This window comes from Sceloporus undulatus, chromosome 6 (assembly GCF_019175285.1).
Source record: "Sceloporus undulatus isolate JIND9_A2432 ecotype Alabama chromosome 6, SceUnd_v1.1, whole genome shotgun sequence".
Lineage (NCBI taxonomy): Eukaryota > Metazoa > Chordata > Lepidosauria > Squamata > Phrynosomatidae > Sceloporus > Sceloporus undulatus.
Window position 1 is genome coordinate 106,307,253 of NC_056527.1, and position 139,926 is coordinate 106,447,178.

General features: G+C 41.8%; 5 protein-coding genes across 22 annotated transcripts; 2 read left to right on the top strand and 3 right to left on the bottom strand.

Moving 5' to 3' along the window:
* Nucleotides 1–5,464: 5,464 nt before the first annotated feature.
* ODAD1 (outer dynein arm docking complex subunit 1) lies at nt 5,465–40,299 on the bottom strand. 8 transcript variants are annotated; one of them, XM_042477401.1, is made up of 16 exons: nt 40,224–40,299; nt 35,870–36,051; nt 34,503–34,585; nt 30,433–30,532; nt 27,310–27,499; nt 25,901–26,023; nt 25,695–25,808; nt 22,058–22,125; nt 18,679–18,866; nt 17,406–17,531; nt 16,309–16,391; nt 13,243–13,411; nt 11,522–11,685; nt 10,480–10,577; nt 7,559–7,637; nt 5,465–6,042 (listed from the first exon to the last, which is right to left on the bottom strand). In XM_042477401.1, the coding sequence occupies exons 3-16, from the start codon at nt 34,567–34,569 to the stop codon at nt 5,935–5,937; spliced, it is 1,677 nt and encodes a 558-aa protein (XP_042333335.1). In that variant the 5' UTR covers nt 34,570–34,585; nt 35,870–36,051; nt 40,224–40,299; the 3' UTR covers nt 5,465–5,934. The 8 variants fall into 8 exon arrangements, with proteins under 8 accessions (XP_042333335.1, XP_042333331.1, XP_042333330.1 ...); XM_042477397.1 differs by lacking the exon at nt 40,224–40,299 and adding an exon at nt 40,138–40,185; XM_042477396.1 differs by lacking the exon at nt 40,224–40,299 and adding an exon at nt 38,492–38,792 and having other exon boundaries at nt 34,503–34,582.
* A 12,682-nt stretch (nt 40,300–52,981) lies between these two features.
* EMP3 (epithelial membrane protein 3) lies at nt 52,982–70,841 on the top strand. 2 transcript variants are annotated; one of them, XM_042476453.1, is made up of 5 exons: nt 52,982–53,448; nt 60,587–60,672; nt 67,442–67,544; nt 67,667–67,807; nt 68,915–70,841. In XM_042476453.1, exons 2-5 carry the CDS (start codon nt 60,595–60,597, stop codon nt 69,082–69,084), a joined length of 492 nt encoding a protein of 163 aa, XP_042332387.1. In that variant the 5' UTR covers nt 52,982–53,448; nt 60,587–60,594; the 3' UTR covers nt 69,085–70,841. The 2 variants fall into 2 exon arrangements, with proteins under 2 accessions (XP_042332387.1, XP_042332386.1); XM_042476452.1 differs by having other exon boundaries at nt 52,983–53,448; nt 60,584–60,672.
* A 4,505-nt stretch (nt 70,842–75,346) lies between these two features.
* On the bottom strand, nt 75,347–91,052 carry TMEM143 (transmembrane protein 143). Of its 4 annotated transcripts, none has more exons than XM_042472992.1 (8): nt 90,368–91,052; nt 89,431–89,626; nt 86,838–86,945; nt 85,708–85,902; nt 84,569–84,705; nt 82,611–82,890; nt 78,744–78,948; nt 75,347–78,629 (listed from the first exon to the last, which is right to left on the bottom strand). In XM_042472992.1, exons 1-8 carry the CDS (start codon nt 90,436–90,438, stop codon nt 78,469–78,471), a joined length of 1,353 nt encoding a protein of 450 aa, XP_042328926.1. In that variant the 5' UTR covers nt 90,439–91,052; the 3' UTR covers nt 75,347–78,468. The 4 variants fall into 4 exon arrangements, with proteins under 4 accessions (XP_042328926.1, XP_042328928.1, XP_042328927.1 ...); XM_042472994.1 differs by having other exon boundaries at nt 90,346–91,052; XM_042472993.1 differs by having other exon boundaries at nt 90,234–91,052.
* SYNGR4 (synaptogyrin 4) lies at nt 90,991–109,542 on the top strand. 7 transcript variants are annotated; one of them, XM_042473001.1, is made up of 5 exons: nt 90,991–91,040; nt 94,916–95,055; nt 96,784–97,021; nt 102,651–102,787; nt 109,278–109,542. In XM_042473001.1, the coding sequence occupies exons 2-5, from the start codon at nt 94,960–94,962 to the stop codon at nt 109,494–109,496; spliced, it is 690 nt and encodes a 229-aa protein (XP_042328935.1). In that variant the 5' UTR covers nt 90,991–91,040; nt 94,916–94,959; the 3' UTR covers nt 109,497–109,542. The 7 variants fall into 7 exon arrangements, with proteins under 7 accessions (XP_042328935.1, XP_042328931.1, XP_042328930.1 ...); XM_042472997.1 differs by lacking the exon at nt 90,991–91,040 and adding an exon at nt 91,129–91,256; XM_042472996.1 differs by lacking the exon at nt 90,991–91,040 and adding an exon at nt 91,151–91,305.
* A 1,685-nt stretch (nt 109,543–111,227) lies between these two features.
* KDELR1 (KDEL endoplasmic reticulum protein retention receptor 1) lies at nt 111,228–121,490 on the bottom strand. The gene is made up of 5 exons (XM_042473003.1): nt 121,239–121,490; nt 116,434–116,534; nt 115,134–115,292; nt 112,741–112,993; nt 111,228–111,971 (listed from the first exon to the last, which is right to left on the bottom strand). The coding sequence occupies exons 1-5, from the start codon at nt 121,327–121,329 to the stop codon at nt 111,937–111,939; spliced, it is 639 nt and encodes a 212-aa protein (XP_042328937.1). The 5' UTR covers nt 121,330–121,490; the 3' UTR covers nt 111,228–111,936.
* Between the last annotated feature and the right edge of the window lie 18,436 nt (nt 121,491–139,926).

Consider the following 139,926-nt stretch of genomic DNA (forward strand, 5'->3'; position numbering starts at 1 on the left):
CTGTGGAATTAAAGTGGAGGTTTTGCACAGCACTTAGTTTATTATCCAACAAAACCCTTCCCCTCATTGCAGAGATTTTTATTCACAAGCGACCTGATTAGCGATGGTGCCACGCAGCATTAATTCAACATTTGTCATTGCAAGTGCTGCCATTTTATTGCTCCTGTTCACTATGAGGGTGGGTTAGTGATGAATTGCCCTTTGTTAGTCAGCGCCTGTTTCCTGGTTGGGGGTTGGGAAGGGGGAGTTTAAATGTTTTATTTGCCTTTTTTAAAAAATTGCTTTTATAGAAGCATAAATATAAGAGCTTGTGGCTCTAAATGCTAATTGCAATAACTGTTTGTACAGAATTACAAAATGCAATCCATTTGTAAGCGAGACACAGGCTTCTAGCAAACTCGCAAATGCAGCATTCCCAGGTTGACCTCATACAGTGGAATTAAAGAGAGAAATACTGAAAGACAGAGAAGTCTTCAAGCAAAAATAAATGTCAAATACATGACTAGATGTATAAAGGAAACGAGTAAATCAAAGAACCTTTTTAAATGCTATAAGAAGTTAGACATGTGCAATTTTTCCATACTTTAAAGCAGAGATGGGCAACATTTTGGGAAGGAGACTGCAGAAGTCTATACCCCACACATTTTTAAAAATAATTCCTCCAAATGCCCCAAGCAGGAATGGAAAACAATTTTATCACATATCTGGGTCTCTCCAAACCATTTTTGGCAGAGTAGTCTTTGGTCCAAGAAGAAGTGACTGTGAAGTTGACTTCTGAGTCAATTCTTATGGTGGAGAAAAGGCCATTTCTGGGCCTAAAATGACCCAATATTCACCCATATCTGGCAAAGTTCAACCCTACTCTCTAGGTGTCTTGGGAGGCATTTTAACATTTGGGGACCCAGGGTGAAAAACAAACAAACAGCATATGGCCCACACTTTCCCTACCCCTGCTTTATAGCAAGCTATATATATATATATATATATATATATATATATAGTATTTGCATTTTCTGTCTAATTCAGAATGCTTGCTTGCTATATGCATATAGTAAAGTATGTTGCATTATCTTTTGTATAGCTATAGATCCTTATTCATGTATAATATAATTTGTAAGCCACTCAGTCTTTTATAATATAATAATAATATAATATAATAATATAATATAAGCCACTCAGAGTCTTTTTGCCTGAAGAGCAGGGTATAAATATTCCAGATAAATAAATAAAACAATATTAGATTAGGGATTACAGTTGCCCTTCTTCAGATGAGTGAATATAGCATGGCAACTCCAGACAGAAGGACTAATGTGGAAGAAACTTGTCTTACCTGTGCAATACTCCCATAAACACCAGTAGAACCAATCTAAGTAACTGATAGGCCGTTATAGAGGTCTGAGGATCAAAATTTACTACTGTTCCCCTCCCACCATCACAGTTTTTGGCAATAAATAATAAAATGAAATTCAATAGTGACTAATGTCAAAATTCTACATTTAGGTGACAAAATCCAAATGCACAGGTATAGGATTGGGGATATATGGCTCAGTAGTACTACACACGAAAAGAACCTTGAGATATTTTAGATCATAAATTGAACATGAGCCAACAGTGTAATGCTGCAGCAAAGAAAGCAAATGCTATGTTAGCCTGCATTAACAGAAGCATAGTTTCCAAGTGAAGCGAAGCAATAATCTGCATATATTCTGCATTGGTCAGGCCTCATCTGGAGAACTGCGTTCATTTCTGGGCACCTCATTTTAAGGATACAGACAAATTGGAGCATGTTCAGAGAAGGGAAGCAAGGGTGATAAGCAATATGGAGAACTAAACCTATGATGAAAGGCTGAAGAACCTGGACTTGTTCAGCTTGGTAAAGAAAAGACTAAGAAATGACATTATTGTACTCTTTAAATACTCCAAGATCTGTCACAGGGGAGGGGACAGACCTTTTCTCTGCTGTCCCAGAGGGTAAAACCTCTAATGAAGTTACAGAAAAGTAGTTTTGATTGAACATTCAAAGGAATTTCTTGACAGTATAAGTAGTTTGGCAATGGAACTAATTGCCTAGAGATGTAGAAGTGTCTCCTTCTCTGGACATCTTCAAAAAGAGGCTGATGGGGATGCTTTAGCTGGAGATCTTGCACTGAAGAAGGGCTGGATGTGATGGCCTGTAAGAGTCCCTCCAACTCCATAATTCTAATAGAGGAAAGTCTCCCCACCCCGTAAATACAGTACATATACACACACACCTTTCTACATACCGTATATACTCAACTATAAGTTGACTTCATGTATAAATCACAGGCCAGTTTTAGGGCCAAAATTATGTATTTTGATATGACCCATGGATAAATCGAGGGTAAAACCTAGGGGCGTGTAACAAAAGGATGAAGCAAAGGAAAACAATGCCAAATAAGTTACAAAATTCCAGCAGGCATATCTGTGCTCACACCAAAGGCTGGATGAGAGTAAAGGACGGTCAGTGCTTTCAGGACAGATTATGCTCTTGCCTTTCACCAAGGGATGGTTCTTTTTTAAATAAGAGTTAAGTACAGAACTTACATTAACTCCTGGATAAATGGATTCAGGTTTTTTTGGCTCAATTTTTGGACTAAATTTTCTAGACTTATATACACTATACACTATATACACTAGTTGACAGGACTCTGTGCAATTACCAATCTCTTGGGACCCATCCTCCTTTCCACAGAAAAATGATCAGAAGCCAATGATGGTTTCTGTCAATTAAATGTTTTAATCATGCAGTTTTCAATTTACACTGATAATTTTAAAAAGCAAGACAGTCTTTTTCACCTTTTTCACAATGCCTGCGTGTGCATCTGGCCTCATGCCCCACTCCCACTTCCCACCACATACCACCCCCACATTCTGCATCCACAGGAAAGGCAAGACTGAAAGAATACAACAATTTTCATTCAGTGAAACTATCAAGCCTATCTTCATGATGATCATGAATGGATTGCCCAAGATTTCACTCTGGGACACTGTAGGAAAAGTGAAATAGGAACACGACAAAGAAGGGTTGAGGAGTGAAGAAGAGCGTATCAGGCTCTTATCCCAATTGGGGGGAAATGAGGAATAAAAAGGACATCCATATGCTAAAATCAGAGCTGAAAGAAAACTAAACTGAGGACAATGAAGAATCTGCCGCTCACACACAGAGCCTGAAGGTGCTGTTTTCATGTACATTTTCACATGTTAAGACTTTCATATATGCCACTCCTGAGGCTACAGCTGGCAGTGGTAAACAGGAGCTGTGGGTGGGACAGACACAGCCTCATATTAGATGCCCACGTGGTAAAAACCACAGACTTTCCGAGGAGCAAGCTAAAGTTCTGTTTAAAAAAGAAACAAAAATGCCAGTTAAATGTGCAGCCAAATGTTTTAAACACACCCAGCACACCCCTCTGGGGCCTCAACCGTTCTATTTAACAGCCATTTCCTATTTTGGAGGCTTCAGCTAAGCATAGGAGCAAGCAAATATGCTGGTTTTCTGGCCCAACGTGGCTGCTAGAGGACAAAGCAAGTTTCAGTGAACTCCTTCTTCTCCAATAGTGGCCTTTTTTAATATTAGGGAGCTCAGCAGTCTTGTCCAGAAGGCTACCAAAAGTGTGTATTCACTAGACCATGGACCAACTTGCTTTATAGAACAAGTTGCAGGAGAAATACCAGCACTAAAGGCAATTTAAAAACAAACAAACCACATTCTTTCTTTGCAAGAAGAAGTGGAGTTAAGTCAAGGAACTTAAAGGCCTTGTGGTATTAGACTGAAGAGTCTTGTTAAGATACAGGCTGCACATGTTCCACATCATTCATACAATACAGTACATTTGTCCTAATCAGTCAAGAAGGCATGTCTCCAAAGGAAAGAAGACCTTCCAAGATCAGAGCAAGATTTCTGCAGGGTGAAGGTTACAAGGCACACTAGCCATCCCAAGTGTGAGCAAGGCTCTGCTGAAGTTACTGGTGTTTAAGGACAGTGAAGCCAGGACGAAAACGTACTGTAACACAACCCTGCCTGTGATAACACAGCTTTTGTCTTTTGTACATCATGACCCAGACTGTGGCCCCATTCAGACTGGCATCAAAGATCTGGAAGGAACTGGGCTGATTCGGATGCCCCTCCTCCGAATCTCTCCGTTAGCAAGTGCCCACTACAAAAGAGGAGCATTTAAATCGAATGCATTCTGTGCCTGCTGCCAAAGGTGCCTGCTGTCAATCAAACAATCGTCATGGTGACGTTTTTGCAGGGGCATCGGAGTGTCCTCCCCCTCCTTTTTTTTAAAGAGCCATGCACAAAATGCCCCAAGTGTCAATTTTTAAAAAACCTCTTTTTTGTGTGTTGTGTGTATGTTTGGGCATTTGGGTCAGATCTGCCCCGTCCCCATTTTCAATCCCATGCAAGCTAATGCATCCCCCACTCCTTGCCCTCCAGAATGCCTCTTACACATGAAATAATAATAATGATAATAATGATAATGATAATGATAATGATAATAATAATAATAATAATAAATTCCTCACCTTGGAAATGCCAGAAAAGGATGCAATTGCCATGCAATTCAGGGCTGCCTCTGAATTCAGAAGCAAAAGCATGTATCATTGACAAGAGCAAAAAATGTAACATTGATTGTAAGTCTAGCCTTTTGCAACATTTGTAACATTCCCCTGTGCTGGAAGCCAGCAGATGAAAGGGAAAGTCCACAAGCCCTGCTCTATCTGCCTCAAGAAAACAAATCATGCGCATATTTGGTAAAAAATAATTTTTAAAAAATATAAAAAAGTGGGGGGGGGTTGATGTGAGCTCCGTTCGTGCCCTGCCTTTGACCTGACCTGACCCTTTTCCTCCTGCAAGAGGAGCTTTGCCATTGCCTTCCACTGAGGCTGAGAGAGTGTGACCTGTCAGTACCAACTAAAGTAGACCCATGGAATGAATTGGGAATAAAATGGAAATGCAGCGCAGGCATTCCTGTAGCATCCTCATATAACACAAATAATAATAATAATAATAATAATCATAATCATCATCCAGGAGCAAGAGGAAAGTAGAGCAAGCAAGCACCCAAAAAATAATGCGCATAAATTGTCAAAAGAGGCTAATATCCCTACATCCCCCAGCTTGGACCCACAGCCCTACTTCCTTGGGCAATCCTCCTTCCTTCTGACCATCACCTCCCTTTGAGCTTTCTTCAAACCCCCCCACCTCCCTCTGACAATAATCCAGGAGCAAGATGAAAGTAGAACAAGCAACCTGATTTCCCTACATGCCCCAGCGTAGCCCCGCAACCCAATTCCCCCTGGAAATCCTCCTCCTCCTCCTCCTTCATTTAGACCCTCGGGGAAGCCCACTGACCCTTTCCCCCAGCTCCTTCATCCTCCTCCTCCTCCTGTTCCGTTTTAGGATCCCCTCCATGGCTCCTTTCCTCCCACAGCCCCTTTCTCCTCCTCCTCCTCTTCCTCCTCCTCCTTCATTACTTTCTCCACCCCCCACCTCTCTTTGACAGCCTTCTGCAGCCAAAAGCCACCCCTGATTTCCCCCTTTCTCCTGTCACCCTTTGCATCCAGCAATTCCCCTTTTTTCGGCTCTTTCCTCCTCCTCCTCCTCCCCCTCCTTTCTGATGATGGGAGGGAATGCTCTGACCTCTGCCCGCCCCTGACCCTAATCCCTCCCTAATTTGCTCCGATCATGATCAAGGGCAAGTTCAAACTTCGGGCAACCCAAATCTTTTGGGAAAAGACGGATTTTAGCCCGAATCTGGATACCCCGGGGTAAGGGGCTTTTCCTTGTGCAAGCCCTGACATGGATTGTGAAGGATTCGGATCCAATATGAACTTCACGTGCAAGAATCGATTTCAGAACTGGGGTATATTGTAATGTGAATGGTCCCTGTGAATACATTCCTATTCAAGTCAAGAATATGGCAGCTGTTTCTTTGTCCCAATTGACCCAGAACGTGCAGTTCTTGCATCAAGTTGTGTGTTTTTCTTTAGAGAAAGTGTTGCTGCTTTCCTCAGAACCTGGGGGTGGCAGAAGAGAAATGCACTGTATTATATTCATGCAATAAATCAGTTACTGCAAGTGCTCTTTAGTTATCTGCAAAGACTCAATAGAAGATTTATGGCACTATCAGTTACTCTGCCTCCTTTCATTGCTTGGTCACTCGCCCTCTTCAGGCACAGAAATAATGATGCATGAAGCAGCAGCTACATCCATTCACTTTATTCTCTTGATAGCTGTGCAGGGTGGGCCCACAGGAGGGACAGATTCCTTGTCTAAGGCTTTATTTTATAGCTCAACTGTTGTATTTAACCATGAGCCACTGCTGTTATTAACTGCTATCAAGTTGACTGTGACTTATGGCAACCCTATGAATGGGAGACCTCTCATGGGAGACTGTTTTATCAACAGTCCCACTCAGGTCTTGCAAACTCAAGGCCGTGGCTTCCTTGAATGAGTCTATCCATCTGGAATGCAATTTTCCTCTTTGGAACTATGGGCCATAGTTTCAATAAACTGGCACATATATGTTCCAAAAAGGTAAGTAAAATAGAGAGTTAGAGAGAGTGGGTGCTCCTCTTTGAAGACTAAGTACTATTTACCCATGCAGCTGCTTCTGCATTAAAATATTTCAGTAGTGGGGTCAGATCCACCCACTGGACATGCAGAGCTGCTTCCTAACTAGAAGGCAAAGAAGATAAATCTGGGAAATTGTATCATGACTTTATTTCTTGTATACATGCACATGGGTAGGGACATACTCAAAGTTTGGAAGTTATTAATTACAGTACAACCAATAATGTTCCCCCTAATGAGGGCATAATGAAATCATTAAATTAAAAAAAGATCATGACTGATATATTATTTTTAGCATAATAAATAACAATTACATATCACTCATAAAAGGTTTCTGAGGAGGGTGTGTGCCTGCATGTATAGCGAAAAAGTAACATGATAGTGATATACTGCTACAGTAAATAGATAGCAAGGAATGAGAGACACTGCAGTAGTCACGGATTGATTCAATCAAGGAAGACATTTGCAAGACCTGATCAGGATTTTTAAACAGGTCACTCAGAGGTTTCTTATCACAGGATTGTCATAAGTCAACATCACCTTGACAGTAAGGTAACAATAACAAAAACACTGTTAAATGATGATGATGATGATGATGATTTATATTTTGCCTTTTCCTGAGAGAATCAAGGCAGATTACAATACAATATAACAATAAAATATCATAAGAGTAAAATTAACAATTTAAAACAGTTCCATTTCCCAACCCCATGCTACATTAATGAGTGTGTGTAACAAGCTACTTTTTAAAAATAATAGTCAAGCTCTTCACACACATCATGGTTTACACAAACCATGTGTAACTAGTATAAGAAAGTAAGACACTTGCTTTGTAAGACATAACCACTGAACCATCGTCTTCTAAGAATGCCTGAAGGCTTCCTCTCCACTAAAACTATCCTATAATTTCTTTAACCCTCACAAAAGAGCCCAGCAGCCTCCTCAATCCCTTTAACTCACATCATTCATAACTTTGTCTTTGAGCTCTTCATGTGTTAAAGGTCTCTGGTCTTCTTCTGCTATAGGGTCATGGCCAGGCCTGTGAAGAGCAAAGAAAATAGTGATTTAAAAGAAAAGAGTCCCTTGCAATGATTCTTTCCAAGGAATCCCTTTCCAAAACAGACTGTCCCTGTTTTATGTTGTTTAAAAGACCCAGAAGTCCTATGAAATTCCAAAGGACCGAGGAATGCTGTCCCATCCTCCCAAGACATCTGGACTCTAGGCCTCTCCCGTCTTTAATTAATCCTATAAATGAGGGGTGGGCAAAAGTAGTGGGTCTGCAGGCTAATTTTCTGCCCTGGGACCCTTTGGAAGACACACAAATTACAAAAAAATGTCAAAAATAGTGAGGTGTCTCTCGGGTTTTGAGAAACAGTTTCTTAAAAAATCAAAGCTGACTTGAAATAACAATTACAATGGAACAGATGCAGCCTACTTAATAGGTACACTGCCATTCCTGGAGGTGTTCAGGAGAGACAGCTCACCTGGGGTGGGTGGCAGAAAAATGATGTCTACAGTGGTTGCAGGCTGGGGAAAAAATCTTGATCCCCAGCAGGGACGTAGCTAGGATTTTAGGAAAGGGGGGGGGGGTTCCCAGACTAAGTGCCACCATTATAATGGGGCTTGGGTGTGGTGGCGCAGCAGCACACACCATTCATTTTTCTAATGGAAGAGGGGGTCTGGACTCCAAGACCCCCCCCCCCTTGGCTACGTCCCTGTCCCCAGGATCACTCTTTACCTACCACTGAAATAGATCCTGTTTTCTCCTTCTCCTGAATAATGGCCAGAAAACAGCAGCTAGTCCAGTATAAGGCTGCCAGAGTGATTAAGAGGGGCAAAATACGTGTTCTAATCAAGAAGCAATTCCACTGGCACTCACTACAATCCATTCCTGCTCTTGCTATTTTTAAAGACACTAAGCTAGGAGTGGGAAACCTCCGTCAGCTATTTTCCCTGCCCTGTGACTTCAAAAATGCCTTTGGGGCTACATGAGGCCTATAAGCAAAATTCCTATGCTTGATTTAAGCAAACTGAGATCTAGATCTCTCAGAAATTCTCTCCTTCTGTATCTGAGCACTCAATGCACCACTTAGAAGCACCATGAGAGGTATAGAAAGAAAATGGCAATTTGAGACACAGTGGCATCACTAGTGTCACCTGGGGTGGGGTGGCAGTGGTGGTTGTGACAATGACCCCAGCATCACTCTAAGCCATTAATGCCTGTTTTGATAAAGATCCCTATATCTTTGACTCCCAGACCTTACTACAAACTCCCTCCCATGGTTGCTTTTCTTGAGAAGTTTGTGTGGGAAAATCAAGGTCTCTTACAGCTTTTAGCCTTGCCTCACCCCTTATTTATTTAAAATAATTGTATCCTGCCTTTCTGATTGGAAACAGGCCTCTTATTATCACAAGATGATTGAAAACAACTCATCCTAATAAAACAGTTTTAAAATACACAGGACATATAAAAGTCATTAGGCAGTCCACAATAAACAACAGGAAGCAGGAAACTGGTAAAATCCCACCCCAAAGCCTGAGTAAACATTTGTAATTGGCACCCAAAACTAAATCAGGGCTAGGAAAATTACTTTTTGAACTATAATTCCCAGAATCCTCCACTCAACATGAGCAGAGGCTGTGGGGTTCTGGAAAATGGAGCCCCAAAAGTAATGTTTCTAAGATCAAATTTCTTTTAAAAAACAAATGAAGAAAAGGAAAAAAGGAGAGGGGAAAAAAAGAAGAGAGTACATATGGACATGGCATACTCATTAGTATAAGTGGACCATATTTCCAAAAACACATTTTCTCAAAGATGACATCAATACATTGCACATTCAGTCATAACTGAAGCAGTACACCTTCTGACAACTGAAAGATACATATTGAACAATTGTCTTTCAAATTGGACGTACAGTAACAGGTTTTGTTATTCTTGTGTGCCTTCAAGTTGTTTCTGACTTATGGCGATCCTATCATGGGGTTTTCTTGGCAAGATTTGTTTAGAAGGGGTTTATCACTGCCTTCGCCTTAGGCTGAGAGCATGTGACTCACCAAAGATCACCCAGTGAGCTTCATGGCCAAGTGGGGAATCAAACCCTGGTCTCCAGAGTTGTAGTCCAACACTCAAACCAACAACAGGTTTTAGCAACAGTGAAAGCATGCAAAAACCAACTGCATTGTCAACAGTTAATTCTCCTGTTCCAGAGTATGTGCATCTGCAATTATCATTGATGTTACTAATACAAAATTAACATATTTTTATCCATCCAACTAGGAGACGATTTCTTTCTAAAAAGGCACACTAGTGTCTGATATACCTGTAACATCATTTTTTCCTGACCCAAATGTAGTTTTTTTAGGTCTAAAGAAATTTCAGAAGCTGACACCAAGGCAGCTTTCCATTGGTTCATTTATACAGAACAATCTAACTTTTCAATCCATTCAGTTCTTCAAAGCTCTGACATTAATTATGTACACACTGACAAATGAGTTGCTGCAAATGTGCAGGCTGTTTCATTTGTTTGTTTGTTTGCAGAATGACAGAACTCGAGAGAACATCAAAAGCCATCTAATCCATATCTGTGCTTGATGTGGGAAATCCAATGCAAAAGCTTCCCCAATAGATCGCTGCCCAACCCCTGCCTGAAAATCACTGGCCAGGGAGAGACAACTCACCCCAAATATCTGATTCCACTGTTGAACTGCTCTTTCTATAATTCATGAGATCACCAAAGATATGTGTGCCACTATAGAAAAGGCCATGCACTTCATGCCTCACTCCTGCTTTATTGTTAAAGTTAGGGAACACATAGAAAAACAAAGAACAAAAAAAATATATATACAAGCAGGCTCCTGAGAGAACAAGTGGCTCTTCTTACCCAGTAGTAGGTGGTCGCAGGTGGACCAACTGTGGCCGATACTCAAAGGTCTGCCCCAGGAGCAATTGTGCTATCTCCACAAAGGGCCGGTCTTGTTCCTGAGAAGGGACAGAGAAGGGAGTTAGGGGAGATAGACTGATTTTCACCTTTGCCTGGGATCTGAAATAAGAGCTTTACGATATGGAGAACAGACAGTCTCACCCAACTATTAAGTCAGATCAATCCAACCTAGTAGGTCCAAACTAACTAAACAAGTACTGATGCAGTTGTGTACAGTTGCCCCTCCATTCTTGCGGTCTTGAGATCCATGGTCTTCAATATTCACAGAGGGCCGACCTCCGTTAAATTCAATGAGGCATGCCCCCATGGCACACACCCCGCATGCGCTCACAGGCACGTGCCCCATTCAGACATATGGGGCTTGAATATCAGCAAGTCTCCATTTTCATGGGGGGGGGGGTCTGAAACGGATCCCCCTCAAAAACGGAGGGCCAACTACAATAGTTGGCTTTCAGGTTTTTTTAAAAAAAAGTTTCTAATTCTCATAATTGCAGGAATGCATATGTACAAAATTAAAAACTGAAGTGCTGTGGAATCATGAATGAGGCAAGGTAAGCAAAAGTTACAGAATGCTTTGAAGCCGCAGTAGATTCCAATATATAGTTCTAGACAGTGTTTTTCCTACACCAGGAAAATCAGAATACAAATGAATACAGAATACAGTGGAATGGAAAAATCTATGTAGATGTTTTGTAGGACAGACTGCAATGAGTCTTAGTACAGCAATCATAGCGCTACACTTTTCCTGCAACTTGACATACAGTACCCAATAAAACATTTCCACATGATAAATACAAACGTTTGACTTGGTTGTGTAGGGAAAACCTGGCCGAAGGCTACTTCTTCCTGTCCTAGAGGGCTTTGGGGGGGGGGGAGATATACTGCATGCCAAATTTCTCCATAACAAACAAACTGGAAATATGAACATCTAACCCCTTGTTTCCATTATCAAAATTTTCTCCTGCCCATCCACACTGCATACCTCAGCAAGCAAAAATGAATACATAGCCAACAGCTCATTAGTCTTCTGTTCAATCAAGCCCAGGTAGATTGCAACGTTTTCATTCCGGGCAGTTGTTGTTCCCCCTAAAATATTTTCCAGCACTGAGTGGTCACACTGCAGCTTCCAAAAGAGAGACTCGATTGCTTTGAGAGGAAGGAAAAAAGCAAAATGAATTAATCATGGCCAAACAAGCTCAGGGATCTAGCCACTGATTTTCATTCCCTTCCTAAAAAAAGATGGGACCCATCTCCAGCCATTCCAATGGATAAGAGCTCTTGGCAAATCTCCTTTGAAGACCATTTTCAGCTGGCCACAGCAACACACAGCCCATCTTGTGACTAGGAATTCTGCAAGACTTGGCTGACATTTGGTGGGTTTGTTTTCCCAGAGAACCGAAAACAGTTTGAAAGAAGGGTCACAAAACCTCTGAAACCACTGATCCCTTTTAAATGCTACCATATGTCTCCAGCCTTAATTACAAGCTATACAGACTTCTTTTCTTTGGTCTGAAGCTGCTACCAATCAATTCTACTGAATTAGTATGAGTTCTTCCATTTTGAAAAAATAATAATGTTTTCTCTCTCTTTCCCACTTTGTCCTTTGCCCTTCAGAGCAAGGGTGGGCAAATCTCTGGCCCTCAAGATCTTGTTGGACCACAACTCCCGTCATCCTGACCACCAGCCAGGCTTTACTGTTAGGGGATGATACTGTTAGGAGTCAACGTATTCTGTTCAAACAATAGAAAACTCCCTCTACAATCTGTCCATACATCCAAAATTCATAATGGTCTCTTCAACCAGATTTGCCAGTTACATGACCACTTTTCAGGAAAAAATCCACTTGTTATATCAGTGAGAACAATCGTATAGCCCTCCAGCTATTATTTCATTGTAATTTTCAGTAGCCTTAGCCAGCACAGAGAAGGGTAAGGAATGCTGAGAGTTGCTATCCAAAAACTTCTGGAGGGTTACACTATTCCCATCTGTATCAAACTCACAAAGCATTTCCAATCCAGATCTTGTACTCTCTTTTTCTCACTTCCTTGTCTACCCTAGCTGCTCTCATACCCAGGATGATGGGAGATGCTGTCCAGTACCATATTGAGGGCAACATGTTCCTCATTCATGACATGGAGTGGCATAGGTAGAGTTGGGACACAGCCTTCAGGCTGAGCAGGGAGAGCATAGCACAGGTGGTGTCCCATCACAAGATGGCATGATAAGAGTAGAGTTTCTAGTATTTGGGTGATGCTGGTCTATCATTCAGGTGTCCTGACCAGAATGCAGCATCCAAAATGGAATGTGGCACTTTTTTAAAACTTTGAGCCTGAACAGACAGGCCAAATGAAGCAGCTCCAAGTCACTTTAGAGGTGTGCTGTTTAAACGGCATACGTGTCCTAAGAGGTTGGAAGCTGTGCTGAAGCTGTGATCCGTTCATAAGGACCAGAACATAGCTTCAGCGTGGCTTCTGGCTTCTTAGGAGGTGTGCATTATTTGGAGGACACCTCAAAGTGGCCTGAAGCTGCTTCATTTGGCCCGTCTGTTTGGGCCCTCAGCATTTGTTTAAAGATGAGCAAATCCCTAGACCTGAAGAGTGCAGAGAAAAGTTTCCCTGCATGTTTGTTGCTCTCTCATCCCTGCTCTCTCAATTTCTGTGATGTCACCTCCTCTGCTTAGAGGAGGAAGTAATGCTTGTTTACCATTTTTGAGCTGCTCCCAAATCTTGTTGACACCTTTAAGCTTGATCTCCATTCGGTTTGCCTCTTGCACAACTTCTTCCTGTTGGGCTTCAGCATCCCTTAGCCTTGACAGCTGTTCTGCCTCCTTCTCACTATCTTGCTTTTGGACCTCTGCTATTTCACGGCGGAGCTAGAAGAGCAAAGGGCAAAGATGGGAAAGGGTGGGAAATAGTCCTTTTGTTATTCTAGGGAGGCCAGCAAGAGTGCAGTGGACTTGCATGCAACTGGCTGCAGAAGTGTAAAACCATCTTGTGAAAAAAAATGCATTTTAGGATAGACATGATATCAAGGTATCTAGAAGGTATAGAGTGGTGTGTATGTCAGGCCACCAGGGCTTTTTTGCAGCCCTTGAGACCTTACTGGATCCCTCCCAAAGAGCCTCTCTTCGTGAAAAAGTGTTTTGGCAAATATCTATCTATCTATAGTTTTTTGTGGGTTTTTTGGGCTATGTGGCCATGTTCTAGAAGAGAAGATGCCAGCAACAGATGCTGGTGAAATATCAGGAAGAAACTCTTCTAGAACATGGCCACATAGCCCGAAATACCCACAAAAAACTATGGATGCCAGCCATGAAAGCCTTCAACTTCACATCCATCCATCCATCCATCCATCCATCCATCCATCCATCCATCCATCTATCTATGTTGCTGTGTGCCTTCAAGTTATTTCCAGCTTATGGTGACCCTAAGCAATTCTATCAGAATTTTCTAGGGTTGAGGTGTGTGACTTGTCCAATGTGACCCAGTAGGTTTCCTAGGCTGAGCAGGCCACTGAACCCCCATCTCTAGAGGCCAAGTCCTATGCTCAAACCACTACACTACACTGGCTCTCACCTATACTGTATATATCTTTAGACAGATAGATAGATATCTGCTCCTAGAAATGGAGGCATGTTATTTAGTTTAGAACCTCTCTAGATAAGAGAAACGTCTCTGAAACTCCCAGGTTTTCCTCTTATACACATCAGTTTTATTTTGGACAGATACATGATGTTTTCCTATCTCTAAGTATTCTCTGAGATTTCCACCATTATCAAGGACTTTTCATTCAGTTTAAATTAACCCACTGTTTTCTGTAATGAAATGTACCTCTCTATGGATGCCTGTTTGTGTTTGGAATGAACTAAGATCGCTGCTGCCAAGAAACAGAGCAGTCATTTTTTCAGAATCTAGATTCAGCAGAAATCAAGCATAGGCAAGAGGAATGCCAGCAATAAAAGAAAATTATCTGAGTACTTAACAAGTATAATAAAGAACTGTAATACTGTAATACTCTGACTGTAACTTCTGAATAATACAGTGGTACCCCGGGATACGAATGCGCCGCGTTACGAAATTTCCGGGATACGAAAAAGCTCCATTGAAAAAAACTGTTCCGGGATACGAAGGTTTTTTCGGGTTACAAAATTTTTTTCGGCGCGAAATTCAAACGCGACCGCTAGCCGCGCTTTGGAAAAGCCTTTTTCGGCTTGCGAAATGCATCGGGTTACGAACGCCGCGGCGGAACGAATTAATTTCGTAACCCGAGGCACCACTGTAATTTTAAAAGACTGAATGGAAATTAAAACGTTGATTTCTGAAATATTGTCTGAGTCTAGCTGTGACAGATGATCAGTGGGAAGGGGAAAAACAGTGGGAGGGTATATTTCAAGAAAGAGTTTGGACACAAAACCATGAATAGCAGATAAAATAGGGTGGGGGGGGGGGCTGGAAAGCCGTTATACTTCCAGAGACTTTTTTCCTTTCTGGGTAAGCCCTTATTTATATCTCACTTTTCTCCTGGTATGGGACACAAAATGACTTACAGTGAAACATTACAAAGAAATCAGAAGAATATATTGCACAAAAGTTTAAAAACCACTAAACAGACAACTGTATTCTAATTTTTTAAAAGTTCAAAATGCATGTTAAAAGGTCCTTCTGCCACACACAGTTAAAGATCAAAAGTCAGTTTAAATTTTAAAAAGTATTTGCCTGCTAGTGAAAAAAAAGCATATAAGGGTCCAATCTAGCCTCCCATGGCAAGTTGTTCCACAGTGTGGGAGCAGTCATCAAGAAAGCTCTCTTTTGTGTCCTCACCAACCAAGCCTGTGATGGTGGCGAAACCAAGAGAAAACACTCTCCCAAAGATCTTTGGGCAGACAAATGTAAGAGGCAGTCCCCCTCCACCTCAAATTGATTAAAAATAATAATTTACATACCCACCACATTAAAAAAAAAAAACCTTTTGGCCACTTCTCATTTTCTGTGAGGGAAGCTAGTGTGGCCCATGGTAGTGCTTGTCCACTATTGGCTTGGGCAGGAAGTGTGAAAACAACACTCCTTGGTTCAATGCTTCTTTACTTCTTGCACTGAATAAGGAACTAGAAGCCAGGAAATAAACTTCACTCTACTTCTGGGTGATGCCGCAGCAATATATTTTTACAATAACTGCAAATTCTTAGAATACACCCAAGGAATGAGAGTGAACATCTGAGTGGTGATTAGGAGGAATTGAAAGGCAAATGAAGCCCCCACCTCACGATCTTTGGGGGAGCCCTTCTCATCCCGGAAGTCCCACCCACCAGGACAAATGTAAGGCTTTGTGAAATAACTACCTGGAATTCAGAAAAGGCAAAGGTTTCTTCCCCAGCCCCCGCCTAGGCACTGTTTACATCAGAGCTCTGGTGCCACAACAAACTACAAATCTCAAAATGCCATAGCACTGAGCCATAGCAGTTAAAGCAGTGTCAAACTGGATTATTTCTGTAGTATGGATGCAGCCTAGGAGTCAGATTCTGCCACCCAACTGACATGGATTCACAGGGACAGTTAAGCTAATTTGCATACATTCTGATTGATAAATCTGCTCCTCCCTGCTGATTCCTTATCACTGAGACTTATTTTCCTTGTTTAAAAAATTTGGACACTAGGATTAATTGTGCAAAAGTCACAGGCAACAGTTGCATTTTTTTTAAATTCCCTTCTCTGTTTTTTTAAGAAAAGGAAAAAAAGAGGAAAAAATAGGTCTCAGATCTTCTTTATTCACCTCTTTGATTTCTTCCAGTAACTGCTCTTTCTGATTGTTTTGCTCATTGACATAGTTGAACTGGGCAAAGTTCCGCTCCTCCACTATAGTAAAAAGAAAAAAAGGAGCATGTCAGGAAGAAAGAGTATCAGTAGCAGATTTTGGCCCTGCCCACTTTTGCTTCCAGTTCAGCCAATTCTGGGAATGTGGGCCTCAAAAAGTCTGAACTGAGGTAATGAAGACCTAGAACCTAAGAGTAACTTGTTACAAATAACTTGTAACTAGCTCCTTTTTGCAATAAAGAAGGTGCAGTTACATAAAGTTATACTGTTACTTAACAAAGGATAAAATCATTCCTTTGGGTACCCCGATGTGGCCTAAATGATGGAAGAAGAATGCAACATGGCTCACATGATGGGTTGTGCTGTGCTTTATGGGGTTGTTGAGGTGATGATGAGGTGTGCAGGAAGCAAGTATGTTTTAAAATGCATGCTAACAACATCAACAATAACAAATTTTATTTCTTTCCCACCTCTCCCTCACGGCTTGTGGCGGGATATTACCACATTAATAAATAATAATAATTATTATTATTATTATTATTATTATTATTATTATTATTATTATTATTTTCCCGCCTCTCCCAATGGATCGAGGCGGGATTACAACCGTAAAATAGCCACAAAACAACAATAACATCCAATTTACACACAATAAAACAAGTCACCTAAAAACTCAATTCAAGATAATAAAAACATCATTTAAAATGCACAATTGCGATCAGTAGTGGGATTTTTTCCCTTAAGTTCTTTATAAGAGATCAAGTGGGTAAGCCCACCTGAAAAGATCCATCTTAAGTGCTTAACTTGTGGTATCAGATTCTTTTTCAAAAGAAACAAAAAAGAACAATTCTAATTATATTTGTGAAATGAGAAAGAGAAAGAATTACTTTAAAAAATCCTAAATATAATGGTAACCAAGCACTTCCAAGGTGGAGTGGCACTAGAATAGAAACGAATAACTTTTAAAAGTAATTTTAAAGGTGCCTGTGTAGACTTTGACAAGGAAAGTATTCCACTCGCTCCCACACATTGGTACTCTGCCATGACGCACATCACCTTTAATATATCTATCCAATGCAGTATCCAGGTCTGTTGCTCCAGTTAGTTCCAAAACTTTATTGAAGACATCATTGTAAGATTCGAGCTCCTCCTCCTCTGGGTCTTTTCGTTTGCACTCTTCATCTGATAGGACAGGGGGAAAAACATTTAGAAGCCTCAGGAAAGATGGGGAACCACCACAGAAAAGGCCCTCTCTTATGTAGAAAAACAGTATATCTTTTTCTCTGTGTATTAATCTTGTCACATGTCGCATCATTAGCTGGTAAGACACAACCAGAATGTATGGAAGGAAGTACACCAAGAAATGCCTGCCTCCGAAGATTTTTGTGGTTTTAAAGGTAAACAACTTGATCTGAGCTTGGAAATGAATCAGCATCCAATTTAATGTTTAAGAATTGCTGCAATACGGCTCCACTTAGCTAAGTAAACCAGACTTCTAGCAGATGGATTTTGAACTAATTGAAGCTTCCAGGTCACCTTCAAGGACAAATCCACATATAAAAGTAATTTCAAGTGAGATAGTATCAGGCTTTGGATTACAGTAGACAAATATCAGCACCCAGATACAGGTGCAGTTAGCAATATAGATATAGATGCAGTTAGCTAATTAAATGCAAGAATTTATTTTAAAAAAACAAACAAAGGATGAGCACTATCTTCGAAGAGCGATTTTCATTTTTATCACAAAGCTTCTTCTAAAACATGGGGAACCTTTGACCCTCCTAATTTTTTGGACTACAAATCCCAGAAGTCTCAGACAGCATGGCCAAAAGTTAAGTGATTATAGAAATGGGTGTGCATAACATCTGTCAGGCCAAAGGTATTCCATTTTGTTCTGAAATTATGCCTGCTAAGATATGTGTACATCATCACTTAAAGTGTCAAGTATGCCTCTTCTTTCAGGAACAATTTTTACCCATATGCAAATTTAACACAACAGATCAATTGACTAGAAATTAATCAACTGGGCTGCAGTCCTGCTCCTGATACGTCATCTAGAGTGCAAAAATACTGATTAATATACCAGGGAATAATCAATTAATATGTTTGCTTAACATACTTTGGCAGGGTATGCTTGGCAGGGACAAGTTGCAAAAGATTTAGGTTTATCAACTCTCATGATACTTGTTTTTAAATTATTATACTCCTCTCAGAGGAGCCAGATATCCTGGCTCAAATCTGACCCACAAGATAAGCCACACTTGATCTCAAAGGCAGATTAATAGTGGTTTCAAATTGCGCCTCCACCCCCACAATAGTGCACACAGACCTTTCTTCTTCTTGGCTAGTAATGCCTCTTCAGTCATAGCCCTCTCTTGAAGCTTAATGGCAATGAATTCAGATATGCGGCGGTCATTCTCTAGAAGGCGGTCCAGCTCTTTCATCTCAGTTTCATGCTGTCTTCGATCCTTCTCTGCCTTGTCCTGCAGCTGGATCAAGCGAGCCTGTGCCTCATCTCTATTATTTACCCCAGCAGACAAAGAGGGGTAGGGATTCAGAAATAGAGGGAGAGGGGGGAGAGGAAGAGAACATAAATGAGAATTTGAGTTTTCCTTGCCTCCATCCTGTAACTCATGCTATTTCCATTTATTCTTAGTAATCAGGGCAATCATGGTCTCAAAGCCCTGGTTCAAATTTCATCCCAGCATTTCAGGGGGCACATCATACAAGATACATAATGTTCTGGAAAAGTTACACTTTTAAGATTACAACTCCAAATGGCTATGGTTCAAAAAGTAACTTTTCCAAGTGTATACTTCATGCAAAGAAGGCCCTAAGATCAATCCCAGGCATAAAAAGGTTTCACATACCTATGCTGGAAAGCACCCCAACTCAAAATCTTGGGAAGCTGGTGCTAGAAATCCAATCTGTTCATGGAACATTTCATGGATTGATGGGCCTGGTTCAACACAAATGTAAACCCTTATGGAAAAGGGCTTTGCTCAATGTTAGAACCCAGGCTTTGCTTCCATAAGGATTTGGATTTGATCCCTCTCTCTCTATTTCTAGCTGAAAGGTTACTGAGTAGCAAGGCAAAGGAAGAATCTGAACTTCTTGGGGTGATGGTAATATTTATTTATATCTCTACACTTTTATTGACAGTGCCATGCAAGATGGATGCTGTAGCTTCACCCTAGTGCTTTCATATGGGAGTTTATCAGACTCAAGTTTTGGACCTTGCAATTGCGCTAAGGAAGTGTAAAGAACGTTGCGAAATGACTGTTTCGCGCGATGTCTTACCACATTGCTTGCTTTTCCGTCATTCCCCCGTAACGTTATGTTAGCGCTACAATTGCACGAAAGTTGCGATTTGCGTGATGCAAAACCATGCATAGCGGAACTGTCTATTACACCAGTGCCTTCCTTTTGTCTTTTGCATTTCGCATCAACATATTTGCGCATGCCCTTTAGAGGCTTTGGTGGCATCCTGACCTTTGTGCTCCCGGGGGAGCGAGGGGGTTCCCCCCCCCATCTTTAGGGTCCTATTTAGTGGAGGGGGAGAAGGAAAGAGCCAAAGGAAAAAGGGGAATCTGGATGAAACAGGTGACAGAAGGCAAAAGGGCAAATCAGGGTGGCTTTTGGAGTGCAAATGCAGTATTTTTACCCATTATTTTTATTATTAAATATATAAACCCCTGTCTTTATTTTTATTTATTTTTTCATTATTTTTATTATTAAATATATACAAAATATATACAAAATGAGTGCATGTTTTGTTGTGTTTTTTGCTGAGGTGTGTGTGTGTGTGTGTGTGTGTGTGTGTGTGTGTGTGTGTGTGTTTGTGTGCATGCGCCTTTTGCAACAGTATCCCTTGGCTGGAAGTCAGCTAATAAAAGTGAAAGGGAGCAATAATAGGGCACTTTTTTCCTTGGAGAATCCATGCTAAAATGCGAATGTTACAATCCAATGTTACATTTGTTGCTTTTGTCAAATAGGCAATTGGCAAAACGATACATGCTTTTGCAAGGAATTCAGGGACAGCTCTGAATTGCTTTTAAAAGTCATAAAAGAATGCATGACAATCGCATCCTTTTCTGGCATTTACGGTGATGAATTTATCATTGTTGTTGTTGTTATTATTATTATTATTACAAGTGCAAGAGGCATTCTGGGGTGGCAATGAGTGGGGGATACAGGATGCATTATTTTTATTATTAAATATATACACCCCTGTCTTTATTTTTATTTATTTTTTCATTATTTTTATTATTAAATAAAATGGAATGGATGACCCTTTGCAGCCTCCTAGGTTTCACTGCAGGAAAAAGGAATGGGGCTGGAATGGATGACCCCTAGGGGCCCCTTTCCTTTGCAGCCTCCTAGGTGTCCATGCAGGACTGATGAATGGGGCTGGGATGGATGACCCTTAAGGGACCCCTTTCATTTGCAGCCTCCTAGGTGTCCATGCAAGACAGAGGAATGGGGCTGGGATGGATGACCCCTAGGGGCCCCTTGTATTTGCAGCCCCCCAGGTGTCCATGCAGGACAGAGGAATGGGGCAGCCTCCTAGGTGTCCATGCTGGAGAGAGGAATGGGGCTGGAATGGATTACCCCGGGGGTTCCTTACATTGGAAGCCTCCTAGGTGTTCATGCAAGACAGAGCCACTCCCCCCTCGGGGGTTGTCCTGGAAAAGGAAGGCCACTGGAAGGGAATGGGGTCAAAAAGCAGCCCAGCATCATGGGAACCTTGCAATCAGTAACTTTAGCGTTGCGTTGCGCTGCTGCCTACCACACCAAACCATTTCGCAAGATAACGGAAGATCATGGCCTGGCTTCCACTTTTGCCCGCAATGCCCAAAAAGGGGAGGAATGACGCTTAAACTACGGGAGCGTTGTGCAACGGGCTCCCATAGAAATGAATGGCATCTGGAAGAACATCGCGCTTTCACGTTATTGCGCAACATTGGTGACGCTAACATTGTGCGATAGGCAGGAAAAATTGACAAAAACTCGCATCTGATAAACTCCATGTTCAAAGCCAGATTCTAACCTGAGGCTCTTTATTCTTCAAAGCTGCTAGCTACAGTGCCTTAAGTTTCCAGAGAACATCTCGGTCAAATCAGACCCCAATCTAGAGAACCCAGGAATCCAAATTCCAAACTCACCACTTAATCTATTACCCATTTTATCAAACTCTGTGATTTACATGGTGGGGCAGGGACAATAATTATGCCATCGGGGAAACAGGAAAACGTTTGTGTTGTGAGAATATTAAAAGTGTTATCAGCTGTGCCTAGAAAACTCTAAAACCAAGGGGAAACATTATAAATGGGTGATCAAGCTGCTCTGGACAGCTTTAGTTTTCTGGGCAGTTCCTTGCCACAAACATAATGATGAAATAAGAAATAAAAGTTCACAAATATTTAGCAGAGGGGCTAAGTTCTGCTTTTCCTCTGCACAGAATTTGCACAGCACTTGCTTTTGATATCAGAAACCAGTTGCCCTAAGGATAGAGGTTAGGAGGAGGTGTGTGATTAACAACTATAAAGCTACCCCAATGGATTAAATAGGAAGAGAGGCAGTGAGACAATTAAGGTATCAAGAACTAGGTGGTGGGTATGATTGTGCCTGAGGTTTGAGTAGTATAGAGCAGCACTCAAGTGTGAGGTCAAGTATTCCCCACTGCGCGAGTTCCCTCTTCTCCCAACCTTGCTTCATAGGCTGCAGAGGATGTGCTGACAATGGCTCCCACAGCTTTACGAGCATTCAGCAGCTCCTAAGGAATGAAAGAACAGAAAGAGAAAAGCTTCAAACTTATCCCTGGTTACAACACCAACAGGAGGACCACGCCTGTTATGAAGATCCATTCCCTTTTCGTAACCCAGTCGCAACTCTCCCTTTCTCTCTAAAATATCAGCATCCACATCTAGCAATAACAATGTATACATTTTTCAGGTACTAAATTTGCTTTTCAGACAACTCATACAAGCGTTCTTTGTGGTTTTTAGCTCCTCTAGCCTGGATTACAGAAACTATGCAACGTAGAGGAACACCTTGTTAATCTAAATGAATTTAAGTCTCCGGCACCAGATGAACTACATCCAAGGGTATTAAAAGAACTGGCAAATGTAATATCAGAGCCATTGGCAATAATCTTTGAAAACTCCTGGAGAACAGGAGAAGTCCCAGCAGACTGGAGGAGGGCAAACGTTGTCCCCATCTTCAAAAAGGGGAAAAAAGAGGATCCTAACAATTATCATCCAGTTAGTCTGACATCAATCCCAGGAAAGATTCTAGAGCAGATAATTAAACAAAGAGTCTGTGAACATCTAGATGGCAATTCCATAATCACAAAAAGTCAACATGGGTTTCAGAGAAACAAATCATGCCAGACAAATCTGATCTCTTTCTTTGACAAAATTACTAGCTTGGTAGATGAAGGGAATGCTGTGGATATAGTATATCACCAGGAGCCTTGGTGGCGCAGTGGGTAAATGCCTGTACTGCAGCCATTCACTCAAAACCACAAGGTTGCGAGTTCAAGACCAGCAAAAGGGCCCAAGCTCGACTCAGGCTTGCATCCTTCCGAGGTCGCTAAAATGAGTACCCAGACTGTTGGGGGCAAATTAGCTTACTTGCTAATTAGCTTACTTGCTGCTCACCGCTATGATCTTTGGAATAGTGGTATATAAATAAAACAAATTATTATTATTATTATTATTATTATTATTATTACATCTTGATTTCAGTAAGGCCTTTGACAGGGTTCCCCATGACATTCTTGCAAACAAACTTGTAAAATGTGGGCTAGACAAGGCAACTGCTACATGGATTTGTAATTGGTTGACCGGACGAACCCAAAGGGTGCTTAACAATGGCACCTTTTCAGAGAAGTAACCAGTGGTGTTCCACAGGGCTCTGTCCTGGGCCCAGTACTGTCCAACATCTTTATCAATGACTTGGAGGAAAAAATTGGGGAAATACTTATCAAATTTGCAGATGACACCAAATTAGGAGGAATAGCTAATACTCCAGAGGACAGGATCAAAATTCAAAATGACCTGAATAGACTAGAAAGCTGGGCCACAGCTAACAAAATGAACTTCAACAGGGAGAAATGTAAGGTACTGCACTTAGGGCGAAAAAATGAAATGCACAGATATAGGATGGGGGACACCTGGCTTAAGGAGACAACATGTGAAAGGGATCTAGGAGTCCAAGTAGACCACAAGTTGAACATGAGTCAACAGTGCGATGCGGCAGCTAACAAGGCCAATGCGATTTTAGGCTGCGTCAATAGAAGTATAGTGTCTAGATCAAGGGAAGTAATAGTGCCACTATATTCTGCTCTGGTCAGGCCCCACCTGGAATATTGTGCCCAGTTCTGGGCGCCACAATTCAAAAAGGACATTGAGAAACTGGAGCGGGTCCAAAGGAGGGCGACTAAAATGGTGAAGGGTCTGGAAACCTTGCCCTATGAGGAACGCCTTAAGGAGCTGGGTATGTTTAGCCTGGAGAAAAGAAGGTTAAAAGGTGATATGATAGCCCTGTTTAAATATTTGAAGGGATGTCATATTGAGGAGAGAGCAAGCTTGTTTTCTGCTGCTCCAGAGACTAGGACCCGGCGCAATGGATGCAAGCTGCAGGAAAAGAGATTCCACCTCAACATTAGGAGGAACTTCCTGACAGTAAGGGCTGTTCGAAAGTGGAACACACTCCCTCGGAGTGTAGTGGAGTCTCCCTCCTTGGAGGTCTTCAAACGGAGGCTGGATGGCCATCTGTCGGGGATGCTTTGATTTGGATTTCCTGCATGGCAGGGGGTTGGACTGGATGGCCCTTGTGGTCTCTTCCAACTCTATGATTCTATGATTCTATGTGCTTTTGAGATGTTTGCAGTCACACAGAAAAATGCAGAGTGTTCTTCATATGCTTTGCAATGAAGCAAGCTGAGCATGCTTTAAGAAAAGTGTGACTATTCAGGAGCAGAGTATTCAAACTGACAGGGCTTAACTACATTTTGTTTTAATTCATATTGTGAGCTGCCTTGGCTCTCATACTGGGAGAAAGATGGGAAATAAAATAAACACATCCTGCAGATCTGTGTATTGTCCTCATTTGGGAAATATGCACAAAAATGCTGATTATCAAATTTAGTTTGACCTGTGTTCCTGGGAGACCTCTTTAACTCTCATATAGATAGAGAGGTGTGTGTGTGTGTGTGTGTGTGTGTGTAGAGTCAGCCCTCCTTATCCACGGATTTTTTTATCAACGAATTCATGCATCCACAGCTTGAAAATATTCCAAAAAAGTATAACTTCTAAATAGCAAATCTTGATTTGTCATTTTATATAAGGGGCACCATTTTGCTGTGACATTATATTTAATGGGACTTGAGCATTCACAGATTTTGTTATTCATGGGGGGACAGGGTTTCTGGAACAAAACCACAGTGGATAACAAGGGCCCACTGTGCGTGTGGCTGTGTGTGTGTATTGCACTGAGTGACTTAATCTAGGCTATTTTCTGGCTCCCTGGAAAGCTTAGCATGTTACAGAGTATAAAAATCCCCCATACACACAGAAGCGCTTGTGGGTACAAGATCAAGGCATCCATCAGCATCCAAACAGGAAGGGCAGAAAACACATGTTCATGCAAGATGGTATGTTTGTTTCTGAGTGGCTGTCAGTTCTCCTTTTTTTTTACAAGAACACAGCACAACACTATTTTTGTGTCTTTAAAATACTACTATTGCCTGTGGGGGAACCATACATAACATGTGGCTGGAACTCAGAAGCACTGTTTATTACTCCTTAGGTAGTAATACTGCAAAATGTCTACCTTGTAAGTTTAGTTCTGTGTGATTTCTGCAACAAAATGTGGCTCTGGAGGACTCAAATGTCTTGTCTGGCTATATGAGGGTTAATAAATTTGCAATCAACTCAAATTGAATGAAAAAAAAACAAACAAAATGGATTGGGAGGAGGAGGAGGTAGAAAGTGGCTTTCAGAACTGGATATTGGTAGGTTCAAGCAGGAGCACTAAAATTTTCCATGCGAATTGCACTGTTACATTTATTAAAAATATATTATTTCTAAATAATATATTTTTGGTTCAAGATCCTTCTCAGCCAATGAAAAGCCTTGATTTTATAATACAATCCTCAGTGGCCAATCACACCCTTCCATTATGTACTGGAGTTCTCACTCGGCAACCTGAACCTAGAATTCTGTAACAGAACCTTCATTAGTCTATTATCGACACCATGACTCCAGTTGCCTTCAGAAACTCTGTTAGCCAGTTCTATCTCACACATTCTTCCCCCATTTTTTCCCAACATGACCTTACCGACTCTAGATGCTTATAAAGCTGTTCAAAGCGATCGTGTTCAATCTGGAGAATTTCTAGATCTTCCCGTAGCTGTGAATTCACAACCAGCTGAGAATTGAACTCTTTAGATGCCTGAAAATCCAAAGTGGTACAGGAGGACAAACATGAGACAATCCAAGTAAGTCCTGATTTTCAGTAACCCAAGCGTGCACACAACTTTTTACCTTGTCTAGCTGGTTCTCTGCTGTCTGTATTCTCTTCCGCACCTGGTTCTTCTGTTCCTGGATAAGAGTCCCACTGCCCACAATCTGCTTTAGGTCAGCCAAACGTTTTTGCCAATTTTGGATCTGTCAGTGATCAGGGAGAGAAAAAACAAGAGAGAAAAGAAATAGGGGCCAGTTTAGTATTGGGAAAGAGACAGAAAAAAATTGGTAATTAGAAATACAGTGGGCTCTCAGTGTCTGCTGGGATTTGGTTCCAGGACCCCCCATGGTTACCAAAATTTGTGGATGCTCAAGTCCCATTAAACACAATGACATAGTAAAATGATGTCCTTTATATAAAATGGCAAAATTAAGGCTTACTTTTTGTATTTTATATCTTTTTGGAATATTTTCAAGCCGTGGATGGTTGACTCCATGGATAAAGAATCTGTTGACGTGGAGGGTCAACTGTACAACACTAGAGCTTTATTTGCTTTTATTTCACTCCCTACAAATCTTTTTATTAAAAATCACACAGAAAATCCTACTCCCTTCCTTATTTCTCTTGCACCAGTTCCCAATTTCCCTTTACCTGGACATGGAAGAGAAAAGAGATAGTGGGGGAGTGGGTTGGCTTCCTTAGAATCTAAGACTTGGGTGTCTCTATTCCACCTCCAAGTCCTCATCATGTCATTACTTGCCTATTATGGTTTAAGCTGTTCTTTCCTGCTACATTCTGTTGCCCTTCTATGCCCTGCTCCCCATATGAATCTTCCCATGTTTTGAGATCTTTGGGAGACAGGTTTCTATCAGACTCACCACTATCACAAGTAAGTTTCGTGAGGACATGGGAGAGGGCCCTTTTGGTGGCTGCTACCAGGCTGTGGAACTACTGCAGGAATTTAGCTTAGCTGTCTTCCTGGTTTCTTTCCATTGCTAGGCAAACAGTTTTTATTATTTAGGCAAGCATTTGGTTATTAATAAGTTACAGCAGAGATGTCTTTTAATTGGGGGTGGGTCTTTCTTTTATTCCCAGTGCTATGTTTTAACTGCTTTTAAGCAATTTTAAATCAGTGCTATTTTTAATGTTTTTCACTTTTTATTAGGATGATTTTTACTGTATTTTGTTTTATATTGTGAAATGCCTTGGGTCTCACAATGGGAGAAAGGCAGGACATAAATACATAATCTAACAGAAATAAGAAGACCAAGCTCCCAGCTTCAAGCCACTAGATCAGCAATCAGGAATGTGTTAACTTCAGATATTTTTGGACTGCAAATTTCATCAGCTTTAGCAACACAAATCATGGTCAAGGATGATGAAGTTATCCTCCAACAACATGTAGAGGACCAGGCCTTCTTACTCCAAGCACTAGACCCACTCTTTACTTTAAGAATCCCTCAGCATCTTGGTTCTTATCCTACCATACCTCCTTATCAAGCAGGGCTATCTGCTTCTTCTCTTCCATTATTTGCTGCTCCACCTCATCCCGCTGGCCCAACAAGGAACGGAGAGTATCACTTTTGGCTTTTTCCTGCTTCAGGTTGCTGCGGCTCTCAGCCACAGCTTGCCTGCATAGCAGGTCTTCATTCTCCTTCCGCAGGCGCTTCACTTCTGCCCTGGCCAAGACAAGGGGTTCAGAGGTTGTCAAGGGTGGCAGTTTAACACGGCGGGATGCAGCTGGGTGGGCAGGTTTGGGGACATCATGGCAGCAGTGGTGGTGAGGTCTGGTTGGGATGGGTGGCAGCGCCAGCTCAGAGGAGCTTTGTGGGCACAGCTATAGGAATGACTGGAAATCTGGGGATTTGAGGTTTAAACTACATCTCACAAACACTGGATGGGGAAAAATTGGTGAGTGGGATGTGGGCCAAGCATACATTCAAAAGAGACTGGCACTGAATTCACTGTAACAAGATTGAGGACTTTGTACAAAGGAGGTGAGATCATTACTTTCTAGTCTTAGAATGATTGCTATGTCTGTACAGGATGAAACTAATGGGTTGCAGAGAACAAATTTTAGATTTCCCACAAAGGGAAAACAATTTTGCCAGTTATGATTGAAGGATCTGAGTGGTGGCAAGAAAAGTGAAGTGGTCTTGAGGAGAGAAAGGACATCAGAAATCAATTCTCTGAGATCCTCTGAGTGAATTAAAGTATAGGATAGGGCTGGGCACACAGAATTATAGGTGCCAAATCTGATGCCATGCCAATGTGCAGATGAGTCTTGTACATGTATGTACTGCTGAGTTGCAGACTATGAGGTGAAGCATGTAGCTACCTGTGTTAAAAGAAGTGCATCACATAGGCACACACAAGTGTTTGTTGTAACTAAACCAATTGTCTACTGTGTGTTGCCGGGGGTAATATCAGTTGCCATATGTACTTGTGTTATGTCACTATTTACATCAGTATATGGGGGAAACCTATGCCTAAATACCTTAAAGGAACCAAATCCTATCTGATCTTGGAAACCAAGAAGGGTCAGGACTGGTTAGTACTTGTACGGGACCTCAACAAAAGAATATCAGATACTGTATGCTATATTCAGAAGAAGGCAAGGGTAAACCACCTCTGAGTACTCTGTAATTCATGGGGTTGCCATATGTCAACAGATGGCCTGAAGGCACATACTATACTATAAAGGAGAAGGAGTAGAGAAGGAAGAGGGAATAAAAGTTTTCCTACTGTTCTGTTAACACTTATTCCCTTGCAACAGGATGTACAATATCCAGATATTCCCAAAACTGGAAGTTTGAGAACAAGAGATGGGAGCCAGAGAACAGGCACAAGACACTGCCAATGCGCCCAGACAGACAAACAGAAGACACTTCTGCAGTGGGATGCATACGAGACTTTCATGAAAAGATGATGGTGATGAAAACTGAGAGGTGAGGACTGGACTACAACAGGGTTCCTCCACCAAATGATATGGAGCTGATTTGAAAGAGGGATCAAGGAGCATGTCTATCAATGGCTACTAGTCATGGTGGCTATATTTTAGCTCTACTTTCAATGGTGGTATGCCTCCCAGTTCTACCACAAATCAGAGGGTGTTATGTATCCTATTTCTGGGCTTAAGAAGAGGCGGGGCAATCTGTGGTCTACATAAAGCTCCTCTAGGTTCTCCCTGCCAAATATGAGCTACTAATGCTGCCCAAATCCTCTGCTGGGGTAAATGTGCAGAACACAGCAGTTGGGGAAGGGTGTAGCCCTAGGAAATTCTTATCTTCAAAAATAAATGGAGTGTCTCCAAACAGTAACCAACACTATAAATATAAGATCTTATAATATATAAATAGTACCTATACTGTATTAAAGTACACAATCATAAACATGTAGCTTAGAATTAGAAGCTATTTTTACATCAACTTGAAAAGGACCTTATGTTGAAATGGGTTTTTCACAGGCCTCTGTTTTGATAGCATCTACTGGACCTGATTAATAATATCGGTCGTTTTACTGTCGCTCAAAAAGTCACAGAATCATAGAATCATAGAGTTGGAAGAGACCACAAGGACCATCCAGTCCAACCCCCTGCCATGCAGGAAATACAAATTAAAGCATCCCCGACAGAAGGCCATCTAGCCTCGGCTTAAAGACCTCCAAGGAAGGAGACTCCACTACACTCCAAGGGAGTGTGTTCCACTGTCAAACAGCCCTTACTGTCAGGAAGTACCTCCTGATGTTGAGGTGGAATCTCTTTTCCTGGAGCTTGCATCCATTGCTCTGGGTCCTAGTCTCTGGAGCAGCAGAAAACAAGCTTGCTCCCTCATCAATATGACATCTGTTCAAAAATTTAAATATCATATCACCTCTTAACCTTCTCTTCTCCAGGCTAAACATCCCCAGCTCCCTAAGTCGTTCCTCATAGGGCATGGTTTCCAGACCTTTCATGCCCTATGAGGAACTACTTAGGGAGCTGGGGATGTTTAGCCTTGAGAAAAGAAGGTTAAGAGGTGATATGATAGCCCCGTTTAGGACACTGGACTGGTTCAAACTAAGTTCAAACACTTACATTTCTGATTGTATGTCTTTTTACACTGTTTGCTGTTGCTGCCATATGCCTTCATTTCTGATTTGTGGCAACCATAAGGTGACCCTATGACAGGGTTTTCTTGGCAAGATTCATTCAGAAGGGGGTTGCCCAAGATTATTCAGTGGGTTTCCATGGCTGAGCGGTGGTTTGAACCCTGGTCTCCAGAGTCATAGTCCAAAGCTCAAACCACTACACCGAGCTGGCAGGTATCCTTTATGTATTCTTGAGTTATTTTACATTTCTGTGTACAATTTCCAGAACTTGTTAGACTAGAGTCAACACTGAGGCAGAAATAAATATATGCATAAATATTATAAAATATAAAGCTGCTATGAAAGCAGTTACAGCTTTGTTAAGAATTATGGCTACCTCCAATATCAAAATGAGGACAGTACAAAAAGAATAATACTTCACTGTAAAAAGGGGACAACTCCCCTCCCCCGCACAAAATAACATGTTCTTTGTAGGCTTTAAGACACTTTTCTTGTGAGTGAAGGATGCTGGACCAATGCATACATTTGCCTGCGAATGATTTCACGGGATTCCACGTTATAGGCATGACGGTCACCCTCTAAGAGACGGAACTGGCGCTGAAGTTTGGCCAACTCAACCTCCGCTGGTAGGACACCAGTCCAGTGTAAAGAGTTGCACAAAGAGAAAGAAAAGAAAGATGAGTTGAAAGATTTAGAATGATGGTCTTCTAGCTGGGATCTTTTTCAGTTATCAAAAATATGGTGCATGAAGTCTTGCCAAAAACCCAGGGGTTACATACAACTCTCAGAAGCCCCCACCTACTGTATGGTGTAAAAAAGTTATTTTTCCAAGCTGTATAAAAGCCTGGAGCAGCAATTATGAATCTGGACAGAGTGTGGCTAACAACCCAGGAAACAAGTGAATTTAAATGCTATTTTTAGCCCCCCCCCCCCCAAAAAAAAAATCTTCTTAATTCCACCTGTAGAACTCTAGTTACATAATTAATTCCAATTAGCTTTTTAAAAAATTCTTAGGAAAGAGACAATTGGTTTTAAGAGAACCAAAAGAGATTTGGGAGAGGCTTTACTTCCCATGGCATGTGAACAAACTTTTCTTTTTTCCCATGGTCACTACAGATCAAACTGGTTTTGCAGGATTTTGCAATAACAGTATACAAAATTGAAATCCTGCAAAACCTGCTTCCCAAAGTAGCCATGTAAAGAAGAAGAAAAAACATCTGGCTTTCTTTAACCTACAATTGCCCATTATCTCTGCATAGGCAAATGAAAAGCTTATTTGGCTCAGATTCAGTTTCTGAGGAAACATATTCAGAGATAGCTGTGCTGGCCATACGGCAAAATAATCCAAAATCTGCTAAAGGAGTTTAAATTATACTGTCCTTTGTCTGGGTCCCCACCTGCCCAGGAGGGGAGTAGCCTCTTCCTGCACTAAGATCCCTCTAAATAAACTGAACTACAACAGAGACAACATCTGATATAAAATGCTGGCCTGTGACTCCAACACCATCATCCCACCCCCCCCTTCTGTATGTTTTAAAATATATTTTGCCTGATGAAGAAGCCAGTGGAACTTCAAAAGTCTGCATGATGTGTTTTTGCATTTTGGCCAAACAATGGAGGTTTCATTATTTTGTAGATTTATTTTTCTGATTTGATGTCTAAACTGCTATTTGGGGCTTAACACCAAAACAAATCAAGGGGGGGGGGGATGTAATAAACAGGAAAAACAGTTTGTGTTCCTACCCCAGCAACCCAAAGTTTGTGGTGCTAACCCATATCAACACATATTGCTGTCTGAATTGGAGCAGCAAATCACATCCATGTTCCCACTCCTGACCTATGATCCAAAGTCAAGGTGCATCATACTGGAAGTCACCTATGTTATTTCCACCCCTTAGACAGAAAATCCCATAAACACCTTTCTCTACTCCTAGCAGTAAAAATATAATGAAAATTAACTAAGCAAGTAAGAATTTGCTGTCACAACATCTCAAGTCTGCTACCTGAGATAGGCTTCCTATCCTCTAATAGTAAGGATGGCTCCAGTACGATCATTTAACTTTTGCTATTCCCAGCCAATTAATGTACTGTCACTGGCTGGCTGTGGGAGAAAAAGATGAGGCTTGGTTGCCCACATTCAAAGTGGAAGGGCCCAGTGTGTTGTACTGGTTATAGTGTTGGCGTATGACTTGGACGATCTCTTTCTATATTTCATGCCTCCAATCATCCATGAAACTCACTTTGATCAAGTCATTCATTCTCTCTCAACCTAACCTACTAAACAGGATTGTTTGTGAGTAAATTAGGGAAAAGGGAATTAATGAATGCCACCATAAATTCACAGGAAATAAAGCAGGGTACAAATTCATCTAATAAGTGACTCAATGGACCACGCAATTTACTCAAAATAACTTAGTTGAGAATCAGTTTGAAATGTGGTATATCATTGATTGCCAAAAAGACCAATATATGGTCCAAGAGCCCTGTTAAAATCTCCAAAGAAGGTCTGAACTCTCAACAGAAGCCAAAATAACTAAACTGAGGCTGTTGTACTCTGGACGTATCACGAGACTATGGAGTTTAACACACTGGGGCTAATTTCAACATTAAAGACAGATTAAAGTGCATTTAAAGCATCCCAAAAATAAAGCGAATGATTATCATACGTAATTGTGCAAATACAGTGATATCGGAAATGCATTGCTGCTGAAATCCTGAAAGTAAAATATGCATGTTAATGCTTCTCTGTGACGACGTTAATGGCAGAGCCAAAGTGAGAGGTACAGTCACAGAGCTCTTGCCTGGATGAACCCTGCTCCCATCTTTGCCTTACAGGTGCCCATCCTTAGTGACAAGGAAACTTTCATTTGGTTCCTTGTATACCACATTTGCTCACTAAAAGTAGAGTGAATGACTCACTCCCCGGATCTTCATTCAGCCACTGACTCATACCACATGTGTTCCCCATATGCTAGCCAGGATTTGGACAATTTGTACCTCAGCAATGTAAATTTAGTCTCTGCTGAATATTCAATGCCAATACTCACCAAAAATGCCTGGTTCACTCATAAAAGCCCACCAAAGCATGTGGAAAAATAGCCATGACACCCGTGTTCTATCTTTCTGGCCCTGTTCCTTGAATACAAAGGTCTTGTTTCTTGTCTTTCTGTTCCTTCCCATGGCAACCTTCTAGCCTGACTTGACAAAATATTCTCTAATCCTTTCTTGGCAAACAAAGAAGGAGCTGGATACCATTTGAGTCAAAGGAGCAAAGATCCTCTTCTTCTATTTTGTACTCCACCCAATTTGTGCAGTATGGTCTGCTACCACCATTTTCCATCCACAAAATGCACTGCAAGTCTGTTTTAATTATATACAATGCACCATAAAAATGAAGTACCAGTACAACTTCTACTGGTAGAATTTCTCTTGTTACTGGCTGCATGGTTTTTCATGACAGAACCCTAGCATTTTTTTCAACAAGACCACAGTTTACACCTCCTTTCGAGTGCCTCTAAGAAACTGTCATGCTCTATAGCAGATTTTACTAGCCAATGGCAAAAGAATTTTATAGTAAATTCAGGAAGAGAAGTACACAGATGTTCTATAACCACAACTTTTTTTTTTTTTTTTTTGCTCTACTCTCAGTGGAATATCCATGTAATGATAATGCACAAAAATATGCAGCAATTCTGGGAAGCCTTCACCAACACTACTTTTTTAAAATGCTGCTGCTCCTTGAAACAACATAAATACCCTGCTCCTATTTCCTCAAATTTGGGAAGGAGGCATTTCCAAAGCTAGACGAAAGGAGCAGAACCTGACATATTGTGAGATGTATAAACTTGAATTTTGGATTCCAACTCAGAGGAAAAGCTATCACAGTGTATCAGCAAAATTACAACAGACCCTCACCAAACTGTGACATTCACTACAACAGCCAAAAATGTTCAGGAGTAATTCAGATTTCTAGTATATCAGAAAACACTAGAAATCTGAATTGCTTCTGAACAGTTTTGGTTATTTTAGTAGATATATACTAGATGTGAAATAACCAATAAAATATTTGGACAAAAAAAGCAATTCAGATTTCTGAGTATTAGTTATAAGAGACCAAATACAGGGCATCATCTTCTAAGTCTATGAGCTTCCAAGGCCACATGGAAGTACAGATGGAAACAGGATAGCAGGCTAGATCAGTTTTCCTCAATCTGGTGTCCTTCAAGTGTTTGGGACTACAACTCTCCCTACCTGTGAATTTTAGTTTATGCTGGCTGGGGTTGCAATTGAAAGAACTACAAAAGACAAAGTTGGAGTAGACTAGACTGCATCAATTGGGTACTACCAGGGTTTGGGTGAGGAATTTCTCTTTTTCAAACTTAATATAGACTAATTAAAAGTGAGAACGACCTTTCCTGTTCCCATTCTGACAGAAGAGAGAATATCCCATCATTTAAATATAGGATCACAAAAGAAATTCCATCCAGGGTCTCTAATATTACAAGGTTCCCAAGCCAGTATTTATTCAAAATATGGTTCTGGTTACTGAAACCTCCCAACAGCAATATCCTTCTTCCTTCCCTAGGAAATTACCAAGACCTTCCAGATCCAGGTCGCTGCTATCAGATCGGACGGTTGAGGCAGACTTGAAGAATGGCATCTTCTCTTTCCTCCTGCTAAGACAAAAAAGAGAAGTGAGAGACAGAGAAAAGGTGAGACTCTATGAGTCACTTTCTGAAAATAACTGCTTCAGGACAGTCAGTTTGTTATAGTGGATAGAACACTGGGACAATTAGGAGGACCTAGCTTCAGACTAAACGTGGTCATCATGACATTTCGCAGTGGAACCTTACGCCAATCACTATCTTTTAGTCTAACCACCTCACAAGGTTGTTGTCAGGATGAAAGGACAAGGAGAGAGTAGAAGAAGCCTATACACTAAACTCCTTATTTTCATGTCATAATGTAGGTCCTTGACAAAAAGAGATTTAAAACCAGAAAATAAAAAAGCTTAGAACACAATAAAAGACAACCTCAAGATTTTCTCTGATATGCTGACATCCCTTATGGAGAATCTGTGACCTTTCAGATTCTAATAGACAGAATATCCCAGCATTCCTCACTGGTAGCTATACTGATGGTATCTGTAATCCAACATCTGGAAGACAACACTATCCCCATCACACATTATAAAATATTTATTTAATTATTTATTTTGCAATAGTCAAACATTACCAAATGTTAAATGCTTTCTCCAAATGTGGATACATTCCACTGAAAGAAAATTGATCATTACTCTAAGTGCTCTGCTCACAACAGCAAGGCACAACGTACAAGCCTAATATGGCCCACCTTCTCCTTGCAGCTTCATTTGATTAATTGAAGAACCACACGCATAGCTGTCAATTTCTTAGACAATCAGAGTTGCCTGTATGGCTGAAAAGCCAGGCTTCATGTCATTTGAAATGTCAAAATTTAATCTGAAAAGTAGTTTCTCCTATATTTTCAGCATTTCACTTTTGGTTCTACAATACTATCCTTCCACCTGCCCCTCTCTCCAAAAAAAAGCTTAGTGCCCAATAAATAAATATATACGTTCTTAAAAACTACTGACTGTATCCCATTCTTCCTCTAAAATCTGTGCCCCTATTACAAAGCTCTGAATAACTGAAAAAGATTATTTCCCCCCCAATCAAGCAGTAATGCATTTCCTTAATCTTTCCAGATTTCCCAAACATTTCCTAAATCTTTCCAGACTTGAACCCAATTTCACTCCTAATATATTCTCCATACCTTTCCCACAGAAACCTAAACACCACCCAAGACTTCCACAAAAACCTCATGCCTTTGAACCCATATCTGAAACCCTTTTATGCAAATATATCAGAAGTTCAGCTTTCTCAGGAACTGCAACCTGAATTAAATGACCAACACCCACTCCCACAGCAGTTAACAAGTACCTTGCTCTCTACTGGAGAAACTCTATGACAGATTGGCAATTAATGTTTTATTTAGGCAGTCTGTCTTTGGTATGCCCTGGTGCAAGCTGTTTCTTGGTCTCTCCTGCCAACATCAGCCTTTGCCTTTGTCAACTCAGTTGTTAGCAACCATCTCCAAGAAATCCATCAACTCTCCACCAATCCTGATGAAAGAAGGAGAGGGAGGGAAGGACAGAAAAAAAGAGCACAGGTTATACACAAGCAAATGGAGAAGTAGAAGGATTCCTGGATCTGGAAGGCAGGATAGTAGAGTAGACCAAAATTCTAATGGGAGAACAATATGGCCTAATACCTTAAAGCTGGATAATACTGGAATTTACACATTTCCCATGAAAGACAGAATAATCAGAAAACCTGCCTATGAGCTCCTGGCTCACTAATTGTGGCATTCGTTTTAAACAAGAACCTGTCCTTTAGTCAAAAAGGCTCCCAGTACAGCTTACAAGAAAAGGAGTATGACAATCCATGCTCTCAGACTTACAACCTAAATTTAAGACACAAGGAGACAGGGCAGGAAATTCAGTACTTTTAAATAAAATGAGCGTGGAAATGGTACTTTCTATCCCTCTCTTGGCTCTGCTATCTCTCTCTCTCCATCCCTACATATAATAACTAACAACTTTCAGGCTGTATCAGGGTTCTTTGGGGAGACCTACTCTTATAACTGAAAGAGCACCTTTCCCCAGATTTTTCTCAAGTTGAAGTGACATCCCCCATTTAGAAAAATACTTGAAGCTATTGTAAACCTTATTTGTTGATGTGTTTTCTCAAAGTCACTTCATGGACTGCCTTCTGACTCTGGTTTCTTTCCCTATGCTGGTCTTTATGCTACAGCAGATACTGCTGCTTCCTTAACAGTCTTTTCCCGACCATCTTGTTGTCAGCTAACCTCTCTTCTGCTGCCAATGACTTTACCCCATGCAATATTGATCGCTTATTTCTGATTACTCTTCCTGTATTCTCTGCCTAGTACAAACAATAATATCCAAGAACCAAATTGCTCTTATATTCTATATAAACATTTCATATCCCCTTAACAACAGCCTAACAAAGTACAAGTTTAGCATTTTTCCTTTTATGTCACTTGTTGTCCAAAAGTGTTTCTTAAAAGCACAAGGCAAGTAACATGGCAACCCCATCTGGCATGCACTAAGTGAATATTCACTTGATCCCCAAGTTCCTGTCTGCTCACAAATACTTGTCCCAGCATGCTGCATTATTAAGAATAAGGAAATAAAATTCCAGGAACCAATCAAGTTGAAGTCATAACAATCTCTGCCAACTCCTAAAAGATAACATTAAGCTTCTTTGATGCTACATTATATTCAGCAATATTAAGCATCTTTATATGATTTACCAAGACTTTCCCCAAAGCTCTGAAAGGTGTTGTTTGTGTGTCTTTCTGCAGTTTCAACTTATGGTGATCCTAAGGTGAACCTATCAAAGGGTTTCCTTCAGAAGATTTGTTCAGAGAGGGGATGCCAATGCTGTTCTCTAAGACTAAAAGAGTGTGACTTGCCCCAGTGTCACCAAGTGGATTTCCATAGCTCAGGAGGTATTTGAACTCTGGTCTGCCACAGTCCTAGACCAATGCTGAAACCATTACAACAGTTCATTCTTTTCTGACAGGTGACATACACACACCAAAGCTTGACCTCACCAAAGTCCTATATAGTCAAATGATTTTGCTATTCATACCAAGGCCTGAGAAGGTCACCTAAACTCCTGCCCATCAATCTCTGCTAAAGCCTCATGCAAACATGTCATTGTGGTGCTCAGTCTCACTGCAATCCCTGTTGTTGTTGTTGCTGCTGTTGTTGTTGTGCCTTCAAATCATTTCCAACTCATGGCGACCCTGTGGATGAGACATCTTTAAACACCCATATCCTCCATTGTTCTGCTTAGGCCCTCTAAATTCATACACATGACCTTCCTAATTGAGTCTATCCATCTAGCATGTGGTCTTCCTCTCTTTCTACTTCCACCCGCCTTTCCTAGCATTTTTCCAATGAGTCATGCCTTCTCATGATGTGGCTAAAGTACAACAACCTCAATTTGATCATCTTAGGCCTGTTACAGACTGCCAAAATAAAGCTGCTTCGGGTCTCTTTGGAGGTATGCTGTTTAAATGATGCATGGGTCCTAAGAGTCCGGAGGTCACGCCAAAGCCACACTCCATTCCTATACACTGGAGTGCAGCTTTGGTGCAGCTTCCGGATTCTTAGGATGCATGCATCATTTAAACAGCATACCTCCAAAGAGACCCGAAGCAGCTTTATTTTGGCAGTCTGTAACAGGCCTTAGTTTCCAGGTAGATTTCAGGCTTGATCTGGTCTAGGCCCCATTTGTTTGTCTTTTTGGCTGCCCACAGTATTGACAGAACTCTTCTCCTGTACCGTATCTCAGATTAGTTTATTTTCTTCCTATCCACTTTCTTCACTGTCCAGCTCTCACATCCATACATGGTGATGGGGAATACAATGGAATGGACAGGTCTAACTCAGTGCTCAGTTGTGTGGCTTTACACTTTAGAATTTTGTCTAATTCTTTCATAGCCATCCTCCCCTTTCCTATTCTTCTTACTTCTTGACTGCAGTCTCCATTCTGAACAAAGGTACGGGAAATCTTTAACTATATCAATGTCCTCCTTGTCTTGGTTGAATTTATATAGGTCCTCCATGGCCATTATTTTTGCTTTCTTTGTGTTCAGCAGCATGCTTGCCTTTGCACTTTCTTCTTTGATCTTCCTTACCAATTGTTCCAAGTCCATGATGTTTTCCAAGTAATTGTTCAAAGTCCATGATTCTAGTAGTATGGTGTCATCCACCTATCTTAGCTCAGTAGTTCTCAAACTTTGGTCCTCCAGATGTTTTGGACTTCAAATCCCAGAAGCCCAAGTCAGCTTGGCCAATAGTAAGGAACTGTAGGAGCTGAGGTCCAAAACATCTGAAGGGTCAAAATTTGGGAATCAGTCTCTTAGATTATTGATGTTCCTTCCTCCTATCTTCACTTCTCCTTCTTCTGAGTCTTTGTTGTTGGTATTAAACGCCTTCAAATTGATCACGGCTCATGGCGAACCTGTGGATGAGACATTTTCAAAACTCCCTATCTTCCATTACTCTGCTTAGGTCCTGTAAATTCATGCCCATGAGCTCCTTAATAGAGTCCATCCATCTAGTATGTAGTATTCCTCTTTCCTGGCAGTAAGAGCTGTTTGACAGTGGGACACACTCCCTCAGAGGGTGATGGAGTCTCCTTCTTTGGAGGTCTTTAAACAGAGGCTTGATGGCCATCTGTAGGGGATGCTTTGATTGAGAGTTCCTGCATGGCAAGCGGTTGGACTGGATGGCCCTTGGGGTCTCTTCCAACTCTAGGATGCTACAATTTTATAATTCCATGAGTCTACATCCCTCCACCTTTCCTAGCGCTATGGTTTTCCCCAGTGAGTCATTCCTTCTCATGGCGTGACCAAAGTACGACAACCTCGACTTTGTGAGGTCAAAAGCTTTCATAATAATAATAATAATAAAGTTCATGGCCAGCATCCATAGATTTTTTTTGGTTTTGGGGGGGGGGGGGCTATATGGCCATGTTCTAAAAGAGTTTATTCCTGACATTTCACTATGTAGAACTGTTATTCTTGACGTTTCGCTATCTGAAGACGCCAGCCACAGATGCTGGCAAAACATCAGGAATAAACTCTTCTAGAACATGGCCACATAGCCTGGAAAAACCCACAAAAATCTAACCTCAGCTTTATCATCGGAGCCTAAACCTGCTCTAAGCCTCACCTCACCAAAGCCCTTGACAACCTTGCTACTCAAACCTAAACCAGTGGTCCCCAAACCATTTGATATCAGTGACAGGGAGAGGGCTAAGCCCCATAGTTACATGTTTGCATGGGCCTTTGTGGGGCAAGAGTTTAGGTCAGTGGTCCCCAAACTGTGCCCTGTAAGATAATTTGGACTTTAGCTCCCAGAATCCCAGACTATTGGCCCAACATGGCTGAGGCTTCTGGGAGTTGAAGTCCAAAATCTCTTAAAGGGCACAGTTGGGGGGACCACTGTCCTAAACTCTTGCCCCAGAAAGGCCCATGCAAACATTTATGGGGCCCTATCACTGGTACCAAATCCAACATGTCAGCCTCCCAGGTCCTGGAAGGCCACCCTGAAGTCAGAGGGTTACAAGAGCGGCTCCCAAACCCTGTCAACTGCCCTATAAGGACCTACCTTGCTGCTCCCTCCCATTAAGCATCCCTCTCCCAACACTGAGGAGCCCCTAAGCCACACCCCTTCCAATAAGCCCTCCCCTTTACCTTAGAGAGGCCTGTCTCCCCACTGCGCATGTGCGGACCTAACGGTTCCTTCCTTCCCCCTCCCTCTTGTTCTGCTTCCATGCGCGCCGCCAGGAGGGAGGGGCGGAGCGACGTCGAAGACGCAAGAGGGTTGCCACGGCAACGTTCCATCACTGCCCCCTCCGCAACCAAACACTCGCGCAAAGCTTCCTCCCTCCCTCCCTCCGTTTGTCTCTCTGCTGCTGGTTGCCATGGAGACTGTTGCCAGGGAGAAAATAATGGGGCCTGGCTGCAAAAGAGAAGCCTGTGGAGAAGGGGAAGCCTTATTCTTTACTGTTTTTGGAGGCCTTTTAACTGGTTTTTGTGTTTAAAAAATTATAACATTATAATGTTATAATTATAATGTGTTTTTTTAAAATATATTATTTTAATCTGTGAGGCGCCTCGAGTCCCTTCTGGGAGAAAGGCGGCATACTAAACAAATAAATAAAACAGTTGAAGCAGTTTCTCACCCACCCAGGCAGTCTCTCTTATTATTGTTGTTATTATTTCAATTTTTTACATTAACATTAAAAAACAGCACCTGTTCAAGCATTCACACATTGTTTTCCTCTTTCTTGATCTGGAAAGAGTTCTGCTTCTGTGTTTACGCTCATCCCTCCGCAGTTGCGGCTTCGACTTTTGCGGATTTGATTAATCACCTATTTTCTTAATATGTCCCCTCTAGGACTATCTAGGTCCTCCAGTGAAACTCTATGGTCAACTTCCAACCAAAAAGTCGCACTGAAGGACCTAGAGATTCCTAGAGAGAACACTCCACTAGGCATTTGTAGCTCCTCCAGCGCAGCTCTATGGTCAATGTCTGGGCAGATGTTGACCACAGAGTTACACTGGAAGACCTAGAGATTCCTAGAGAGGTGTCCTCTCTTTACCTAAGAGTGTTTTTGTTATTTGTGGGTTTTCTACATTCATGGGGGTCCTGTGCCCTGAATCCCAGCAAATATGGAGAGACCCCCCCCCATGAAAATGGAAAATTGCCAATATTGGAGTCCCTATAGACTCCAATGGCAATATGCTCCTGTGTGCGCCACTGCGCATGCATCTTGGGCAGGTGCCTCCTTGTGTTGCCCTCCATTTTCCCTTGAGTCTGAGGGACGCAGACTCCAGTCCACAAAAACGGAGGGGTGACTGCATTTCTTTCTTCATCTTTCCACAGAGTTTCCTTCTACCATTCTTCTGTCTTCGTATCATTCATTCCACATTTCACACTAATCCAGTTCTACATTTAATCACCCATCCTTCACCAGCCTTCACCTCACATTGACTTGCTATTAACATAAAACCATCGTTTGTCCTCATCTTTCCACCCACCCAAGCATTTTGAGTGGACCCTTGAAAGAAGGAATTTAATTTAGTTTAGTGTTGTTTTCTTAAGTACAATAACATCTGCAATCCACCAAATAATGATACCTTTATGGGGTCAACCAAAAATGCATAAAAAAACACATGTTGCAAGCTTTCAAAGCTCCACTGGCTTTTTCATCAGGCAAAGGTGTTTAAAATCATACAAGATGGGGGGAAATGATGTTAGCCACAGGTTTGTATTTTGTCAAGATGGTGGTTCTCAATTCAAATGGTGGAGGGGCATTTGAGGCCAGAAGGAAGATGCTTGTCTTTCTTCTGGTCATGACGTAGATGCTGGGAGATATTCCTAAAATCGAGAAATAATATTTGAAATCTATTCTGTTGTTGTGTTTCCAATTTACAGCAACCTGAAGGCAAACCAAGCAGATGTGAAGAAAGATAACTCATTTGAGATGTGGTGCTGGAGAACAATGCTAAGGATACTATGGGCAGCCAAAAAGACAAACAAATGGGTCCTTGGACAGATCAAGCCTGAAATCTTCCTGGAAGCCAAGATGATAAAACTGAGGCTGTCGTACTTTGGCCACATCATGACAAGGCATGATTCATTAGAAAAGACAATGATGCTTGGAAAGGTAGAAGGAAGGAAGAAAGAAAGGCAGGCCACACGTCAGATGGATGGACTCAATCCGGGAGGTCATGAGCCTCAACCTGTAGCACCTGAGTAGAGAGACTGAGAATAGGGAGACATGGAGATGTCTCATTTATAGGGTCACCATGAGTCTAAGCCAACTTGAAGGCAGCTAACAACAATATAAGGCTCTTTGGGCAAGTTTCTTCATTTGCCATTGCCATCCTCTGAGGTTGAGAGAATGTAACTTGCCCAAGGTCACCCAGTGGGTTTACATGACCAACCTGGGATACAAACCCTGGTTCCCCAGTGTCCTAGTCCAATGCTCAAACCATGATTAGGAAGGCAAAAAGGTACTCTCTGAGATCCGGCTTGTCTCCATCCTTTTGGGAGGCTACAAGCCCTTTTATTAGGCAGAGAGCACTGAATTTCTCAGGAAGCCTCCATACATTTGCATCAGGAAAACGATTTTGTTAGTTTGTATAGGCTTCTAATTTTATAAGTATTTGAGTGTTTTTATGATTTAATGTGCAATTGAGTGTATTATTTACATTTTAAAACTTAATAAAAATATTTTAGAAAAAGAAAGAAGAAATGATTAGGTTCTTGGATATTCTGTTCAAACAACAAAAATATCATACAACTGTCCCATTCCTTTCCACTCATATATTACATGCATTCACTATAATATGGTTTTTATTGTATATTGTCATTGCAAGCTGCCTTGAGGCTATATTGTATGGCAGGTTATATCTCATAAATAACATAGGTCCAAAACACATGGCAGAAATAATCCAGTTTGAGACTGCTTTAACTGCCCTGGCTCAATGCTAAGGAATTATGGTAATTGTAGTTTTGTGAGACATTGAGCCTTCTCTGACAGAGAGCTCTGATGCCACAATAAACTACAATTCACAGCATTCCCTAACCCTGATCCAGGACAGTTAAAGCAGCCTCGAACTGGATTATTTTTGCAGTGTATTTTGGACCATAGTTCTCCTGATCTAAGCCAGAGGGAAAGCTGGATTCCATTTTTGCAATTTATGTATGTTTGTAGCCTTCATGACGGGAAAAGACAATGGTGGCTAAAATTTAGCTTCTAATTTCCACAATTAAAAAAAGACAAATTATTAAAGCGGAGAAAACATATGTCATCTTTGAGAGCAAGGAGGTGGTAACAGCTGCAGAGCTTTCTAAGGAAGGAGCTTTTCACCGTTTCTGCCCATCCTCCTGTGACCTGCGTCAGCTGAATTTAGGACGGCGGCAGCCACAGACTATGCATATAATTGGATATATCACAGAATTGTTTAGAGCAGTGCTACTCCAAGTGATGCTCCCTGGACCGGTGCCAGTCTGTGAGCCACTAGCTGCAGGTCCATGGAGCGTTTCCAGGAAAGAAAGATATAGTTGTTACCAAAGGGCACAAAAATGGTACTGATCCCTAGAACATTTGTCCTTGATGTGCTACTTTTTACTTGCAGGGAGGCACAGTATTTGGCTGCTGCAGGGGAATATTAAAAATATTATTTTTTATTTTGTTTTGTTTTTATGCCACTTTTCTCCCAGAAAGAAACTCAAAGCAATTCACAAATATCACCTACTTATGGCCTGGAGTGTTTGACATCTCTGTATGACCACAGGATTTTACCACTTTATTGTGTGACTTGTTTAAATGATGAGAATTTGACTGAGACTATTTTTAAACTTGAGATGTTATTTCCATTGTTGCCCCCAAGCTTTTCTTTATTTTGGGAGACATAAATATTTTTTATTGAAAAGCCACTTAATCCAACCACTCCCTTTTCTGTTTGTTCTCTTGCCAGTCTTTTAATTCCGCACACTACTTATCCAATTCCATCCCACAAAATCATAGACACGATCACACTTTTGTTAATTATTCTTAAACAGCTACTACGCTCTAGTTCCTTAATGGCAACTTGAGTGCCCATTAAGCAAAATAATGGGAATATTTTTTAAATGTCATGTTTTTAAAGTGTCTGAAGGCACGCAAGCAGCCCTAAATTAATTATATTTTTATTATCTTGTACACGTTTCCCATGAGCATGCTCCTTAAAAGAAAGGCATGGTAGAAGTCAAATAAGTACTGTAAACAGAGGAGAGGGAAAATATACATAATTTCAAGAAATGGTTATTTGAAGTCATACACCTCTGTGGGGCTCTTCACAGTGGAAGGCTAGTTGCATGTCTAACCGATCAATGTGAATGCAGAAAATATGCAGATTTTTAAGTACCCATTTTACAGACCTCACTAATGGTTTCCTGCTCCTTTACACAGACCAAGCATTCCAAGACTAAATAGAGGCAATGATGGCAGTAGTGGGTCCCCAGGTTGGTGCCCTGGGAGTGTCTGCAAACCTCTGCATGCAACGGATTAAGCACAGCAGCAAGAGTGACCAAGTGGTGCAAGGGATCAGTACTCTCTCAACTTCACATTGTAAATAATTAAATTCCACTTTGTAATGTAATTGCCACTGAACATTACGTCTGTTTCAGCCAAAAGTTTTTCCAAATTTGGAAAGCAAACCATCTGTAAATCAATGTGGAATGCAGGATGACATTTACAGAGACAAATTATATTGCATCTCCCACACAAACCAAAGGACAAAGATGCAATCTGGCCAATCCAAGCAAGTAGCTAGACAAAGTGACAGAGAGTGAGAGAGAGAGAGAGAGAGAGAGAGAGAGTTGTTGCGGGAAATCCCTGGATTTTTGGGTTGATTGTTGGTCTCATAAAATCAAGCAGGCCAAGTGTTTGTGGTGGGGTTGAGAAATTAACTATGAATGAATTTATTACGGCACATGGCCAGCATCAAAATATAGCAAAATTACAAAACATGTAACATCAGGTGTACTGCCGTAGCACAAATATATATACATTCTACTCCAAAGGAGATGTATATCCTCATATATCCAAGTAGGAGGGGAGAATGCCCACAGTCCCATCCCCCATAACATCACACAAGTTGAGAAATTAAAAACAGTAGGATCATGAGGACCAAGAGAAGTTGTAAACATGGTGAGTGGAAGTGCCACAACTCCCTTGTCCATGCTGCCAGAGGATTTTGGAAGCACACACAACAGCCAAATTTACATACAGGATCACATCCCCCAGTTACACAGGGGAAGATAAGACACTCACATTAGCATCCATTGATTATACTGGGACTTGAGGTCCCACATTTTTTTTGGTATCCTTGGGGAGGTCCAGAACTGAACCCCCACTGATACAGAGGGCCAACTGTACTATCTGTTATATTTCATGTGCAATATCTACATATGTGAGATTCTCTCTCTCTCTCTCTATATATATATATATATATATATATAGGTACATATAGACATTTACCATGGTCTACAAAGCGTCTGACAGAAGAGCAGCCCCTCTTCACAATTCCAGTACCCCTTTTCCTTATCCACTATCTAGCTGAAGGTTTGTTAGCAGCATGGGCATTAGATAAAAGCCTAAAGGGGGTTGGATAATCACATATCTAGTCATGCATATGGAGTATATATGTGGAATGCAAATATTGGTATATATTTTCAAACTTCATCAGACTACGTGTGTGTGTGTGTGTGTGTGTGTGTGTATACATACACATACACATAATAATAATAATAATAATTTGTTTTATTTATATACCGCTATTCCAAGGATCATAGCGGTGAACAGCAAGTAAGCTATTTAGCAAGTAAGCTAATACTGTATATGGCTGGATATAAAACAATAGATTTAATCTGTGCACCAACTTTCTCCTGGGAAGGCCATGCCTAGCTGCTGGGTTGAGGAATGGCAGGCCTGGAAACATGTTAATCTGGGTGTACCTTGAAGGGATGGAAAAGGTGAGGAATGGTATGTGCAATCTTTAAAAGCTTGGGATAGCCTTTTAAAAATTTTTGAATGAAGTAACAGAAACTAAGTTGAAGTAATTAAAGCGACACATAGAATATACAGAATATTAACTTCGAAAATGTAGAAGTAATGCATAAAAGTTATAATTGCATAATGGTTATCAGGTACGAGAAATTTATTGCAATTTAGGATGTATAAAATATAAAGAGTATGTTTTTGGAAGGAAATAATGTAAATGAAAACTTTTCTTTGTTTAGCAATTCATAAATTTTATTTAATCGTTTTATGGAAAGTAATCAGAGTAAGTAATAAGAAAACAGTTGAAACTAACAATGGACAGATATCAGTGGATGAGACCAAGAGAGGTTATTATATGGAACTATTTATCTTGCCCAACTAATGAGAAACTACAGGAAGTAATAAATCCCACAAGTTAGCATATAGCCGTACAATGTATTAGATTTTCTATTATTCAAATGTCAAGCATATATTACCTAGAACATTCTATGTATGTTTTCGATTATTTTTATTTGAAAATGTAGAAATATATATGTGTGTGTATATATATATATAAAGTTTGGGATATTAAACATACATAGCAGAGCAGAGGAAGCAAAGGAAGGAAAATGGCAACCATCTGTTTCCCACAGCCAATAGTGAGATGGTGCTCCTTCATGCTCCACATATGCACACACATACATGTGCACAAGTTGCATGCTGCCCCCAGGGATGTAGCTAGGATTTTAGGAAGGGGGGTCCAGACTAAGTGCCACCATTATAATGGAGCTTGGGTGCGGCGGCACAGCAACACACACCACTCATTTTTCTAATGGAAGGGGGGGTCCAGACCCCAAGAACCTTCCCTTTGGCTACGTCCCTGCTGCCCCTTATAAAAGAAAGTAGAGCTGCAATTTAAAATGCCATTGAAATGCAGTTCTAAACCCTTCCGCACCTGTGCTGTGACTCCCAAAGGTTAGAAAACCTCACGAAATGGCAGCTCATTCTTGTAAGCTTGGTATGTTGGGGGAATATGAAATGAATATTTCACCATTGTGCAACTGCTCCATTGCCACATTTTAAAAAAGGAGAAGGTGGGGGGGGGGGGAACTACTGGAAAGCAAAGTGAGGCTGCATCCACACTGGAGAAATAACCCAGTTTGGCACCGTTTTAACTGCCTTGGCTCAAGGCTATGGAATTCTGGGAGTTGGAGTTTGTTGTGGGGTCCAGAGTGGAGCTCTGCTCTGCTCTGGACCTCACAACAAACTCCAACTCCCAGAATTCCATAGCCTAGATCCAGAAAATAGTTAAAGCGGTGCCAAACTGGGTTATTTCTCCAGTGTGGATGCAGCCTTAGAGGAGAAAAAAGATCAGTGTGACTTCCCCTGTGTGTGCCATGATGTCCTCCTCGCCTGACCACCAGAAGTAGAATGATGTCAACCTGATGTCAAGAACCCCTGGGTGGCAGAAGGAAATGACACACCATGCTCACCACAGACCAGCTGACCAGCCAATATTAGAACTGCAGCAGAACAGAACGAAACTTTTGTACCGGAAGCAACAGATAAACAGTAGCAATATAGGGGACTAGTAATGGATTTTTTTGCAACCAGAAAAAAAAATCTCACTATTCTAACAGCAGAACAACGATGGAAGAACTATGACATTGTACAATAAGGTTTGGTCAAAGATGGAACAAGTGGGTGCAATTGTGGCATAATGTCATTGTGTGATAGTCTTCCGAGTTATTTCTTAAAAGTAACTGACACAAAGTAATGCAGAATAGATTTATCAGTCAATATTAGCCATGATGGATTAATGTAGCCTCCCCATTCGAAGGTCATACACAGTGAATGGATAACAGTTATGAAGGGAGAGAATGAGACAAGACTGTTGACTTCCTGGCCTCTTTGTGGGCTCCCCATGAGCAACTAGATGCTACTGTCACAAATATGGACTAGATTCTATCAATATTCAACAGACAGACATATGATCTGATGATCAGATACTGTAATTGTGGACTGTATCTCTGTTCAGCCATGGAAACCCATGACTTTGGGCAAGCCACGTTATCTCAGCCTCAGAGGAAGGCAAGGGCAAACTCCCCTTAACAAATCTTGCCAAGAAACCCCCATGATCAGGTTGCACTAGAATCTCCATAAGTTGAAAACAACTTGAAGGCACCACCACCACAACAACAACAGCAACAACAACAACATAGTAATGGCTGTAAGCTTTTTAAAGCTCTGTGGCCATGTATATAGTTTCACTTAGAAAGCATCCAAATAAATTTCTCTTCTGCTGATGCCATCCCATGATTTACAAGAGCTTTAAGCTTACAAGGGCTCACTCAAAACATAGCATATGCATCAACATTTCACAGATGAAAGCCAAGATGCACATGGCCAAGCAACATCAGAGTGTGGTCCAGATGGCAAAAGTTATTAATGAGGCAAAACATACAAGCTAGGAGAGGCTGCAGCAGTTTGCTTTCCACTGAGCCTACTGGGAAGGGCAAAGTTCTTCTTCCTCTCCTCTCCCCTCTGCTGAGTTAACTGAGTGAAAACTACTTCTTCACTTTGACCTCAGTTTGTAGCAGCTGAGGACAAAGGGAAAAAGTGGAAGAAGGAGAGAAACTGGGACATCTTGAAAGCAGCTGAAAAAGTGGGCTGATAAAGAATTAATCAGGACTGTCCCTGCCAAATTGACACTTGGAGGGTATGACATAGTACTCTCATAATTGTAAAGATAACATGAAGCTTGCTACTGTCATTGTGATGCTAAACACGTCTTAGTTGTTGAGTGTCTTCAAGTTGTTTCTGATTTATTATGACCCTAAGAGGAGGGAAAGATCCAGCTCTAAATCATTGTGCTTTCTGGGTCTGAGAATGTATGACTTGCTCAAGGTCACCCAGTGGCATTCCATGGCAGAGTAGGAATTCAAACCCTGGTCTCCAGAGTTGTATCCAATGCTCAAACCACTGGCTCTACCTAGGAATAAACTCCCATTTTGTTGCAGAAAAGGAGATAATATAATATAAGGTAAAAATAATAACATTAATATTAGTTGTGTACATGCCCCCTTCCAATCCTGACTATAAAATGCTATTTTTCAATCAGAAGGAGAGCATTAGCCCTGGTGGTTCCTGCATGCGTCTGTCAGTCACTTGAGCGGATTGCATCACAAACTCAGATTGACCGCTGCTCCATCACCTTCCTGGATGATAATTTGGTTCTCTTGGCCATAGGAGACCTTCTATCTGCACCACTGTGTCTGATCTGTCAGGGCTTTCCACATTCACTGGTGTTAGGGGCTCAGGAACCTCATGAAATTGGAAAAACTGCAAATAAAAAAAACACAATACTTTTTAACCTGAGAGAACCTCTGTAGGAATCTCTATGTCCTCCAATGCAACTCTGTGGGCAACATCCATTGGAAGGTGACCATAGAATCGCACTGAAGGACCAATAAATGCCTAGAGAAGTGTTTTCTAGGTCCTCCAGCATGACCTTTCTGATCAACTTCCAGCAGAGTTGCACTGGAGGACCTAGAGGTTCCTAGAGAAAACATTTTCACCATCTTTTCTCTTCCAGCTGAGTGTTTTTTCCCCCTGCCATTGCTGTAGTTTTTACATATATGCCTGCAAATTGACTCTGACTTATGGAAATCTTATCATGCGGTTTTCTTGGCAAGATTTATTTAGACACGATTTCCCATGGCCTTCCTCTGAGACTCACAGAGTGTGGCTTGCTCAGTATTGATTTCTGTGGCTGAACATCCTAGTTGCCTGCATTTCTAGTTCAACCTTCAAATTTACTACATCATGCTGACTCTCTTCTACCCTATAACCTAGAAATTCTGGCTGGGTATGATCCTAGTAATTCATTCAGGATTAAAGAAGTCTAGGTTTTCTCTAGCAATTTTGTTATTGTGGGCCTTCAAATCGTTTCTGACTTATGGTGACCCTGTCAAGACATTTTCTTGGTGAGATTTGATTTGCCATTGCCTAACTGAGGCTGAGAGAGTGTGACTTGTTCAAGGGTCACACACTGGAGTGCCATGGCTCACTGGGGATTCAACCCTAGTCTCCTGGAGTCTTAATCCAATACTCAAACCACTACACTGTGATGGCTCTCATTCTACCAGTGTGTGTGTGTGTGTGTGGGTGTGTGGGTGTGTGTGTGTGCCTTCGAGTTGCCTTTCAGTCTATGGTAGCCATATTAATTTCATAATATTTTCTTAGGCAAGGAAACCTCATGGGTAGCTTTATCAGTTCCTTCCTCTGAAATATAGCCTAGGGCACCTGGTATTTGTTGGTTGTCTCCCATCCAAGTACTAACTCCGCTTAGCTTCCAAGCTCAGACAAGATCTGGTACCTTTAAGGTATTTCAGCCCTCGTTCTATGTTCAATTATTGCAATAAATAAGGACAATCAAGTACTGCTTTTTATAAATATTGTTATTGTTTGCCTTCAAGTCATCTCAAACTTATAGTGACCCTAAGGCGAAGCCTATCATAGGATTTTATAAAGCTGAGAGAGTGTGACTTGCCCAAGATCACGCAGTGGGTTTCCAAAGCTCAACAGAGAACTGAACCCTGGTCTCCAGAGTTGTAGTCGAACACTCAAAACACCATGCTGGCTCGCTTTTATGTAGCTTATTTCATACTGATTTGAAACGTTAGACTGCAATTCCTCCTTTTGGACTCTATGCTTGCATTTCCCCCCATACCCTGATGTGTGTGTGTGTGTACAGTGGACCCTTCATATCTGCTAGGATTTGGTTGCAGGATCCCCTGTGGATACCAAAATCCGTGGATGCTCAGGTCCCATTGAATACAACGGCATAGTCAAATGGAGTCTCTTATATAAAACTGCAAAATGCTTGAATCCATGGATAAAGAATCCGTGGGTACAGAGGACTGACTGTACTTGCATCTCAGCATTTCCCAGATGAGGATAATGCCAATGTGTACCTAAATAAGTTAGAAGCGGTCTGTAAAATCCATGCCACCGTATCACTACTGTGTTAGCCTTTATGGCAATGATTTCCAAACTCTCGCTTTCCAGGTACTCTGGACTTCAGCTCCCAGAATCCTAGACCACTGACCAAGATGGCTGTGGCTTCTGGAATCTGAAATCCAAAACATCTGGAAGAGTTTGGAAATCACTGCTGATAAGCATCTTTCAGGCTGAGGGCCAAGTTTTCGGTCAGCACATCTCAGCGCTGAGTGAAGCAAAACATTGAGACCAAAAATACCAGCATAATTTAGCTCATTCAATGTCAGGCACAGAGCCTAAGGAGAGGCATTTTAGGTTTTTAAAAGGGCGGAGGAGACAAAGCTGGGAAACCACCAGAAGATGGTGTCATCTGGAATGGAGTGTGGATGGAGAGACCCAGACTAGTGGGACTGAGACTTCATAGTGTCAGTTATTTTGTAAGATATGGGAGTGATGAAAAAGAAAAGATAGATACATCTTGAGGATCTTTTTCCGAAATGCCTGGAACCAGAAGTGTTTTGAACTTTGGATTTGTTCAGATTTTGGAATATTTGCATATACATAATGAGATGTCTTGGAGATAAGGCTCCAATCTAAAAATGTCATTACTTTATGTTTTGTACAGTATATATCCTATACCCAGAACCTGAAGGTAATATAATGCATCATAATTTAACAACTGTGTGCATGAAACCAAGTTTGTGTACAGTGAACCATGAGAAAGCAAAGGTGTCACTATCTTACCTGCATTTGTGGATACAATCTTGGATTTTAGAGTACAATGGGCCCTTGGTTCCAGGACCTCCTTTGGATACCGAAATCCATGGATGCTTAAGTCCCATTGAATACAATGGCATAGTAAAATGGCATCCCTTATATAAAAGGGCAAAGTCAAGATTTGCTTTTTGGAAGTTACCAGCTTGGGCATATAAACCTTGCTCTTTGAAAGACAGCCAGCATGGCATAGTGGTTTGAGCGCTGGACTATGCATTTGAAGATGATGGTTTGATTCCCATTTCGGCTATGTAAACCCCTTGGGTGACTTTAGGTGAGTCACACTCTCTCATCCTCAGAGGAAGGCCCTGGCAAACCCCCCTCTGAACAAATCTTGTGAAGAAAACCCCATGGTAGGTTCACCTTTGGGTCGCCATAAGTGTGGCGCACTTGTGAAGGCACACAAGGCACACACACAATCTCTACCCTGGGATTTTTCTTGGCAAGAGTTGTTTGGAGGAGGTTTGTCCTTGCCTTCCCCTGAGGCTGAGAGAGTGTGACTTGGCAAAGATCGCCCAGAGATTCATGGCCAAGCTGGTGTCCAGAGTCCAAACCACTCTGCCACACTGGCTCTCCGAGGGGTCTAGTGGGGAATGGGACCCAGAGGGAGTAGTTGTTATTGTTGTTGTTGTTGTGTGGGTCGGAAAAAGAGAAAGGCAAGGCGGAGAAGAGTGGTGGGTCACTCTGCCTGTCTTCCCTGGAGATGCCAGGGCACAGACTGGGCACATTGCCAGGAAAGAAAGTGGCAAGGAGGAGGAGGAGGAGAAAGAGGAGAAGAAGAGGATGAGGAGCAGAAGAAAGGAGGAGAAGAAAGAGGAAGGGGTAGAAAGAAGGAGGAGGGAGAGGAGGAGGAGGAAAAGAAGGAGAAGGAGAAGAAGTAAGAGAAGGAGAGGAAGAAGAAAGACGAAGGAGGAGGAGGAAGGGAAGGAGGAGGAGAAAGAAGAAGAAAGACGAAAGAGAAGAAAGAAGGAGGAGGAAGAGGAGAAGAAGAAAGAAGAGAAGGAGGAGGAGAAAGAAGGAGGTCAAGGACAAGAAGAAAAATGAAGGAGAAGAAAGGAGGGGGGAAAGAGAAGGAGTCGAAAGAAGAAGAAAGAGGAGAAGGAAGAGAAGAAAGAAGGAGAAGGAGAAGAAAGAAAAAAGAGGACGAGAAGGGGAAAAAGAAGGAAGAGAACAGGAGACACACTCCACATCTCCCCACACAAACACACACCCCAACAACACCCAGAGAGATGGGGGTGGTGGTGGATGGGTGCCAGGATCATGTGCCCAAGGAGAGCCGGGCCTCTCCCCTGGTGACCCACCCTTCCTCCCCCCCCCCCAAATCTCGGTTCCTTGGGGCCCCATGCCAGCCACGCGCTCCCTGGACCCACCCACGGGGCCAGATGCCAAGGGCAGGGCAGGGCTGATGGGGGGGGGGGGAGAGGGAGAGCAGGGCTGAGAGGGGGAAGAACTAAACGGGGGGAAGGAGAAGAGAGAGAAGGAGGAGAAGAGGAGGAGGAGGAGGAGGAAAGGGGTGAGGAGTCAGAAGAGGAAAGTTCAGCAGCAGCAAGAAGAAGGGCAAGAGCCTCCCCTGGGTGCCACACACCGGTCTCCGTCTGCCCTTCCAGGTGGGTACCTTCCAAGGGGGATAGCGGGGACAAGACGAATTTGGGGGGGGGGGGGGGGGGGGGAGATCCTTGGGGAAGAGAGAGAGGTTTGGCGCAGAGGGCAGATTGTGAGGATCCTGGGGTTTTTTTTGGGGGGGGGCCTGGTCTGTTAGGAGGTTTCATTTTTTGGGGGGATGGGCATCGCTTTGACGCATCAGGCTGTTGGAACTGGGCAGAAGGGGGGGCACCGAGATGCCACAAAACCATCCCTCTCTCTGCAGTGGCCAGCCTTTCTTTCCATAGTCTCTGCCCTCCAGAGGATGGGTTGGCAGTACCCCCCTCTTTAACCCCCCCCCAACACCATCATCCATTTCCCTCCAGGAGTGTTGATCCACACTGCAGAAAGAATCCGACGTGACACCACTTTGATTGCCATAGCTCCATGCGAGGGAATTCTGGACATTGCAGTGGGTTGGGGCACCAGAGCTTTGCAGTGGATTGACACCAATTTGATTGCCATGGCTCCATGCGAGGGAATTCTGGGCATTGCAGTGGATTGTGGCACCAGAGCAAAGCAAACCAGCTGCAATGCCCAGAATTCCCTCGCATGGAGCCATGGCAGTCAAAGTGGCATCAGCTCACTGCAATGCCCAGAATTCCCCCCCCCCCCCCAATTGAGGCATGGCAGTCAAAGTGGTGTCACACTGGATTTTTTCTACAGTGTGAACGCAGCCCCTACTAGACAGTAGATGGCTCCTCCATTTCATCCTTGCCACTCCTTGGCCCTGCTTGGTTATCCTTTGAGGGCGATGGTGGTGACAATGCACCAGAAACATTTATTTTCCTTTTTAATCGAAGAAGCATACTCTTCCATCATTCCTCACATTATAAGAAAGCTCCCTCAATGGGACCCACAAAACCTCTTTCCCCTTCCAAAATCCATCCACTCTCAGTGATGGCCCAAATGGAGACTTCAGTTCTTTAGGCCTCTTCAAGCTGGCACATGATGTTGTTGTGCGATGTATGGCAACCATAAGGCCAACCTATCATGGGGTCTCCTAGGTATGTTTCTTCAAAGGGGAGATTGCCATGGCTGTCCTCTGAGGCTGAGAGAGTGTGACTTGCCCAAGGTCACCCAGTAAGTTGACATGGAGTGGTGTCGCAAAAAAGAAAAGAAATCTCCCCCTCTTGCACACAAACATGGGCTTGTAGTTGGAAGAGTGAGGGACATGTTGGAAATCAGGAGGCCAGAAATACCGCTCAGATCTTCAAATGTCCAGGAAGGTTGCAGTGGAGAAACTGAGTGAGGCCTTATAGGGAGATACTGTACATTTCCCCCATCCTTGGTCTTTTGTCATTTCCCCTCTGTCACCTGATTTCTGACTGATCTTGGAATCTAAGCAGGGTCAGCCCTGGTTAGTCCTTGGATGAGAAACCACCAAGGAGTACCAGGTGCTTTAGGCAATATTTCAGAGGAAGGAACTGAAAAACCACCTCTTGAGCGGGATTCAAAGATATAGCTGTGTTACTCTGTAGAATCAGTATGTAGAGAGATCTTGTAGCACCTTTTAGACTTACTGAAAGAAAGAAGTTGGCAGCAGGAGCTTTCATAGACTTAAAGTCTACTTCCTCAGATGTATATGCATCTGAGAAAGTGGACTTTAGTCTATGGCAGCTCATGCTGCCAACTTCTTCCTTTCAGTCTCAAAGGCGCCAGAAGATCTCTCTACACCTTGTGAGTATTCCTTCCCTAAGAAGCCCATCTGAAATTAATGGGGTCACCATAAGTCGACAGGCGATTTGAGGGCATGTGCACCAGACATACTTCACTAGCTTCGCTTTCCTTTTTCTGCTCCTTCAGATAACTAAACTCAGGGCAGATATTTTTAGGGTGTTTTCACACAGGAAGCTTAAAGCAGACTTACTGGATCAGCCTACAATTTTAAAAAATGTGAAAACCCTTGTTGGGTAAATGTTGCGTTCTCCTCCACTGCTGGCAACACGTGGCAGGAAGGAGAGGCCAGCAGGACTCAATGCAAAGGAGCTTGTAGAAATAAATGGCATTTCTAACAACAGGTTTAAGGCAAATATCTAATAATATGCATTAAAAGATATAAAAGAATACTTTAGCTTCAGCAAAAATAAGTGTCTAGCATAAACTTTTATGGACTCCAGCGATGGATGAAGTGGACTAGAGTCCCCAAAAGTCTTGTTTTTTTGGTCTCAGACGTGCTTTAGGATTTCTTTATACAGTACTTTATTCTGCTGTAAGAGACTGTGTTTGGATAAGAATTTGTACTTTATTGAAAGATAGGCTGAGAGTTCAGTTGTATGTGCATGGCTTCAAAAGCTAAGGCCCATTGAAAATGGAGGCCGACATCCAGTCGTTCATCCCAGCTAGACGAAAATCGCTTAAACCAATTGTTGAATGGTGAATCAAAACTTTGGTAAATCGATTGATCTAATGGATCTATTCTTGAGAGATTTGGGTTCAGATTTAGGCATATGTCTAGATTGTGGTGAAGTTCCTATCTGGATGACATTTCCCAGAATCCCCTAGCCAGTATGGATTCTGGGGAAATCAATGCTGTCTGGAAGGTTCTGAGGAAAGTAGTCCAGAAAAGGGAACTTTGTCAAGCTCTGGCCATGTGTTGAAGTGTTTGGGGGAAGGTTGGAAGGAAGGGGGGATATTTTTACTGCTGTACTGTATTGTTTAATGTGGGGGGGATTTCTTTTTATTGGATTTTGTAATTTCGGTCTGTTTTTATTACTGTTGTAAACCGCTGTGATCATGGGAATAGCGGTATACAAATAAAGATTCATTCATTCATATCCAAAAATGGGGCAAAGATACTGTCCGTGTGGTGTAGTGGTTTGAGCATTGGACTGGAGAGCAGGGTTCAAATCCCCTCTTGGCCATGAAAATCCACTGGGTGACTTTGGGCAAGTCACACTCTCTCAGCCTCAGAGGATGTCTATGGCAAACCCTCTCTGTAGAAACTTGCCAAGAAAACCCCATGATAGAGTCACCATAAGTCGGAAATGACTTGAAGGCACACAGCAACAAACAACCACTGTCTTTGAGTAGAGCTTAATTTCAAATATTCCTCTGCCTTATTTTCAGGATCACCCCTCACACCCAAATCCTGCATTACAAGCAAACCCAATCTTGGAAAGTCCCATGACATCTCTGCCTTCAGAGACTGGATGGGCTGCCCTGGGATGGAAGGATGATTCAACCCATCCACACCCCTCCAAAAAGCATGAATTAGAGAGCGTTGTTCGGGGCAGGAGCTCCATTCTGTGCAGCCTCTAAATATAGCACGGGAACAGTAAAATATAAATGCTGTAGCATTTAGGGGGAACTGGAAGGGCGGAGAAGGTGGAGATGTCAGTTTGCACACCCCCCACTTGTAAACATCTGGATCTGCTTCCAACTCAACTGTTGAATAAGTATTTTAAGACTGTGCAGTAAGAATGCAATCGGAGGCAAACTTTTCTGGAACAAGTAATCAAACTCAGTGGAGCTTTTGAGTAAGCAGGCTTTGAATTTGACTTCTACGGGGATTCCCCACCACCATTCTACGAGTTCATTATACATTTACAAACCTTTTATTGTATGTAGAGAGTTCCTGTAGCACCTTTGAGACTAACTGAAAGAAAGAAGTTGGCAGCATGAGTGTTCAGACTTTTGTCTACAAAAGCTCATGCTGCCAACTTTTTTCTTTCAGTTGGTCTCAAAGGTCCTACAGGATTTCTACATACTGATTCTGCAGACTAACACAGCTATATCTTGAAACATTATTTTGAGCTTATAGTAATGCTGTTTTTACAGAGACTTTCTGATGAGCTGTGGTTTGATCTAGCTACTCCATTCTAGTCGTTTCCTTTCTTTGAGCTTTCATTGCCTACCAATGCATCCTGACCCTGTGTGTGCCTTCAAGTTGCCTGCTGACTTATAGCAACCCTATGAATTTCATAGGGCTTTCTTAGGCAAGGAGTACTCAGGGGTAGTTTTGCCAGTTCCTTCCCCTGAAATATAGCCTACAGCACTTGGTATTCCTGGGCAGTCTTCCATCCAAGTACTAATCCAAGCTGACCCTGCTTAGTTTCCAAGATCAGATGGGATCTGTTGCCTTTTTAAGGGTATTTAGGCCTGTCTGTTCATTGACAATACAGTATCATCCTGAAATCTCATTGACCTGGGGCAATTTCACAAGAAATGAAAGCTTATCAGCCTGGAAGGCATTGTTTGCACAAGTTCCTTATATCAACCAGTAAGCACACTAGAACTACAGTATTTGGAAAAAGAAGGTCAGACAAAAGGAGTAATCTAGGAGGGGGTTGAGAGTCCCCAGTTTTTGGTTCAGGGTGACCAGATGTCCTCCTTTTCCAGGACATGTCCTACATGTCAACTTACTGTCTGGGAGAAGTTCCAAAATGTCCTCCTTTTTGAGCACGACTAAGAAGCATGAATTTGTATTTATCTTAGTGCCTTTAGCTTTTATTTTGTAATGTCCTACATTTTACAGTGCCTTGTCCTCCTTTGCGGTTATGACATCTGGTCACCCTGTGTTGGATAGCAGCTTTCGTTCGGCCTTGCCAGCATAGCCAATGATGAGGAGTGAAGGGTGTTGCAAAAACATCTGGAGGGGCCCATCTATTTTATCCTCAGTTTACATATTAAGGAAATGTGCATGCACACAAATGCACACACCACACACACACACAAGCATCACTTTGCTGCACTGAAAAGGAAGCAGAAAGAAACGAAACAACCACGTGGTGGATGATAAAATCCCCAAAAGCAACCTTGATGTATCCTTCAGCTGTCCTTTAGTTTAGTATCCTGTTGGCCCATCTTGCTAGTTTTTCTTCTCCATATTATTACAGTACTTTCATAAAATGAAAAGCTTCTTTTTCTTTCACTTCCCCTCCTTTATTTTTTGCATGTACAAGTAAAAAAGGATACAGGATTCCTTATTTTTCAGTGCTAGCACAGGCCTTGAGTTTGAGAGGACAAGTCTGTGTAAATAGATTATATGATGGTAATAGATCTGAGGACTAAGGGATTCACTGGGAGAGAAATGCATACCTTCCAACTGTCCCAATTTGGAAATGATAGTCCCAATTAATCCTCTGCTATCCCACTTTTTCAGGTGGTTTTAAAACGTCCCACTTTTTCATTATTCCTTCTACTTTCCCCTTCAGATTACTTCAGTTGATACAAACTGAGTTCAAAGTGCAAAAATAGTTTTCACTCAATTAATTCAGCAGGAGAGAGAGAGAGGAGAGGAGGGGGCAAAGTTTTGTCCTTCCCAATAGACTCAGGTTGCATCCGCACTGCAGAAATAATCCGTTTTGACACCACTTTAACTGTGCTATCACTCAGTGCTATGGAATTCTGGGCATTGTAGTTTTGTGAGACATTTGGCCTTCTCCGTCAGAGAGCTCGGGTGCCACAACGAACTACAAATCTCAAGATTCCATAGCATTGAGCTATATGGCAGTTAAATGTGGTGTCAAACTGGATTATTTCTGCACTGCAGATGCAGCCTAAGGCAAAAGCAAACTACCTCAGCTTCTCATTGCTTGTATGTTCTTCCTCATTAATAACTTAAACCATCTTGGCTATACTTTGATACTGCTTGGCCAAACATGCCCCAGGTTTCACCTGTAAAATGTTGGAGGCTTTGAAATGGGATTTAATGGTTTGATTTAGCACCATCTAGAAGCCAAGATTTGTGATGCTTCTGAGATGGAGCTTTTGGTAGAGGGTGAAGGATTTAATTGCCTAAATCCAATTATTTTCCCAGTTTGAGTAAATCCTTTCATTCAGTTGTTAAATAGTAAATCAACACTTCTATGAATCCCATTGATTCAGTGTGTCAACTCTAGTTCAGACTAGCAGTTGAATTTGTGTCAATGTTTTTTCTAGACAATGTTTAATTTGAGCCAGAATTCAACCCAAGTACCTAATTTCAGTGCCAGGGCTCATCTAAAAACACTGGACTGTTTCATAAATCTCCACTTTTTCTAATATTATTTGTTTAAAGTGTACATTGCAAGCTGAAAAATGTGAAGGCAACAAATGTGTGTTTGAAAGTACACATGTCATGCAGGTACTCTTGTTGGAGAGCAAGAATTGACGATGGCTCCTTTTGAAGTGTATATACGTGGTGGCAAAATTTAATTTGCTATGGAAATATCTTAAGGCCCCCAATGAGTACCCACATACAATTATTTCTTTTGCTACTGTACAGCCACATGCCACCCAAATGGGAACCTTCTGCCCTGCACCACCTCTGTGCTTTAAAAGAAAATGTACAAAATTACCACTTGGAAAAAGAGTAAATTGAGCATTTGTAATACACACACACACACACCCCTCTCAGATTCCTAGGCTGCAACTTTCTTGTGCATTTTTCTCTGTTCTCTAGTTTCTCATATACTACTATGATTCCTCCTTTTGTAACAAGCCATTTCAGGGCCCCCTCAATGGGGTTGAAGAGGGGTGGGAACAACACAGAAAGGCTGTTGCTACCTCCACCCCTGGCTTGCCCATTGCTCACGTGACTTTATAACATCTGGATCATATTAGGCAAGGCCTAAAGCCACAGGAATGTGAGCCGAGTAGATGAGTCCACATCCTAGCTTCTCTTCTGTGTGTTTTCCAGAGATACATTACCTACAGCAGAGGGGATCCAGACAGCTTGGAACAAACCCAGTGAGGTCTGGGTAGTAGCTGATGTTTGATAGGAACCTGAGATTGAAGATGTGGGAGTCCTCTGGGAGGGAAGCAGAAACTACTGAGTTAAACAGTAGGACTCAGGACTCCAGGGTTCTCTAAATGCAATTGTGAGCTGTGGAAGAAAAAGAACTTTTAACAGATAGGATCCTCAGAGAGTTAGATTTACTATGTACTTAGAACCAGGTGGGAACCTAGGGTTCTGGATTCGGCGGGGGAGAGCACTGGTGCCTAGTTGCTTAGACTGAAATTGGGGGGGAAATTCTGGATGAAGGTGGGGGTTTGGCAACCTTGTAAAAAGTTTCATCAGGTTGATCAGGTTTTCGTCACCCATAGCCCTAAGATTGTGGAAAAAAAACAACCCATCTTTCTTTAAGAGTTTAACGTTGCTGTTGTTGTTTTCACCAGCAGGTACCAGGATGGGCTTTCTCCTCTTTGCAGTCACAGCCCTCCATGTCCTGATTCTCATCTTACTCTTTGTAGCCACATTGGACAAGGTGAGAAAGACACATGCTCCAGCTTTTCCAGTTTTGCATCTTAGTTGCATCTTAGATTTTGCATTTTAGCCTAGAGCTAGGAATTAATATTATAAGTAGTTATGTGGAGGGAGAGGATGAAAGCATAACTATATTACATCCAAAGTTAATACCATAAATGGAAACATCTATCTGTCTGTCTGTTCTTTAGTGCAACAAGCAACGTTTTTTAGTTATTTGTAGGGCATTGGAGGAGCAATTTTGAGTGGCATTTTTCAAGTTGTAAGCCATTATTTTCCAACACTGAGGGCTGTTCAATCCAGCCATTAAGGCCGGGCTGGGGGCAGAGTCAGGCATTGTGTCCACATGAGGCATGCCCCAACTCCGCCCCCCAGGACACCGTGACGCTGCACGCCACTCTACATGGCACACGGTGTCATGGTGCTCCTCTGGCGCTGCATCCATACGATGCTGCGTCCATTTATGGCCAAACAAGCACCTTCAAGCCACGGCGCCACAGTTATTGCGCCCTTTCCGGAGCATTAAAGGGAGCCGCTTTTGCAGCTCCTTTTGTACCCTGGAAAGGCCAGATCAGGGCCATGGCATGCGGTTGCTGCAGCCCCAATCTATCTAGGAAAGGGGCATCATCGTGCTGCCTCTTAGGGACTGTGTGTACAGCCCCTGAGTCCTCCCCCAAGACAGTGAATAACATAACATGGAATTTTTCAAACATTGCAATGGGTAACATCAGCAAATTACTATTCTTCTCCATATAGTAACATCCTGCTGTTTTAGATGACAATGACTCTTATCCCCAGCCCCAGCTGTCTGGCGCTAAGGGAAGGTATAGCCAAAGCTGTATCAGAGAAAGGCTGGGTTGATGTCTTTGGAGTTAATTCCTCCCCCTCCAAAACAAAACACAACAAAACCACCCCTACTTTATTTGGCTTCCTGGACTGGTGGCCTTAGCAAATTGTAATCAAAGGATGGTAGATACTGTAATCTAGTTTACCATTTCAGTTGGTATATAAAAATAAGCAGCCAATCTGTCTATGTATGACATACCCTTTTTATTGTAGCATTATCTTGTGCTCTTTTGAGAAAGACCAAGGATCCACAGCCTATCTGTCTACAGGGATCTTTCACAATGCTTTTACTGCCAGGCGATGCCAAATTTATTACAGAATAAATACATCTGTAAGGGTTTTGGTCAGTTCTGGCATTTGCACATGGTCTGGAGAACAGACTCCCTTGCCCTAACCTTGAAAATGCAGACGCGGGACCTTCCTGCTTAAGATAACTAGGGTGGCCCCAATGCTTTTTGTAGCCTGAGGAAAGGCAGAAAATGGTTCCCTCCCCATGAAGTCAAGACAGAAACTACAAATTATTTTGGCACCTGCAGCAGAAAATATCATGATTGTCTCTCTTCTTTCCTAGTAGCACAGATATAATGGTGATAAATAACTCCTTGCTGTCTTTTTATGACACACCTAAAATCTGTTGTTTGGTGTGTCTGACTCACTCTTTCTAGGGACAGAGCCAGGCCTCCAGAAAGTTGCTCCTCATTCCACATGCCAGAGTCCAGTATTTTATATATAAGCAAATACAAATACTATATATATACATACAAGCAAGCTCTCCAACAAATCTTACCATCTAGAGCAAGGCCTACCATGCAGGATTATATACCTACAGCACTCTTGAAAGATGCTTTGTTTAAAGACCTTCTTGCCTAATCCATTTCAAACGTATCATAATCTCTCTTAAGAGACGGCAGTTGTTTGCATCTCCAATAAGGAGTTCCATTATCTTTGGGGATATAAAGTTTATCCTTTGAGAGAGCTCTCCCATAAGATAGAAACTCTTTATTCAGGAGACAAGAAATCACTATTGCTTCTTCTGTAGAAATACCTAGAAATGTGTGAGGCAAGAAAGAGGAGACACTCTTTTTCCTCAGCACCTTTTGAGGTTTGCCTCTTTTCTTTTCTTCTGATCTAAGGATATATATATATTTTTAGTTTCCTCCTGCTGCATACTGATCCCAGGATGATAATCATCTTCAAATATTTGAAGGGACATCATATAGAAGATGGAGCAAGCTTATTTTCTGCTGCTCCAGAAACGGGGGCTGCACCGGCACTGCAGAAACAATGCAGTTCGACACCGTTTTAACTGCTATGGCTCAGTGCTATGGAATTCTGGGATTTGTCATTTTGTGAAATCTTTAGCCTTCTCAGTCGGAGAGCTCGGATGCCACAACAAACTTCAAATCCCCAGATTCCACAGGATGGAGCCATGACAGTTAAGGTGGTGTCAAATTGCATTATTCCTGCAGTACAGATGCAGCCTAGCACATGAATGGAGGCAAGAAAAGGAATCCCACCTAAACATTAGGAAGAACCACTTTACTGTATAAACTGTTTAATGGTGGAATAGACTGTTTCGGTGGATGTGGGGGGGGTGGACTCTCCCTCTTTGAAGGTCTTCAAACATAGGTTGGAAGGGGATCTTTTAAGAGTTTGATTGTTGGGCTAGAGTTTGATTGCTGAGTTGGCGTGTTGGACTCTAGGACTCTGGAGACTAGGGTTCGAATCCTGGCTCGGCCATGAAACTCACTGGGTGATGTTGGGCAAGTCACATCTCCCAGCCTCAAGGGAAGGCAATAGCAAATCTTCTCTGAAAAAATCTTGCCAAGAAATCCCCACAATACGGTCAGGCTTAGGGTCACCATAAGTCGGAAACCATTTGAAGACACACAATCACCACTAGTTGTGTAAATCTGCATGGTAGGGCCTGAGACTAGATGACCCTTGTGATCCCTTCCAACTGTTCTATGATGAGCAGCAACAACAGCAAGAAGGAAGGAAGCAGGAAAACTTTCTGTGCAACATTTCAGTCATAATTCGATTCTTGCAAGTCTTAATCTGGCAAATCTATTTGGCATCTTTTTGACTCTTCCCATCCAAACTTAAGATACATGGGTTTTTATTGTTTTGTTTCTTTTCTTTCTTTTTAACTGATAGCTGTGCCAAAGGCTCCATCCTGAGCCAGTGTTGGGGGTAGATGTGCAATTTATTCCGCAACTGTGTCTGTGTGTACTTCCTTGTCTTCATTAAGTCCTGACAAGTATTTCCTGAGAGTTGACAGCTTGTTCAGAATGGAACAGCATGGCTATTAACATAAGTTATGGGTTGTACTGCAGGCATGAATTTGGCTTCTGCTTGGCATAGACAATTTACATGTATTATTATTTTTAATTCATTTAATAATTCAGACTTGATGTCATCTTTTTGGATCCCTCCTGCCCTCCCTTCCTGGAAGCAGCAACTAACAGTGGAACCCTGTGCATGCACATTTCTCAATGTTTTAGGCTCCATTTGAAGCAGGAGCATCACATTATGGGGCAAATATTGGGTCACTGTTTTCACGGTTACTTCCTAAAGATAGTCTAAGGCCAGGGGATTTGCAAAGAAGGATTTGTAAGCCAAGGAGCTTCATACTTTTCTCCACCTGTCAACTCTCCCCTGGGATCCTTTTCCTTGTCTGTCCCATCCATGCATATTTTTCCCCTATGCAAATTAGAGAAAAAGAGCTTACATGGAAGAAATTATATCTATGTGTGGAATCAATAAACAGGGAAAGGGTTAAAATGCTTCTTATACCTTCTATCTGCCCTAGTTTGGCAGGGACAATCCTGACTAATCTTCTGTCATCCTACTTTATCAGCTGCTTTTAGTGTCCCACCTTCTCTTTCCTCCCACTTTCCCTCTTTTTCCTCAGCTTACTTCAGTAGATGCAAACTGTGCTTAAAGTGCTAAAATAGTTTGCAGTCAATTAAAACAGCAGGGGGAGAAGACAGGAGGGAGCAGAGTCTTGCCCTTCCCTGCAGGTTCAGGCAAAAGCATATTAAAAAGCATTAATATCCTTTGCCATCTTGATCACACTCTGATATTGCTTGGCCACATGTGTCCAGGTTTTTATCTGTCATATGTTGGAGAGCATGTTTTTTTCCCTTCCACTGAACTGATTTTTATCTCCAAAATCCTTTTCACACTACCTAGTTTTAGCACTTTGATTCCAGTTTAACTGCCATGGTTATATCTTATGGAATCCTGGGATTTTTAGTTTGATGAGGCACTACAGTTCTCTGGCCAAGAATTCGAAATGCTTCTCCCTAAAATCCCAGACTTCCATAGGATATAACCGTGGCAATTAAACTGGAATCAAAGTGCTATCATTCTGTTACATAAAAGGACCCCAGTTCTGTATTTCTGCTTCCTGGGAAATACATGTTTGCCAATGTAAGTGTGTAGTTCCATTCAGAGCTAGGAAGTAACCAGTTGCAGTTACAAGTAACAGTTGCATTTAATCAGTTCCTTTCCTTGTGTTTTTTAGGGTGCAAAGAAGTCAGATTTCAAAAGTAGCACAGAAAGTAGAAGACAAGTTGCTTGTCAAACAGGAATGAGACCAAATTTAAATACCTTAAGGACTGATGCAAAGAAGAGGGTGCAGGCCTGTTCTCTGCTGGCTCAGAGGGTAGAATTAGGTTTAATAGATCCAGTTACCAGAGGGTAGATTTCAACTGAACATTAGAAGGAATGTCTTGACAATGAGAGTAGTTCAGCAATGGACCCAATAAGCTAGAGAGGTGGTGAGGTCTCCCCCTGTAAATGTCTTTAAAAAGAGGCTGGAGAGCTATCTGCTGGGGATGCTTTAGCTGGAGGCCCTGCATTGAACAGAGGGTCGATCTGAGGACCCAAAGGACCTCTTCCAACTCTTGTGATTGTATGATTTCATAGTACATTTAAACTTTTAGCTTTTCTATCCTTCCCTTGAAGTAGGAAACACTTTCCTGTAGGTCTATGTTAGGAGCCCTGCTAGGGATCTGTCTATAACCCTCTCTAAAAGAGGCAGTCACCTTGCCAAAATCAATGAGGGGTCTGAATTCAGACAGTTTAAAAGCAACACAACCCCTGCATTGTGTGCTGCTGTAGCACAATAGCTAAAAAACTGAGTTTCATAGCTGGAAGTCTGTCCTTCTTATCTCACCCCAGCCATGAACTCATTAAGGTGAACTTAAGTTTTCTTTCTCCCTTAATGTTCAGCCTCCAACTACAACAGATGGATAATAATGCTGGCTGACCTTACAAGGTTGCTTTTAGCCAAGGCTGGAACATGATAGTGTGTCCCGAGTGCCAAATTGAATTATTAATTGGTGGAGACCTAAAATGTGCAATACTGCCACAATGAGACAACCCCATGTTAGAATCACACAGATGCATGAAACAGAGAACTGTATTTTTGTGTCAGAGTGTATGCTCAGTCTCAAATCCAGGTTTGCAACCATGCTATAGCGGAAAAGGCCTTAAAGAAAGGAACGTTCCCATGCTATAAGCTATATTCAAGTATCATCAATGCAGTGGAATTAAGCAAGCAGGGAAGGGAGTGGACTAACCTTACCCCTTTCATTGCTGCTTTCCCCATGTGAAAAGTTATTTTTGTGAGGAGAGAATCCTCTCTGAAAATGGAGGCTTTCCTCACCAAAACTCTGGGTTTCATATGAGGAGAAAAATGAAGGAGGAGATGCAGGCCTAATATGCTCAGTCCCTGGCTGGATTTATAACACCTGAATAATATTTATAACACTTGAATAGGGCTATGCTGTCTGTTGCTTTCAGGTTAGCATGCAAACCACTATAAACCATTAGTCTTTTGAATTGTCTGTAAACCATTGGGGTGCATCTACACCAGTGTTTCCCAAACCTTGGTTCTCCGGGTGTTTTGACTTTAGTTCCCCGAAGCCCTAGTAAGCTTGGTCAAGTCAGGAATTCTGGGAGATGGCAGTCCAAAACATCAGGAGGACCAAAGTATGGGAACCACTGATCTACACTGGAGAAGTAATGCAAGTTGACACTGTTTTAACTGCGATGGCTCCATCCTACAGAATCCTAGGATTTGTAATTTTGTGGGGCACCATCCCTCTTTGGAAGAAGGCTATAAAGACATTATGCCAGGATTCCATAGGATGGAGCTATAGCACTTAAAGTGGTGTCAAACTGCACTATTTCTTCAGTGTAGATGCACCTTAGGTTAGACCTGTCCACAGAGGCTGCAGTTTTACACTCACTCTCTTAGAAGTAAATCTTGGAGATGTAATGGGTCTTACTTTTTAGTATACAAATATAAGATTATACCATAAAGCATCCCTCCAGATGTTAATGAACTCCAGTTCCTAGCTTTCCTCACAATTCTGTATGCTGGCTAGGGATGATGGCAGCTGCAGTCTTGTAATATCTGGAAAACTGCATAGTCACTAACCTTTCTGTACCATGGCAACCTATACGAACAGTTATTTTATTTATTTATACCCCCCATCCTTTCCCTAGTACTAGGACTCAAGAAAACTTACAAATAATTAAAAGCAGAACAGATTAAATACATACCAAAAATAAGCTATATATTTGTGTGTGTGTATATGTGTGTGTGTGTTATTTTAAAACAGTAAAATAAGCTATAGAGTGAAAAACATTTTAATTCATTAAAAGGCAGGATATGAAATTTTTAAAAAATTATATAATAAAAATTTATAATACAGTATATATAAAAAAGTTGTCTATTTTGTGTCCTACAAAGGGGATGGGGAGACAGTGTTCTACTGTGAAAACAGTTCTTACTTGCTGCTGCAGTTCCTCCCAGATAGGCAAACCAACATACGGTTCTGTCATTTTGTGGAATTTGGAATACAAAATCTCTTGTAACTCTCATTCTTCTCATTCTCCCTCTCCTTCAGTCATGGTGGGTGCTGCCTGATAAGGAAACAGTTAACATCTGGTATGATTGCTGGCAGCGAAACCACACAGAAGGTTGGGTTTGTCACACAGTGTCTGAAAGTGGTGAGTATCTAAGATGCTACCATGTGTCTTCTGAGAAGGACAATGATTGTATTAATACTTATTCCCTACGTTTGCACAGTTCCTTCCCGACTAATTTTTTTTTCCTTAATCCTTCCACCCAGCATGGCTTCAAGCAGTCCAGGCCTTCATGGTTTTAAGTCTTCTCTTCTCCAGTTTTGCCTTCATTCTCTTCATGTGCCAGCTCTACACCATGAAGCGAGGAAGCCTATTTTATGCCACTGGAATCTTCCAGCTACTTACTGGTGAGGGGCTGTTTTGGTGGTTTTCTGTTAAGTTGCAGTATACAGTTGGCCCTCCGTATCCATGGATTCTTGATCCACGGATTCAAGCATCCACATCTTGAAAATATTCAGAAAACAGATAAATTCCAAAAAGTGCACCTTGATTTTTCCATTTTATATTAAGGGCACCATTTTACAGTGCCATTGTATTTAATGGGACTTGAGCATAAACGGATTTTGTTATCCATGGGGAGTCCTAGAACCAGCAGATATCAAGGGCCCACTGTATATTGTTGTGCAGTGGTTAAAATGTTGGACAGAGATTTGAAAGATCTAAATTCAACTCCTTGCTGAGCCATGAAATATACTGGGATATCCTTCACACACCCCACTCCAAAATGTCCTGATTTTGCAGGGATGATCATGATTAAATCCTCTGTCATCCCACTTTTCAGTTCCTTTTAAAATGCCCCAGCAGATATTGCTTGGCCACACATCTCCTGGTTTTCATCTGTGAAATAGTGGAGGGTATGGACCTTGAGCTAATCCTATATACCTCACCCTGACCTACCTCATAGGGTTGCAACAAGGATAAATGGAGCATAGAAGAATCATATAGACCTCTTTTTTGGGGGGTGGGGTGGGATGGCATATAAATGTAACTGATAAATGTAATGTTTTTGTGTGGCTTCAAGTCATTTTCTGACTTATGGCAACCCTAAGGTGCCCCTATCATGAGGTTTTCTTGGCAAGATTTATTCAGAGGAGGTTCACCATTGCTTTCCTCTGAGGCTGAGAGCATGTGATTTGCTCAAAGTCACCCAGTGGGTTTCATTGAATCAAAAAATGAGAAGTTTCCTGGGGAAAGAGGGAGGTCTGGCATGAGGAGAAGGGGCATAGTGGATTATGTTTCAAAGGATGAGCAAGTAGATCTACCTTACACTCAATAGCACCAGTCAACCTATTATATTAGTACTCTGGGGGGGATGTACCTATACACCTTGGTGCAAGCACTGGTGAGACTTGCCTCCCTCAGCAAATTGTCATGTATTATTGCTAATGGACACTACTCTACAGAAAGATGGAACCAAGGATACACTGCTAATTTTCAGATGCATTTTTCCCCAGCTTTCTCCGTGTTCACAGCTGCATTGATCTATACTATTCACGTGGATGAGTTCCAGCATGGACGAATGCCAGGTGGCTCCTTTGGCTACTGTTTTGTGCTGGCATGGCTCTCCTGCCCCTTGGCTCTTATCAGTGGAATCATTTACATCCACCTTCGAAAAAAGGAGTGACCCTCAACTGGGAGATCTCTCCAGTTGCCCTGAAAAAGGACCCCGCTCTCCTCTGAATTTAGTTACGTATTAACTCTTTTGCTGTTTCCGAAGGCATTCATGGCACAAAATCCTACACAATGCGTGGCTTGATCCACTGGGGTTATTGCATTGTGAGCGCATCACCTCTGTTTTGCATGTTATCATGTACTTCACATGATAAAGCAAGTTGAAGGTGTGCCGTCTTTCACTGGGCATTTCCCTGGTCTCTAAGATATTAGCATGCACTACGTATGTGAATTGTTTGCTGGCAGAATGAAGTGCCACGGTAATCAGGGAACATATCTCTATTGTTCTCCAGCTAGAAATGGCTGCTTTATTCCTTTTTTAAAAAAAAAATATGTAAATGAGACTAGAGAACCAACTTTTGCTTTTCCAAATTTTCAATTTTTGTTTATAACCTAATATTCTGCAGTGTGGCCAACAATATTTTGTTGCCAGGAACCAACTTTACTTTTAACATCTATTTTTTTTAAAAAAAAAATGTGTAGGCTGAATGATTTATTCCTGAAGTATTTGTTTTCAAAACTGAAATGTGAAAATGTTTCCCAGATTAAAAAAAAAAAAACCAGAGGGATGTCATATTTTTTTATTATATATTACTTGGATGCTAAAACATCAGGTGGCCTGTGATGTAGGAAACCAATATATTTCCATATAAAGCCCTGAAATGTTTTAAAGTTTTGGAGAAGAAAAGGAGGAGAAATGGGAATGCTGTGTGTGCAGCGAAGTTTTTCATAAACTGAAAATTTGAAGTACCTATCTTGTTTCTTCACTGTTGAAATGTTATATTTGGAGAACCATACTTTGTGAAGTTAATACATGTCAAATTGGGCTACAGAAATTATTCATAAAATTGCGTTTCATTCTCTAAATTTGAAGCCGGTAACGTAAGGGTGTTTTACATATGACATTACAAGCGCTTTAAAAACAAAAGCGTCAGTTTAGATATCTTACATGTTAATAGAAGTAGGGTTCAGTTCAGCAAGAGCAACCTAAAAATGTAAGGAGAGAACAATGTGTATACATTTTGCCTCATGAGGGAGCCACAGTTTGCTGTAACTCCCTATTCACTGGCTCTTTAGTGTCAAAACCAAGTTTGCTTCTGTGTAATGTGTGAAATAGCCCTGAGAATGATGATATTCTGCCTATGTGTGTTTTGTTTCCTTTAAATCATAGACAGAGGCAACAAACGTCACTACTCCATTTCCACTTTGCATTCAAGCTAGCAACTGTTTTAAAGGTGTCTCCCTACTCTTTCCCTCCAAGGATGAGCTGGTGCAGGCAATACATTTGTAAAAAGATGGCACAGGATGGGTAAATGAACCTCCTCATTTCCATTCCACTTCTAAAGCTGGGGAGATCCTGCCTGCCTCTTCCTACAGACGTCCCCAATATATAGTGGCTTCCATACATGTTGGAGTACAACTCCCATCATCTTCTACCATGGGTTCAGTTGTAATCTGATACAACTAGAGGGCACCAAGTTGGGCAAGCTGGCCTAGTAATTACACGCACAAGTGTAATTAACATTTGATTTTGCTCTTCCGGTTGCCTTAAGCGGGCAGTTTGCTTCCTAGTATCGAAACGGGTTCCTTCCATGACATGTCTGTAACCGAAACCAGTATTGTAAGTCCTGACTTCCCTATAGTTCCCTTTCATGGCCTTTTTATATTTTATATGCATTTTAAGAATAAAAGTCATAATAATTCAAGAGAGCCATGTCTTTCATTCTTTCTTTCTTTTTTTCTTTCTTCATACTTGGAATGGCAGTGTTTTATATATGCTTTTCCTTCAAGTAATGTACAGTTGACCCTCCACATTTGCGGCTTTGACTTTTGCAGATTTGATTATTTGCGGTTTTGATAAATGTGTCCTCTAGGAATCTCCAGGTCCTCCAGCGCAACTGTGCCAGAAGTTGGCCATAGAGTTGTGCTGGAAAACCTAGAAGGTCCTAGAGAAAACACTTCTCTAGGCATTTGTAGGTCCTCCAGCATGACTCTATGATCAATGTTTGACAGATGTTGACCATAAAGTTGCAGTGCAGGAGCTGGAGATTCCTAGAGGTGTTGTCTTATGTAGTGGTTTTTATTTATGCTTTTTCCACATTCATGAAGGTCCTTTACCCCAACCACAGTTCTCCTTCAGAAAGGAGATATGCAAAGATGTATAGTAGTGTAGGCAACTTGGGACCCTCCAGATGACTGTTGAACATGGCCAGTGGTGTGGCATGATGGGAGTTGCAATCCAACACCATCTGGAAGGCCAAAAGTCACCCAACCTGATTTACTAGGATTAGAATCACAATAATCTGTTTATTTGCAATATGAGTAGACGAAGCAGGTATTGGTACAGAAGCAAGTATCTTATACCAAATGCACAATACTCTGCTTTCTGTAATAAAATCGCCCTCTGGCAGAAACAATTTTAACACTTTTATAACCTGCATTCCAAATTGCCATTATTTATTCAGCCCTTCCTTGATCCAACTCTGACTGGGCAAATTATATTTTATTAATCATTACACTTTAATCTTTTATTTATGACATTTTCATTTTTCATTTAAGTTTCCTCTGCCAGCTGGATTCTTTTCAAAACAAAGTAAGTATAGATATTTCTGGTATTTGTTTTTTTGGTTTTTTTTAAAAAATCTACATGGAACTGGGACAGAACAGACTTGGAAGATGAGAAAAAGAGGAAGCCAGTGGAAACAGGCTTGACAGAGCTTTCTGTTCTCTCTGATTGTAGTCTCCTGCGGTCCTCTCTGTGTATTCGTGTTTAAATAAAAATGCAGCTTAATGCCCATTAAGGGTGCTAATTTACCATCTGGTGAAACTGAGATCTGGGCATGTGAAAGAATAAATATTTAATCTAATTGAAATCTGAGTTTAACTATCTACCCACCACCAAGGAGGCTTGTATTTTTGTAATAATAAAAGCAACAGTAGAAATAACAGAGCACAGCCAGAGAGAGAGAGAGAGAGAGAGAGAGAGAGAGATGCACTAAGTTGAGAAGAACAGAAGAACATCAGCAGAGGGCACAAAAAAGGTTGATGGGTTGGTTATCAGGTATTCCCACGATGCAGAATACTGGTATTTTTGAAAACATGTTTCTAGTCCTCAAGGCATTTAAAAAAAAGAAACATTTTTGAAAAATGAACAAGCAGCATTAAGGGGTGAGGTTGTGATCTTTTCTGTTCTTTATTTCTGTCCATATGCTGTTCAGAGCAGAATTGTGTTGCCTGAGATGCATGTGACCCTTGGCACCCCAATCTTGTTTTTAACATTGTGTGTGTGTGCTTAAAAACACTTTTCCAAGCTGAAAATAACGTCTAGGGGGCCCCAATGCAACCCATCAAAGCTGTTTATGGACACAGCATCTCACACACACAAAAAAAATCTTGTCTAAAAGTTATCAGGAGTAGCTTCAAATTGCTCAAAATGTCACTTCCAGTTCCTGGCAACGTTGAGGTCAGGGAGGTGCTGAAAGTGGCTCTCCAGTCCCTGATAACGACTGGCCCTAGTATAAAAAGTGGAGATGGACGCAGTGATACTATTGACTTGGCATGGCCAGGTTTCTTATGCTTTAATGTTTACTTTCTACTGCCAGGGGAATGAAGACTAGATCCAAATCTCCTACCTTAATACAAACAGCTTCAAAAGTTTGGTGTCTTGGGAAAGATCTGTGTAAGCAGATGCAAGAGATGGGTTATTATCTGGCACTTTCCTCTTTCACAGAAAAAGCCCTGTGTATGCAGTCACACATAGGGGTTGTTCTCAACCTACTGCTTGTTTTCAGCTTTCCAGCACTAGTCTGCTTGGGGGAAGGCAGAGAAGTCAAGAACTTTGACTGAATGTTATTACAGAACATGGACAAAGGCTCTGAGCTCCACTGTTGCTGTCAGAAGCATTCTGCTAGAAATAAATTCTTGGAGGGGGCATAAAAGAAGCACAGGGATTGAAAGGAGGTGATGCATTTGCTGGGAAACATTTAAGTGGCTGTAGTATAAGAAAGTTTAAAGAACAGGCCAACCTTGACTACCAGGACATTGGAGCATATTGTGAACTTGCCATGGTCGGACAACTTAGTTCTGGTGACTCAGATTTGCAGACTTATTGGAGAGCAGTCAGTTTAACTGAACCCATTTCTGTTAAATATATAGGCTTGCTCATCTTCCTTGCTTTAAATAACTCAGATTTCCATAAAAGAAATCTTAATTCAACATAGACGTGAGGAACACTTACCCTCCTGGTGCCTTTGGATTACAGCTCTCATCATCCCTATCCATTAGCCATGGTGGCTAGCGATGATGGAGGTTGGAGTCAAATAATATCTGGAGGGCCACAGGCTCCCTATTTTTGAAATCCACAGAAAGCTGGCATATTTGTTAACAGTAGACACTCCCTACAGATTCATGCTAAACCCATGATTCAGTACTCCGTGAGAATTTTAAGTCTTTGAGGGGCCTATTGATGTAGGAAGTAAAACAATTCTTGTTTTGGAGAACTTCAGGGAGTTGATAGTAACCAGTAGAACAAAAGCAGTATGGAATATTTTATTCAACATTTGTCAGTCCAAAGAAATATTGTACAATTTTATCTTTGGGCAGTGGGATTTTTAAGGCATTAATTCTGTTTAGGGAAAGGAAGAACTCCTATAGATTTCCTGCCATAAAACTAAGATGACTATAGGTCTTACACAGATTGTCATTTTTTAATGGAAGAAAATGTGCAATATAGGACTGAGCAATTGCTAAAAGGAAGCCATACATCAGTGGTAGAGTATCTGTTTGACATATAGGTCTGCAGACCTAGGCAGCATCTGCACTGGTGAAATAATCTGGTTTGACACCACTTTAACTGCCATGGCTCAATGCTATGGAATTCTGGGAACTGTAATTGGTTGTGGCACCAACTACAGTTCCTAGAATTCCATAACATTGAGCCATGGAAGTTAGTTACATCAAATCGGATTATTTCACTACTGCAGATGCAGCCTTAGTCAGAGTTTTCATGTAAAGAATCACAGGTACCAGGGTTGGAGGGAAATCCGTCTATAATGTTGGGGAGCTGCTGCCAGCCAGATGTAAAGAGCTGGGTGAAAGGAATCAACAAACTTGACATATTTACCTGTGGCAAAATATTATCAGGGCCCTATTCCTCATTGGTTTACTCTCATAAAATTCACCTCAGGGTGTTGCCATTGTTTTAGGACTCCTATAGCCTTCCAAATGTTGGAAAACAGCTCTCAGCATTTCTGCTGGCAGTTGCACTTTGGAAACATCAGATCCTTACTTTTCCAGCAGAAGTATATTTTGCAAATGCCATGTCATAAACCAAATAAATGGGTTTCAGAGCAAAGCAAGCCTGACCCATCACTGGAAGTGAAAATGACTAAACTGAAGTCATTGTGCTTTGGATATATCTCGGGGCAAGATGACCCACAGCAAAAACTAATAAGGCTTAGGAAAGTAGAAGTAGGAGAAGAGGAATATTAGATTGTAAAGGGAGTGTCTCGGTACAAGAAGGCAGCCCTGAGTCTGCAAGACCTGAACTGGGCTGTTGACAACCACAGCTCTTGGAGGTCTCTCATTCATTGGAGTTTATCAGACAAGGGAAATTGGAAGTATAATCCAATGGCAATCTGAACGCAATCATGGGGTTTAACATTATTGCATGATAACCCACTACACGCAAATTCGGGCAATGGGAAGTCAGTCCGAGCCACATTATTGCGTGATAGACCCACACGCAAATTCAGGCAATGACATGCTATTTTTGGGCAATGGGAAGCCAGTTCGAACGCAATTCGCATTCACATTAATTCGCTGAACTAGCGAATTCACATGAATGTGTTCTGGCCCCACTTTCTTTTCATTCAAAATTAAGAGAAATTCCTCACGTGTGATAAAGTCCATTGTGTCCCCATTAACTGGAGGTAACCTGAAGGCAAACAGCAACAAATGTGTAATCATGCTAAGAGGGGTGAGGTTAGACAGGGCCTAGCTCTCCTTCTCAAGGACACTTGAGACCAAGAACCTGTGGGGTGACATAGAAAAGGGAGATCCCAATCCCTTTTAATTGCAATGTGGAAGAGGGAACTCTGCCTGAAAGCTTGTTGTTGCTGTTGTGTGCCTTCGTTTCCAACTTATGGCGACCCTAAGGCAATCCTGTCATGGGGTTTTCTTGGCAAGTTCCTTCAGAGGGGTTTTGCCATTGCCATCCTATAGCTGAGAGTGTGACTTGCCCAAGGTCCCCCAGTGGGTTTCTATGGCTGAGCCAGGATTTGAACCCTGCTCTCCAGGGTCATAGTCCCAACACTCAAGCCACTGCACCACGCTGGCTCTCCCATGCAAGCTATGCCTGCTGAACCCCCTCTTCCACAAAGTGCTTAAAGGCACAAGAGCCCTGTCCTCTTGGACAATTTATCTCACCGTGAAAGTGATGTATACACCATGACTGTCCCACTGCTCAGTTGGCTGCAATTAGATATTTCATGAAAGCAAAGAACAACATTGTTAAAGGTGGTAAATAATCTCCCCACTAACCACTTGATTATGGTGTCAACTGTTAGTCTGGACAATTGTAAGGGCAAATCTTCTGGCTACCCATAACAGTCTGGGCAACTGTAAGGCAAACCTTCTGGCTGCCCATGATAACAAAAGGCAACAGGAACACAAGCAGAATATATGTGGCAATGATCATGGCCTAAAATGACATGTTCCATTCCCCCCACTCCACAAGAACCAGGAGTACCTCAGCTTCCATATATTCCTGTCTGTCCTTGTGAGGATTCATACATAGGTCTAACTAAAACAGAAGCAACTGGGAGGAAAAAACTGAGTTGGGGACTGAGTAAAACTCATGCGATGCCACTGTAAGTGAAACACAAAATTATGAGGAGTCACAGAAAACCAGGAGTTTCGTTAGCGTTTTAATATTGCTTTCAGAATAACCTTCCTCAGTCAGCTGCCCAACTCTGGTATAACAATGCCATAAATAAAACAGAGAGAGTTCATGGAGGGCAACTGATCTGTCTACTGGTAACTCAAAAGCACAGCTTGAAAAAGTCATTTTAGATTACAGCCTGTAACATCCCAGAGGAAGAATGACCAATAGCTATACTGGTGGATGCTGGGTATCAGCATTCAAAAAGTGTCCTCCCACAGAAAAAGCTCTACATTTAATGACAGGAAGGTATAGGGGTGCACTGGTTTTGGTGGCAGAGCAAGGCCCTAGTTACATTGAGGGTGTGGGTGGGGAAGAGACAGAGATTCTGACTCACTGTTTTGTCAGCCAGTGTCTTACCAGAAAAACTCATTGCTATCCTTTATGGTTTATTTAGCTATAATTCCATGAAGGCATCACAGACATAGGAGGGCAAACTTAGAGCCCTCCAGATTCTGATGCACTAGAGATCCCAGCATCCCTGACAAATGGCCATACTGTTAGGGTTTGATGGGAACTGGAATCTAACAAAATTCATAGGGCCCTGTTTCTTACCCCCGCTGTTGGACCAAGCAAATGGAAAATGGGCCAAAATAAGTAGATAAAAGCTTGTGGTGGTGGTGGGATACTTTTATTGCACTGAAGATACAGTAGGCTTTCATGCACCTCCTCCCAAGCCATAACTAATTCCATCCTGAATGGGGGAAAAAAGAATCTGCTCTGATTCAAGACTCTGCATTCACTTTAGTGGTGACTGCCTCAGGCTTAAAGCCAGGTTGATCCCCATTCTTGTAGGATTCATGTCTTTCCACATCCATGTATAGAAAGTCACAAGATGGAAGCCCTATTCTGCCTTTTTACAGCAAATATCTGCAGAAAGTAATACAGGTCTATTAGGAGCAGAGGAATCCATAATGAACAGGTTAGTACTGTAACTGAAAGGTTGCAGAAACACTATCTATTGTTACTTTTGGATCTTACAACAGACTGACCAGAGCAGAAACAGCAACCATCTCATTCATTTTTTCATTGCATTCAATTCTATAGTAGAGGCTGCCCTGTGGTGACATGTCATGGAGACTTTTGGTAAGTGCTGCATCTTACCCTGCTCTGTGAGGGTAAAAATACACACTTGGCCCATGTGCCTCTTGGATAAAACTCCCCTTAAAGTACAGAAGCGCTCAGGAGAATGACTAGGAAGAGAAGAGGCCTCAGTACAGCCAACAATTAACTTTACATCTGCTTACACAGTTAAAAGTACATTCTTCAGGGAAAAGGACTAGTTTTCCAAGTACATACATGCACATGCATTTCTCCATGCATGCATTAAGACATCAAGGTGAAAGGTCCCATCTATGGGAGCAGAATAAGACTTTAGAGTACATAACTAGCAGGATGAGAACTGTCTCAGTTTCAAATCTAATCAATGGGCATTCCTGACATTCTCGTCATACCTAAGAAAACTTCTGGACTGCTGGTTCCAAATCACTATGAGCAACAACATAGTCCAGTGGGATAGAGTATTAGGACTTCAAATCAGACCTCCTAGATTTAAGCCTCTATTTATCCATTAAGTCTGTGACAAGCCCTACAATGTGTTCTCAATGTGGGGTCCAAGCCTTACAACAGCAGATAACACAGAAAGGTGCCTCTGAACATGTGCAGTGTCTTTTCCTAAGACACTAGACCACTGCCTGAGCTTACTGCAGTGTTTTCAGTTCTTGTGACCTGTATTAAGCAGGCAAAACAAGAGCCCAGCATGCAGCATGCTCTCCAAAGTCGACACAAGTGCAAGTTGCATATTTCAAAGTGCTATAGAATAATTTAAAACTTTTTTTTTAAAAAAAGAACCCAGCAGGAAAGCAAAAGATATTAAGAAAACCCATCTTGCCCTAAATGCAAGAGATTCATCGCTTCATGCCAGCCTCTGTTCAAACATAAACAGTCCTTTAAAACACTCTTATCCCTTATTCCTCAGAGAAAGAAAAAAAGCAGCTAAAAAGCCGTAACTGCAGTATACGTGCTTTGAGACAAGATGGGAAATTTTAAAAGCAAGTTTTCCTCCTCCCCTAACACACAAACTTGCCCAAACAGTTAAGACTAAGGTGTAATATGGCTCAGAGAGTTACACACTTGTGTTTCACAAGATAATTTCTTGAGGGTGATGTGCATCCAGACAACTACCACCCAGTAGGAGAAATCCTGGGGTTTCTGGGTTATCCGTTCAGCATCAACAACTGTGCTCCTGGGCACACTCCAATAATCCCCTGCAAAAACAAGTCTTCTTATGCTCATGCCATCTGAACTTGTCTACTCAGAATTAGGGAATATGCCAGGACCCTGACCACCCAGAAACCAAAGTGCTGGCTAGAATGATCATAGGGGCTTCCTACCCCATCACACAGGGTGGGGTTTAGCTGTAGGAGGACCTGTACTCCCAACTCCCAGTTCCCTAAGATGTTTGCAGGCACGTTCAGCACCGAAGGTTACGTCCAGTCCAGAGCGGAGGTGTAGCCAAGCCTGAACCTCTTGCTTCAGCCATTGAATGGTTTTCGAGTCTAGGGAGAGACAGAAAGAAAGGTGACAAAAACTTCACTGAACTTCAGCGATTTCCAGAGATGGCTTAGTTTTCAGCCTCAATCCCATCCCAAAGGACCAAGGCTAGACCATACCTGGATTGACCAGCAGAGGGCTTGGATGCTGCTGCTGTCTCTGCAGCTGGAGGAGAAAACTGTGTGCCAAGATTGCTTCCTTGGCATGCTCTTCCTGAGCACGCAGAGTAAGGGCATCGAGAAGCTCGGAATTGTTGGATGTGCTGCGGTAGTACAACATATGCACCAGCTCAAGGGAGTGAATGTTTCGGCGTTGGCCAAAGACCTTGGGGGACAAAAACGTGGAAGTAGGTGCAAGAATCTCCCATTACTCAGAAAGTCAGGTCTCCTGGAATGGGAGAGCTTACCCAGGAGATATCATAAAATTAGAGTTGGAAGAGACAACAAGGGCCATCCAGTTCAACCTCCTGCCATGTAGGAACACAGAATCAAAGCAGCCTCTGTTTAAAGACTTCCAAAGAAGAAAACTCCAACACATTCCAAAGGAGTGTGTGTTCCACTGTTGAACAGCTCTTACTGTCAGAAAGTTCCTCCTAATGACGAGGTGGAATCTTCTACTGATGCAGCCTAGAATCACATTGGCATCACTGTTGACTCATGTTCAACTTGTGGTTTACAAAGACTTCTAGATTCCTTTCACATGTAGTCTTGTTAAGTCAGGTGTCCCTCATCCTAAGTATTTCATTTTTCTGCCTAAGTGCAGTATTGTACCCTGTAGCACAATACCCTGTTGAAATTCATTTTGGCCCAGCTTTCTAATCTATTAAGATCATTTTGAATTTTGATCCTCTCCTCTGGGACATGCAGCTCCCCCTCTTAAATTCACAGCTAAGGCTGGAATATAGATATGATACATGAATGCATTTGTGTCAGAGCAATAGTGGCAGCACATGCTGTTTATAATTTTCTAGTGAAATGCCCATCGCTGATAGGGTGGGGGGGATGGATATGGCTGGAAAAAGACATTGAGAGACTGGATAGCTATCTTTTGGGAGTGCTTAGCTATAGATTCTGCATGGCAGAGAGCTGAACAAGATGGCCCTTGCATAACCTTTCAAGTCTATGATTCTATCACAATTGTCTATTGCCATTCCTCACTTTTTGTCCTTCCGGCATCGGCCTTCAACTTTGTGCTTATTATGCGCTTTTCATTATTTCCTGGCAAAGTGCCCATCAATATGAGAAAAAGAAGGAAACAATGCTTGTTATTGCAAAAAACACATTGTGGGGTGGGAGTAAAATACATTATAGGCGAGCAACTAAAGCTAGGAATGGAAAAATCTGTTCATTGCAGTTTCCCAATTTAACTTTGTTCTTCCTGCACCAGTCTCCAACTTTTAAAAGAAGTCTACATGAAAATGCATTATACATTTCCCCAATATACACTTTTGGGAAGCAGATTTTAAACAGGATTCTGCTTTGTAAGATTTCGTTGCACATGCATTCATTTTTTGCATGCACACTTTCTCAATGTGTGCATCTCTGCAGACATTTTTTTATTCAGAAAACACCACTGAGAAGTACAATAACTGAAGGATAACTAATTCCAGTTTGCATACTGATTTGGGAAGTGCCGGTCTGCAACAATCTAACCAAAATGTGAACAAAACAAAATTATCTCCCTCCCCTAATGGTGAACATTAGGTCTTGCTACCTTTAATGATTTGAGTTCTGATTCAGAAAGATGATAGAGGCATGCATAAATAAACCATTTTTTTAAAGACCATAGTTGTGGGGTGCACAACCTTCAGCTCCCCTAAGGCTTTAAATGATGCCTCTCATGGGTGCCTTCATTTCCCAATGCCAAATTCCACTGCCAGATCATCCACTTTTCTATAGACTGCACCTTCCCTGCTGCTGCTACCAGTGATAAAAGAGCAATCTCATACCATAGAACTGTCCCAATTTGATGGGTACAATCATAGTTAAACTTCTGCCATCTCCCACAGTTTTTTCACCTGCTTTAAAAATGCTCCAGTTTCTCTCTCCTTCCACTTTCCCTCTTTGTTCATAGCTTACTGAAACTGCTGCAAGCTGAGGTCAAAGAACAAACATACTTTGCATGCAACTGATTGAGCAGAGAGAGAAAAGAGGAGAGCAGAATCTGGCTCTTCCCAGTAGGCTCAGGAAAAAGCAAACAGCTGCAGCCTTTTCAAGCTTGTGTATTTTTTCTTCATTAATAAATTTTGCCATCTTGAATACATTCTGATGTTGTTTGGCCACATATGCCTTAGTTTTCTTATGTGAAGTGTTCAAGAGTATGCAATCTATATCAGGTTCACTGGGGGTGATGGGGAAATTACCATCAGGGAGTGTGTAGGAAACTCCACTATTTCCCAGTGAGAAAAGAAAATCACTGAGATGTCTGCATGCGCCTATGTGTAACCCCAAAGTCAGCATCATAAGTAACCTCTGGATTCAAAAAATATTGAGCAATCCTGTCCTAATGCTAAGGAACTCTACTGCTAATTAAGAAGTGGATTGCAAATTATTTACTTGTTAAATTACATCATATTTGTGAGAAGCAAGTTCTATAAACTGTATTTAAAATATTATATGACAAAGAAAGACTTAGCACAGATGCAACATCAAATCACTGTTTGATACTATGTGACTGAGCCTGGGGCTTAGTACACTCTGGTATTACCTCTGGTTTGTTTTAAACCAGTTTCCTCATTATGTCCAACTGGGAAGCTATGGTTTGATGCAAGCTGTACAGTCTTATTGATACAGTTGCCTAATCATGATTGCTGTTACATTTGAAATGCATTATTGCCTGTCCACAGAGTCCTTTCTATGTAGTCTGCATTTTATTCCATCCTATTTATACAGAGTTTATGTCAATGTCCCCAAGTGTTTCATGTACACTTATCTCAATAATATATACTACAGTTCTGTACTGATTAACCTGGGAGAAGACTGAAGATGAGAGATGATAGCCAACTAATGAGTCAAGTTCAAAGAAGAGCTGAGATTTGAAGTGTGGGATTACTGGTTCTCAGTTTGGTTTTAGCGAATACACTTGCTGTTAATTTAGGAACATAAAACAGTCCCTTGGTCAGTGGTGCCAGCCTGGATCCATCATTCACAACCTCATCTGTTTTATAACATGAAATGGTGGATTCACACAAGCTTATAGAGGGCTAGTTCTGCCTCTGGTAATGTGAGAGAAACTTAAAATGGACCTTGCTGTTTTATACTAATGGTCAGTCTAAGTAAGTCTTTCCACAAAAATGGCCAACCGGATGCTTAAAGGAAACCCTCATGCTAGCTGAGATTATATATCAGACTTCTGCACTGCTGCAGGCTGTTGGGAACAAAGGCCTACTTCTGACATATCTCAAGTAAAGGACAGGCTATGTGCAGCATAGCAGGCCATTTTAGAAACACCTGAGGAGGGGGGGGGAATCTCCTTTATTTGTTTATTTACTCCTAGAGATTGCTTCAGGAATACTGACTTTGGCACTGAGCCAAGTACTGTACAGGGGACCCACAGTCCTCTAAAAATAGATATCTTCTTCAAAAAACTTCTGTTTTCTATTTTTCAGGAAAACGTTTTTGGGTTGCTCTCTGGAAGCGGTAATATCTGTAGGGGAATTTGAAGAAAGAAAATTGACTTGAGCCTTCAGTGTTGCTCATCACAGCTCTGAAGAGTGCAGTCATGTTTCCATTCATGATTCGGTTGGGAATCAGTTTTAGAGATAAGATGATTCTGCTACAAGGCCTTGGTAAAAGCTACAGTTTTTCTGGAAAAGGTGGCATTGGACAGAGGTTGGGAAAATCAATTTTTGGGGAACTACAACTAACGTAGCATGATCTCCAAATTCATCATCCTTTGTGGCCACTGGTCAGGCTGATTGGAAAATACTCTGAGTTGTAAACCAAATAAACTAACTTTGCTATGCTCTATTTATAGGATATACATACCTTCCAAGCACGAAAGGCCATTAAAGCAGCAAAGAAAATCAGCAGTGTGGTCGTGCCGATTTTTAAATCAGAAAGGATCACCATCCCTACGTTGACAAAGACTGCTAAGCCGCTCACTATGAGCATGGTGTTGAGAAGGGCCCTGTAGAAGATGGAGGTGCGAACTTTGACAGCTGGTAACAGCTGCTCCAGGCCTTCCAGGGGAATGTCCTTAAAGCATTTCAGCATCAAGTGGGCGTTCTTAATCCGAGCAGCCACTATCACCCGTTTGAAGTAGCGCCTGGATGGGGAAAGAAGGTAGGAACATCAGAACATCAACAATACATGAAAAGGGTATTTCTTAACAAGAATCCCTTCATGTTAAGCATCCCAAATTCTGCAATAAGAAACTGATCTCTTATCAAAAGGTTCCAGTTCTAAGAAGCAGAATTTATTTTTGTCCTTGAGAGCAAGTAATCCAAAGGTTTCTACAGAGAAATCCTAAGTTTTATGAAGTTTTATTTAGTATTCAGAAAGTGCAATCCCCAGCTTCTAAAGTATTTCATGTACATTATCTCAAAAATCCCCACAATCTCATGAACAGCTGCTGCTATACAATGTTCAGTGATTTAGCTACAAGCCACACCAATGCAATATACAAGGCATGGCAGAGGACTGCAGATCAGTGGGAAAGCACATGCTTTGCATGTAGAAGGATAAAAGTCCCTTGCATGTCTGGTAAGAAAGAGGTGAGGTAAAATGTAGTAGGAAAGATCTCTGGCAGGAACACTGGAGATCGACTGCCACTCACTAAACTGTAAAATTTGTTTCTTCATTATATGGCAATGGGCACCAACCTAAGATGGATTTAAAAGAGGTTAAAAAGGATCAGGAAAGCTACCACTAGCATTTATTTATATGAAAATTTTTATTCTGCTTTTCATTTGCACAAGTCAGTGAGTTCCAGGTAGTTCATGGCAGAGAGAAAGCCTGTTATGCCCAATGCTGAAGATGTATCCTTCAGAAAAAGACCCAGGGCCCAGGAACAGTGATCCCAAAGAACTCCTTAAGCAAGGATCAAGAAGCTTGGGCCCTCAGGGGAGAGAAGTGAGGGTACACCCCTTCCAGAAGGGAGAGATGTTCCCAAGCTGATTTTAGCATCAGTGCCTAAAGAGGCAGAACAGAACCTTCAGCCCAGAAGAGTCTAGTTGCAGTACTCATAAGGAGTAGAGAACTTTTCATGAATAACAGTGTCTTCATATGTGGGAACTCCTCACAAGGAAGACTTTCTAGAAGCTTGTAATACACTGCAGTTGGGTCCTGGGTGGGACTCTTGAAGCTTCTGCTTAAAAGAATCAATTAGAGGAGTTGCTGGACACTCAATTTAGTCTGAGCTGCTGAAAGCCATGTACAGGAGATTGGACTGTGACTATATTTACTTGCTCCTAGGCTACTGTGTACCATGAAATCTTGCAAGCACTTTTGAATTTTTTTTTCTGACTTTGCTTTTCATCTGCCTGCCTGTGTTCTTAAACCTTCATTGGCTTTGGCTCCTGCTACTTGGCCACATCCTCATGGTACTGAGATGTTTGATTTTAAAAAAACTTTCCTCCCTACCATGCTACACAAATTTATATCCTGTTGAAGTAGTTAAATATATAAACAACAAGTACTAGGTTTTATGCATGTGGCTGCCCTAGACCCTGGGCTGCTGCCTGTCTGCCTGCCCTGGCCCAACCTGCAGTCTGGCTCCTGTGTGAAATAGGTTGAATCCAAGTTTCCAAAAAGTGACCAAAACATGCCAGGACAGTACTGAGGAATGGTGATCATTCTCACAGGGTAGATTCTCACAACAGAGAAATTCAGTCTCAGTGCTGCTTTCAAACAGAAATCTATAGACTAGAGTATGGACATCAGATTAGCTACCCCCACAAAGATCTCAGGGTTGCAAAAGACAACAGGAAGATCATTTTTCTTGCCTGTCTGCTGGAATCCGAGTTGTGCCAAAGAATCCTCTCTTTGGGGTAGGAATGGTTGTTAACACACGCAGAGGACCTGTCCGTTGGCCAAGAGCCCAGAATTTCATGTATTCATACTGATCCAAATTCACTGTCACCTGCAGAAAGGAAGTCAGGCCTGGCATAAAAATACAATTGCTGTTAGAAACAAGGGTACTTGGCAGTCCCTTTCGCACCACACAATTGAAGCACCCTGACAACACTTTAATGGGCATGGGTCTTTCCTATGGAATACTTGGATTTTAGGTCTGCCAGATATTTCAAATTCGCAGTCACAGAGCTGTACTGCCTCCTCAAACTACAGATCTCAGAATTCCATAGAATACAGTCACCGCAGTTAGTGATATCAAAGTGCTGCAATTGTGCAGTGTGAAAGAGAAACTATTTTCATCACTACAAGAGGTGTCCCAGGCCTACTATGAATGTTCCTTTTTTCGGGTTCATTTATTTTTTAGGTTAATTTCTTTCACATAAAAGTTTTAAAAAATCAATATTAACGACTAGAAAAAAATAGCAGAAATTTTAGGCATAAAAATAGCAGGGAAACAAATTGCAAGAACAAAACCCAGTGTCATATAGAAAAATAAAGCAAGCTGCAGACCAATGTAGCATGGTGGGCACTTTGGACAATGGTATGTTCTTAGAGACAAATTTATAGAGGATTAGATGACTGCTGGTTGTGATGGCTGTATATTACTTTCAGTATTAGAAGCATTATGTCTTTCGGTACGACAAGTATGGGGTTGGTCTACTGAACCTATGCATGAGGGTTTCACACAGGTATCTGACTGCCCACTGCAAGGACAGATTACTGAACTACTTTTCTAAAGCAAATCTAATGGCTATGTTGTCTGACACCTCAAAATGTTAATGTATGCACACAGCTGTTATTATTTCAGAGCTGTGCTGTTTATCACAGATTCTAGTAAACATGAAGGTCTTTGGTTTAGCTCTGCCCATATTTATTTTGGGGTGTAAAATACCAGGTGCTGTAAGCTACATTTCAGAGGAAGTAACTGGCACAGTCACCTTGGAGTACTCTTTGTCTAACAAAACCCTATGAAATCCATGAGGTCAATCCTGCCCAACACAGGCCACACCTGGACCATATCCTGAGGGTGGTGAACCACAAGGGCATAGGCCAGTGTTTCATCTGACAAGCTGTTAAAGTTGGCCTGGTCCAGCAGAGGTTCCATCTTAGCCAAGACCTTCTGTTCTGTTGCTAACCGTTCAGCATCTGTCAAAGAGAACTCGTGCAGGGTGTCCCGGTCAGGATTAATAGGTGTATACAGAACCTGCGAATTGGGAAAAATAAACATCAGTGCAAAGATTAGTATTAATGTAGCATCATGTTTATCATTTGCCTGCTCGCATTGGTGAAAAGGAATTCTATACAAGAGGGAGAGATCACCCCATTCTAGTTGGCTATTAGTCTCCCATGGTGGTTGTAGAAAACTCCTTTCTTCTAGAATGCTTAGAAAGAATGGCTCATGGATTGCTCTATGTCTTCTCTCTGATCCTGATGAGTTTCTCTGCTGGTTACAGAGGAAAGCAGTGCATTTTCTTGTTCTTTTATTACCAAAATGGACACCAAATAAAGTAGCAGAAGATGGGCACAGTGATCCATATGTCCTCTGCCAGCCCATTTTGTAGAAGTCCAGTCTCCATCCACTAGCCTACTCTAACAGCATAGTTTGAAAAGATGGGCTAGTACATTATTTACCACTGTGGTGTAGCCATTTGAGTATTGAACTAGGACTCCAGCAGACCAGGGTTAAAATCCCTACTCAACCATGGAAACCCATTGGGTAACCTTGAGCAAGTCATATGCTCCCAGCCATAGAAAAAGGCAACAGCAAATCTCCTCTCAATGATCTTGCCAAGAAAAGTCATAGAATCATAGAGTTGGAAGAGACCACACGGGCCATCCACTCCAACCCCCTGCCATGCAGGAAATCACAATCAAAGCATCCCTGACAGATGGCCATCCAGTCTGTCTGTGATACTGGCGCTTACTTGAAGGCATTTAGCAACAATGCAAGCACCGAAAACCTTTAGCTTGAGCCAGGACTGGTGCAGTGCTTAGATGATGGGTCACTGGTGTACACATGGTTATTTAATGCAAATCACAGCATTCCTTTCTAAGTTCCAGCACAAACTGATTCCCCCTTTTTACATATACATGAATAATTCATTTAGAAACAATACCAGTCCTGGTGCTTGTTATTACCGTTAACTGCTCTCGTATAGAGTGGTAATGGCGTAGAAGAGAGGAATCCACGTGAGAGACAAACGCCAGGAACGATTCTCGATCCGTAAGGCTTGAGGAGTGGAATTCCTGGGGGGGGGGTAGGAGAAAAAAGCCCTCTGAGACCAAAAGTGGTCAGAAGTCAGTTTTATAGAGGAAAATTCTATGTGTCATATTGAATGGCACTTGCTTATGTAAAGGGATGCCTTGCTTGGTTCTGAGATGTTACTATCTTTGATAGCCTTTCCCAGTACTTGTGCAAAAACAACAGATTTTATTAAGAAGCATATAAATGTTACTTTACATTTAAAAAAGAATCTCATTTAGAAGCTTGTTTGGTCTTAAAATCTTAGGAAGAAGCCCTTTTCTCATTCCTATTGACCTCAGAAGCACACTGAGCAGGGATGTGAAAGAAGGCTTACTTGGTTGTCTGGTCCCAGGCCATGGAACTCCCTGCCAAGAGAAGACAGGTTGGCCTCCTCAGCACAGAGATATTTTATTCAGGCAGGCATTTATCATCTATATTGAGTTACAAAGTATTTGAAAAGGAGCATTAAAAACAGCTACATTTTGAATTAAATTATGCTTTAATATATTAAAACAATTCTGTTTGATTTTACTGAATTTTACTGTTAGCTGCCTTGAGTATTGTTTTAAGCAGAAAGGGAAGATGACCATTTAATAAAATAAATGGATATAATTCTTCTCCTAGTCTCCCCATCAGTTTGAAACAGCATTTTATTTATGCCCAATTGGACAGAGACTGAATTATTGTTTTTTGCAATCCCACTTGCTCTTCAATGAATTGTTTTAAAATATGTTATTTTATTCATTTATATCCTGTTTTTCTGAGAATAATGAGGCTCCAGATGGATTAAAACATATTTAAAAAGAATACAGATTAAACACTATATAACAGTTTCAATAAAAGACAAATATAAAAGTTATTCAAAAGACAATTAAACCACTTATGAAGTTAAAAGCCTTAAAGTTGACTAAATATACACACATGCACCACAAAACAGCATACCATTGAAATCACACCCTTTTTCTAAATGCCCAACAGTTGAGGAATGTTTTAACTTGCCTACAGAAGGAAAGTGTTGCATCTACACTGAGGAAATAATCCAGTTTGACATCACTTCAACTAACATGGCTCAATGCTATGGCATTTTGGGAACTGTAGTTTTATGAGACACTTACTGAATATAGTCATGTATAAGTCTAGAAATTTTAGTCAAAAGATTGACCCCAAAAATTTAGGTCGACTTATCCGTGGGTCAATGTAAATACTGTACTTTAACTCTTATTACAAGAACCATCTCATGGTGAAAAGCAAGAGTACAATCTGTTCTAGAAGCAGTGACCTCCCTCTACTCTCTCTTCTATCCAGCCTTTAGTCTGAGCCAAAACAGTTTTGCCTGCCAAAATTTTGTAGGTTCTTTGGCATTGTTTTCCTTTGCTTCATCATTTAAATCCTTTGTTGAATGTCCCTAAACTTTACCCTCGACTTATCCAAGAGTCATAACAAAATCCATAATTTTGCACCCAAAACCTGCCTTCGACTTATACATGAGGTTGACTTATAGTTGAGTATATATGGTACTGTATTTAGCCTTCTCTGTCAGAGTGCCACAACAAACTATAACTCTCAGAATTCCAAAGCACTGGACCATGGCAATTAAAGTGGTGTCAAACTGGATTATTTCTGTAGTGTGGATGCATCACAGGATGGAGATGCTTTTGATGCATAAGGAAGGAGATGCACCCAAGACAGTGAAGATCAGCTAAAATACCTTCTGCACCAAAGTAACATAGATTCTGGGTTTGCATCTGAATCAAATATAGAGTACGAAAACCGGCATATTCTCATTTACTTCTTGCCACAAGTTCAATTTGTGCTAACTTTGGAAAGCAGCAATATTTCCTGACTGCTGGAAATTTTTTCACTTTAGTTCCCTCCTTCCAAAACCTCAGTTGCTTGGTCAAGACTTTCAAGTGTATTTTTGCAACTTTAAAGGCCAGTAAATTAAGCAAAAGCTAAGAGAGGGGGTCCAAAACACACTGCAGAAATAATCCTGTTTGAGACCACCGTAACTGCCCTGGATCAGTGCTAGGGAATTCTGGGAACTGTAGTTTTGTAAGACATTTAACCTTCTGTCAGAGAGCTCTGGTGCCACAATAAACTACAGTTCCCAGGATTCACTAACAGCTAGGGCTGTTAAAGCGGTCTCAAACTGGGTTATTTCTGCAGTGTGTTTTGGTCCTGAGAGATGTCTCAGTATGGTACACTCATTCCATTATGTTTGCGGCTTTGATGTTTACGGCTTTGATTAATATGTCCTCTCTAGGAATCTCTAGGTCCTCCAGTGCAACTCTATGGGCAACTTTAACTACAATTAGAACTGAAAGAGATTTCTAGAGAGGTGTCCTCTCCGGTAAAAACATGGTGTTTTTGTCATTTGCAGTTTTCCCATCTTCACAGGGGTCTTGTGCCCTAACCCTAGTGAATACGGAGGGACAAGTGCACTTCTGCAACATGTTCACACGTTTTTAGACTTTACCAAGTTTATACCTTCACTAGAGCATCGACCATTTGGTCCTTGGACAAGGGGATGTATCGCTCCCGATAATCCACCGCCCAGTCTTTCGGCTCCGTCGGTTTACGCATCTTCCGGTATTTCACCATCCTGGCGGCTAGGGAGGCCTTCCCGCGGGACGGCAGACCTATAACCCCAGCCCTGAGGGCCAACCGAGCCAGACAAAGCATCCTAGGAAAGTCCAAAGGTCAACAGTCAGAAAACAGCAGTGTCTGAAGGCATGTTTGGCTTCCTTGGCAAAAGCTCTTTTAATAACTGAATCGTAGAGTTGGAAAAGACCGCAAGGGCCATGCAGTCCAACCCCTTTATTCTGCCATGCAGGAACTCTCAGTCAAAGCATCCCCATTGACAGATGGCCATCCAGCCTCTGCTTAAAGACCTCTAAGGAAGGAGACTCCACTGCACTCCGAGGAAGGAGTGTGTTCCACTGTCAAACAGCCCTTACTCTCAGGAAGTTCCTCCTAAGGTTGAGCTGGAATCTCTTTTCCTGGAGCTTGGATCCATTGCTTCGGATCTTGTTCTCTGGAGCAGCAGAAAATAAGCTTGCTCTCTCATCAATGTGACATCCACATTGGAGAAATAATCCGGTTTGGCAGCGCTTTAATTCTTTGTCTGACTCTTTGCTATGGAATTCTGGGAGTTGGAGTTTGTTGTGGGGCCACAACAAACTCCAACTCCCAGAATTCCATAGCCTTGCGCCAGAAAAAGTTAAAGCGCTATCAAACCGGGCTATTTCTCCAGTGTGGATGCAGCCTATGTGAGTCCCCCACCAACTTACAGACTAAGGCTTCTTCCTCTTGGGACCAAGGGGGGGAAAGGCCAAATTCACCTTCGTCACGATTCAAGGAAAGGAGGAAGAAACCCTCATATAAAAAGCAACAAGAGATAACCTTAAAACAGCAAATGCCTGACATTGACTTTCCCGCGCATGCGCGCAACCCCTTCGTCCCTCTTCCGCCCTTTTCTCCTCGCTCGAATCTCATTGGCTGCCGTGAGCTTCGTCCCGCCTTCCCCTCCGTGACGTCACTGCGTGGATGCTCGTGCCATTGGTCGCTCGTTTAGGCCGTCAAATAAATCCCGTAGAAGTCACATAATTTGAGGCTTTCCTGGCACTGGCTGCCTGTGTGTCCGCACTGCAGGGATAATAATTCAGTTTGACACCACTTTTAACTTCCAGGGCTCCATTTTAATGGAATTTCTGGGGTTTGTAGTTTAACGTGACACCAGACGTCTCTCTGACAGATGAGGCTAAGTGCCTCACCAAAACTACAGTTCCCATAATTCCATAGCATTTTAAGTGGTGGTCAAACTAGATTATTCCTGGAGTTCTCATCTCTCGCGACGGTACTTTCGCATCGAAACTTTTTTCTGAGCGGATTTATCATTTAAAATTTTTGAAATGCCAGCTTCATCTGTGGCACTCTACACTTTTACTATCTCTATGTTTAAAGCACTGCCGTCGCCAGCCTTTTTTTTTAATTAAACCTGCGCATGCGCAAAAGCCCCAGCTTTCTTAAAATGGCCTGGGGGAAAAGGCGGCACGTTTTGTCTGAGGCAGCCGCCGTCGCGCACGCGCAGATCTATGGTATCCTCGCGCGCTTTCCTCCCCCTGCCTCCCTCCCCGCTCTGTCTTAACGGTCACTTCCAACGGTCGCGACCGGCAACGTTCTAAACATAGACGTCATCAGCTTCCAACCAATCAGGCGTCGAGTTCTCTCAGGCGCGCTCTTTCTTTTCCTCCGTCCTCCGCACCACAAAGGAGAAAAAGGCGGGAAAAAAACATACGCGCTTCCCGCAGAAGGTGGTGTGTTTTTGAAAAGATCCTGAAGAAACTGAGAGGAATATACAATGTAACACTATAAAGACTCGCTTCTCTATTTCCCAGTGGGAATGTGTGTCAAAAGTTCAGCCCCATGGTGTTATCCTATAGTTGTGCTTGTTGTTGTGTGCCTTCAAGTCCCTATCATGGGGTTTTATTGGCAACTTTCTTCAGAGGAGGTCTGCCATTGCCATCCTCTGAGACAGAGAGTGTGACTTGCCCAAGGTCACCCATAGGATTACATGACTAAACTGGGATTCAAACCTGGTCTCCAGAGTCATAGGTCCAAAAACAGTGCAGAAAATAATCCACTTTGAGGCTGCTTTAACAGCCCTGGCTCAAGGCTAGAGAATCCTGGGAACTGTAGTTTTGTGAAACATTGAGCCTTCTCTGTCACGAGAGCTCTGGTACCACAATAAAATACAATTCCCAGGATCCACTGAGCTGGGGCAGTTAAAGTGGTCTCATACTTATCAAATTTGCAGATGATACCAAATTAGGGGGAATAGCTAATACCCCAGAGGACAGGATCAAGATTCAAAATGACCTGAATAGACTAGAAAGCTGGGCCAAAGCTAACAAAATGAAATTCAACACAGAGAAATGTAAGGTATTGCACTTAGGGCGGAAAAATAAAATGCACAGATATAGGATGGGTGACACCTGGCTGAATGAAACTACGTGTGAAAGGGATCTAGGAGTCCAAGTAGACCACAACTTGAACATGAGTGAACAGTGTGATGCGGCAGCTAAAAAGGCCAATGCTATTTTAGGCTGCATCAATAGAAGTATAGTGTCTAGATCAAGAGAAGTAATAGTGCCACTGTATTCTGCTCTGGTCAGGCCCCACCTGGAATATTGTGTCCAGTTCTGGGCGCCACAATTCAGAAAGGACATTGAGAAACTGGAGCATGTCCAAAAGAGGGTCTGGAAACCATGCCCTATGAGGAACGACTTAGGGAGCTGGGGATGTTTAGCCTGGAGAAAAGAAGGTTAAGAGGTGATATGATCGCCCTGTTTAAATATTTGAAGGGATGTCATATGGAAGAGGGAGCAAGCTTGTTTTCTGCTGCTCCAGAGAACAGGACCCGGAACAATGGATGCAAGCTGCAGGAAAAGAGATTCCACCTGAACATTAGGAGGAACTTCCTGACAGTAAGGGCTATTCGACAATGGAATGCACTCCCTCGGAGGGTGATAGAGTCTCCTTCCTTGGAGGTCTTTAAACAGAGGCTGGATAGCCATCTGTCAGGGATGCTTTGATTTGGATTTCCTGCATGGCAGGGGGTTGGACTGGATGGCCCTAGTGGTCTCTTCCAACTCTACGATTCTATGATTCTATGAAACTGGATTATCTCTGCCGTGTGTTTTGGACCATAGTCCAACACTCAAACTAATACTCCAGGCTGGCTCTCATATGGTTGAGCTTAACTGATTTGAAAGACAGACACAGCTGGACTTAGTTGTTCCAGTACTTTTCAAGCAGGCAGGGTTTTAATAATAATAATAATAATAATAATGATGATGAAATTTTATTTATATGCTGCCTCTCCCCATAGGATCAAGGCGGCTTACAACATCAGGTGAAACACAGTATAAAATACAACATACAGTACAACTTTAATCGTTATACAGTCCCGTTCTCTTTTAACTGATCTTGTGCAGCATATACATGCCTCAATATATAGTGGGAAACAAAGGTCCCAAACACACTGCAGAAATAATCCAGTTTGAGACCGCTTTAACTGCCCTGGCTCAGTGTTAGGGAATCCTGGAAGCTAGTTTTGTGAGACATTTAAGCCTTCTTTGTCAGAGAGCTCTGGGGCCACAACAAACTACAACTCCCAGGATTCTCTAGCACTGAGCCAGGGCTGTTAAAACGATCTCAAACTGGATTATTTCAGCAGTGTGTTTTGGCCCAAAGCCTCAGAGCAGCGAAAGGGCAGCTGTATTGTATGTCTTAACAACGCTGTGAGAAAGTTAGACTGAAAGATCATTGAAATCTAGCTAATAGATGTGTGGCTGAGCAGGTGCTTGAATCCATCTCTCCTTTAGGCTCAACACTGTCTGCGCTGCATTACACTGGCTTGTATTTAAAATGGGAAATAAAAGCTCAAGGGGGCATGGTCAGGTTCACATTCAACCATGGCGTTTAAGAGGATACGGGTCACATTTGTTACTCGTCCTGTTGTGAAGTAAAAGTGTCAAGCAGAGTGGATAATTTCTGATCTTACTGTGAAGGGGAAATGGCAAAAGGACAGAGCCAGGGTTGCTCCGAGCATTTTCTGGTGATGTTCAGCTGAGAGCATGAAAACAACAGCAGGCATGCACTTTATAATGAGGCCAGGGAACACAACCTGTATATTCTGTCTAATAAATAAACTGGAAACGCTGAGCTTTCGTGCACATAAATTGCTTTCAAATAGAAGAAAATTAGAAGTGAGCCAGATTCTAAAGGTTTTGTTTTCAAGGAAATCATAGCAAACCAATGCAGTGTAGTGGTTTCAATCTTGGACTATGACTCTGGAGAAAAGGGTTCAAATCTTGAGCAAGTCACATTCAGCCTCAGAGGAAGGCTAAGGCAGACCCTCTCTGAATAAATCTTGCCAAGGAAAACTATGTGATAGGATCTCCTTGGGGTCACCCTAAGTCAGAAACAACTTTGAAGGCACACAACTACCACAACAAGGGAAACAGTTACATTTTGGCAGGAAACAGAAAATAACACAAAACAATTTCAACAAATATTGAGTATAGCTAGCTTGGCTACTTGGGGTTCCCAGTAAGTGAGGTGCTATCCAACAAGCTGTTATCCCTCTTCACTCTGTCTCCTGAGGAAACTGCCATATTTCTTTACTATAACATTGGATTAAATGTGTGGAAATATCATTTGGATCTATGGCACAGCATTGACAAATATTCCAGGCCATCTGGGCCTGTGCATATGTCACACTGCTAAGAGTCTCAAACATACAAGGCCTAAATCGTCCCAAATTAGCACATTCTGTAGTGCACTATTAGTTTAAGTAATTATTATAAAGGTACCTTACATAAAATCATGGCACCCAAACAGTGCTAGATCTTTTTATGTATGCAACCAAAAGAAGTTTACATAAAAGTTCAAGTTCTTTAATGAAATATTATTCCCACTGGTGGAAAAAAATTACTGAAATAAAAATCCAAGTTTCTGACTCCCACAATTAAAGGAAGGAAAAATTTTCCTCACAAACAATCTGGTCAATTCCACCTCAAGGTACCATGCATTTATTACTTCATTAACATTTCCAAACTAATTTTACTATTAGAAAATGTAAATTGTAAACTGTACGTTTCTACTGAGAAGTAAATCCAATTGAATTGTATGACTCTATGTTCAAGGGCAGTGTATTACTAGAGAGAGAAAAACATATAATCTATGATTGGGCATATTACATTTCTAAAGCAGATTTTAATTGGCTTTACTTTCATTTTGCCTCAATGAGTAGATCCAAGGCTAGTGACTGTGTACCAGGGAGGAAACATATTATAGATCTGAGGAATAGGCTTTATTTTCTGAATCTTCAAATGTTGACAGATAGAATCTCAGTGGAGCTTGTATTATATTCTAGCTATTAATGTTTCCCAATTTCCATTCCCGGCAGTCCTCAAGATCCAGCTTTGCTTGTGACAATAAAGCATCTACAGGATGAGGAAGTTGGTTTCTACCTGGAAGGACTTCTCAGACCATGACATAGTGCACTTCATTACAAGACCACAGATCATTGCACGAATACTGGCAGCGGTGAGGGAAAAATATAGGAAAATAAAAGACTAAAATAAGCAGCAGTTCTGGGTCCCCCCCCCCAGGAATTAACATAAGAATTGGCTTCATTCTGTATCTTCTACAATCACTTTTTCAGTAGTCACACAAAAATACATTTCAGAAGAACATTTCGCACTGCAATATATGTTGTTAGGACAGTATGACATGCCCTCTGCGTCCTGTAGAGTTTAGGGCATTCACAAAGTACAGCCGGCCCTTCATATCCACGGATTGTGCATCCACAGATTAAACCATCCACAGATTCAAAATATTTTTTATAAATTCCAAAAAGCAAATTTTTTTTTGCCATCATATATAATGGAGACTATTTTACTACATATTGTATATAATAGGACTTGAGCATCCTTGTATTTTGGTATCCATAGAGGGTCCTGGAACCTAATCCTAGTGGATACCAAGGGCCCACTGAAAGTGTTACTCCATAATTGCACCAACAAGTACAATCTGCACAAACCTCCATACCATCTAAAGATATAAACAGTGGGCCTTCCATATCGGTGGGTTGTATTCTGGACCTCCCCACCAATAGCAAACAGAAGGCGACCTCCAGTCCCATTATTGTTAATGGGCACGCAATGGGCACACAGGTGCATTGGTGCGGCTGCATGCACATGCTGCCATTCATAGTAATGGGGGGGGGGGGTCCACTAATGTTCCAATCTGTGGATGGCAAGCCCACCAGTATGGAGGGCCAACTGTGGAATTTCTATTCCTAACTAAGTTGCGATTCCGTGGCTTTTTAAAGAGCAGTTTTACTTGATGCTGCACCTGTTAATTGTTACTAATTGAAATCATTTTAAATCTTACTAATGTCATTTGAAAATTAAGATTCTTCTAAAAATGTCTGAAAAATTCTTCTTCAAATCTGCAGAGAACCTGAGGCTTAGTTTGGGATGTGTTTATGTCACATGTGCAGCTGTGCTAGGGAATTCTGAGAACTGTAGTTTTGTGTGACATTTAGCCTTCTCTGTCAGAGAGCTCTGGTATCACCATAAACACCAGGATTCGCTAGCACTGAGACAGAGCAGGTAAAGCAGTCTCAAACTGGATTATTTCTGCAGTGTGTTTCGGACCTTTGAAATTAATTGCATCTGAAGAAAGTACAACAATATCCAGAATCCACAAAACAGATACCTTTATCGGACTAATGAAAATGTACAAAATATATGATACAAGCTTTTGAAGCTAGTAAACCAAGAGGCAGTACAGACCAACCCTTTCAGGCCAGTCTGTAGGCACCCGTTTTTGGTCCACAGCATTGGCATAGCAACTAAACCGCCCGGCAACGTTGGGGACCAAAAAAGGAGCTGCCTAGAGCAGCCCTTAAGTCTCTTCCTTTGCATGACGTGTGAGCGCTGCGACGCCCACACGTCATGCACACGCCCCCCGGTATGGGTGGTGCAACGCTGTAATGGTGCCACCTGCACATAGTAGGGTTTGGGACCGTGCAGTTGGTGCACGGTCCCAATCCCGACTATCGCCATCAGGATGTCGTGTCCTGGCAGTGTGTACTGGGCCCCAGTCTACTAAAGCTTATGCTATAACTTCTTTTGCACATTCTCAAAAATGCTACAAGATCGCTTTGTGATATTCTAGACTAACATAGCTATGTCTCTGAATGTGACACAAATGGTATTTCAGTACCCTTCAGGTTTAACTTTTCTCTTTTATTTTCTCCTGCCCTAGGTGTTCTCTCTGATTATATTTGCTTCTTTGGTGAATGAAGGATATCAGAACTTGACAACCTCTTCCCAGTTACACTGCATTTTGAATGATAATGGGGCAGCCTGCTGCTATGGCATCACAGTCGGTGTACTCTCCTTTCTCCAATGCCTCCTCTTTTTGGGCTTCGACATCTATGAGACTTCCATTACTAATCACGGGTTCAAGTATGCCATCCTTGTACTGGATGTCACCTTCTCTGGTGAGTAACCTATCTTACTATCAAAGCCATAGGGCGGAATTTGGGTATGTGTAATTTGCAGATTTGTTGTTGTTGTTTTTAACTGCCCTCAAGTCGATCTTGACCCATGTGGACCCTGTGGATGAGACATCTCCAAGACTCCTTATTCTCCACTTTTCTGTTTACTTCCTACAAATTCATACCTGTGACCTCCTTAATAGAGTTCATCCATTGTTGTTGTGTGGCTTCAAACCGTTTCTTATAGATGATAGTCTGAAACAACTATATGGTACGCATCCAAATCAGTGCCTCCTGCTATCAGCAAAACAACCACTGTGACGGCAGAAAGTAGTCACTGAGAAATGAGTCAAGTCCCCATTGCCAGCCAGGCCAAGCAAAGCGGTAACAAAACCTAATATTTACTTTAACCTTCTGAACTCCTGGCTTCTCCCCTAATTCTTCAGAAGTTCCATACAACTCCTCACCCTTTCTTGTTTTAGCCTTCCTAATTATCCTCCTCAAGAGAAATCTTCAAATAATTACTTGATGGACCCAGTGTTGTAAGTAAACAACATTCCCAAGACAGTTGTGGAACAGCAGCCACATAGGTCCCAAGGCCTGTGCTTGAGAAGAGGAATCACTGCAGCCATTCTTGGTCAAGAATTTCAGTCCCATTAAGGGAAGATGAAATTTATGGTTTCTTGGAAAATCTCTCATTTCTGCTAACCTTGTGAGAACATATAGCTTGTCCCCCTAATCCAAGCTTCACTGATGATTGCTAGTAGTGCAAGATGTTTCCATGTCTCCTTATGGACTCATTGATATATATAGGATCATTTGTTGACCTGCATTTTACCTAACCATTGAATCGGTCTTGTTTTTAACTGAAAACGTGGTAAAGCATTTGTTATTTCTACTGAAGTATTGGTTGGATTCCATACGTTGATCCTTATTCATCTTTTTGGACAATTCTTTCCTTTGACATTGACCTTTGTAATTTAATTTTCAATATTTAGGAACTTTATAATACTGTTCTCTAACATCTGGATAACCTTTACCTCTAAGGAAGAAAGGAACATTTCGTGCAACATGAAAGTTTATTCTGTTAAGTGAACAGAGGTTATCCAGACTTCCCTGAATTTCCAGCTAGCTTAGCTTGGAAGGATGTGTCCAGCTCCTGCAGTTAATTTAGGTTCAAAGCACACTGCAGAAATAATCCAGTTTGAGACAGCTTCAACTGCCCTGGCTCAGTGCTAGGGTATCCTGGGAACTGTAGAGCTCTCTGACAGAAAAGTCTAAATGCCTCACAAAACTACAATTCCCAATATCCCCAAGCATTGAGCCATGGCAGTTAAAGCAGTCTCAAACTAAATTATTTCTGTAGTGTGTTTTGGACTTGAGTCTGCACTATGAGTAGTTCTGATAGTGACCTTCATACATTCTTTTCATGTGAATTTTTGGGTCACTTGGTTTGGCTATATAGTTATGTTTGCTCACTCCTTATTGAGATCAAATCCCTTAGCAATGTTGCTTACCATAAACCATCTGTTTGTGGGATTTCTTTTTGTTTTACAACACCCACATAAATGGCAATGAATACTTGGATTTCTGGACAGTATGAAACTCCATTTCCATGTGAACACAAAATTATTCAGAATCGTAGTTTGAACATGCTGTCGATACCAACGTTCCCAATACCACTACAGAATTGCAAGACTCCAGATTTTTTCTGCAGCCATAGAGAACCACTGCGAGTCAATTTACCTTATACTGAATTATATGGACCAAGGGATGGCTCTCTAAAAGATAGCTTCTTATTTTTCTATGCATTACTAAATAGTAAAGGGAGATGTATCATTTATATCCCCAAGATAAAAGGCAAGAGGATAGGATATCACTCTCTATTTAAAACAGTAATTTAAAAGCTGACAGTGTCATGGGAGAAGCTCTAAGGACACTGTTGTGATGTTGCTGCTTTATTTCAAACATTTCTCAAAGGGTTTTTTTGGGGGGGGGGTTGGTTTGTAATAGATCTAAAAGAATCTGTACTGCTTATGGGTACAGGCTGCCTCTTTTTATACTGGCTAGGTATTGTATTGTCTTATTGTTCCTCTGCCTGTTTTCTCATCTCTTGAGATGGACACTGAGCTAAAGGGCTCACAAAAGACAAGAGACAACACATGGAGACAGAGAAGGAACAATGTGGAAGTACCAATTTCACACAAAAGGCTGTCATTTCCACATGCTTTCTCACTCATTGATATTATGCTTTATTTGACAAGCATGATCACAGGAAAGGAATGTTTCAAGCAGGGGGCAATGAATTGGCTTTTCGGGTGCTGGCATTTAGTATCAGTGCCATTGCAGCCTGGCAAAATTAAATGCCACATCTCATCTGATTTCTTGCTTCCCATCTGCATTTTCTGTCAAGGATGTTCCCCTACCTTCTGTCAAGTAAAGCTATCAAGAACATTTCCTCCACACCCACTATCCCCAGGCATTAATCAGTAAGGCTGCTCATTTTGAGTACTCTATTTTCCCAGAAGAAAAATATGTTTTCTCTTAGGGAATCTCTTTACCCAGATCTGGCCAGTTCTGCATTGTTGTTGTTGTGTGACTTATGGTGATCCTATGGAGAACCTATCATGGGCTTTTCTGGTGCTGAGAGTGTGTGATTTGCTCAGTGTCACCCAGTGGGTCTCCATGGCCAAGCAGGAATTTGAACCCTTTTACTACATTTTAATCTCATTCTTGATCCAGGGAGTGCATGTTACCAAAACAAGGTTCTAGTCTCTTTCCCTTTTATCCTTCCAATGACACACTTTGGCAACACTGGCAGGTTATGACTTGCCCAGGTCACCCACTAGGTTTTTAGCTGAGCAGAGATTTTAGCTGGGTCTCCCTTCTCTAAAGGTACATGTTAGCTGTATTTCCATCTTGGCACTACCTTTCTGTGGTGATGGGATTGTGCTCTCCTGTGAAGCAAGAGGATATGCTGATGGCAGCATTGTTGTTAGTAAGGTAAAAGAATGCAATGATAAAAGAAAAGTCTGAAGCTGCACAAAATATGTAGTAGGAACATGGAATGTATGTATCATGAATTAGGGAAAACTAGAAACTATAAAACAAGAAGTGGAACACCTAGACATGGCCATACTTGATACAAGTGAACTAAACTGGACAGGAATACAACATTTTCAGTCAGATAACACAGTGTTTTACTTTGGAAATGAAAAAGAAGAAATGGGGATGCAAAAGCAGGGAAAAGATGTAAACAATAGAAGCTGAGGGGCTATATAAGAGATGAAATTATGATAGATTCTTTCAAATAAAAACAATTTGAACCCACAAGTTTAGAAAGTAAAGTAGAAAATGCTCTCTAAGCACTTGGGAGAAATAAATCACCCAGAGAACAGATGACTTACCAATAGAGCAGTTCCAAGCTGTAGAGATGGAATCCATTGAAATTCTAACAAGCTTCCAACAAATATGGAAAATGGCTCACAGACTAGAAACATTAAATATGCATTCCAATTGTCAAGAAATAGGACATCAGAGATTATGATAGTTATCAGATTACTGCACCAATATCCCATGCAAGCAAAGTGATGCTCAAGATTTTCCAAAAAAAGTATTTTGCCATATATGAAGTGAGAAATGTCAGATGTCCAAATGGGGTTCAGAAAAGGAAAAGGCTCTAGAGATCATGCTAGAAACATACATGGGTTAGTGGAATGTTCCAAAGAATTTCAGAAGAAAATCAACCTGTGTTTTATAGATCACACTAAAGTCTTTAAGTGTGTAGATTGTAAGAAATTATGATTTGCTATAAAAGAAATGGGAGTGTCTCAATATCTGATTGCCCTAGTGCATAACCTGTACTCTGGACAAGAGGGAACAAGATGGGAAAACAGAATGGTTTCCCATTGGCAAAGGGGTCAAATAAGGTTGCATTTTATCACCCTACCTATTTAATGCAGACCATATCATATGGAAAGCAAGATTTGATTCAGAGGAAGCAGGCATGAACATTGGGAGAAGGAACATCAACAATTTAAGATACAGATGGAAACTATTACTTGCAGAAAATAATAAATGCTTGAAATGACTACTGATGAAAGTTAAGAAAGTAAAGGTAAAAATAGGGTTACAGTTGAATATTAAGAAGACAAATATAACGGCACAGATGGTTTACATAACTTTGGCATGGTTAATAGAGACAATGAAACAAAGATTCCCTATACCTTGGCTCAGTCATTAATAAAAGTGGAGATTGGACTCAAGAAATCAGAAGACGAGTAAGACTTGGAAAGTCAGCCTTGAAGGAACTAGAAAAGATCCTCCAGTTGAAAGGCGTATCAGTGAATACCAAGGCCAGAATCATCCAGACTGCAGTATTTCTGATTTCTATGTACAGCTGTGAAACCTGGACAGTGAAGAAAGCTGGCAGGAAAAAAAAAACAACCCTTTTGAAATGTAGATTTGGTGAACAGTTATACTGATTCCGTGGATTCATAAAAGGACAAATGGGTTTTAGAACAAATCGAGCCCGAACATTCACTAGAAACCAAGATGACTGAAGCAAAGCATCATAGTTTGAGCATTTCATGAGATGATATTACTAATTGGAAAATATGATCATGTGTGGTAAAGTGGAAGACACTAAAAAAAGAGGAATACCACACTATATAAGGAGTGACTCAAGGAAGTCACAAACCTGAGTTTGCAAAACCTGAGCAAGACAGTTGATGACAGGGTATCTTGAAGGTCTCTTTCATAGTGTTGCCATAAGCCAAAGTCAACCTGACGGCACATAGCAGCAGCAACAACTAGACTGGGTACCATAACCATCATGCTACCATTATATCTATTTCTCAGTTTTATGAACATTTTCTCATGTCTCTCCCTCTCTAGAAATGTCCAATAACACATCCATTTTTAAGGGATAATAGACATCCACTCCATGCATCTGAAGAAGTAAACCTAGTGTACAAAAGCTTGTTCTACAACTTCAGAATGAAATTTAGCTCAATGAAGTGGAAAGGTAATATAGTTACACTGATATTAATTGGAACAGTAGATTTAGAAAAGTGACACAGGAAGGATTCCATTGCCACTACTTTTATTTTTAAAAATAAATGCCAGGGATGATTCCAGTAATGAATCTCCCTCAACTTGACTAACTAAGCCTTTAAATATTATAACCAAGTGATGAGACTTTAGTCCAGTTCAAGATCCTAGATGTGCCAAGAATGAAGACAGCTGGCCTTCTAAAATTTGGAACTGGGCCTGAATATTTAAAATAAACAAACAAAACCTCTGAAATTTGATTCTGAGGATAAAGGCAAACTGCAACAGGTTTTGGTACAGTAACATATAATAACCTATAATAGGCTGAATACACAGCTTCTGAGAATGGTATTTCTATGCCTAACATTTCTTTGGTCTGATATTGTTCCTATCTTTTTCAGAAATACAAGGGTGTGGGAACTCATTGTTACAAAAGATGTTAGTGAAAAGTAGAAAATAAGAGACTTGTGAACGTTATCTTCCCCAGCTATGACAAAAATATATCAGAGGGGCTGCTGTGGCTGTAACTTCATTTGTCTTCTCAACTGTGTGACATTCTGTCGTCTTCTTTTCCTCTTAGTCATCTGGACATGCCTGTGGTTTGTTGGGTTCTGTTTTCTGGCCAATCAGTGGAATAGGTCAACCCATTCCTACCTACTGGGAAACAGTGCTGCACGAGCTAGCATCACCTTCGCTCTCCTTTCTGTTCCATGCTGGGTGAGTCAGCCAAGTACTCCTTGTTTTATTCTAGAGTAGAGAAACCCTACAAAACTGAACCATGGAGGCAGAGTATACCCCTTCAGTGACAACAGAAGAAAAAACAACCCCATCCTATCAGGGCCAAAATTGACACTTCCTGAAAGCAGTTGGCTCTAGTCATTAAAGCAGATGTCTAATTCCTGACAATTGCCCACCCTTGGCCTAGTAAAAGGGCAGTAATTTTCTTCTATGCATTGAATACCCTTTCTTTTTCAAAAATGTAAAAACAACATAATCCTCTTTACAGGTATACTGTAAGTGACCTAGAGCAAACCAATACCATATTACTGCTACTGCCCTATTGCACATGAAGTAGAGTTAATGACTTTGGAGTGTCTGGCATTATTCAGTGCTAGAAGACTTTGTGTTAGTTATAAAGTGTGAGAAAAAAATAATACTTGAGGGTGTTTTATTATAATTGTATCAGCGCTGGTGGTAACAACTAATTTTTGAGAGCCACAGAGTAAAACAACTCACTTATCTAATTCATTAACTAAAAGAGTGAAATGAGGCAAACTCCGCTTTTATTTAGAGAAGGCAAATAGAGTTTTAGTTAAAGTTCATTCACAAACAAACTTGGAATGTGTACATTTAGCGGTTCCAAGCCACAGATATATTCTCCTGAGCAAGAGGCTATCCCTTGATCTTCTATCCTATTTTGGTTAGCAATAGAGATACCTAACAATTGCTGCCTTCACTGAATCCCAGTGCTTAGTCTGGCTAAAGCAGCTGGTGAGTTGTAATCATACTAGCAGTTTAAAACACACACACACACAAGCCACATCTTTATACTAGTAATCATGCATGGCATTTTAGAGATGCGCCTCTTTATTTCCCATGGCTTAACAGTGGATGGATAGTACGATGTTTCATTGTTTCCAGAATTGTTTGGTTAAAGTAGATAATTCTAAAGGACAAGAAGATGCTAAGGGAGACTCCTTAAACTTTGTAAATCCATTGAGGATTATTACCAGTACTAGGCCAAGGGGAAGAGATAAAAGAGCTGACATGTGTTTTATTAAAAGTGCATTTGAAGTTTCTTGTAGAAACAGAGGAGAGTTTTTCTGCACCAGGAAAACACATTTATGGGTCTAGAGCAGGAGTGAGGAAAATGAAGCCTATGGGACTCATGCATCCATCAAGGCTAGACTTTTTTAAAAAAAATTGTCTGCCCTCAAGTTCCTCCAGAGACTGGGAGCAATTTGCATTGCAAAATTGCCCTTCACACCTCCTAGTTGGGAGTCTGAAAAAATAAAATTGGGTGTGTGGTGCGGGGGAATACAACTCTCTAATTCCTGACAATTGTCCACCCCTGGCCTTGTAGATTAGTAAGGATATTGTAGGCTGTTCAGCCTTCCAACAGAAAATGCATATATAGTCAGCCCTCAGTATCTAGGGGGAACTGTTCTGGTCTCCCCTGCAGATACTGAATTCTGTGGATGCTCAAGTTCCATTGTCCCCAATGGTGACTTGTGCATGTGGCCATGCCACCATTGAAGTCCTGTTGTCCCTAATGGAGGCACAGCCTGATCTGTAAACTACATAAGAATATATTTCTGGTGTGATTCTCTAAATATCTGCAGTTTCAGATACTAACAGCAAAGGAAACAGCAGTCACTCTCCTAATATGTGTTAAAAATGTTCTATCTTACCAGTTTTTGGCCATTTCACAAAGATATGTACAGTCAGCTCTTGATATCCGCAGACTTGTCATCCACGGATTCAAGCATCCGCGAACAGCAAACCTGTGTTGTCCCCAATGGCAGCCCATATCTGTGGCTGCACCACCATTAGGGACAGCCCCCATTGTTCCCAGTGGCAGCGCATACATATGGCCATACCGCTATTAGAGACAACAGGACTCGTCTCTGATGGTGGCATGGCTGCATACACACGCTGCCACTTGGGACAATGGGGCTGACCCTAATGGTGGCACAGCCAAATGCATGCACTGCCATTGGGGACAATTGGGTTTGCTGTCCACAGATGCCTGAATCCGTAGATGACAAGTCTGCAAATATCAAGAGCTGACTGTACCAAAAACTAGTGGGATAGAACATTTTTTGTTGTAACACAGACTAGGAAAGTGACCACTGTTTCCTTTGTATCTGAAACTGCAGATTGATATTTAGAAAATCACACCAGAAACTTATTCTCGTGCAGTTTACAGATGAGATTCCTAGTATGTAGAGCAACCAAAAAGGAAAAAAGAAGAAAAATTGTGCCTACTCCCTATTTCAGTCGAAAAGGCTCAGTATATTTCTACTGATTTAAATAGTCAAAAAACAGCCTCAGGATTCAGATCTTTTGGAGGATGTTTATTCCTTCATTCCTTGTGGAACTGAGTGACTCACCCTTCCCATCAACAAGCTGTCGAATTAATCAGGAGGAGCCTTCACATTGAAGCAGTTGCAGCGGGCCTTCATTTACAAGCTGGCACAGAATGAACCCAAACAATTTAGGACTCAGTCCAGCCCACGGCTGGAGGTTGTTAGATCAGGAAGGCTGAACAGTTAACAAAAATGTTACCTCTAGGGGGGACCATAGGTAACATCTAAGCGATCTGTTAGGCATGGGGCTACTGAATTCTCTGTACTTATAGGAGCAACTCACTAAGTAGAATCTGCAAAAAGCACACCTTTGACCAGTCTTATTCTATAACCGCAATGAGAAACTGGACAAAGTACTGTTAGTTTCCTTCCGTAATGAGGAGTTACAGAGGCTTTCAAGAGTTAGAAAAAATGGAAAATGAAGCTGATCTTTTCACTTTGAAGCTTTTTACTCTAGAAGTCTTTCATCACCTTTGAAATATGCTCTTTTCCACAAAAATCTTGAACCTTACTTACTGAAACATTAAATAGCACAGCCTTTTTCTCTTGCTAACCTAACCCAAACACTTTACTTGCAAAACCCAATTATAACAGAACTGATATTGTTTGATATTCTGACACATCCTCAGCTCCCTTTCATTTGCCTTTCTCTGCTGCCCAGCTCTCTGCTTCTGCAACATTCACCCACACATTTCCCCACCTCCACAGCTTCCTTCATTTCCCAAAACCTACTTGCCAATTCTTTAAAAATATAAGAGCCCAGTTGGATCTGAATAAATGTCAATCTAGTTCAGCATCTCATTTCCCATTGCTCATTGCTATTAGATGGCAATGAGACTGTCAAAAGGAAGATGAGGTCAACAGCCCTCTCCCACATTTGTTCCCCAAAAACTTGCTTCAGAAGTGTACTTGCATTCAGAATCTACAGTACTGAAACTGGAGGTGATTTATAACCATAATGACTACTTAATAGCCTAACTCCCCTGCCCCAATTTGCCTAATCCCTTTTTGAAGCTGTCTATTTAGTGACTTTTGCATTTTGTGGATGTTAATTCCTTAGTTTAATTATGCATTTTGTGAAAAAGCACGATTTATTTGCTTAGCAAATGAAGGATCTCTATCAAATATAGAGGTTAGCTGAATATCTTGTTGAGATTCTCTTAAACTGAGGCTTATTTCTTTAAAACTTTTGAAAGCTGCATATAATATTTATCTACATTCTTGTTGATATTCTGAAAAAACGGAAACAGTGGTGCTCTATTTTTGCTCTTCCAGATTTTTTTGTACTTCAGCTTCCAGATTCCCTAAGCATTGGCCAAGCTGGCCGAGGCATCTGGGTTCTGAAGCCCAAAACAACTGGAAGATCAAAGTCTGGGAACTTCTACTTTAAAACATTAGTGACTTGGGGTTTCCTTTTGTAATTCTTTACTAAATTTCTCCTTCAAACTTTTAATTTAGTTTTATCTTTAATAATGGTTTTTATCAATTTGTCCAGATAAGATATTTCACTAACCAATCTAATTTCTTGGATCCTACTGCCTGGCCCCTCCCTGATTATCTTTTTAAAGTACTATAGTGGCCATTTTCCAGTCTTCGGATGCTACTCTTAGAATAAAGTTAGAAGATGCAATTTCACATTTGAGATTTTAAAGAATCAGTGATATCATTTTTTAAAGATTAATTTTGTTATTAATTTTAACACAAACAATCTAATTTACAATCAAAATTAATATATAAACAAAGATTAAGAAACTGGAGGTGGGAGAAGAAGGAAAAGGAGGAGTGGGAGAGAGGAAGAAAAAAGAGAAGACTGAAAATGACAAAAAAACATACAACTAACATACAATGGGGCTATGAGCCCCCAATCCTGACTGTAATGAAAACAAAAATAAAAAAGAGGGAGAAATTATGCTACCTTTAAAGATCCAATTAAATAATCTTATTAAAATTATTAATAACCATAGCCATAAATTATTCCATTGTTAGGTTTCTTATACAGTTTCCAGTCTTTCAAGAAGTCTTCAATTGGTTTATCCTTTAGAACCCATGTTATTTTGGCCATTTGGGATAACTCAGCAACCTTAACAATTCATTCTTCCATTGCTGGTGCTTCAGTTTATTTCCAAGTTTGAGCATATAATATTTTTGATGCTGTTATCAAATTAGTGATTGATGTTTACTATCCCATTCTTTATTCATAACGCCCAACAAAAACATTTCTGGCAACACTGCAAAATCTAGCTTTATTTATTTTACTTTATTTTTTTGATTAACATATAAATCTCACACCACTAACTTTTTGCCTTCTTGCAAGTTAATCACACATTAAAGGAGGAGCCCTCCTTATCTAGACCTCCTCAATATTGATTTGAAACATTCTGGATCATTTTCAACAGCTTATTTGGGGTTAGATACCATCATCCAATATAGATTTTCTTGTAAATTACTGCACAAAGTAACTTTTATATCTTTGGACCGCATTTTTTCAATACATCCATATGAATATTACACCCAAAATTTTGGGCCTCACCTTACCATGTATTTTTTTACATGCTCAGTTTCTGTCTTTAGTTTCAGAAATCATTTATACACGTTTAAAATTATATTGCCATAGTCGTTACATAATTTTAAAACTCATTTTCTCTAACTTTCTAGGGCTGCATTTATTTTGTCTTTCTTAATGACATTGATGTTGCATATAAGCAAACCAATTTAGATCTTTGCCTTTGCCACTGAGTTTCTTAAGAACTCCCTGGCAAGGGAGGACACCACAAGCCCTTTACCTGCCACCGCTGCCACCATCATGGCTTCCCTGAAGGCACTTGGCCACGTGGGTCTAGTCAAGGGTCATGTTTCCACCCTTATGGGCCACAGTAGAGTTCTTTGGGGAAGATGTGATGGTGGTGGCAGGTAAGGGGCACAGGGTAGCAGCAGCTCTGTGACATGGCGGAGGGCAGGCGGGCATGTGAACATTCGTCCATTGCTGTGCTGGCCTAGGGACTGACCAGGGTCAGAATCAGGAGCAGGATAACATGGCCTTGGCCTGTGATATCCTGCCCAATCTCCTCAGGTCCCTAGTTAGCTAGTATTGTGCATAGAACAAGTAGCGTTTTTGAAAAAGAGACATGGCATCCGGTAATTGTTAGCACAGAAGGCTAGTGAATAACCTCAAGGAGTACATCCCTTCAATGATGCCATTTTCCTCTTCCTTACAAGCAGACAGTCCTTATGGATGAACCTCATCATTTAAAAATGATGACACTCTGTAAAATATACTGCACCAGCATGTCCACTGAATTTGTAAACCACTTTCATCTAGAAGCCCAGGATAATGCCTTAATGCCTGCACTTCAGTCAATCTAGCAACAGCATTCTGCTGAATTTCAAATATGTATCTGATCATATTATTTGAAGCAATGCACTTTGAATTGTCCAACAATTATGAAAATGCTGTTTTTTCCAAACAGTTTTTCCCATTGTATGCAGCCATATTACTAATTGAGATATTTATTTGTTCAGTTTTGTCTAGAGGAGCTTTGCTTAAAAAAAAAACCAAAGTGCTTTCCTAAACTCTTTTTAGTCTTTCTAAAATCTAAGTATTTTGACATGATTAAAATTTTTTTTTGATGGAATGTCCCTGAAAACAAGATATTTCTAAGAGATATTATATTAATAGTTGTTTACCAAACATTGTGTTTATGGAAAGGCTGAGTGATTTGCCTATATTAGACTTCAGGATCATGACTGGGCTCTGACTTTAATCCAGACGTTCTAGGACAGTGGTGGCGAACCTATGGCACACATGCCAGAGGTGACACTCAGAGCCCTCTCTGTGGGCACATGTGCCATCGCCCCAGCACAGAGTTTGCCAGAGTTTGTTACTAGAAAGCCAGAGGGACACAGCACTTTGCAATAAATAAGTGGTTTGGGGTTGCAGTTCGAGCACTCGGCCTCTAAAAGGTCACGATCACTGTTCTAGGACTAAAGCCAGTACTCTTGCCAGTGGCCTACACTCAGCCTCCGATTAATTTCTGCTTTGAGCCTCAGTACAGCATCACAGAGATCAACTATTTATACAACTGAATGCAAGTACCTGACTGCCACCTCTTTTCTCATAGGTATACCTGGCCTATCTGGCTCTGAAAAACCTGTGGGCTGAGCCACCTGTTCCTTACAAGCGGACTCTGGATGAAGGGTCTGTTGCCTTGACCACCCTTTCTTCATCCACTACTACCTCCCTTCCCAATAATATGGGGTACCCTGAGAATATGGGTACAGCCTCCTATCCATCCACTCCTGTACCCCATCGCTTGACATTAATGAATACTGATGACTAAGTAATTGTTTACTGCTGAAATAAATAAAGGAAGGAGAGAATCTGACAAACCAGAACACCTATTTTTAATGTGTAAGTCTGACTGTGCTAAAACAGAGCAAGGTTAATGTGGAGTAGCTGATCACTCACTTCCTTAGTCAATGCCTATAGCATATTCTGCATTCTTAGTCCACCTCTTTAAAACCAAATTAGCCCCAAATTGCTGCTTCTAGCTTGGGAACTGCCCTCCTGTAGTAGCTATGAATACTTTCTTATTCTTAAGAAGTCAATGGCCTTATAGCTATAGGAAAGAGAAAAGAGAGAATGCATATGTAGAGCTGCCATAGTACTTAGCTGTATTTCCTAACTGGATACAGCTGAATATAACTTTTATGGCTACCATACTCAGTTTAATACACTAAAAATGTGCAATGGGGATGTGTTTGCTCTCTGCCACCGAGTTGCTCACCTGTTGGCAACTGTTACCTTTCTCTGTTAAAATGAAGATTACAAAACTGATGTGGAAGATTCCAGGTTTGGATTTTAGTCATACTGGACTGATTCACAGGTAAGTGTTGCTTATCTGAGCCATGTGAATCCTACTGTGTTTGACTGTCGGGGGAAAATTCCATATTAACTCAAGGCTGTACAGTACATACATGTTACATTGTTAGCTACTCTGATCACAGAAATGGTTAACAACTTCTGCTGACTGTGTATGTATAGAATCCAATCACTAGTAAGGTGTGATGGGGGATATAAATGGTTAGCTAATATCACACGCTCAAACATACCTAGCTATGATTAATGAGCATTTAATCTATTCCTCAATTTTCTATAGAATACAACTGCAGAACCCTAGTTACTCATAAAAACCAAAAGCCATTGAGTGCTGTGGGATCATTATCATATTGCATGTAAAAAGCTTCAAAACTTTTTTATTATTCCATCTAACTCTGATCACTGGTTTTTAATGTTGTTTTTAACTTTCTGCATTCATGGTCTAAGAAAAAAACTTAAGGAAATATGTGGCTTTGACAGACCTATACATGAATATAACTCAGGCGTGAATACAATGGAATCTGTGCTGAGGTATATTGGATTGCAGCCTGAGCTATTTCTCACATGCTTGATCCCATTAAGAAACATTTGTATGTTGGTCCAAGCACTAGAAACGTGTTAGATCTCTATGATTCTTCTTCTCTTCACCTGCTATAAGGGAATAATTCTAAATTTTCTATGCTACTTTCACAAAAGAAATGTAAAACAGTTTATGTCTGACTCCAGTCTTATGCAGCCAAAGAGCAGGAAGAAAGCCCCGCTGGAAATGAAATTAATTTCTGAGTCAACACATATAAGACTGCGCTGTAAATCAGGCTGCAATACAAGCAGGAACTCTAGCTGTAGTCCGTTCTAGCCCATTTATCTTCCACCTTCCTTTTTACACTCACTTCTGGCAGGAACGGCACTAGCAAGGCTCATCAAGTGTACCTTTTAATGTCATGTGAAAGTACAAAAGCTTCCTATGAATGAAGCTATCATTTTCCTATGAGATAACAGATTAGGCAACCTGAGATGTGGCAGCCACAAAAAGGGTTATTCGCACAATATTTAATGTAAAATAGGACCCGCCATGAGAAAGACCAGCCATTATTTTAACAGAAATCAATCAGTAGAGTGCAAAAGGTTAGAATGGAAATGAAAAGAAGTGCACACAAATAGAATACAAAAGATTACAAAAGGAACAGCCAAGAAAACAGATTTTCTTTTTATTTCAACCCCCTTCCCCTTCCACAAAGGCACTCTTTAACTGGGGCGGGGGAATGGTTTGAATGTTTATTCAAAGTGGATGAGGAATTAATGATCAAATAACATACAAAATGAAGAAAGAGTAACTGAGAAACTATTTAAAGGAGGAAGTCTTTTCTTGACAGTAATCTTTTTAAAAATGAGATTCCCTTCATCAACATCACTATCTGAAGGAAACAGACTAAATTTATAAGCGCTCTTCTTTATCTGGACAGCCCCACAGCCTTAGGCCTCACAAAAGGAAAAGCCCAAAACATGAGTGCAAAGGAGGGGGGTAATTTCCAAAACAAATAAAAGACATTTCCTACCTTTGCTGGTTCATCAACAAAATGAAAATCAAGAATATAGAAATATAGGAAAATGATCCAAAAAAGGGTTTTGAGAAATCTACAATCTACATATTACCCAGAAGTAGCGGTTATTTGCTTAGAATCCAAGCTGAATCCTACTTTACCTCCATCTATATCAGTCTCTCAAGCAGAATCATCATCCATTGCTTTGTCCAAAATCACTCTCAGATAAAAGTTTAGGCGGCACGAAGAGACCAAAAGGTGACTAACTTGGTAAAAAAAAGTCAATCTGTGTCTAATTTCCTGGAAAAGAGTCCCTTCATCTTCCTTGGCCAAAGAATCCTGTGCTGGTCTCAGTCTGGACTATGCTGGCAAACTCAACTTCTTGCCTTTCAGAACTGCAGAAGGAAATTTAAAAAGGATACATGAGAATTTTGGATGCTTGTTTCACTAACAGCTATTAATTTCTGAACAAACATGTGTGCAAACGTTTGTGTGTGTGAACATATGCAAGCACACACATGTGCTTATATTACTGGGATGTGTATATATTTCAGTAGGACTACAGACATCAAATATAATCCATCAAAAAGCTCCCTTTAAAACAATACCATATGTATAACTTTTCAATATTCAGCCAGAGACACTTCAAGTTATGATGCCTAAAACCAGAAAATCTAAACATGTCTAAAGAATAGAGAAAATGTAATAGTAAAATCAGCAGCCTTTTAACAAAATTCCTGACTGAGCCGATCACTCCAATCTTAACAGGGCCAAACCAAATTTTTATTTACTCCCACAGGAATGTGATTTTAATACTTCCATGTTGGGATATGTGGGTTATTTACTGTAGCTTCTCTTCTTAGTTGTAGGAAAGGAAGAGGAGATAATCAAACTGTTAATTAATTTGTTGCCAACTTACAAGCAACAAAATGCCAGAGGAGTGCTTAATAGATCTCACACCAGGGAGGCTGAGCTTTGACTAGTTGTAGGCTGCCCCCTACTGAGCCTCCAGATGTACAGCAGCTCTCACTCAAAATTTCTGCCTCTTGTTGAGATGTATAGTTTCCCATCTAACCATTCTACCCTCACCCAGCCTTCAATCCCAGAATCCTTTCTTTGGGAGCTCATCAAGAAATAGTTTTTTCTTCCCTTTTTTTAAGGTACCTTTTGTAATGTAGAGGTAGAAGAAATCACAGTAGAGTATGGTTTGTACCAAGCCGGCCACAATGGCAATTAGGTCAAAGAAACCTTCAAACTGGTAACGCCAAATCCAGTTGAACAGGTAGAGGGCACGGTAGACACCCAGGGCAAAGAGATAGTGGCTTGTGATGGTTTCTGCTTCACCGGTCTTACTGACCATGAAGAGCTGTGGCAGGATAGCCACTGACTCCAGGTAGATGGAGAAGGTCCAGAGGATCTGGAAACATCCAAGAGACAGACAGCAGTATGAGGGGGACATGCATTTCTAATGAAATATTATGTAGCATTAACTCATAATATCCACAAAATTGTGTTGCTAGTTCAGCTGTTACAGAGGGCATGAGTACTGTTCATAATTACAGTCGGCCCTCCTTATCCACGGATTCTTTATCCACAGATTCAAACATGCACATTTGGGGAGGGGGGATTTTAATTCTTCATTTTGCCATTTTATATAAGGGACAGCATTGTACTATGCCATTGTATTTAATGGGACTTGAGCATCCACAGATTATGGGATCCACAAAGGGGGCCTGGAACCAAACTTCAGCGGACACCAAGGGCCTGCTGTACATTGAAGGTTCCTGACAGATTTGACAGATCAGAGATTTAAAACTTGTTTTCACATGATTTGTCAATGAAAATACTGCAAAGAGCTGATGCGGCTATGATGTTGCAACCTTCTATGACTGTCTCAATTAGCATTTCCATTGACTGTGGGTTTATTTTGTTTTGGGGGGAAAACCTAATACAGTAGGCCCCGGGAAAATGGCAGGCTAATGATCCATGGATTCGACTGCCCACAGATCACCACTGCCCATATGATTCAACGGTGGCATGTGACATGGGCACATGGACGTTGACTCCTATTGAATAATATGGGCTGTGACAGTCCATGTTTTTCTCATCCACAAGGGGCCCTGGAACTGAATCCCCATGGATGGGAAGGAGCCACTGTACCTTGCTGAGAATACACAAACTTTTAATTGGACAACCTTCTTGTAATATTCTGATTCCTAGCCAGTGACTGCATCCTGATGAAGATGGTCATACCTTAGTTCCAATAAAATCAATAGAACAAGTTAGTCTGGGCCTTGTCTATACTACTTAAAAACTCATTAAAAAACCACTCTCCCTACAAACCTGAGGTTGTAAAGACCCATAAGGCATGAGTGCGGAGGAACGAATGCATTTGGACTTTTATCCCAATGTAAACTACCCCTTGCTTCCACATATTTCAATAGGCCTAAAGTATTATTATTATTATTAAGCTTTATTTATATAGCGCTGTAAAGTAGCCCGTCTTGTCACCTCTACAGCTCCCAGCCATTTTAGAGACTTTTGTCTTAAAACAAAAGTTGAGTTTGTATAGTAACAACGTATTTACTACAAATAATGCACTAATTAATGTCAGACAATTCCTCTTTTTTTCTTTTCTTTTTTTTGGCAGAGGTGTGTATGGCAGCTGTATTATAATAATAGATTTTTATTTTTATCCCGCTTTTCCACGATGATCAAAGCGGCATACAGATTAAAATTTCAACATAAAAATACATATCAATAAACACAATATAAAAAATATCATATTAACAAAACAATTACACAGCCAGCTTGGTTGAATTGATCCAAAAACATTGTGAAAATCATTACACAATAGGGGAAGAGGGCATAATATCACATCTCATGATGGGAAAGCTTGGTGAAAGAAAAAGGTCTTAAGGTTCTTTCTGAAAAGATCCAGGGAGGTGGTGGAACGGAGCTCGTCGGGAAGGTTGTTCCACATTTTTGGGGCCGAGATGGAAAAGGCCCTTTGCGAGGTCGCTGTACATTGCACAGTTGGGACCTTCAGCAGATTCTTCCTGGCTGACCTGAGTGTGCGGGGCGGATTATATGGGGAGAGGTGGTCCTCCAAGTACCCTGGGCCCAAACCATTTAGGGCTTTATAGGACAATTTGAATGCCACTGACTTGCATCAGAACTTATTTTGGTTACGTGTTCTTCAGCTTTACTACTCTGTGCATGGGCACATTGGTGCCAAGGAACAAACTGAGTTTTCCTTTAAAAACAAGATTTAAGCCCAAAACGATATTACTAAGACCCAGTTTTTATACAGTGGATTTCTGGACAAGCCTGGTCAAAAATAGATTTAAAGCAGTGAGCTAAAATTAGTGGAAACATCAGACATATAAGATGTGAAAATATTTTGAGATAACAATATTTTGAGATAACAGTGTCAGAGTGCCAAATGCTGCCACAGAAGGATAAACAACAAGTTTTACTATTGAGACTAGGAGCCCTCATCTTATAGCATTGCATATTTGGAACTTAGCATCATACAACTTCCAACATTACATTACCTCAAGGGGAGTAAAGTCATGATTCACTAGGAAAGCTAACACTGCTGTAGGAATGACCAGGAACTCCACTCGGAAAGTGTCATGGTTGCCATCGTAAGTGGCTTTGAATTTGCTGTAGATCATCCACACTGTGGCATAAGAACATGCAATATAAACAACCTACAGGAAACAGAATATATAGAGGGGTCACTCAAATCAAATACCAGACCATATCTCCAGTTCCTAATCTAACATCACTGCTTTCTACCCCTCTCTCTAAACATGCCTTAAAGATTAACGCACTGTTATAGGGAGGCATATAAATATTATACATGAATACATTGAGAGCCCTAGCAAACAAAGTTCTTCTTAATTATACCTCTTACAGGTACAACTCTCCCCACTAATTCTACTAGGCTCACAGTGAAGAGCATCACATCATTCCTGTATATCGCTGAAGTACATTCTTCACTTGAGTTTTTTTGTTCCCTAAAATTGTCAGCTGTTTCATTTGTTTTAACTTGGCTCACAATCTTGCTTTGAGCGTTTCATTGATATAAGGATATGCTGGCTTTAACATCCAGCACTACTCACAAGGAAAAAGCTCACAAAGCCTTACACTTATTACAGCCCGATGAAATGTTCTGTAAAACTCAAAATGTATACGTATAACATGTTGTAACTCCTATTCTTTGCAAACATGGCAAGTAAGATCCATGTCAAATTGTTCTTCATGAAGTTAACTATGGGCCAAAATACACTGCAGAAGTAACCCAATTTGTGACCGCTTTAACTGCCCTGGCTCAATGCTAAAGAATTCTGGGAACTGTAGTTTTGTGAGACATTGAGCCTTCTCTGTCAGAGAGCTCTGGTGCCACAATAAGCGACAATTCCCAAGATTCCCTAGCACTGAGCCAGGGCAGTTAAAGCGGTCTCAGACTGGATTATTTCTGTAATGTGTTTTGGCCCTAAGGCTTTTCATTCACGTCCTTCGATAAGCATTGGAGGCTTTCTGATGAGAGAAATAGCTTCTTTTTATCTAAGGAGATGATCTTCCAAATTAAGTCTGCACACTTACTTGAGAGTAAGTGTCACTGAACTCAGTAGATACAGTCTTGAACTGTGTTACTCCTGTAGCTGATGGTGGTACTTCAGGGAAAGTGGGTGTATGTGGGAAACAGGCACTGAGAATGCCTCCCACATCCCTAACCATTTTGTCCCCTTTCCCTTACCCTCTGACCCATGCATCCTCCCCTTTTAGTCTCACTCCAACCCACTTCCAATGTAAAGCTTAAGCGATGTAGTCTAATCAATCCTGTACCTTCATGGAGGTGTTGTACAATGAGATGTAGTTGGTAAATAGGTCTAGGTACCGTGTAGTGAAGACAATAGCAAAGAGAGCTTGACTCTTCCCAGAAATCCCTGCACAGAGAAGCACAAGATGTTGAAAGTGATGCATAACAGCAGCAGAAAGGTCTGTGAAATACACCTGCTTCCCATTCATGACAGTCCATTAGGAATACAGTACATATTGCTCCAAAAACAGCAACACATATCTTTACTGTGGTTGTGTGCCTTCATAGAATCATAGAGTTGGAAGAGACCCCAAGGGGTATCCAGTCCAACCCCCTGCCATGCAGGGACACAGAATCAAAGCACTCACGACAGATGGCCACCCAGCCTCTGTTTAAAAACCTCTGAAGAAGGAGACTCCACCACACTTCAAAGGAACGTATTCCACTGTCGAACAGCACTTACTGCCAGGAAGTTCTTCCTAATGTTGAGGTGGAATCAAGTCATTTCCAACTTATGGCAACCCTACCCCTATCATGGGGTTTTCTTGGCAAGAGTTGTTCAGAGGAGGGTTGTCACTGCCTTTCTGAGGCTGAGTGTGTGTGCCTTGCCCAAGGTCACCCAGTGGTTTTCATGGCCAAGCGGGGAATTGGACCCTGGTCTCCAGAGTTGTAGTCCAACATTCAAGCAACTGTGCTACACTGGCTCATCCTATTATCTTTATTATGAACAACTAAAATGTGGGGAAGAATTAAGCAAAACTCTTCATGGTTTCGGCATCTAACACCACCTCCTGTGAAGTCTCAACACACAGAGAAAGGTTTGACTTATAGGCCTAAAAAGATTTCAAAAGAACGCCAGAGCTGAGAGAGTAGGGTGCTGTGTGTGGACCATTAGGACAGATGCATGAAGTTCCCTGGGCTGTATCCACATTGCTGAAATAATCCAGTTTGACCCCACTGTAACTGCCAACACTCTGTGTTGTATACTTTGTATATATGGGCGTAATGGATCCCCCACATATACAAAGGGCCCACTGTACAACTACACTCATCCCTCCATGTTCATGGACTTGGGAGTCTGCGGTCTCGCTCCTTCACATATGACAAGCGGGGAGGAACAAAATGGCACACACACCCAAGGAGTGCACTGCCATTGTAACCAATGGTGACTCAAACATTTGCATTTTTCCAGATTTGCAGGGAGGTCCGGAACTGATCCCCTGAGAATCGGGAGGGACATCTGTATATCCCCTTAGATTTTTAATACAATCCATAAATGGTTTCCAGATTTTTATGAATTCATTTATACCATTGCCTCTAACGAAGTTGGTCAATTTTGCTAATGCCACCAAGTCCAGCATCTTGTCTAGCTTTTGGCCATACCACCCTGAACAAGCCTGATCTTGTCTGGGAATGGTAGTTTGTTGCAGAATCGGGCTTGCATCCACACTGCAGAAATAATCCGGTTTGATAACATGCTAACCATCATGGCTCAATGCTATGGAATTCTGGGAATGGTAGTTTGTTGTGGCACCAAACCGGTGTCAAACGAAATTAGTTCTCCAGTGTGGATGCAAACCCGGTTCTGCTCTACAAATTATTTTTTTCTTATTCAGGCCTAAGGAAATCCACACTAGAGCTAGGCCTCTGGCTTCTCTCCATTCATCTCTCTTGGTCTTTACACTATCTGGCTTCACCTAGGCAACTAAAAATGCTGAGGGTTTTTATTTCCTCCAGGAGGAGGAGATCAGCCAAACTTTATCCAATCTAATCCAAACTTGTTTCCACGTCATCGTTCTACCTACTGAACCTTGACATCCAAACTGCACCAACCACGTTTGTAAGTCTTGAAAACACTGTTTTTACACTCTGCAGACAAAATGAAACAATCACTTGGATGCTTCTTGTTACAACACTCCCCGCTCCTCCAATGCCAGGACACCCACGGATTTATAAAAACACACCTTCTCCACCAAAAAAAGCAGTTTTAATGTTTGGGTTACAGAGCATTGCTATAAAATAATGAAATCTCAAACCATGAATAAATGAATGGTGAGTTCCTCTCTTTCTTAATGCTGCACCGAACACACCACAGACACCCAAGTCCCTACAGCAGAAGTTACACTCTCCAATTTTGTTGCTGTGTGCCTTCAATTTGTTTCCGACTTATGGCAACCCTAAGGTGAACCTGATCCAGTGTGGCATAGCGGTTTGAGCGTTGGACTAGGACTTTGGAGACCAGAGTTCACATCTTGGCTTGGCCATGCAAACCCAACTATCACAGGGTATTCTTGGCAGGTTCTTATGTGGAGGTTTGCCATGGCCATCCTCTGAGGCTGAGAGAGTGTGACTTGCTCCAAGTCCCCACTGAGTTTCCATGGCTGAGAGAGGATTCAAACCCTATGACAGGCGAACGCTTTAGGGTCGAAGGCATACAACAACAACACAGTTGAACCTATCAAGGGCTTTCTTGGCACGATTTGTTCAGAGGAGGTTTGCCATTGTCTTCCCAAGGCTGAGAGTGTGACTTGCCCAAGGTCACCCAATGGGTTTCATGGCCAAGCCGGGAATCGAACCCTGGTCTCCAGAATCGTAATCCAACACTCAATCCACTATGTCATGCTGGCTTTCTACTAAGCCACTGTTTTGATCCATTTTCCCTCCAAAGAAAAGTATTTAGTACTCTAAATACATTCCAGGGACCCCATTCAACCTAAAACTAAATTGTTGTATACAGAATCTCAAGAAGACGTGGAAAGGATAATGTAAGTAAAAATCTAATTAAGTTGTTAAAGTACGAGTAACTTCCTCCATGACGGCAGGTGTAGGATTCCTTTAAAGCTGCCGTGCATAACTGCTGAAAATCATTCCCAATGTGGGCCGGATGACCAGATATCATAGCCACAAAGGCACCACAAAGTGTAGGACATTCAAAGCTGGAAAAAAAACCTAATATAAATATACTGTAAATCTGTGCTTCTTCATCCTGCTCAAAATGGAGGCGACATTGTAAAATCCCTCCTGGACAGAAGGTGGAAATGTAGGATGTGTCCTGGACATGGAGGATGTCTGGTTACACTGATTGTGAGGCTTCCACGATGTATAACCAAACGACCATGCCCAGAATTCCACACTGTTGAGCCATGGCAGTTAAAGTAGTATCAAACTGGATTATTTCTGCAGTGTATATTGAATGGGTGTGTCCAAGGTTAAGTCATCCTTGTGCAAAAAATTCCCTTCCTCTGAGCATGTATTCACTTTGTAAAAACCCACAAGTTGGAAATCTTTAGTTTTGTGAAGACAGTGGCCAGTTAGCAGTTTCTGTGCATACGTTTTATTAAAAATGTATATATAATTTTGTTCTGGTGTGTTAAACAAGGCCAAGAAACAACTGGGTCAAACAGGAGTATCACCTTTTTTAAAGGAAAGGCAATTGACAAGTTTAGAGATAGGTGTGGGGGGGGGGTTTGGTGCTGAAAAGCATGCACCCCCTGCAGAAATAATTTGGTTTGATCCCACTTTAAGGGCCATGGTTCCATTCTCTGGAATTCTGGGATGTGTAGTTTATGCTGGCACTAGAGCAGAGTTCCCATTTTGCAGTTCCCATCACAATTCTCATCACAGAGTGGAGCTGTGGTGCCACCACAAACTACAAACCCCAGGATTCCAGAGCAATGGAGCCATGGCCCTTAAAGTGGGATCAAATTGGATTACAGTATTTCTGCAGTGTGGATGGTGCCTATAAATTCATTAAAATACAGTCATAAGAGTTCATATACAGATTAAAATATATGACAACCACCACATAGGATGGATGGGAGCTGCAAAATGAGAGCTCTGCTCTGGTGCTGCCACAAACTACAGATCCCAGAATTCCAGAGCACGGAGCAATGGCCATTAAAGTGGTGTCAAACCGGATTATTTGTGCAGCGTGGATGCGGCCTATAAATTCATTAAAATAGACTAATAAGAGTTCATACACAGATTAAACTATATGACAACAACCACATAGGATGGATGGGAGTTGCAAAATGAGAGCTCTACTCTGGTGCTGCCACAAACTACAAAGCACAGAATTCCTGAGCATGGAGCCATGGCTGTTAAAGTGATGTCAAACCAGATTATTTCTGCAGTGTGGATGCCACCTACAAATTCAGACTAATAAGAGTTCACATACAGATTAAAATATATGACAACAACCATTGGATGGATGGGAGCTGCAAAATGGGAGCTCCGCTTTGTTGCCACCACAAACTCCAAATCCCAGAATTCCAGAGCAATGGAGCCATGGCCCTTAAAGTGGGATCAAACCTGATTACTTCTGCAGTATGGATGCAGCCTATAAATTCATTAAAACGCACTCATAAGAGTTCATCCCAGAAACCCAAAGCATGGAGCCATAGCTCTTAAAGTGGGATCAAACCTGATTATTTCTGCAGTGTGACTAGTCTACAAATTCATTAAAATATACTGTACTCCTAAGAGTTCATCCCAGAGCACAGAGCCATGGCTCTTTAAGTGGCATCAAACCGGATTATTTCTGCAGTGTGGATGGTCTATACATTTATTAAAACACACTCATATTAGTTCACCCCAAAGCATGGAGCCATGGCTCTTAAAGTGGGCTCAAACCAGATTATTCCTGCAGTGTGGATGCAGATCCACACAGCTTTTGTTTTAAAATAGTAAAGCCACCTCATCACTTCCCAGGAGCCATTCCAGATTTGCAGAAGGCATGCTTCCTGGAAATTTAAACCCCTAAAGAACTGCAACACTGAAAAATGCAATGCTGCTTGTAGCAGGGTTTCCCTTTGGGTTCCTCCTTTCTTACCAGCGCAGGACCTTGTCTTCCAAATCTTGAGCAGCAAAATGATGATGGCCAGGAGGTGAGAGATGTCTCCCAGGAAGCGGAATACATTCATGGTGCCTTTTGGGGGGAATCGCCCAGCTGGGAACCTGGAGGAAGAAGGAGAAGAAGAAGAAGAAGTGGGGCTCCTCCTTTTCTCTTGGGGGGCAGCAGACCCCAAAAGAAGGAAGGGAAGAGAAGGGAAGGAAGCAAGCAAAGAGCCCCTGATCCTTCCTTTTTCTTTCCCTTTGGAATAGGCCACAAAAGAGGGAGGAGAGAAAGCCTTGCCCCGCCTTCTATGGGGCTGGGTTAGCCAAGCAGGCTTCTGTTTGGGAGGGGAAAGGAAGACAGCAGAAAGCACAGTTGCATCCATCCTGTGCTGCAAATGTTGCAAATGTTGCAGTTTGTTTTGCAAAAATGGCTGCAAAGCCAACTCTTTTAATTTTTAATGCAAGGATTCTTCTTCTTCAAATACGCACACGGAGTCCTGGGATTTGTAGTGCACCCTTGGGAGTTATAGTTCCTCTGCCCCAGGTCGCTGGGATGGGAGGGGGCTGGCCCCCCAAAACTAAAGGTCCCAAGACTGCAGTTGGACTGGAGAGGTGTTTGTTTCTTATTAATTGCAAGAGGCAGATGAAAGCCCCCCCCCCTCCATTTTAGAAAAGGAGGGTGTGTGCCCTTGCCTGCCCCTGAGACTGAGAGAGTGTGACTGGCCCTGCTATAGAATAATTGATGTTGTAACATAATTGATATAAAACAATGTCATATAAAATAATGTGATAATTATGTTATAGCATAATTGATACACGATAATATCAGGGAGGGTGCCCTTCCTTGGCTTCCCCTGAGGCTAAGAAAGTGTGACTTGCCCCAAGTTGCACTTTGCTATAACATAATTGATATAAAATAATAGCAGGGAGGGTGCCCTTGTCTTCCTCTGAGGCTGAGAAAGTGTGACATGCCCTAAGTTACACAATGCTATAACAATTGACATAAAACAATAGTAGGGAGGGTGTCTTTGGCTTTATTGTTGCTGTTGATTTATTTTCTTATACCCGCCTTTCTCCCAATATAGGAGCTGAAGGCGGCAAACAACAAATTTAAAACAATACAATTTAAAAACACTACAACATTAAAATATATAAATATTTAAAAAAAACAATTTTATGAGTTAAAACAGTTATGAATTAAAAGGTAACGTGTTAAAAATACAAATCTTAAAATTTAAATTGGGCAATATATTTAAACCTAGCCCTTATCAGCTTAAAAAGTTGCACTTTGCTGCTATAAAATAATTAATATAAAGTAATAGCAGGGAGGGTGCCGTTCCTTGCCTTGAGGCTGAGAAAGTGTGACTTGCCCTGCTATAAAATAAGTGATATAAAACAATAGCAGGGAGGGTGCCATTGCCTTAAACTGAGGCTGAGAGAGTGTGACTTGCTCCAAGTTACACTTTGCTTTGCTATAAAATAATTGATATAAAATAATAGCATTGCTATAAAATAATGAAATCTCAACCCATGCATTGAACACACTATAGACCCCCAAGTTCCTACTCTCCAATTTTGTTGTTGATGTGTGCCTGACTTATGGCAACTCTAAGGCCAACCTATAATGGGGCTTTCTTGACAACATTTGTTCAGAGGAGGTCTGTCATTGCCTTCCTCTGAGGCTGAGAGAGTGTGACTTGCCCAAAGACAGCCAGTGGGTTTTATGGCCGAGCTGGGATTCGAACCCTGGTCTCCAGAGCCATAGTCCAACCCTCAAGCCATTACATTAAGAAGGCTCTTATTATAATATACAGTTATAATATTAAAACATAGATTTATTATAAAACAAAATAATAACAATAATAACAATATTTTTTATTTCTTCCCCACTTCTCCTCAAGGTTTGAGGTGGGGTACGGCATGTTAAAATACAAACATAACTAAAAATATATAAACCCATCGTTAAAATACAACACTATGGCTGCATCCACACTTCCGAAATAATCTGGTTTGACACTGCTTTAAACTGCCATAGCTCCATGCTCTGGGATTCTGGGATTTGTAGTTGGTTGCAGTGCTAGAGTGGAGTTCCCATTGTGCAGAGCTCTGGTGCCACAATCAACTACAAATCCCAGAACTCCAGAGCATGAAGCCGTGACAGTTAAAGGGGTATCAAACCATATTATTTCTGCAGTTTGGATACAATTTATAAGTGTGTTAAAGTACACTCGTAAGAGTTCATGTACAAATCCACAGATTCTTTATCCACGGATTCAACCATCCAAGGTTTGAAATATTCAAACTTAATATAAATTCTAAAAGCAAACCTTGTTTTTGCCATTGTATATAAGGCACACAATTTTCCTATGCCATTGTATTAAGTGGGATTTGAGCATCCATGGATTTGGGTATCCACAGGTGATACTGGGACCAAACAACAGTGGAAACCAAGGGCACACTGTATACGACAACAACCAAATCAAATACAAGGTTTTAAAGCAATTTAAAAGCACATCAAAAATAAAAACAAATACAGCACTCCCATTAAAAGCCTCTTAGTAAGCCATTCACAAGTGGATTTTTCCTGTCAGTAGAAAGACAGAAAGGCAGGACCAGCCTATCTTCACATGGAAAGAAGTCCCACAGCCTGGGAGCAGCCACCAAGAAGGCCCTGTCTAATATTTTTATAAAATTTAAAAGATTTTATATATATATATATATATGTGTGTGTGTGTGTGTGTGTGTGTGTGCATTCTTATCCTCTGCTGCTGTGTTCATCATATATTTTAATTTTCTTTTATGGTGCACCATAACCAGTGGTCGATACTATGCGATACTATGTAGGGATTAGGTTCAGGCATGCATGGCAATGGTAATCCCTGATTATGCTAAAACTCTATAGTTTGCTGAGTAGACACAGGTTAGGAAACCATGAAGCACTGCAACATCCCACCTTGTGTAGACACAATATGTTGCATGATTGTAGGAAGATCATCATGAGCTCACACAAGTGAATGGAAGTGAGCTGTTCTTACTCAGAAGTAATTTGTAGGAATTGAAGTTGCCCTAGAAGACCTCACATTGTCCTAGCTCCCATTCTAGACATTCACTAGGTATAAAACAGTAAAAGTGCACACAAGTCTTCCTTTGTTCTTAATAGCTAGGGTGGGTTCACACTGCACAACCATAGCAGTTTAACACCACTTTACATGTCACAGCTGCATTCCATGTAAACTTGGGGATTTTAGTTTCAAGAAGAACTTAGAATTCTCTAGTCCACTCTCCTTAACTGCAACATTAAACCTCTCCGACAAGAGAATTCTAAGTACTGTGTATACTCATGTTTAAGTCTAGAAATTTTAGTCAAAAAATTGGGCCCCAAAACCAGCCCTCAACATATACATGAGGTTGACTTATAGTCGAGTATATATGGTACTTCACTCAACTACAAATCCCAGGATTCCATAGTACAGAGCCATGGCAGGTACTGCAGCTTCAAAATTCTTGTGCAATGTGGCTACACCCCATTGTTGTTGTTACTGTATGCCTTCAAGTTGTTTTCGATATATGGTGATCCTAAGGCAAACCAATCACGGGTTTCTTGGCAAGTTTCTTCAGAAGAGGTTTGCCATTGCCATTCTCTGAGGCTGAGCGAGTGTGACTTGCCTAAATTCACCCAGTGGATTTACATGGCCAAACCAGGATTCAGATCTTGGTCTCCCAGTGTCCTAATCCAACATACAAACCATTATACCATGCTACAATCCACATCACAATGTTTTCCTTGTGTAATGTGGCTGGCCTTTGTTCAGAGGTTAAGCTACACTGTGAATGAATTCAGATCACAGCGATAGGGATGACTCAGGATAGTTTGCTGCCCGAGACAAAACTGCAATTATTGCCATAAGATGCACAGCCCCCAAAACCAGGTAAGTTATTTTGGCACACAAGGTAGAAGATTCTCCAAGCACCTTTCCCCATCCCTGACAGTAAAAAGACAAGAATAAGGAAATAACAAGAAGGAGTTATTTGGATGGTAAAAATAATCCCAGCAGAATGTGGGTTGAATCTTTGGTCCCATTCCCATTGCGATTTGCCATAGCTTCACGTTGGTGAATCGATTCCAAAAGGTCCGTTGTTCCCACTATGAAAGTGGATCTTTTCATTATACCCCTGTAATTGCTTCTTTTTTGGCACAATTGTTGACCACACTAGTTTGTGCCACTTCAAAATGCATGTCAACCACCTGTACATCATTGGTAATGTAAGCGGCAGCCCAGCTTGGGAACTGTATTTAAAAAATTGATTGAAGATTCGATTCATTGGTTTTGCAACTACTTGTCTCACTGATCTGCCGTCAGCCCCATCACCCGGCTTCCTGCCCGAGTAATTACAAGTAGTTGCAAAATCAATGAATTGAACCTTCTACCAATTTAAAACAAACATGTGCCCATAGGTCACACTACAAGCACAAAGGCAGTGCTGGGCGGGGGGGGATAGTGGATCTACCAAAAACTGAGGAGGGATGCGCTGCCATTAGTCCCTCCCCTCCAGACTGATGCGATTCAGATCCGTTGTTCCCACTTGTTAAACGATGCTTCAGAATAGATTCTTTTCAAAAGAACTGCCAAAGAACTAGTGTCAGGAAAGAGTGGGTTTTTTTGCGTTTGCCTCATTTCATCGCAATTGAAACCAATCACAGTAGGATCGGAACTGGTTTCAAATGGAAATGACGGTCATACAAACCAATCAGCAGTTCACTTTAAATCATAGTGGGAATGCGGCCTGTGTTGTTCACATGCATTTTGAATGCATCTGATTCAGTTTAGGGCACCTGCCAACCCCCCCTCCCCACTTAACCCAAGATAACAGTTCTTGGTTGTTGTTTTTTTCTGAAGGGTTATTGAGACAGTGAAGATAATTCAGGTAGAATCTGGGTTGAATCTTTGTTGTTCACAAGCATTTTGAATTAAGTTTTGTGGAGGCTGCCAAAAAACCCCCCACTTAACCTGGAAAATCCATCTCACCCCCCCCCCCCCGCCGCCAAGTTTTCCTAAAAGATTTGCATTCTTGGCTGTGTGACTAACTGATGTGAACAGAATCATAGAGTTGGAAGAGACCACTAGGGCCATCCAGTCCAAAGCCCTGCCATGCAGGAACTCACAATCAAAGCACCCCTGAGAGATGGCCATCCAGCCTCTGTTTAAAAACCTCCAAAGAAGGAGACTCCATCACACGCCGAGGGAGTGTATTCCTTTCTCGAACATCCAGAACATGGACACCCGGAATAAACCCAGATAAAACTTTGCATGTCTTGAATGCATTTTTAATACAGTACATCCGCATCATTGACCCCATCTTTATTCAAGCGCTGACACATGTGAGCAACTGTAGAGATGTGCAGAGATGCAGTTCTGATTAAAAAATCAGTGTGAACAACAAAACTGGAATGCGTGAGTGAGATTATTCAAATAGTCATGCTAAAAAACAACATTTGAATGACCCCTCAGCTTGCCTTTCATGGCAGCCCAAACCAGCTGCTTGAGCTGGCTGCCTAGTTCTCTCTGACCCTCCATAGTCAATTGACACAGGGCTGGGATCTAGTGGCATACGGGTTATTCAGATGCCATTGCTTTTTAGCGTGACTGTCCAAATAATCTCCTTCACACATTATAGGTTTGTTGTTCACACTATTTTTTAAACTCAGAGCATCTCTGCGAGTTGTAGTCCAAAAAGTTGAGATTCCGTGTAGCGTAGTGGTTTGAGTGTTGGACTATGACTCTGGAGACCAGAGATTGATTCTCGGCTTGGACGTGAAACCCACTGGATGATCTTGGACAAGTCGCTCTCTCTCAGCCTCAGAGGATGGCAGTGGCAGACCTCCTCTGGACAAATCTTGCCATGAAAACCCAGGAATAGGGTCGCCTTAGGATCACCATAAGTCAGAAATGACTTGAAGGCACATAACCACAACAACATCCAAAAAGTAAATTTTAATAACTACTGTTAAACCTCTGTAAAGCAGGTTCATCATATCTGGGAAGCATTTACTCAGGGGGGTAGCAATTGTGCACTTGAGAATCAGACTTTCCATCTTTCCTTCCTTAAAATGTGATTTGATTTCATTTGCAATCTCCTTTGCGAAAAATAGAGGGCAGTGTCACCTCAGGATTAGTATCCCGGCTCTTCGTGTTTTCAAATGTGCCAGTTTCCACTGGGGCTTTTAAAAAGCACTTTATCCACAGGTGGACATAACTCCAGATCAGCTGGAGCGTGTTTCGAGAAATATTTAAAAGCTTTGTACACCATCTTGAACTGTGGCTATGTCAAGGAATATCAGGATGAATCTCCCATTGTTGGTATTTGACACAATCATTCATAGAATAAACATCTGGCGCAAGGTTGTGCTCTGAATTCAGTGACTGCTTTGGGCCTTTCCAGCTCCCATGGCAGGTTTGGAAGCTGTTCAGCCAGAGTGTAGAAACAGCAGGCTTTAGCTCGAGGCATTCACTAAAATACCTTATTTAAACTACTCTAGTTCAGGGTGTAGGGCAAAGCTTACATACACCAAGCCAGATTACTGATCCATCTGGAACAGTCCTTCCAACAGTGACTGGCAATGCCTCCCAGAACTGCAGAAAGAGATTATTTCCAGCCCTATTTGGAGATGGGACCTCAGTACTCCATGCAAAGTGTGTGCTTTGTCACTGAGCCACAGCCTTCTTCCACATTTGCTTCCACTGCCTTTTTTGGAGTCAGGAAATTCTCCTTTAAGGTCTGAATGCATGTTGGAGAAATCTGGTCTGTAGTCAACCAAAGCAGGGATAGTTTCGTATGTATTTAGGGTTATCTGGGTGTCCTTTAGGACACGAATGGCATGTTTGTAGTCTGTAGTCTTTTAGATTCCTCACTACACCATCTTTCCTTTTGAAGAGGCAACAGAGCTAAGCATTCAGGTGAATGAAAGATTCAGGATTATTGAATGTCTGCTCCTAGGAGGAAGATTCAGAGTAAAAGGATTCCTGGCCTATTTTCCATGTGCGGTGCTACGCAGAACTTTCTGGAGAAAAGAAAGATGCTGTTCTGCTACTCCCGCCGCTGCATTTGCTCCCTTGTTCAGGCTCCTGACCTGTGACTGCTTCGCAGTTTTACACTCTTCAATTTAAACCATTTTAGAGATTAGCATAGAATAAGCACAGCATCCCTGCCGGCTGCAGTTTGGCATTGGCCAGATTCACATAAACGGTATGAAAATTATATGCATTTAAAGTGTGCCATTAGCAGTGTGACTCTCCAGTTCATGGCGTGTTGTTTTCCATCTGGTCCTCTGCACTGAACAAACAAACACACCCTACCCTTGCAAAAGCGGAAGGAGATTCGAAACAGGCCAAAACATGAAGGGTCCTAGCTCGAAATGATCTCCCTTCCATTTGGGGATAAATTAAGCAGATACTATTCCCTCCCTTCCTGAAAATCGGATTTGGTCCCTCTACAAACCCATGCTGTTCTGTCCCAGAGGAACTGAGCGCCCTGGTGCCTTCTCCTGCCATTTTCCAATCCACAAGGCTGCTGAATCTAGTATAGCCCTCTTTGTATAACTCACTGGGTGCTTCTCACTGCTCTTCCAGAGAACCCAGAAATACTGCTTCCTGGGGCATAATAGTTATTCTGGTCTCATTCATGCGGAGCAGAGCATATCCGAAAAAGCAATTAACAAAGTGTTTAAAAAGCAGGGAGACATGAATTTTGCCTGGCTGCAAGTGCCAATGGCAACCATCATAAAGATGGTGGTGGTGGTGGGGAGAACTAAATGAATCATTCTCTTCCCCATACACTACCACAGAGACCCCCAAGGCCAGATGGGGATGAGCACTTTCTTGCTCAGAGAGGGGCAATAAACTTAATAGAGCTTCCTCCCCAGTTTCCACCATCTACATCTAACACCTCCCAGGAAACATCATTGTAAGGGGGGTGAGGAGAGAAATAATATTTTTAATTGGGAAAGAATTCAGAGCCCTCATTTGACTTGTGCTAATGCCTAAATCTGAATCTATCAGGCAGCGCAGCCAATTACTGGGCTTGGTGGCTGGGGGATTCTGGGAGCTGTAGTCCAAAATGACTTTTACAAGTTCTAGCTTTCAAAATCTTGAGATTGTCATTAAACTTTGGGACAAAGTAGGGTTCGGTGACACCCCACCGCCCCAAGCTATGGTATCTGGAATTCAGAACCTCAAGGTCTTCATGACAGAACCTGGGTCTACTTTCAAGTCCATCTCAAAAGAATGAATATTCCTGAGAAGTACCTCTCTTAACATTTTCAAAATGATTTTCCTCTTAGCAATCTCAGCTTTTCCCCACATATAGTTAAGATAAAGAAGTAAAGCCTTCAGGAGGTCTTTAAATAGAGGCTGTATAACCATCTGTTGGCAGTGCTTTGATTGTGAGTTCCTGCATGGCAGGGGGTTGGACTGGATGGCCCTTGAGGTTTCTTCCAACTCTATGATTCTATGAAAACAGCGGTGCTGGGGATCAGCTAATGCTGCCTTATACCTGAGTGGCTTGTTGTTGGAGCAGTATGACACTCTAGTTGCCTTGGATTTTGTAGAGAAAGGGGAGAACCAACGTGAGAATACCAGGTGGCATGTACATCAGAGACATTTGGGAAGTGTTCCACATCACTTCCAGTTCCTTTTTAGAAAATATATATTTTCTGTACTCCATGTTGGTCCTGGGTCATTGTTCCTCCAACAGCTCTTGCCTCTGGACCTCTCAGCTTTGCCTGAATTTGAGTGATTGGGGGTCTCATGAAAGAATGTTACATGTCTTTTGCACCATAATATGTCTTTCTGCTTCTTCTCCACCTACAAAGAATGAATTGTCCTTGCAAGCTCCCTTTCATCAGCAAGATTGAGAATGAGGAATGAGAACAAGGGGAAGCTATTTAAATGTGTATGTGGAAGTTTCTCAACTCAACACCCCTCCCTTCATCCACCATCTTGCGGAGATAGAGGCAGGTTAGCTCCAACAGCCTGCCTGGAAGAAGACAAGCCCTCCCTTCATCCACCATCTTGAGGGAGAGAGAGGCAGGCTAGCTGGTCCTCATCCCCTTCCCCACCACCACTCCCTTCTCCTTTTGTGTCATGTCTTTTTAGATTGTAAGCCTGAGGGCAGGGAACCGTCTACTTAAAAAGATTGTATGTACAGTGCTGTGTAAATTTACAGCGCTTTCTAAATAAAGGTTAATAATAATAATAATAATAATAATAATAATAATAATAATAATAATATAATAATGTCCTGGTGTGTATCAAAGATGTACTGGTGGCACTTGTTTATGAAAGCATATGAACACACTGATTGGAACACTGATCTCCACAAATACACGTATCTCACTTTGCATATACACAAAATATACTTGTCATTTGTGGTCCTGAGTGTGCACAGAAACGTAAAAGGATGCTTTTATAATTCTGTTATGTAATTTGTGTATCACGGGCCTGTGAATAATATGCAACCACATAAAAATTATATTTGTATGGAAATGTCTGTGTATTACAAGCATGCAGTATTCACCGGTAGGTCATGGTTGCATCCAACGTGCTTCTTCAGGGTTTCATTCTGTGGATTTTTGGGTGTAAAAAAAAAAGATGACATGAGCAATGGTAGATAGAAGCAAAATTATGGCAGAGATGCTCATAAAAACCAGCATAATATAAAGATATACCAGCATAACTCAATGAGATTAGGAGAAGGGAGCCAAGACTCATGAAAGGAAGGCAGGGCTGTGCTGGTGTTGGGTGTCTTCTGGGAACACAAAGGACTACTGCACAATCCAAGGAGGGGAAAGGTTTTTGAAGGAGCTCTGAGCCGCCTTAGTAGTAGTAGTAGTAGTAGTAGTAGTAGTAGTTGTTGTTGTTGTTTTGTTGTGTTCCTTCAAGTCACTCCTGATTTATGGCAACCCTAAAGTGAACCTATCATAGGGTTTTCTGGGCAAAATTTGTTCAAAAAAGTCCAGCCACTTGTATAACTATCAGGCTGTAAATCACCACCAGGATTCCAACCGGAAAGTGATGCAGAAAGGAATAAAATTTTCTCCTCCTTTCTTAAAACTAAGCCTGAAGGTGACCCAAGGGAACCACGTGAGAGTAGACTAGTGAAAAGAGGAGCTTCTTCATACAGTTGCCATTGCCAGGGCCTCCAGAGAGAGAGAGAGAGAAGAACCTGTTGCATCTGTTAGACTTAAACCTTTCCCTCAAGGCCATTCCCTTTTCCTTGAATGTCCTCTTTTGTTTAGATTGTAAACCTGAGGGCAGGGAGTCAGGCAAGGCACTCTCTCAGCCTCAAAGGATGGCAATGGCAAGCGCCCTCTGACTAAACTTGCCAAGAAAATCCCATGATAGGTTTGCTTAGGGTCGACATAAATCAGAAATGACTTGAAGGCACACAACAATAACAACATACTGCTCTGAGAGCCTTTGTGGCTGAAAAGCAGAGTGTAAATACTCTAAACAAACAAACAAACAAATTTGTATTTTACATACTGAACAATTTACAACTGTATTAGCTGGCAATGGCCACTACTTTAGATGGCTTTTTGGCTAGTCCCATGAGACAAATTAATGGAGTTCATTAACAAGAGCCATGACAGTTAGATGCTCAGCTTGGAAAAGTTATTTCTCCTTCTGTAACAGTAAACAAGTGAACTTTACATGTGTTGGTTAAATGGAGCCTGCAAATAGAGAGGCAACAGGCTGAGGAAGAACTTGAGGAGAAGGCTACTCCCTTCATGGCTGGCTTGGGAATGTCCAGCTTAGCTGTTGCTGGAAGCCAAATGCAAATGTTGTTCTGATCCAGCCTGGCTCTTGACTGGGACACTTACTTCCTTGATGATATGTGAACCTCGAAACAGCTAAAGACATGTGTATATTTCTGTTTCAGCCTTCATTTGTCCAATGGGTATTTTTAATCAATTTATTTTACAGTTCATGTGTCAGTTGATATTTATCACCAGAAGAACATGCTTAACATATAGACACATATGTTTGCAGAATCAGAGAATTTTGTGGGTCAGTTCTTGTATGCAGGACCCTCCCTTTCCCTCCCTTCAACATTTGGAGGGTTTTGAGTCCACTTGGAAGTTGTTGTTGTGTACCTTCAAGTTGCTTCTGAATGATGGTAACCCTAAGGCAAACTTGTCACGAGGTTCTCTTACCAAGATTTGTCCAGAGATTTGACATGGCCTTCCTCTGTGGATTTCCATGGCCAAGTGTGGATTCAAACCTTGGCCTCATTGTCCAATGCTCAGACCATTATATCACCATATCTCTCACCTCCTTGGAATCACACACCCCACCTAAAAAAAACCTGGGAAGTCTGTGCATCCACCTATCTTCTCTACCAGCAGCACAAAGACAATTGTTCATAGTGCTGAAAAGGGATTTGAGAGTATCTTTACTTCCCCTGGTAGACAAATCATTTTTCTTTTGTTTCACTGTTGCTGTTAGTTAAGTATAATACAAAACCTATTAAATCTGCTTCCCGAAACATAAAGTGGGATTATCTACATCCCCTGAGCAGCAAGGTTTTCTAAACTGTGTTCAGTTTTCTGAGGAAGAACTACCATTCCTCTCCCGTTTTAGATGTCCCACTCTCCTCATGAACCTTTGGAATTTGCCCTCCCTTCGGTTTTAAACCACTAAATTATTGTTTTTATTAGCTGCCCTCTAGCCGATCTCGACTCATGGGAATTCTGTGGATGAGACATCAACAAGCCCCCTTATCTGCCACTGCTCTGCTTAGGTCTTGTAGACTCAGGCCTGGACCTCTCTGACTGAGTCTAACCATCTGCCACGTGGTCTTCCTCTCTTTCTGTACTACTCTCCAGCTTTCCAAGCATAATGTCTTTTTCTAGCAAGTCATGTCTTCTCATCATCTTGGCTTCCAGGGGGATTTGTGGTTTGATCTGTTTAAGGACCCATTTGTTTGTCTTTTTGCCTGTCCACAGTATCCTCAGCACTCTTCTCCAGCACCACATCTCATATGAGTTTATTTTCTATTTATCTACTTTCTTTAGTGACCAGGTCTCACATCTCTACCTGGTTATGGGGGACACAATGGACGGGACAATTCTAACCTTAGTGCTAAGTTATATAACCATTTATCAGCCTTCCCAAACCCTGAGACCTTCCAGGTGTGTTGGGCTACAACATCCACAGTCCCCCAGCCAACCCTAGGGAATTTGGGGAGGAGATGTCACACCACACACCTGGTAGGCACCACACTGGAGGAAAGGCTGTGCTAAGTTCTGCCATGCTCTCAGCAATGACTCTGGTGTAGAGAAATAACCATAGGGGAGAAATATTCATGGGAAGACAATAATGTATCAGAATACAGAGATTCCACAGGGACTTCCCAAGACAGCTCTGTGAGTAAATGCAAGCAGGAATCTCATCTCCCCATCATTAATGCTGCTTGCCAAATCCACTTGCACTCAGAAATCCAATGGAAAAGTCTCCGCAGTCCCACTGGCTCTTATTCATGGCCTCTTTTGTACAATATTCATGTGGATTTTTGATGTAATGTGCCACTTTATGTGTGCCTCTGGTTTCCCCTTCTCCACAAGAATTCTAGAGTTTGGTTTCCAGCATCTCTGACTCCAGCCCCCTTAGCCTCACTCTTTCTACTCAAAGCAGCCAGGAGTCCTATGCTCTCCCTGTCTGTCCCATTAGCCCCCATTCCTTCCCCTGAAGTGGGCTAGAGATCCCTCATTAAAGGCAGCTGGAATCTCGGCGCTGGACATTTTTATTCTCTCGTGTCTATTTTTTCTCCCTTTCTTCCCCATTCCCTTGTTCCCTGCCAGCAAAAGTCGAGCATCATGAATAGAGAAGGGGTTTCTTTGTTCCTCTGAGCTGTTCTGCTTTCCTGCTGCTGCTGCTGGAAAGGGTTCAGCCAAACTGCTCCCCCTTTTCTAGTCTGTCTGCTTCAAACCCTCATTCTAGAAAGTGTGGAAGAGGAATCTGGGTACAGGAAGAGCAGGCTCTGTGTGAGAGGAAGACTGCATCCACACTGCAGAAATAATCCAGGTTGAGACTGCTTTAACTGCCATGTCTCCATGCTATGGAATTTTGGGATTTATAGTTTTGTGAGTCATTTAGCCTTCTCTGTTAGAGAGCTCTGGTGCCACAACAAACTACAATCCCTAGAATTCCATAGCACTGAGCCATGACAGTTAAAGCAGTGTCAAACTGGATTATTTCTGCAGGGTGGATGGATTTGAAGAACTGCATCTTAGGCAAGGATAATGGAGAAATGTTGTCCCCCATCTCACTCCTAGGTGCAACAGCAACACAAGGGGGGTGAGAGCCCAAGACAAACAGCTGCCCCTTCCTACCTGCCTGAGGTTGCTCCTCTGTAAAAAGAACTGCTCCATATTTCCTTTTTGAATACAAACTCTTGGGATCAGTCTGTGGTTCGATTGGGAGTCTGGACTGGAGCCATAAGGGAACTGGTGCTATAGAGGACTTGGACGGGTGGATTTCTGGACTTGTTCCTTTGGGTGATGGGAAGTGTGAGGTTCTGAGAGTTTATGTAAACAGAAACTGCTTCCAACGCTTTATTGACTGTATTGCTGTCTTGCCTAATCAGCCTTCTCAAAGTAGTGGATCTAAAGGTCTGCAATTAAAAAAAGAATCTTAGTCCCCAATTAGGATGTGTGAAAGTTTGTGCATTTGTGTTAGTGAGAGAGAGAGAGCAGTGTGTGAAGTTTGGAAATGAACAAAACTCTGCACACAGAGATGCATGCACACACACACACACACTCCTCCCCAAAGAGATGAAGACTCCTTCCCTGCACTGAATGATTTACATGAATAGCTACTACTCCGCAGTGCACACAAAACTGCACCAGAATCTTGCCTCCTCTTCAAAGATGCTGCTTCTTAACTACATGCCACAAGAGTGGAACCTTAAGTTCAGGAAGCAGCAAGATCTCACTCTCACTCCTTAATAAGCTCTTAACATGGGACTTTGGGCATTCCTGGCACACTGGGACCCCTGCCTCAGTAGGAGGAAGCTGAGCTTTATGTCCTTAAGTCTCCTTTCAATCCAAAGGTTTCTTCTACATTTGAGATCTAGAACAGGTGCAATGATTGGTACAGGTTTTGGAAGAAAGACATAGAAGGGCAGAGTCAGAAAGCTCTCTTCCTTTTGGTGTATCAGTCACAAAGACTTCAAAGTAAGATGCTGTCTTGAAATCTCAAGGATCAAAAGTGATGGAGCCTCAGGACATAGGAACCTAAGAAGAAGCATCCTGGAACACATGGTCTGCCCAATTCAGCATCCTATTGAATAGGAATATTCAGGGGGGGGGACGCTGTGGAAATATTCTATGGGCTGGGGAACTGTGGGAGGTTGCTTTTGACAAGGCAACCAGGACAGCATGCATCTGAGGAAAGAGGCTCAAGTCTACAAAAGCTCACGCTACCAGCTTTTTTCTTTCCGTTAATCTCAAAGGTGTTACAAGATCCCTTTGTAGAACAGCACGTGGCATCAACAGCACCCTGACTGTCCCCACTCTGCAAGTATTATTCTGCAACACACCACCTCTGAAGAAACAGGTTCTTCACTTTTTATGGGTTGCTTTCCTGTTCATCTTGCTTCCAGTTCTCTCCTCTTCCTCTGCTGTCTCCTTGTGCCAAACTGCAGCCAAAAAAAATCTTTGCTAGACACATGGTCTCATGTACACTGATAGAGTAATCATAGTAGTAGTAGCAGTAGTAGAAATACTGTTGTTGTTGTGTTCCTTCAGATCATTTGCATCTCTAAACTGAACCTCCTATCATGGGGTTTTCTTGGCAAGATTTGTTCAGAGGAGGTTTGCCATGGCCTTCCTCTGAGCATGAGAATGTGACTTGCCCAAGGTCATCCAGTGGGTTTCATGGCCAAGCTGGGAATCAAACCCTGGTCTCCAGAATCGTAGTTCAACATTTAAACCACTGCATCTTATGGCTATCACAACTAATAGCCACGGTCTGGAGAAGAAACCTATGGCGGAGAAGTTACTCTTCCTTCTCCCCCCCCCATCCTGTTTCCATGGAATTAGTGGTAAGAGGAGGGGGATTGTGACAAACAGGAGGGACTGCTGCAATGGTCAAATGAAAACGTTGGAGTGGCTTATTTCAGCCCTCCTTAGAAAATCTGAAGAGGATTTTCTCTTCCCCATTGTTACATTTGTAGGGAGGAAACAGGGAAAGCACCCAACAAGTGTTTATCTTGATGCAGCTGAAGTTGCGAGAGTGGATTTGAATTCCAGCGAAATACGAGTAGAGGAACAGTTTGCAGTTTGCTCCACACTTACTCAGGCCACCCTGTTCAATTTGTCTGGGGCCAGGAGGGAATGTTTGGAGCCAGTTCAAAATGGCCAGTGAGCTTGGGGGCATGAGACAGGGTGTTGCGTTGAGTCTTGGTCTCCTTCTTTCAGCCAGCCACAACAGTCTCTTCCACAGGCCAGAGGGCCAAAACTGAGTTGACAGTGTACATGGATGATACATGGGTGGCAAGAAAGGGCCCCAAGTTCAGGTCCCACCATTTGGGATGAGAAAGGCTTGAGACTGCTGCCAGTTAGTGTAGACAATACTGAGCCAGATGAACTGTGCTGATAATCTGACAATCTAAAAGGCAGTTTCCAATGTCAGTTGTGAGCTTTCCCTTTGTTGTTGCATGCCTTCAAGTTGTTTCTGATTTATGGCGACTGAGGTTGAGCCCATCATGGGGTTTTCTTGGCAAGATTTGTTCAGAAAAGGTTTGACATGCCCTTCCTCTGAGGCTGAGAGAATGTGACTTGCTCAAGGTGAATCACAGGGCTTCCATGGCAGGGAGGGGATTTGAGCCCTAGTCTTCCAGCATTCAACAGGCAAACCACTAAACCACGCTGACTCTGAACTTTTCCGATAGTGTACTATTTATGCAACTCATCCCAACAGTGTAGGTTAGAAATGTGTGTGTGTGTCTTCAAGTCATTTTCAATTTATGGTAGCCCTAAGGCGAATGTATAATGGAGTTTCCTTGGCAAGATTTGTTCAGTGGAGATTCACCATTGCCTTCCCCTGAGACTAAGAGCCCGTGACTTGCCCAAGATCAACCAGTGCAGTTTCATAGCCCAGCAGGAATCAAACTGGTCTCCAGAGCTGTAGCCCAATGCTCAAACCACTATGTCACTTTGCTGGCTCAAAGTTAGAACTAAATCCCCATAAAAGACTTCTGAGCTTTTCTACCTCCTAACAGTGGTGGCCAAAGGGACCCAAGGCCCAATAGGTCCACCAAGCCCCATTTGGGCAAACCTGTGGCCTTTTCATCAAGGGTTTTCCATAGGGCTTCTGCTTGCCCTTCTAAAGGGACTTTGCCCACCCCTAGAACCAACACAGAGGCCCAAAGGGTAGTACGGCCCTGGCCCTACAGTGCCCCTATGGTCTTCCCAGGTGTGCTACCACCAGCTTTGGGAAACTGCTGGGCCCCCCACTTGCACCTGGCCAAGGTGCTCTGCCCCACTCCATTCCCTGGCTTTGCAGTGCTGCAAAGCTTTGCGGTGCGGCAAGGTGAGGGAATTAAGTGGGACAGAGTGCCTCAGCCAGGCCCAGGTAGAGGGCCCAGAGATGTGACAGGGACCAAACAAGCAAGACCACAGACCTGTACTGTATATCCTTCTGGCCTTTGCTGACAACATGTGTCCTTTCTTCCCTGCATTGCCTCCTAAATACCCTCTTGCCATTCATGTTGAGCACATTGGCAGCTTCCTGGCAGCATGGCTGGCAGCCAAAGGAAGTTGGCATGAGCCCTCCCTGCTTTACTCCCCCAAACTCAGGGTCCAGGATTTGCTGCAACCCACTGGCCTTTTTTGTTTTTCTTCCTGATCCATGCTAAAGCCAGGGCCAGTCCTCTCCCATTTGCATCCATCTCAAGGATAACACATAATGGAAAGGACCCATAGTATGATCAAGGCATCTATCTTGCCCTCCCCCCCAATCTTCCCTTCCTCTCCCTCTGGGTCACTTAGAGGGCCCTGCTTCAGTGGGTACCTTTGGAAAGAAGCAGAGGGGCAAGAGATGGGGTTTTGCAGTTGAGGAAGCTGAGGGGGTCTCTCTATGGGTCATTTAGAGATCTTTACTTTTTTGGGTACTTTTGGAAAGAAGCAAGAAGGCAAGAGATGAGGTTTTGCAGTCAAAGAAGCTGAGAGGGTCTCTCAATGGATCACTTAGAAATCCCTATGGGTCACTTAGAGGTTCCTACTTTTGTGGATACTTTTGGAAAGAAGCAGTGTGTGTGTTATGTGTATGTGCGCACATTCACGTGTGTGTATTAGGGATGAGGTTTAGCAGGGGAGATGAGGGGGTCTCTCGATGGGTCACCTAGAAGGCCTTACTTCTGTGGGTAGGTTTGGAAAGAAGGGAGAAGAGATGGGGTTTTGCAGTCGGGAAAGGTTAGAGGGTCTCTCTATGGGTTACCTAGAAGTCCCTACTTCTGTGGGTAGGTTTGGAAAGAGAAGCAGCAGGGAAAGAGATGGGATTTGGGAGATGAGAAACCTGAGAGGGTCTCTTTATGGGTTACCTAAAGATCCCTACTTTTGTGGGTAGGTTTGAAAAGAAGAAAGGGGACAAGAGATGGGGTTTTGCAGTCAGGGAAGGTGAGAGGGTCTCTGTAGATCAGAGATCCTTACCTTTCTGAGTAGGTTTGGAAAGAAGGAAGGGGACAAGAGATGGGGTTTTGCAGCCAGGGGAGATGAGGGGCCCAAACTTCATCCTTCTCTCTGCAGTGAGTTGGTGGTGATGGAGGGAGAGAAAGAGAGATCCTATCCCCCCTTTTGGTGCATGTGTGTGTGTGTGGGTAGACTCTCACCTTTTCCCAACTGTGCCGAGGAGGAGGAGAGGTCTAGAAGAGGGACCTGGAGGCAGCTTTGCTCCCATCCCCACTTCTGGGGCAGCCAGGTGGGTCGGTGGCGCCTTGGCCTTGGCCCCCCAGCCACTCCCACCCCCAGGCGAGGAAAGGGGTCCTAAGGGGGAGGGCTGGATCTAGATCCAGGTCCAAATCCAAGTGCTGATCCAGCCCTCCTCCCCATCCATGGCCTGGGAGGAGGAGGACTGCAGAGCTCTTGCTCTCCTCTCCTTTGCCTTGCAAAGCCTGCGATGCTGGTGGGGCTGGAGCTGGAGGTGGCAGCGAGGCTGGGCGATGGGTGCTGAATGCTAATGACCCTCTCCTTCCCTCCTTCTTCCCTCTGCTCTCCATCGTTGGAAAAAGAACAGGCGACGTGGTCTGGTCTGCGTTAAAGGCATAAAAATATATCAAGCCCCCTTTCTTTCTCTCTCCCTTCTCAGATCCCTCTCTTCCAGCATCTTTTCCTCCCCAGGCGCTCCTCTCCATCTTTCCCTCCCCACACACCCCTCTCTCTCCTATATAGTCTTCTTCTTCATTTTGCACCCTGCAAAGGTGACCTGGGAAAAAGGGGGGAGGATGCCATTTATTTCGGGGGGGGGTTTGAGGTAGGGATCCATGGATCCATTCATTAATAACTCTCTTTCTCCCCTCCCCCCATTCCACTCTCTCTTTCCCCATCTTCTTCTTTTTGCACTGGAATCAATCAATCAATCAATCAATGGATAACTCCTTCCCCTTCCCCTTCTTCTTTTTGCACC

Bases quoted from the DNA above. Each gene is read 5' to 3' on its own strand.
- KDELR1 (XM_042473003.1), bottom strand. From the start codon at position 121,329: ATGAATGTATTCCGCTTCCTGGGAGACATCTCTCACCTCCTGGCCATC. The intron at 116,535-121,238 runs GTAAGAAAGGAG...TTCTCTGTGCAG, and splicing joins GAAGACAAGGTCCTGCGCTG to GGATTTCTGGGAAGAGTCAA. The intron at 111,972-112,740 runs GTACCTTAAAAA...TTCCTTCTGCAG, and splicing joins CTACCTCTACATTACAAAAG to TTCTGAAAGGCAAGAAGTTG.
- EMP3 (XM_042476453.1), top strand. From the start codon at position 60,595: ATGGGCTTTCTCCTCTTTGCAGTCACAGCCCTCCATGTCCTGATTCTC. The intron at 60,673-67,441 runs GTGAGAAAGACA...CCTCTCCTTCAG, and splicing joins TTGTAGCCACATTGGACAAG to TCATGGTGGGTGCTGCCTGA. The intron at 67,808-68,914 runs GTGAGGGGCTGT...ATTTTTCCCCAG, and splicing joins AATCTTCCAGCTACTTACTG to CTTTCTCCGTGTTCACAGCT.
- TMEM143 (XM_042472992.1), bottom strand. From the start codon at position 90,438: ATGAGATTCGAGCGAGGAGAAAAGGGCGGAAGAGGGACGAAGGGGTTG. The intron at 82,891-84,568 runs GCAAGAAAAATG...TTCCCCATCCAG, and splicing joins ACTCGGATTCCAGCAGACAG to GCGCTACTTCAAACGGGTGA. The intron at 78,630-78,743 runs GTATGGTCTAGC...GTCTCTCCCTAG, and splicing joins CCCTCTGCTGGTCAATCCAG to ACTCGAAAACCATTCAATGG.
- SYNGR4 (XM_042473001.1), top strand. From the start codon at position 94,960: ATGAGGAAGTTGGTTTCTACCTGGAAGGACTTCTCAGACCATGACATA. The intron at 95,056-96,783 runs GTGAGGGAAAAA...CTCCTGCCCTAG, and splicing joins TTGCACGAATACTGGCAGCG to GTGTTCTCTCTGATTATATT. The intron at 102,788-109,277 runs GTGAGTCAGCCA...CTTTTCTCATAG, and splicing joins TCCTTTCTGTTCCATGCTGG to GTATACCTGGCCTATCTGGC.
- ODAD1 (XM_042477401.1), bottom strand. From the start codon at position 34,569: ATGCCATTCTTCAAGTCTGCCTCAACCGTCCGATCTGATAGCAGCGAC. The intron at 26,024-27,309 runs GTATGGTAGGAT...GATCACTGACAG, and splicing joins TAGCCCTGCTTGATAAGGAG to ATCCAAAATTGGCAAAAACG. The intron at 18,867-22,057 runs GTTGGGAGAAGA...GGTAAATAATAG, and splicing joins TCTGCAGCCTATGAAGCAAG to AGATGAGGCACAGGCTCGCT.